Raw genomic sequence first — 144,179 nt, 5'->3', positions numbered from 1 at the left:
CATAAATAAATAAAATCTTTAAAAATAAATAAATTTCTTTAAAAGAAAAATGCCTCCTGGGGGCCAGGTAGTGGTGCACTTAGTTGAGCACAAACATTACTATAAGCCAGGATAAGGATTCAAGCCCCTAGTTCCCACCTGCAGGGGGCAGCTTCACAAGCCATAGGATGTCTCTTTCTCTATCTACCCTTCCTTTCTCAATTTCTGATATATATATTAATGTATAATATATAATTATATACCTCCTGGGCAAGGGAGTTTCACAGTTTTTTTTTTTTTTTTTTTTTTACCAGAGCACTGCTCAGCTCTGGCTTATGGTGGTGTGGTAGATTGAACCTGGGACTTTGGAGCCTCAGGCACGAGATTCTCTTTGCATAACCATTATGCTATCTACCCTATGCCCACAAACAGATTTTCTGTGCTTGAAGCTTAAAGGTCCCAGGTTCAATCCCTGGCAGCACCATAAACCAGAGCTGAGGACATGAGGACAGCTCTGGTAAAAATAAATAAATAAATAAATAAATAAATAAATAAATAAAGTACCTCCTAGGGTCTTTTTAGAAGTGCCTCCTGCTTAACATTAATATTCTTTTTTTTTTTTCTTCACTAGAGCACTGCTCAGCTCTGGATTATGATGATGCAGGGGATTGAACCTGGGACTTGGGAGCCTCAGGTATGACAGTCTCTTTGAATAACCATTATGCTATCTACCCCTGCCCTAATGTTAGCTTTTCTGTGACTAAGTGGGCCAGAGCTGAGCTATGAAAGCTCCTAGAAGGGAAAAAGAAAAAGGTAGTGATTGGATAAAGTGGCAGATAGACAAAGGTCACCTTGGTGGGGAAGGGCCCTATGTTCTAGACTTCTATGTTCTAGACTTCTCTGGGCTTGAAGGTAAACTGGAAAACCTGGCTACAGGCAGAGGTACAAGACAGGAGGTCTTATCTTCAGAAAAGTTTCAGTCATTATCACTTGCAGGGAATTCACTGGACTCTAACCTTTACTGTAGGAAGGACTCCAGGACTGGACGACAGGAAGTCAGCCTCTGTTCACACCTATCCCTGCACTTCCCCCACAGCTGGATTTGCCATTTCCCTAGAAAATGACAGTGACAGAAACAGAAACCTGGAGCTGGGCAGTGATGTACCTGGCTAAGGGTACCTATCACCATGCCCAAGGATCTGATTTTGAGCCCCTGCTCCCCACATGCTTCACAAGCCATAAAGCAGGTCTGCTGCTATTTTTTCCCCTCTCTCTTTTATAAAATTTATTAGTGAATTAATATTCATTTACAAAATTACAAGATAACAGGGGTACAACTGCCAGAGTCCTGAATTCCCAGTTTCTTTCTCTCTCTCTCTTTTTTCACCAGAGCACTGCTCAGCTTTCTTTGGTTTACGGTGATGGGGGGATTGAACCTGGGACTTTGAGCCTCAGGCATGAGAGTCTCTTTGCATAACCTTTATGTTATATACTCTATCTCCCCTTCCCTCTCAGTTTCTGTCAAGTAAAAATAAAATAGAAAGAAAAAAAAAAAAGGCCACCAGGAGCCATGGTTTTGTTGTGCTGGCACTGAGCTTCAATGATAGCTCTGGTGGCAAAAAAGAAACAAAAATCCTGGGTTCCTCAACCCTTAATCAAGTTCTCATCCTCATTAAACTCTGGATCTATTATCCTTAAAGAAGATCACCAAAGGGCGCCTGGCAGGTGGCTCACCTGGTAAAGTTCTAGAAGCTCCAGGCCACCACCTGGGAATGCCTATCAGAGGAGACTTCAGTACTGGTGGGGTGGTATTATGGTGTCTCTCCTCTGTCTGTCTCTTTCCCTCTCTCATCCTGTATCTAGAGGGAGGAAAAAAAGACCTCCTAGAGTGATGGAAAGTCAATCAGGGCCAGGTGGTGGCGCACTTGATTAAGTGCACACATTACAGTGCACAAGAACCCAGGTTCAAGCCCTGTGCCCACCTGCAGGTGGAAAGCTTCACGAGTGGTGAAGTAGTGCTGCAGGTGTCTCTCTCCCTGTCTTCCCCACCCCTTGTAACTTATATGTCTCTATCCAATAATTAAAAAAAATAAGTAAAAAGATTTTGTGGTCTGGGAGGTGGCGCAGTGAATAAAACATTGGATTTTCAAGCATTGGATTTTCAAACTTGGAGGTCCCAAGTTCAATCCCTGGCAGCACATGTACCAAAGTGATATCTGGTTCTTTCTCTCCTCCTATCTTGCTCATTACTAAATAAAATCTTTTTATTTATTGTTTAACCGGAGTACTGCTCAGCTCTGGTATACGGTAGTGTGGTGGTGGTGGTGGGGAATTGAACCTGGGACTTTGGAGCCTCAGGCATGAAAGTCTCTTTGCATAACTATTATGCTATTTACCCCACCCAATAAATAAAATCTTTAAAAAAAAAAAGTAAGAAAAGAAAAGAAAGGAAGTCAATTAGGCACTGAGACGCAGCAATAACCTTGGTTAGGGTGAGGATGAATTATAAAACCACATACTTTTGGTGTATACTCAGTATGCATTAAATTGAAATAATGAGTGAGACCTAAGAACAGAGATTTGCTTTGAGGGGAAATAATGGAGAACAGAGAGTCTGTCCTGTTATTGCAAGCTGGTTAGAGGAACAAGAGAGAAACAAATTAAAAGGAATACAAGTGGAAAATGCTTTTTAAAGCCAGTGGTGATGAACAAAAGCACACATATTGCAAACAACTCCTAGTTACTCTTTTTAAAAAATATATTTATTTATTATTGTATAAAGAGAGAAACTGAGAGGGGGAGGGGAGAGAGGGAGAGCTTGTGAAGCTTCCCTCTTGCAAGTGGTGACCCCCTGGGTCCTTGTGCATTTTAATTTTAACCAGGTGAGCCAACACCCAGTCCCAATTCCTAATTACTCTTTGCAGAACATTTTGTCACGTTTTTGTATTTTTTTTTTTCTTCTCCGTTTTGAAATGCTTTTGAAGATATGTCTCCTGGAATCCCGCAGGTTCGTGGCAAGACGTCAGTCAGAAAGCACAGGAGTAGGCAAGCTGGACATGCAGTCAGAACGTGTTTGGGCTCATCGGCAGATATAAATAATCACCAAAGTATAAAAATACAGAAGTGAGCAGCAGGGGCCAGGCTGGGCTTGGTGAACTAGGCAGGGACTCTAGAATTCAACACAAGGCAATAACCCGCTACCAAGCACCTTGTTTTCAGCAACTAAGGCTTCCAGGTGGAGGGGCCTTCTCCCTTTAATTTAGGAGGAGAGTATTGGCTCAAGCAAAGGTTCAATAAAAGTGTCCAGGGGCCAGGTTGAGTGTTGAGTGCACACATTACCATGTGCAAGGATCCAGGGTCAAGCTTCCAGTCCCTACCTGCAGGGAGGAGCTTCACCAGCTCTCTCTCTCTCTCTCTTACTGGAGCACTGCTCAGCTCTGGCTTATGGTGGCATGGGGGATTGAACCTGGGATTTTAGAGCCTCAGGCATGAGAGTCTCTTTGCATAACCATTATGCTGTCTATCCTACCTCTCTCTCTACCTCCTCCTTCTTTCTCAGTTTCTCTGTCTCTACCCAAAAAATAATAAATATTTCAATACATTTTTAAAAAAGTGTTCAAAAATGAGATGGAGGCAGGGAGAAAGCAGCTCTGACTGGCAAGTGGAGTGACAGCTTGTGGAGAATTTCTTTTGGGCAGAGACCTTGAAGGGCCAGAGGCTGTAGTACAGAGAACAACAACCAAGAAACAAATGCTAAAGATGAATTAGACCCCGACAATGAATAGATGAAAGGATGAACAGATGTGCAATACTGACTCAGGGAAAAGAGCCTAGTGTTTGTACAGACCAAACCAGTATAGCAGCTTCTGTGGGAGGAGGTGTAAGAAAGTGGCCCAGTTCCAAAGGTTTACACGCCTGAAAGCCTCACTAAAGTCCAGAATTCAAGTCTCCCTAATTGTAACAAATTCTCAGATGGGCTTTAGAGAGTGCTTATGTTGGGAAATCAAGAGGGGTCTGTGTGCACATGTGAATAATGGTCCTATAAATGGTGGTCTTTAGAATGAAAGCTCATCTACCACATGGACAAAAGTAAACCAGAAGGAGATGTTAATAAAGATTGTGTTTGGTTGATGGAACATTAATTTTGACACTAATTTTCTTTTTAAATTCTTTTTTAAAATATTTATTTATTCCCTTCTGTTGCTCTTGTTTTGTTGTTGTAATTATTATTGTTGTTGTTATTGATGTCATGTTGGATAGGACAGAGAGAAATGGAGAGAGGAGGGGAAGACAGAGGGGGAGAGAAAGACAGACACCTGCAGACCTGCTTCACCGCTTGTGAGGTGACCACTCCTGCAAATGGGGAGCCGGGGGCTCGAACCGGGATCTTTTCTCCGGTCCTTGCAATTTACGCCAAGTGCACTTAACCTGCGGCACTGCCGCCTGACTCCCCCTTTTAACTATTTAAAGTGATTTTTAAAAGCTTTATTTATTTGATAAAACAGAGAGAAACAGAGAGAGAGCCACCTGCAGCACTGCTTCACTACTCTAAAACTTCCCTCCCCCCACCCCTCACAGGTGGGGACTAGGGCCTTGAAGCCCAGTCCTTGTGTGTGGTAACACATGCACTTAACCAGTTGTGCTGCAGCCTGGCCCTGACATTAATTTTCTACTACATGCATTTCAAATGTTTTTTTTTTAATGATCATGTATTGCTTTTTTATATGACTCTTTTTAATTTAAAGTTTTAATTTTTAATGGTTTTTTATATTGTATTTATTTATTTATGAGAAAGATAGGAAGAGAGAGAAAGAACCAGACATCACTCTGGTACACGTGCTGCCAGGGATTGAACTCAGAACCTCATGCTTGAGAGTCCAATGCTTTATCCACTGTGCCATTTCCTAGACCACTAAAGTTTTAATTTTAATTAAAATTTATATTATCTTTATTTACTTATTTATTGGCTAGAGACAGTCAGAAATTGAGAGGGAAGGGGGAGATAGAGAGGAAAAAGAGACAGAGAGACACCTGTAGCCCTGCTTTGCCACTCTCAAAGCTTTCCCCCTTCAGGTGGGGTCTGGGGGCTCAGGCAGGGGTCTTTATGTATGGTCACATGTGCTTTTACCAGGTATGCCACCACCCAGCCCCAACAAGTGTTCTTATAAGACACCCAAAGGAGCAAACACGTTGAGAAGAGGTGGCACCATGACCACAGAGGCAGAGAGTGGAATGATGCCACAGCCAAAGAATGCCAGCAGCTTCTAAAAGAACATATTGCTGCCTGCAGTCCTGGGCAGGAGTGCAGGTTTGTCAACATCTGTGTTTTGAATTTCAAAGAGCCTTCAGATTATAGCACTATGAGAGAATAATTTTTTGTTGCTTAAAAGCACCTGGTTTGTGGTCCGGGAGGTGGCTCAGTGGCTAAGGCATTAGACTCTCAAGCATGAGGTCCTGAGTTCGATCCCTGGTAGCACATGTACCAGAGTGATGGCTGGTTCTTTCTCTCTCCTATCTTTCTCATGAATAAATTAAATTCTTTAAAAATAAAATAAGATAAAAGCACCTGGTTTATGGTTTATGGTAATTTTACTGAAAGAGTAGAATATCACTCAGTTATTTATTTATTTATTTATTTATTTATTTTGCCTCCAGGGTTATTGCTGGGGCTTGGTGCCTACACTATGAGTCTACTGCTCTTGGAGACCCTTTCCTCCATTTTGGTGCCTTTTTTGTTATTGCTGGATAGAACAGAGAGAAATGGAGAGAGGAGGGAAGACAGAAATGGGGAGAGAAAGATAGACACCTGCAGACCTGCTTCACCGCTTGTGAAGCGACCCCCCTGCAGGTGGGGAGTTGGGGGCTCAAAACCAGGATTCTTGTGTCCTTGTGCTTCATGCCATGTGCGCTTAACCAGCTGTGCTACCACCAGACCCTACTCAACTATTTTTTTAAATGTGGTGCCAAGAAGCAAATTCAGGTCATCATGAATGCAAGCCATAAGTTTTAACACCTCAACCCCAAGTTTGAGTTATTTGTCATAGCAGCCATAGGAAATGAGTATACTCTTATTCCTTGGCATCTGGTTGATGACAACAATTCTATGGCTTTTAACTCCTAAATGACTCTGCTTTAACCTCTCTTGTACATCTCCATGACCTGGCCCCTGCCCTTCATGCTCTCTCTTAGACCACTGCAGTGGTCTAAATGGTCTCCCTCCAAACTTACTTTCCTTCCTATGCTGCTCATCTGAATTATTCTTCATTATGCTTCTGCAACCTAGGACCACAAGGACTTTCTGCAGAATACAAACTTGACTACAGCACTTTCTTAGTTAAAAAAACAAACAAAAGGGAGTCGGGCGGTAGCACGGTGGGTTAAGCGCACATGGCACAAAGCGCAAGGACTGGTGTAAGGATCCGGTTTGAGCGCCCCCCCCCCCCGCCCCCCCGCAGGTGGGGTCGCTTCACAGGTGGTGAAGCAGGTCTGCAGGTGCCTGTCTTTCTCTCCCCCTCTCTGTCTTCCCCTCCTCTCTATTTCTCTGTCCTGTCCAACCAGGACATCAATAACAACAATAGTAACTACAACAATAAAACAACAAGGGTAACAAAAGGGAATAAATAATTAATTAAAAAAAGAAAACTTCAAAGGCTCTCTATTGTCTATAATGGAACTAAGTCCAGATTGTTTTTCAGGATGGTGAATATGGCCTTTCCCACTCTGGTCTTAAACTTCTTCCCAGCCTCCTTTGTAAGACCTACAAGGAACACTATGTTCCTACCACATAAATGTTTGCAATTTGCAATTCATCTTGACACTCTGTGAAGTTCCTATTTTTATTTTTGCCACAGGGGTTTTGCACTTACAAGATTTCATTGCTCTCAGCAGGCTTCTATTTATTTATTCTCTTAATTTTAGTTAGAAAGGGGGGAAGGGGGGTCGGGCAGTAGCATAGCAGGTTAAGTGCACATGGCACAAAACCAAGGACTGGTGTTAGGATCCTGGTTCGAGCTGCTGGCTCCCCACCTACAGGGGGGGTCACTTCACAAGCGGTGAAGCAGTTCTATAAGTGTCTATCTTTCTCTCTGTCTTCCCCTCCTCTCTCTATTTCTCTCTATCCTATCTAACAACAATGACATCAATAACAACAATAATAGCCTCAACAACAATAAAACAATAAGGGCAACAAAAGGGAAAAAAATAGCCTCCAGGAGCAGTGGATTCGTGGTGCAGGCACCGAGTCCCAGCAATAATCCTGGAGTGCCAGGGGCTTCAACGCAGGTCCTCATACTTGGTAAAGGTGCACTCTAATAGATGATCAGCTTTTTTTTTTTTTTTTTTTAAAGGTAATCTGAAAAAATGAGGTAGTGGTCTACGAGATGGCATAGTGGCTGAGGCTCTGGACTTACAAGCATGAGATCCTGAGTTTGATCCCTGGTATTGTATGAGTGATGTTTACGTTCTGATAAGTAAGTAAATAAGTTTTAAAAATTATGAGGTAGGGAGTCTAGCGGTAAAACAGTGGGTTAAATGCACGTGGCGCGAAGCACCAGGACCAGCTTAAGGATCCAAGTTCAAGCCCCAGGTTCCCCATCTGTAGGGGAGTTGCTTCATAGGCGGTGAAACAGGTCTGCACGTGTCTTTCTCTTGCCCCCTTCTGTCTTCCCCTCCTCTCTCCATTTCTCTTGGTCCTAGCTAACAATGATGACATCAACAACAACAAAAATAATAACTGCAACAACAATAAAAAACAAGGGCAACAAAAGGGAAAATAATTATAAAAATGAGGTAATGGTAGAATCATATGCAATATATATATGGCAATGGATTTGTAGTGCAGGTACCAAGCCCCAGTGGTAATGCTACTCTGTAATTGAAAAGATTGGTGTATCGCACCAAAGTAAAAGACTCTGGGGCGGGGGTGGGGGTGGGGAATACAGGTCCAAAAGGATGACAGAGGACCTAGTGGGGGCTGTATTGTTATGTGGAAAACTGAGAAGTGTTATGCATATATAAACTATTGTATTTACTGTTGAATGTAAAACATTAATCCCCCAATAAAGAGATTTTTTAAAAAAGATGACAGTGTCCTCTGGGACAAAATGGATGGTCCTTGAGATGTTATGCCTAGGGAAGTGAGTAAGAAGGTAAAAGACAACTCTGCCTGGTGGTTTCACTCATATGTGGAATATGGAGAACTGAAATACATGAACTTGGAAAAAAAAAAAGCTAGTGGGCAAACTGTTCCTTAAGACTTTGTTAGAACTATTGATACGATGATTATGGGGAGGAGGGGGAAAAGGGGCATAGAACTTTGGTGGTGGGTGAAATGTGGAACAATTCCCTTGTAATCTTATAAATTATTAAATTGTGAATAAAATATTAAATAAGAAAAGAAATAGCACCTTTATTTGATAGAGACAGCCAGAAACTGAGAGGAAGGGGGAAACAGAGAGGGAGACAGAGAGACACAACCACACTGCTTCACCCCTTGCAAAGCTTTCCTCCTGCAGGTGTAGACTGGGTATCGAATCCAAGTTCTTGCACATGGTAACGTGTACTCAACCAGGTGCACCACCACCCGGCCCCAGATCCCAGATCGCACACGTTCTTTTTAGTTTCCTGAAGTATTTTGTAAAACTCTAGTACAATATCACAACCAAGATATTGCCATTGAAACAATTCAGTCTCATTCGGATTCCCCATCTATCGGTTCTAGTTTATGTATACGAAGTTATGTGCCATTTTATCACATTCAGGTTTGTGTTTTTATGACCGTAAGACCATAATCAAGATACAGCATTACCACAAGGATCCCTTGGGAAAAAAAAAAAAGGAAAATAGCAGGGGAAATGGTTCATTCACAGTGTTGGATTTGTATGTTTGAAACTAGAAACTACTGGGAGTTGGGCGGTAGTGCAGCGGGTTAAGCGCAGGTGGCGCAAAGCACAAGGACCGGCATAAGGATCCCAGTTCCAGCCCCCCGGCTCCCCACCTACAGGGGAGTTGCTTCACAGACGGTGGGTGAAGCAGGTCTCCAGGTGTCTATCTTTCTCTCCCCCTCTGTCTTCCCCTCTTCTATTTCTCTCTGTCCTATCCAACAACAATGACATCAATAATAACTACAACAATAAAAGAACAAGGGCAACAAAAGGGAATAAATAAATATTTTTTAAAAAAAGAAACTAATGGTTGAAGCTCCTGGCACATGTACTAGAGCGATGCTCTGGTTTCTCTCTCTCTCTGCCTCATGTGAAACTTTGTCATATGTATAAATTATATATTATTATAATATAATTATATATATATATATATATATATATATATCACCAGGGAAAGATAGAAACAGGCTATGGGTATGGATAAAGCTGCCAATGCCTATGTCCAGCAGAGAAGCCAGACCTACTTTCTCTGCATCCTCTGTAAATCCAGGCAACACATACACCAGAGTGATGCTCTGGTTCTCTCTCAATAAATCTTGCTTTATAATGGCATACATGTATATAATTTAAGTGCTTTTCAAAGTCATCATAATGCTAAGTTGTTGGACTCTCAAGCACGTGGTCCCAAGTTCAAAACTTGACATCACAAATACCAGAATGAGAGTCTACAAAATATGAGAATACAGATTTTAAAACACAAAGTCATCATAATGCCTTGGAGTGTTCATCCAATTATTACATAGCTCAAATTTGTTCCTTTTTATTGCTGAGTGGCATTCATTCGACTCTGTACCTTTTTACTGCACCCTTCCTCACCATCTCCATGTAGAGGCACTCATCTTTTATTAGTATCAGGTGCAAATATCACTCTCCTACCCCAGCATTTGCTACATATTACTGACCGTCGTAAGCTCAACTCACAGGTATTTTTCTTCTCTGCTAGCTTCCTCTCCCTCCCTTACAGCGACAGAGCAGTCATATTGGTGCAGTGACCAGACCTTTTGGCCACAGATGAACAAGGAGGGAACACTGGCTTACTTTATTATGGTCAATGAGTTCCTTCCTCCAAGAGTCTAGAAATAGAACAAGAGACTCCCATTCTCTCAAAACTTTTTTTTTTTAAAAGTAGCTTAGAAACCCAAAGCTGTGGTCCAGGATGTGGCACAGTGATAAAGCTTTGGACTTTCAAGCATAAGGTCTTGAGTTTGATCCCCAGCAGCACATGTGATGTCTGGTTCTTTCTCTCTCCTATCTTTCTCATAAATAAATAAAATCTTAAAAAAGAAAGAAAGAAAGAAAGAAACCCAAAGCTATAGGCAGTCACCATGCTAACATGCTATGGTTCAGAAGACTATTGTCCAAGAGTGAAAGAGAAGCTGTGAAGAGGTAGACACACATAGGATGGAGAGAACATTGGAGGCTCTGTTACTTAAGAGTTTTAGAGCAAGACTTAGGAGTTTAGATGCCTGGAACTTGAACACATGCTTAAAAAATACATATCTTTATTTATTGAGAGAGGGTGGGAGGGAGAGGACCAGGAGGACCAGAGCACTGCTCAGCTCTGCCATAAAGTAGTGCCAGGGATTGAACCTGCAGTCTCTGGGGCTACTGTTATTCAAGTTAGTGACTGTCTATCCTTATAACCGCCATTCATTCCCCACCCATACTCTCAGCTCTTCTGAGTCCAAAGGAGCTTGTTAGATGACACTCAGTTTTTAGATACTGGGTTCCTTTTGATGTCAAGAACTTTTCAGTCAAAAGTTCTTTGTCTCTGGGCCAGTATCTCCTTTTTACTACTTGTATCCTTTGCAGAGACCCTAAAACAGAGTGCTAGTTTTAATTTTTGTTTTTTTGTCTGCCATTTCTGTCTCTCAATCTCTTCCAAAATATATCCTTTAGATATTAATTTGGGCTCTACTCAAACTTTAATTTACATTCAAGTTCCACGGTTCTTTTGTTCTCAGTTTATAAGATGCTTTCCTTCTCTTGTGTCTTAAGCTGTTTTTGTAGATGCTCTTTTTTTTCCCTCCCCATTAAATTAGGAAACCTCTGAAATCTGAGCTTCTTCCCTCTTCCCCTCCCCCGCCCCAGCATTTTGAGAGTTCCCTCAGGGCAGAGATTGCATCAATTTTTTTTAACCTTTTCTAAAAATGTAACGTAACATACAATTTATAACATTTAATTATCTCATTTTAAGTGTGTATTCAATGCTTTTATTATTTTCACAAAATTCTACAATCATGTCTACAATAATTCTTTTTTTTTGCTTCCAGGTTTATTGCTGGGACTCGGTGCCTGCACTCCGAATCCACTGATCCTGGAGGCTATTTTTTCTCTATTTTTTACCCTTGTTATTTATCATTGTTATTTTTATTGTTACTGCTGTCATTGTTGGATAGGACATAGAGAAATGGAGAGAGGAGGGGAAGGCAGAGAGGGGGAGAGAAAGACAGACACCTGCACACCTGCTTCACAGCTTGTGAAGTGACTCCCCCCCCCCCCCCATGCAGGTGGGGAGGCAGAGGCTCAAACTGGGATCCTTACTCCTGTCCTTGGCGCTTCGAGCCATGTGCGCTTAACTTGCTGCGCTACCGCCCAGCACCCCCCCCACAGTAATTCTTAAGAGCATTATCTTTATCCTTCCAAAAATTCTTATATGCCCATTACTAGTCACTCTCCATTTCCCCTGACCTTCAGCCATAAAAAAATAGTCTATTTTGCTTCTACAGATTTATCTATTCTGGACATCTCATATAAACAGAATAGTAGGGAGTTGGGCGGTAGCCCAGCGGGTTAAGTGCATGTGGCACAAAGTGCAAGGACCCGTGGAAGAATCCCGGTTCAAGCCTCTGCCTCCCCACATGCAGGGGTGTCACTTCACAGGCAGTGAAGCAGGTCTGCAAGTGTCTGTCTTTCTCTCCCCCTCTGTCTTCCCCTCCTCTCTCCATTTCTCTCTGTCCTATCTAACAATGATGACATCATTAATAATAACTACTACAACAACAAAAAACAAGGGCAACACAAGGGAAAATAAATAAAACAGAATAGTACTTTTTTTAGAATAATTTGTTTTGTGACTGGTTCTGCACATTTCTTTTTTTTTTTTTTTAAGTGTGTGACCTGAAAGTTATTTTATTTCCATATGAAGAGCTGATGGTTGACTCTCCATATTTCCATAAAACTTAGCTCTGGGGAAATATAATTTCCTCACTGAGGAAATATATTTCTGTCATTAGAATTGTTGGTATGCTTCATTTTGGTTTGGTCTCACTCCCCCCCCCCCCCCGGGAGATTGTGGTTTAGTCTTTGCCTTTTCGCGCTTCTCCCTTCTCCCTGGCCCCTACCTTACGTACTTCCTGGGGAGGAGAAAGATGGAGGAGCACATTGCCCACTCTTGAATAAAGATTAAACTGCGTTCTCAGCTCAGCCGTGTGTTTCTGGTCGTCTGTTACCCACCCGTGAAGCCAGCCTGGCGGAAACGACAAGAATGATCGTATACACTGAAGTCCCAAGAGACAAAGTCTCTTTGCACTACAACAGGGGGCTCCGGCTATAGCACCTTGGGTTAAGCGCACATGGTGCAAAGACCCACCTAAGGCTCCACGTTCTGACTCCCCTCCTGCGGGGGTGGAGTGGGGGTGATGATTTTTCTAATACTCTCGATTTTTCTAACAACATCAACAGCAATAGCAACAACAAAAATAACCAGAGGCCGGGTGGAGGCACACCTTGTTGAGCACACACAGTTACAATGCGCCAAGACTAGGGTTCAAAGCCAGGCCTGGGAGGATGATATTAATACATTTGTGTTTGGGTTGTTTGATAGTTGTCATTCATCTTCAGTGTTCTCGTGAGAAGCAGTGTGTCTTCACCAGCCTAGAGGATTCAGGGAATCTGAGGTCCAGTTGTCCCAAAGGTGGTCTCAGGAGCTGGTCCCACCTCTCATCAGACACTCTCTTATCTGCATTTGGCAGGAGCATTTGCAGAAGCCAAGATGGCTGACTCTTAAGCCTGATGAGCAGCTCTCCTGTCCTGGGGCTGCAGGACAGGACCTAGGGCCCGCCCCTTATTTGCTTCAGTGCTCAGGGTTGAGCTAACCCTTGTTGTTGCCATTCATTCGCCAAACTGCTGAGCACAGACACAGGATTCCAGCCATGAATCCCAATTCCTTCTCTGATGACCACAGAGGAAATATCCAGGGACACACAAGTGACAGTGGCCAGGACACTCAAATTCACGGTGCGAGACATTTGCTGATATCTTTCAGTGACTTTAGTTGGTTTGACTCTGAAACTAGTGTGGGTGAGGGGAGGGAGACAGCTTAGTGGTTATGCAAAAAGACATTCATGCTTGAGGTTCTGAAGTTGCCAGGTTCAATTCCCTACATCACTGTCAATACACTGTCACAGTCGCAGTTGGTTGGTTCTCTAGGCATGCGCGCGGCAACTGGCTCCATATCCAAGGGATGGTTCTCTCCCACACAAACTTCAGGAAAGCCTTCATCAAGAACTCAATGAATATGTTTTCTGTGATGGGAATCCGCTCCTGTATGACGGCCATCAGCCTGTTCACGAGTCTTTCTATCACTGTAGTCCTGACACAGTCAGCTGTGGCTGTGATTATTCTGTTGAATATGAAGGAGAAGGCACTGTAAGCCATGGTGGAAGCCATGGTTCTGCACATTTCTAAGGTGCTTCTTCTTCTAGCGTTTGCCCTTCTTCCGTAGCCAGTCAACAGCGTCAGGTTGAGCCTGATGTAAAGTTTCGAGACCTCCTTTGAATCTGGAGAGGTGGCAGTCGTTGACTATGTGGGTCATAGTCTGTCAGTAGCCGCAGGGGCAGTTCGGGTCTTCTCTGGCTCCCAGCGATGGAACATAGCGGTGCACTGGCCATGGCCTGTTCGATAGCAATTGAAGAGGGCCCAATCATAACGTGCTAGGTCAAAGCCGGGTTGACGCTTGCAGGGGTCTGTGATGAGGTGTTTGTTCTTTACCTCAGCTGACTGCCAACTCTGTTTCCAAGAGTCTGGAACAGAGAAATTCAGTGTAGGCGTAGGGGACCAGATTGGGTGACGAGACGTCAAGCGTTGGACAGGGTGGGCGAAGCTATCTGCGTATATTGGCAGGTCCGGTCGAGCGTAGACGTGGGAAATGAACTTAGATGATGCTGCATCCCGACCTGGGTTTAAGCCCCTAGTCTCCACCTGCAGGGGAAGAGCTTTGCGAGTGGTGAAGCAGTGCTGCAGGTCTCTTTCTTCCTTTAGATTTCTGGCTGTCTCTAGCCAATAAAGATAATAAAGTTTTTAAAAAATAAATTTGGTTTGTTTTTACTTTCAGATACTGATTTTTCCATATCCCAATTTACCCCTCAATGAAAATGGAAATTATGGGTTAGAAAGCTTACCCAATTGAGTGCACACTTTACCATGGGTGAGGAACCAGGTTTAAGCCCTAGAACCATATGTATTGCATCTAGAGGAAGGTCCACAAACAGTGGAGTGGTGCTTCTCCTCTCCTATCTCTCTTGCACTCTTTAACTGAAATTGAAAGGAAAAAAGTCCACTGGGAACAATGGAATTACAGAGGCATGAGGTGCTGAGGCAAAGAAGAAGGATAAAAAAGAATGGCTGGCAAAGGACATCTGAAAACACATGGAATATACAAAATGCATGCTAAACTTAGGTACTACATGCATATAAAACATTATTTTAATATTTATATGAGATCAAGTAAAGAGAGCACTGAGACTGATGACTATTACTGGCTATCCTGGGGGAATCAAGTGACTATCTGGGGTTGATCTCTATGAATATAAGTCCCATTTCCTCACCCCTAGGTAATGGACTGCATCTCATCAACATTTGTTGCTAGGAGACCAGGTTATTAAAGTTATATTCCATTCAGTGCAACCCACTGTCACTGTAGAAAAATCACTTGAGGGCAGGGGTAGATAACGTAACGGTATGCAAACAGACTGTCATGCCTGAGGCTTCGAAGTCCCAGGTTCAATCCCCTGTACCACCGTGAACCGGAGCTGATTAGTGCTCTGGTAAAAAAAAAAAAATTATTTGAATAATAGAATACTTAAACATCAAGGCAGTTTCATTTCATCCCAGTTTTTAGTAAGGCTAGGAAAAAAAGGGTTGAAGCAACAGGTGTTAAGGTCCTAGGTTTATTGTCAGTTTTCTCTCTTTTGAGTTTTCAGCTAGTTTTCCTCCAACACTCTCTTGCCCCACCCCTTCAAGTAAGTGCACTAAGGTAATCAAACACATTTTTAGACTAAGTCAAACTAACTAGTAAAGACTTGTTGCCATAATAAGTACATAGGTTATATATTTATTTGGTACTATTTGCCCTCATAACTTTCGGCGATTTCTTTGCAGGCACTGGAAAGCCATATAGTGTGTGGGGAGTGTAAAGAACCAGAGGGGAAAGATTGGGATGAGGGGTGGGTTATATAAAAATGATTGTTTCCTTTACCTATAGTAACTGCCTGGAGCATAATTTCCCCCTTCAAAGTCTTGGGAAGAGCAGCTGGGGATAATGAACAGTGGTTAAGGATGCTTTGTTTTACAACCAGGAGAAAAGGATCATTAACACCTCAGATGTTTTTTTTTTTTTTTTTTCACCAACCCTGTGGGAAGAGTCCTGCTGCTATTGACAATCATGGGAACCCTCGGGGTAGTAGGTGCAAAGGGATGGGTAATTCACCAGAAAATAGTATTCACTGATTTGGATTATGTGTATCACTGCTCTTCTCCATTCACATGCTTAATTAAGGGCTGACTAGTACAAAATAAAATGAAGCAGCAATTCTTCCATTGGAACTATCTTTTTAAAAAATTTTTTAAAAAATATATTTATTTATTTTCCCTTTTGTTGCCCTTGTTTTTTTTTTATTGTTGTTGTAGTTATTATTGTTATCGATGTCGTTGTTGTTGGATAGGACAAAGAGATATGTGTCCAAGGGACATCTAACTGAAATAGTGATACAGGAGGAGTATAGTTCATTTCTTTTTTATCAAAGGAAAAATAAAAGCAAAGAACTGTGACTGGTGGTACAATATAATTAGTCTAGGGCATAGCTCTGTGTCAGGGAAAGACCCAGAAGGAATGCAGAATTATAGTTGGCTTACTCTTATTTATGACACCACATTTCACACCATTCAAAAGTTTTTCTAGTAGTCTATATAGTGACCAGCTGGTTGACTGCCTGGGAGGCATTTACATTTATTTAGTCCCTGGAGGGGCAAGAGAAAATGGAATTGCTTCCTTACAACTCAATTAGGCAAATCTGGATCCAGGGAATTGAACTTAGTTCATAAAAGGCACCAAAAGCCACAACACCCCCTCTAGAAAACGCATGGAGAGTTACAAGTAGTCAGGACAAGTAGTCAAACTAATGCTTTATCACTCGCTCCCACCTCAAGACAATTGCCAGGATTCTATTATGTTGACTAGTTAGGAGAAGTGAAGAGAAATCAGTGGTTAGGACTACCAGTCCCCATAATCCTTTTTGACTACACCTTCTCCATAAAATTAAAATGTCATAAGTTCAAAGTTTATTTTAAACCACTGAGGTCTTTGAAATAGAGGGTAAGTTTATTTTTAGTATTAAAGAGGTTAACAATAACTCTCATTATTCCTACTGATCCATACTCAAACATGCTCAAAAAGTTGTAAACATGAAGTTTCTGACAAGTCTTACTAATCATTAAGAAAGAACAATAACAGTTATGTGCATAGGAAAGCCCAAAGAGTAGTAAATGACAATCAGAGGTATTTAGAGAGAAAGGAGGCTTTCTGTGATAAAAAAAAAAAAAAAAATACTGGTTCAATAAGATGATTGTGTTGGGAGCTGAGAAGTCAATATAAGAAAACTCTGGAATCCAAATTGCATTTCTATTTTTCTTGTTCCTTTTTTTCTTTTCTCTTTCTTTTTTTTTTTTTTCCACTAACCTAGAAAATGAGTTGAAGAGGCTTGGGGAGGAAGAAAAACTTCTCAACCTCTGGCCAATCTCCAGCTCCAGAATTAAGACCGAGGACTGAGTATAAATATCAGTAAGGCCTGACCTAGAATGGTAGCGGGACAATCTGGAGAACTAATCACTTAGTACTTGAGTCAGGCCTTTGTGAATAGTCAGGTCTATTCTATCTCTTGCACTGGAGAGCCTCAGAAAACTGGATACCACAGAGAGGGTGAGAGATTGATTTAAAATACAGTATCCACAGTAACAGCCCTTCTTAATGCAATCCTTTAGATAACTGACAGGACTTCACCTTTAGAGCAGCAAGACTGTGGGTAAATCCCAATAATTTCAGGTTACACAGAATTTTGGGTTACAACTCAAAGCAGATTATATAGGTTCCTCTTTGTGCCTACAATACTGACCCAAGAGGTTGGGACACTAACTATATAGAGAGTGGCAGAAAAGATGATCTTCAAAGACTTGCTTCTCTTTTCCTGGGAAGATCTCACCACAAATTGTACAAACCAATTGAAGGGTCTCCTTGTGCTGCTGCTCCAAGGTGTGATCGAAACTCTCATCAGCAAAATCTGATTCGCAAGTGGAGCATTTCTTGGAGAACTGGCAGGAAGAACAATGAGGTCAGTATAAATGGCAACTATATATGCAACACAGACCATGTTTTATTTTCTACTGTATCACTGGCACCTAGCATAATGGTTGGAAGATGACAGGTACTCAAGAACCAGAAAACTGAGTGGATAGTAAGTTTACCTTTGGAGATGCTCCCTGGACTTTTAACTCCAGGACTGAAAGAACATAATACTGCTGAAACATCAGTTTCCAGTTTGGAAGGGGCACTGAACATACCATTTCTGGCTAGTTATCTAGTTCACATTGCTTTCCTACCATCACTATTCATTCATTCATTCATTCATTCATTCATTCTCCAGAGCTCTGCTCAGCTCTGGTTTATGGTGATGTGGAAGATTAAACCTGGGACTTTGGAACCTCAGGCCTGAGAGGTTTTTGCATACCCACTGTGCTGTCTCTGTCCCCTAGTTCTGCTATTCATAGGTGGAGATTTTGAGTAGATTGTTAGAGGATGAAATGTGCTTTCTTCTTTTTAGTATTTGTTGCAGTGCAAGGGGCTCAGCAGGGGCCAGCTTTTTTCATCCTTTTTAGCTACATATCTGTCTGTATCTATATATGGGGGAGGGGAGACATGACAGTACTGGAGTTTTCTCTTGATGCTAAGGCACTCCCATGTGGTGGGATTTAAACACAGGCTGTGCACATGGCAAAGTGTGCTCCCGATCAGGTGAGCTATCTTCTAGCCTTCAAATGTGCTTTTTCCTTCCCACTTCAACAAGTTTTCTCAGCTCTGGACACTGAACAAATTGACTCAACTGACTACCAAATCATTAGAATTAACCATGTCCTTACGAGAACTGGAGAAGAGAAATTTTCTCAAAGATTTTATGTGGGCAACTTCATGAATCAAATACTTACCAGACTGGCAGCAGAACTTTCTTGGATACCTGGAGGTAATAAAAAAAGAAATAATACAATGAAAAATGATCTCTAGATGCTCTATGTTCTAGCAGATGTTTTCTTTTTCTTTTTTCTGCCTCCAGGGTTATTGCTGGGGATCAGTGTCTGCACTATGAGTCCACTGCTCCTGGAGGCTATTTTTCCCATTTTGTTGCTCTTGTTGTCATTATTGTTGTCATTGCTGTTGTTGGTGGATAGGACAGAGAGAAATCAAGAGAAGATAGGAAATGGGAGAGAAAGATACCCTGCAGGTGGGGATCTGGGGGCTCAAACTGGCATCCGTATGCCTGTCCTTGCGCTTCGTGCCATGTGCAATTAACCTGCTTCGCTACTGCCTGACCCCATAGCAGGTATTTTCTTTTTAAATCAGTACCATTTTATTTTAAAAATATTTACGCCCTTTGTTGCGCTTGTTTTATTGTTGTAGTTATTGTTGTCGTTGTTGGAAAGGACAGAGAGAGATGGAGAGGGGAAGACAGAGGGGGAGAAAAGACACCTGCAGACCTGCTTCACCGCCTGTGAAGTGACTCCCCTGCAGGTGGGGAGCCAGGGGCTCGAACCGGGATCCTTACGCCACATGCGCTTAACCCTACCGCCGGACTCCCAGCAGGTGTTTTCTATAGTTCTCGTTTTCTTTTTCCCATTGCCTCTGCTTCCTTTTCAGTTGTAATTTATTTTTTTTAAGTGATTTATTCATTTTTTTTTAACATTTATCCCCTTTTGTTGCCCTTTTTTATTGCTGTAGTTATTATTGTTGCTGTTATTGTCTTTGTTGGATAGGAGAGAAATGGAGGGGAAGACAGAGAGAGGGAGAGACAGACACCTGCAGACCTGTTTCACCGCTTGCGAAGTGATTCCCCTGCAGGTGGGGAGCTGGGGGCTTGAACTGGGATCCTATCGCTGGTCCTTGCGCTTTGCGCCATGTTTGCTTAACCCACTGTGCTACCGCCCAACTCCCAATTTACTTTTTAAAATATTTATTCTCTTGCTTCCTTTTATTGTAGTTGTTGGATAGGACAGAGAAATGGAGAAAGGAGGGGAAGATAGAGAGGGGGAAAGAGACATCTGTAGACCTGCCTCACCGACTGTGAAGCAACACCCCTGCAGGTGTGGAGCTGGGGGGCTCGAACCGGGATCCTTATGCCAGTCTTGTGCTTTGCGCCACATGTGCTTAACCAGCTGCGCTACTGCCAAACTTCCATAATTTACTTCTAATTGAGGGAATCTAGGTCAATGATAAAGGGGGCAAAAACAAAAAAACAAAAAAAACAGATAAACAATGAAAATGAAATGGCATACTTCAATGGTCCTCTATGCTACTGTATCCTATATAATCAGAAAAAAAAGTAACCTATTTTCATTGTGTGGGAAATAAGATTTTCTACTTCTTTTAAAAAATATTTATTCCCTTTTGTTGCCCTTGCTGTTTTATTGTTGTAGCCATCATCGATCTCTCTGTTGTTGGATAGGACAGAGAGAAATGACAGATAGGGGGAGAGAAAGATAGACACCTCCAGACCTGCTTCACCACTTGTGAAGGAAAATAAGATTGTGTGAGAAATAAGATTTTTAAAATAAAAACAGTAACAAGGGAATAGCCTGAGAACAGATTTAAAGATTCTCATTTTTAAATGAAATGCTTAAACAATTCTTTTTTTTAAAAAATTGTTTTATTAGTAATTTGCAAAATAACATGGGTACAATCCCACACCATTTCCACCACCAGAGTTCTGTGTTCTCATTCCCTCCACTGGAAACTACAGTGATTCTCCCAAAGTCATAGATGTGGGTTGACTACTAGGCGGGCTGGGTTCTTAATTGCTTCTCTGCTAAACTTGGGCCTTGGCAGGTTGATCCATATCTCTAGCCTGTTACTATCTTACTCTCCCCCCCTTTTAAAATTTTTTATTCATAAAAAGGAAACATTGACAAAACCATAGTATAAGAGGGGTACAATTTCACACAATTCCCACCACCAGAACTCTGTATCCCATCCCATCCCCTGATAGAGTTCCTATTTTTTTTTTTAATATTTATTTATTCCCTTTTCTTGCCCTTGATTTTTTTCCTATTCTTTAACCCTCTAGGAGTATGGATCCAAGGTCATTGTGGGATGCAGAAGGTTGAAGGTCTGGCTTCTCTAATTGCTTCCCCACTGAAAATGGGCGTTGACAAGTCAATCTATACTCCCAGCCTGTCTCTCTCTTTCCCTAGTGGGGAAGGGTTCTGGGGAAGCAGAGCTCCAGGACACACTGGTGGGGTCCTCTGTCCAGGAACGTCTGGTCGGTATCATATTAGAATCCGGAACCTGGTGGTTGACAAGAGAGTTAACATACAAAGCCTAACAAATTGTTGACCAATCATGGACCTAAGGGCTGGAATAGGGCAGATAAAGAGTTGGGGGGGGGTTTTTTCCTCCATTTTGTAGATAGCTAGTAGGCATATTTTAGTTAAACTCCAAAGGGCCTGTGGCTATACTAGTTTTCAACACTTTAGTGTTAGGTAATAAAAAAAAATTCCCCTGTGTTGTAATGTAATACACACAGTTTCATGGGATAAAAAGACTTCTTTCTTTTTGACCCTGAGTCTGGACCCAAGTTATTGTCTGGGGAGATGATATCATGGCTGGAAAAAGGACCAGAAAGCTGGATCAGAGAACAGAGTAGTTCCCTAATATGGGAAAGGGGTATAAATATTGACTGTAAACACCATCGATTTGATGTGATCTGGGGCCTATAATTAGCTTATAGGCCGGTGTGACCTCTGCATCCCTCTAGATCTGAGCTCACACTCTGTGGTCATGAGTAGCTGCCCCAGTATTGACCCATCTTTCTCAGGTGTGGCATAGAGTATGTTGTCCATCCTCTAAAGGGAGGATGGACTATTATCTAGCATTATTGATCCAAGTTGAGGGCAAGGTCCTATGGGGGGCCACAAAGCTTAAACAATTCTTAAAGAAAAAAATGTAATGTGTATTTCTGCCTACTGCAAAGACTCTGACGTTAAGAGAATATCCCTGCTTTATAGTGTCCAAAAAAAGGTCATGCAATGGACAATGGCACACTTAAAGACACATTAGCATACATAGGGACTGGGTTTAAGCCCCACTCCCAAGATGCAGGGGGGAGCTTCATGAGTTGTGAAGCAAGTCTGCAGGTGTCTTTGTCATTCTCCCTCTATCTCCCCTTCCCCTCTCAATTCCTCTGTGCTATCTAGTGAGAGAAAAAGAAAAATATAGGCTAATTAAAAAATAAAAAGTAAATGGGGTCTCACATCACATTTGGAGAAAAAGTTCTAAGGCACATGATCCCAAGTCTTTGTATAACAAGACTGGCTTTCATCCTCATGTTTTGTCTTCCAAACCATTCAGCAGTCTCTGTGGAACAAAATCCTGCTACTCTTTATCAGGCCTTTGAGGTAGTGGCTATAGTAACTGCCCATTCCTGGGCTGCTAAACCTAACATTTGTGCTTCCATTTCTAAACCCTAATTAGCTCCCTCAGCTTTGTATGTGTATATCTTCCACACAGAGACATTTCTCTGATTTATATATTTGGAATATAGCCTCGGGACTCAATTTGTGTCTGCTGCCTCTAGGCGAATGATCTGATTTGCGTCTTCTAGATTCAGATTTATTTCTCAATTAACATTTCTCGCCCGGCAGTCTTTCTATTAGGTACTCAGTTTCTGCCTGCTAAGTCTTAACTTACCAGGTACACTGGCCTTAATTAGCATTTGAGACCAAAAAAATTAGGAGGAAAGGGATGCTGTAGGCAGAAACTATCCAGCTTCAATGGCAAAGTCCTCTTACCAGAAAAAGGGGTTCTGTAGCCAAATCCTGAACTTTTGTCAACAGAAGGACTCAGATAAGATGAAACGCGAGAACCCAGACTCGCGCTGTGCTCCAGCTTCTTGATGGTTGTTCTTAAAGCCTGAGAATAGAGTATTGATAGAGACAACAACAATGAATGACGAGAAGGAACTGGCTAGGGGATGCCTATTGTTGGTGGTTCTCAATTAACAATGTGGCGATGGAGAAGCCCAAGTAGATAGTAAGCCATACTTCTACAAGGAAGGGATGTAGCAGCCTTAATCCTCTGAAGCTTTGAGTTTCTAATACCTGAATTTAAACATACACTGAATTTCATTTAGATTAATACAAAAAAAAAGAATTTTTATAGTATTTATTTATTTAATATCATAAGAAAGAATGAGAATATCACTCTGGCATAAAATGTCAGGGATCAAACCTGACCTCAAGACTGAGAGTCTGACACTTTATCCACTGTGCCACCTTTCAGGCCACACAAAAAATAAACTGAAATGTCTAAATGAATACCATCTGAAAGATTCCAAGGTTCATATAAAAATGAAACTGCTGCAGCCTGGGAGATGGTGCAGTGGCTAGAGCTTTGGGCTTAGAAGCATGAGGTCTTGTGTTCAATCCTCAATATTATATTATACTAGAGTGATGCACTGGTTTTTTCCATCTTTCTCTCTCAAGTAAAATCTTTGAAATGTTTTTAAAAATTGTGGAACTGCTCTACATTATTGATAGAAGAAAGTTTCTTTTAGTCTTCTTCCTAGGGCAGTTTTCTTAGTGTACTTCACTCTTTCTTTTGGTGGTACAGGGGATTGAACCTAGACTTTGGAGCCTCAGGCATGAGAGTCTCTTTGCACAACTGATTTGCTATCTAGCCCCACTCTTAGTGGATGCTTATATTGTTATTTCAACTGATTACTACTATTGAAATAATCCCTACCCCCCAAAGCCAGAGCAAGTGTCTCATACAAAGGGCCCCTCATTCAACTTCTGTTTTCTTAGTTTTTTGGAGAGCAGCTCTGCTCAGCTGACTATTGGTGATGCCAGGGGGTTGAACCTGGGATCTACTCATGCAAGTTCTATGCGCTACTGTTTTGTTTTCTCCCTGGCCCTTCATATGTCATAACATTCCTGGGTCATCTTACTCTATCCCCTTAAAGAGTCCTACCCTCTTACATACTTACATCTTGTTCCCGTAGCAGATTCATTTTCTCTCTCCTCAGATCGTTGGTCATATCCTTTTCCTCTTCCAGTCTTCTTGATAGCTGGGAGAAGTGCCTCTGTCAGGAAAATAAAAAAAAAAAAAAAGAAAAAAAAAGTTAGGATTACACATACTGTACCTGGATTCCAGGGGATTAACATAAGGAGATTGTGGAAGATCACTTTTTCCAAAGTGGAGGAACTGAGGTAACGTAGAAGGCAAGTGTGGTAGTAGGGAGTAGTAATCCTAAAAGGGACAAGGACTTCCAGAAAAGTGACTTCACAAAATGTCTAAAAGGCCCTGAGTTGGTATCAAGATGCCCATTTCTTTGGGCTTAGCTGGAGTAAGATAAAGTAAGTTTATGAAAATAACCTCAAGACTATGCTAGGAATAAGGGATAACTACCCAAACCAAGAGACCCCTCACAGAATGGGAGATCTTTACATGCCATACATCAGATAAGAGTTTAATAACCAACATATATAAAGAGCTTGCCAGACTCAACAACAAGACAACAAATAACCCCATCCAAAAATGGGGGGAGGACTTGGACAGAATATTGACCACAGAAGAGATCCAAAAGGCAGAGAAACACATGAAAAATGCTCCAAGTCTCTGATTGTCAGAGAAATGCAAATAAAGACAACAATGAGATACCACTTCACTCCTGTGAGAATGTCACACATCAGAAAAGGTAACAGCAGCAAATGCTGGAGAGGGTGTGGGGTCAAAGGAACCCTCCTGCACTGCTGGTGGGAATGTAAATTGGTCCAGCCTCTGTGGAGAACAGTCTGGAGAACTCTCAGAAGGCTAGAAATGGACCTACCCTATGACCCTGCAATTCCCCTCCTGGGGATATATCCTAAGGAACCCAACACATCCATCCAAAAAGATCTGTGTACACATATGTTCTTGGCAGCACAATTTGTAATAGCCAAAACCTGGAAGCAACCCAGGTGTCCAACAACAGATGAGTGGCTGAGCAAGTTGTGGTATATATACACAATGGAATACTACTCAGCTGTAAAAAATGGTGACTTCACCGTTTTCAGCCGATCTTGGATGGACCTTGAAAAAATCATGCTGAGTGAAATAAGTCAGAAACAGAAGGATGAATATGGGATGATCTCAATCTCAGGCCGAAGTTGAAAAACAAGATTAGAAAAGAAAACACAAGTCGAACCTGAAATGGAATTGGAGTATTACACCAAAGTAAAAGACTCTGGGGTGGGTGGGTGAGTGGGGAGAATACAGGTCCATGAAAGATGATGAATGACATAGTGGGGGTTGTATTGTTAAATGGGAATCTGGGGAATGTTATGCATGTACAAACTATTGTATTTACTGTTGAATGAAAAGCATTAATTCCCCAATAAAGAAATAAATTATTTAAAAAAAAAAAAAAGGAATAAGGGATAAACAGCCTTGTTTAATTGCACCCACCCTTGAGAATGTTATCTTTGTCTTACATAAACATCTCATCCAGTGTAGTATGAAACAATCAGATTGAGGCTGGTATGATTCTAGTTGTGAGAATAACTATCTGGACTCATGTTACACTAGGAAGAAACCCTGGAAGGTATCTGTTCAAGGAACCTAAGACTTGGGTCCTGGGTTACCTAGTAGGATGGGTTAATCTGACTAGTTTCATAAACTCCAAGCTTCTAGGTATATTTCAGTGCTCATCTTTTATCTACTAGATAGATGTGCACCTCACAAAACCATTTGACCTTATCCTACTAGCTGTAGTGTCAACAACCCCCCACCCTACTTTTTATTTGAATGTTGGTGCCCAGAGTGCTAGGCTACCCGATGAGAATGTTAACTGCAGGCTCCTGGTTGCCCACCCACATTGGCTCTTACTGGCTCTTTCTGTCCTCCTTCACTTCCTCAAAAGGCAACAATGAGAAAGCACTACTTTAGTCTGAACTGAAACCTGAACAGTGGCTATGTAAACCTTCCCTTCACCCCATGAATGAGATGCAATTTATATTTCTAGGGATCCTCAGGCTGTTTTTGGTCTCATACTCTCTTCTTTTTATTGGAAACTATTTATTTATTCCCTTTTGTTGCCCTTGTTTTATTGTTGTTGTCGTTGTGGGATAGGACAGAGAGAAATGGGGAGAGGAGGGGAAGACAGAGAAGGGGAGAGAAAGATAGACACCGGCAGACCTGCCTCACCGCTTGTGAAGCGACTCCCCTGCAGGTGGGGAGCTGGGGCTCGAACCAGGATCCTTGATCCTTACTCCAGTCCCTGAGCTTTGAGGCACCTGCACTTAACTACTGCACTACCACCTGCCTCCCAAGATTTCTTTTTAAAATACTCCTTGATTTCTGGGCCCCTTATCACTGTCACCTACCAGTGCAGCAGCCCTTGAGTTTCCTGTTTTGTCTGTGGAATTGTTGGCACCCCTTGTTCTTCTTTAGGAAAGTCTTTAACTACAACAAGGGCAACAAAATGAAAACAAAAAAACCCCAGCCTTTTCTGGTCTCTACCTTTACCTTGAGACATTCCACCTCTTACTCTAACTGTCCCTCTACTGTTACTTTCTTGCTCCTAGGCTCCTGAAGTATAAGATACATATTGCTCAAAGGTAGAGAGAACTTTTGAATGCACAGGGAATAAAGAGCTGCTATAGGTCAGTTAGAAAGACCCTAGGTTTATGAAAATCATGGAAACTCACACTTATCACAGGAAGTTCAAACCTGTAAATGACTCTAGACTATTTAAATCAGTAATTTCTTGATATAGCCAGAATCACAAGCTCAAATGTGTTAGTACTAGCCAGAGTAGTAATGTAATTTAATATAGGAACTGAATGCAATGGAAACTGTAGCTAATATAAACACAGGAACTTTCTAAGGGGTGCAACATTAATTCAGTTCCAAATAACGCTACTGTGTGGGAATGTGAGCTCTGTGTTGTTGCTAGCACCTTTTATTTTCCCCTGTAGAAAAAGCTGAAAATAAAGAATTTTAAAATTTGGGTGGGGGTAGACAGCATAATGGTTATGCAAACAGACTCTCATGCTTGCGACTCGAAAGTCCCAGTTTCAATCCCCTGCACCACCAAAATACCAGAGCTGATCAGTGCTCTGATAAAAAAATAAATTTTAAAAAATTATTTACTATTTTGGATAGAGAAAAACTGACAGGGAAAGGGGAGATTGGGTGAGAAAGACACCTGTAACAGTGCTTCACCACTCAAAGCTTCCCCTACCTTTCAGCTGGGGAGTAAGCACTTGAAACTGGATCCTTGCATACTGTAATGTGTGTAAGGTGTGACATCACCCAGCCCCTGGAACTTTTAAAATGGTAAATATTTCTACTTCTAAGTGTTGTTACCTACTCTAATTATTTAAACAACACTATCTAGGTCAAACAGGACACTTTTTGGGCTAAACTTAATCTATGAACTGATTTTCACTTCTTTATTATATCAGGCTAAAATATACTATATGGAGCTAGGGATGTAGCTCACTGGTTTAGCGCACATTTTGCATGTATGAATCCCTGACTTCTATCCCCAGTACCAAACATACAGATATAGTGTCTTCTATGCATCTATATATAGTATATACATAATACTCATTAACTGGTTAATAATTAAGTGAAGCACCACTCATCACCAAGAGGCCTCTTTTCTAAGAAATTATAGGATGTTAGCTGATTAAGCTCAATTACTTTATTACCTCAGTGCACATAACTGATAATTATGATAGCTGCTACTATATTAATTATATATTTGTTTCATACAGTTCAACTTTATAATCATTGTCTTCTCTGACTCAGTATGAAGGAAGTTTAACTTTCAATACTCATTAATCATTCATCACACATTAGAAACATTCAGCACTTCAGGGTATGGTGGTGGCACACCTGCTTAAGTGCAGGTGCTGTAATGTGAAAGGATCCATTCCTATAGGTGGTATGGCAGTGCTACAGGTTTCTCTCCCTTTTCTCCCCTTTCCTTCCTGATTTCTGTCTCTATCCAATAAAATAAAAATAAATAAAATATTTAAGAAAGAAATATGTGCCACCTCTACCCATTTTTATAAGTGAGTCATACTCTGCCCTTTTGGATTGAAAGAATAATATTCAGAGTTAATTCTAGTACAATTTAGTTATCTTCTCAATCATTTAAAAAGGCATTTTGCGCCTCCGACATCTAAAGATAGACATGCCATTAACTCGTGGTGTCTCACCGATGCAGCAGTTGCTTCTTGCTTCATCTTCTCCAGACTCTTCTGTTGCTTCTCCATTTCTTGCTCTTTTTTTTGCAGTTGGATCTAAAACAAAATTAATGCACATATACAAGATTTAAAGAAGGAAAAACTAAACAATAACAAAACTTCTAATTAAACATGGGACCTTGAATATAGTAAGGGATGAAGTCTACTCAGTGAAGTATCTTTTGGTCCCTATTTATTTATGTTATGAATCAGAGAGAGAAAGACCACAGCACTGCTCTGGCATATGCAGTACTAGAGATCTAATGGGGGCCTCATTCATGGAAGTCCTGGATTCTACCCATTAAGCAACCTCCCAGCTATGTATTTATTTTTCCTTTTGTTGCCCCTTTTTTTTTTTTGATGTAGTTATTGTTGTTGTTGTTATTGATGTTGTCATTGTTAGGACAGACAGACATGGAGAGAGGGGAAGACAGAGAGGGGGAAAGAAAGATAGACACCTGAAGACCTGCTTCACCACCTGTGAAGCAACTCCCCTGCAGGAGGGAGCCAGGGGGCTTGAACCAAGATCCTTAGGCTGGTCCTAAGGACATGTGCGCTTAACCCGCTGAGCTACCGCCCGACTCCACCTCCCAGCTATGAACAACACTTATTTACCTCTTTGGTGGAGCTGGGGCACTACATATATGCTACTCCATTGCTCCCTGGGCCAAGTTTTTTTTTTTTTTTTTCAGAGAGAAGGATGAAGTATGGAGTAGGAGGAAGTGGAGAGGAGGGGGAGAGAGACGGACAGATACATCATGGTATCCTAGTTTCCCTCAGTGCTGTGACAAACTTGGGCTACATGCATAGCAAAGCACACACTCTCTTCAGTAAGCTATCTCTCTGACTCTGGACAATTCTTTTTTTTTTAAATTAATTAATCTTTAAATATTTATTTATTCTTTTGTTGCCCTTGTTTTGTTGTCATTAATGGATAGGACAGAGAGAAATGGAGAGAGGAGGGGAAGACAGAGAGAAGAGAAAGCAGGTCCCCAGCAGGTGGAGGATGGGTGGGGGGGGAACTCAACCAGGATCCTTACGCTGGTCCTTGTGCTTTGCACCATCTGCGCTTAACCTGCGGCGCTACTGCCCGACTCCCTGGACAATGCTTTTTAAGCAACAGTAATAGAAGTAGCTCCCAACTTACAGCATCTTCATCTTTCAGCTCTAAGAATGAAGGAAAACTGACTAACCACTTTTAAAGGCCTCTTTAAGGCATAGTTTCTTAAAAGAGAAAGATGAATTCTACTGCTATCTGCTTTATATTCAAATAAGATTTTCTTTTAAAAAGATTTGACAATTGGAGGGCTGGGTGGTAGTGTGCCTGGTTGAGTGCAAATTACAGTGCACAAGGACCTCAGTTTGAGCCCCTAGTCCCCACTTTCAGGGGGGAAAGCTTTGCAAGTGGTGAAGCAGGTCTGCAGAAGTCCCTCTGTCCCTCTCCCCCTTCCCTCTTGATCTTTGTCTCTAGTCAATAAATAAATACAGATAATAATAATCATAAAAAGTCTGAAGACCAATGACATAAAGGCAGTCATTCATCTTAAGAGCTTGTGATAAATATAAACCTTAAAAACAAAAGGGAGGTGGTCTAGGGAAGGGATCAAGAATGGAAATTACAGACTCTGCAACTTTAGTATTTTGAATGGTGTACTGTTGGGTCTCTCTATAATGAAATGCACTCTTATCCAGAGAGGAGTGGTGGTGAGACGAAGAAATACATCTTGCATCACTTCCCTCAATCACTCCAAAGTTAACCTTGTCAGACAAAGTAAGGACTACAAAAACTGAATAAGGGCAAGAGACTGGCATACTTTAAGGATGACTCTTTGATCACTACCAGGCCACCCCATCACCTGGGCCCTAGTCAGGGAGTCCTGAGATTCCCACACAGACATGATGGGCCTAGAATTCTAACATACCCCACTCTCCACTGTCACTGGTCATCTCCATCAGGAACAACGTAATGGACTCCTTTATGGGCCCCTATAGGATCTTGCCCTCAATGTGAATCAACAATGGCAGGAACTGTTCCATTCTCCGAATGGAGGTTGGGCAACATACTCTACCACTCAAGGAAGATAGGTCCTGAAATTAATGCAGCCTAGAATGCTCCTGTGACCACAGAATGTGAGCTCAGACCTACAGGGATGCAGAAGTTACACAGGCTCCTGTGCTGAATATAGACACTAGATCAAATCGATGGGGTTTCCAGTTAACAATATTTAGATATTTGGGAGCCACTGTTTTCCCTGATCCAGCTTTCTAGTCCTTTTTTCAACCATGATACCATCTCCCCAGATAATACCTTGGGTCTACCTACATGTTAGCTGTCAGGCTCAGGCAAAAATTAGTAAGTCAAGGGACCCTTGGAATATACCTAAAATAGTCCTACTAGGTTTTTCCAAAATGGAGACCCCAAATATCAGCTACTATATTCTTGCCTTTAGGTTCCTGATTAGTCAACAATTTGTTCTGCTTTATATCTTAATTCTTTTTCAGCCACCAGTTTCCAGATGCTACCATGATGCCAATCTGACTTCCCTGGGCAGATGACCTCACCAATGTGTCCTGGAGCCCCACCTCCATAGAGAGACAGGCTTGGAGTATGGACTGACCTGCCAACACCCACATCCAGTGGAGAACCAAATGCAGAAGCCAGACCTTCCACCTAATGATACTGGGTCCATACTCCCAGAGGGATAAAGAATAGGAAAGCTTTCAAGGGAGGGGATGGGATACAGAGTTCTGGTGGTGGGAACTGTGTGGAACTGTACCCCTCTTATCCTATGGTGTTGTCAATATTTTCATTTTATAAATAAAAAGAAATATACTTTGCAAAGGTTTGGCACTACCTACCTGAAGCTGATCCACTGTGTTTCCCATATCTTCATTTTCTGAGGACAGCTTCTGGGCTTCCTTTTTCAGTCTATGGAAGTAGAGAGGTAAAGTATTTGAGGTCAGCTTGTCCAGAATTTTAATTATTTAAGGCTGGCTTGGTTCTTTACCTACAGAATTGTTTTAAAATCTAATAATCTCTTCATTCCTGGTTTGCCTTTCTGACCTCAAACAACAAGTATTCAATAATTAGTGTTAATTAAATTCAGGTTAATTGCTCCTTACCATTCTGATATTAATTCCTTATGCCAAGAGCAAAGGGCTCATGGTTCAAGGAGGGAGACATAACTATTGCTGTCATAATAGGAGAAGTATTTACTAACAAATCCCAGAAATTAAATCTGACTCTACTAAACGGTGTCCACAGAACAGTGGTTCCTCCCACGCAAGAATCATACTCACTGAAGCACCTCTCTCTCCCAAGAGTGATTCTGACTTGTCAATTTCTGTTCCAACTTCTGATTGATCTTCTCTAGGGTTTCTATTTCTTCCTGCAGATTGAAAGGCCAAAGGTGCACATCTTGCCCAAGACAAAAACTACCTCAAGCAGTCAACAAATACTTAGTGAACACTTACTATACTATGTCAGTCATAGCACATGACACAGCAGTGCATAAAATACCCAATAAAGATTTTTCTTTAAGGAAAAGTTCCAAACCAGTAATGGCTTTTATCGCATCTTTTAAGAAACCACAAGTAGGTCAGATGTCTCACCCCATTATTTTGCTGCTTGGGTGGCTGGGACAACTTAGAGATTATTCATCAGCCTGCTGAACTGTTCCTTTTTCAGAAACATAGATACCATCCAAAAATTCCCAGATATCTTTGTTTTTAACAGTTGTGGCTTGCTGAATCAATGCAGCTGAATTTGATACAAGTTCGATGTCATTTCCTCCAAGAATTAATTCATCTTTCTGGGCTTCAGATACCAAGCATGCAACACCTGACCTCATTCGAACCCTCTGTATTAATTTTTCACCCAAGAAATTTCTGATTTCAACAAGAGACCCCTTCTCCTGAATAACAATGTTGATAGGGAGGTGAGCACACACAGACCTCGTTTTGTATCAGAAACCCAGTGTAACACCCTTGATCATGTTCTGTACATGGCTGCAAATAGTGCCAATAGTGGCCAGTTCCTTTCTACTTCTCCACCATTTGTCAACTCGGAGCTACTGCTTTTTCTTTCCGAGGAGACTGAGCTCTACCTTGATGTGATTGAAGTCCCTCCTCTGGGGCCCTTCACGATGACCATGCAGCCCCCTTCAGAGAGATGTCAACATTCTCCAGTTGCTGAGAATGTTCTTCATTCTCGCAGTAGATATGGCAAAGAAGGAACATCTTTTGGCATCACATTCAGATTTTTCTAACTGTATGTTCTTTGCATAAAAATGCACCGATCTTAACTTATCTTGTGTTAGAGCCTACATTTGTCACTTGCTCATTAAACCAATAAACAAACAATGAGAAGAAGTTTGGGTTTAAATCCTGAACTTATCACTGGTTAGTTGTATAACAGATCACTTAAGACCTCTAAGTCTCAAGTATTAAAGTGAGATAATAATAGTCCCTATAGCAATGGTCTACCATACTATTTAAGTAAGAAAATATATGTAACAATTGTGAAGGCTTATTTCATCTCACAAGAGATAAGGCATTTATTTCATCTAAGAGAAAGAAGTCAAGAGCTTTGAGCCTCATACATACAAGCCCTGTGCTCTTATCAGCTAAGCTGTTTTTCTTGGGTGTAGTTTATATATATAAGAGATTTTAAGAGTGGGAGTTGGGCGGTAGCACCGCAGGTTAACCCCGCATGGTGCAAAGTGCAAGGACCGGCGTAAGGATCCCGGTTCAAGCCCCCAGCTCCCCACCTGCAGGGGAGTCTCTTCATAAGTGGTGAAGCAGGTCTGCAGGTGTCTGTCTTTTTCTCCCCCTCTGTCTTCCACAACTCTCCATTTCTCTCTGTCCTATCCAACAACGATGACACCAAAACAATAACCACAACAATAAAACAAGGGCAACAAAAGGGAATAAACAAATATTTTTAAAACCTACTTTAAGACTGTACGCATTCCAAGATATTCACATAAGAGAGTAAGATCACAAGCACAGTCACAAGTGGTGTGGCGTAAGGGGCACCACCCATTATACTACCTGTACAAGTTCATCCTTAACCAGCAGTCCTACCTGCTTCTTTTTGAGCTCAGCCTGTATGTCTGCGTTCTCATTACAAAGGTTGACAAAGTTATCCTGCAGTTCCTCATTTTCTCTGCGAAGCTCCTTGTTTTGTTGTTCAATCTTTTCCACTTCTCCCTGTGATCGAGTATTCAATTAACTCACATTTGATTCTTTTTTTAAAAAAATATTTAGTTTTCCTTTTGTCATCCTTGTTTTATCATTGTTGTGGCTATTATTGCTACTGATATTGTTGTTGTTGGATAGGACTGCAGACTTGCTTTGCCACTTGTAAAGCAACCCCCCACCCCCTGCAAGTGGGAAGCCAGGTGCTTGAACCCAGGTCCTTGCATTTTGTACTATGTGTGCTTAACCAGGTGTGCCACCATCCATCCCCCTGAAGACAGCATTTAAACAACTACTGTATCTCTGGTGTCTACTATAGCATTGACTGGAAAGCTGGTGTACTGTTAAAATGACTGAGCAAATAAATAAAATTAATGTTTGTGTTTGACAGGCTATAAAACAAAATTGAAAGGCACAAAAAATATTTTGTGCTTCTCAAAAGAACTTAATATTTTTATCAAGAGAGAGCATGAAGGACCAGACTGTGGTACACCCAATTCAGTGCACATGTTACCATGCACAAATACACAATTTTCCACCTACAGTGTGGAAGTTTCATGAGTGCTGAAGCAGTGCCGCAGATGTCTTTCTCTCTCCACCTCTATCTTCCCCTTCCCTCTCAATTTCTTTTTAATATTTTTATTTATTCCCTTTTTGTTGTCCTTGTTTTTATTATTGTAGTTATTATTGCTGTTATTGATGTTTTTATTGGATAGGACAGAGAGAAATGGAGAGAGGAGAGGAAGACAGAGAGGGGGAGAGAAAGATAGACACCTGCAGACCTGCTTCACTACCTGTGAAGTAACTCCCCTGCAGGTGGGGAGCTGGGGGCTCGAACCAGGATCCTTCTTCCGGTCCTTGTGCTTTGTGCCACATGCGCTTAACCCCCTGTGTTACCACCAGACTGCCCCCTCTCAATTCTATCTCTATTTGAAATAAATAAGCATTAGATAGAGAGAAATGAAAAACATTGCTTAACCATTCATGGATAGTTTTCTCCTTGTTCCTCTCATGTGGTGCTGGGGATCAAAAACCAGGATCTCATGGCATTCAAAGAAGGTGCTTTACCATTGAGCCCCCTCTGGTCCCAGAAACTTGAAAATTTATTGTAGTGATAAGATGCAAAGATGTCAAAAATTAAGTAGTTAGAAAGTTAATAAATGCATGCCTTGTCATGAAATTTGTTTGAGGTCTACTTTCCCAACTTCACACTACTATATATATAGTATTTACTTAAGGGTAGAGACAGAAATGAAGAGGGGAAGAAGGGGTGGGGAGACAGAGGGAGAGAAAGAGACGCCTGCAGCCCTGCTTCATCACTTATGAAACTTCTCCCCTGCATGTGGGGCCTGGGGCTTGATTTGTGATTTGTTGCATGTGCACTCAACCAGGTGCACCACCACCTGGCCCCTCACACTATTTTTATAGCCTAGTTTCCCTAATTCTCAGCAGTCTAGAAGGGGTGCATCTGCAGGGTGGAACAGCAATAAGATCAAGCACATAATACTGTGAAAAAAAGAAAGAAAAAGGACTAAATGAATATCGACAGAAGAGTTACAAAAATTTTAGAAGAGGGAAAGATCACTTATAATGATTATCTGTTAATATTCCTAAGCCATTTCTGAGTGAGTTTGAATAACTACTGTATAAAACTTTATAGTATTTGTTAGGCATTCAACAAATTCTTATTGACTCAAATTCCATGTTATCCTGGAATTGACAAATATGGATGAGGTAGAATGTATATGAACCTGAGTAGTAACAACCAGGATGTCCTCCTCAATTTCTCTTCGGAATTGGAAAGGGATACTTGCTCCTCGGACCATATCATCCTGATCCACATAGCAGAACTGGTAATACTCATCATCCTTGGGCAGGTAATACGCTGAAAGCACGTACAGAAATTTTAATTCAAAAAATAAGGTCTGTTAAGTTAATTAAAAAATCTAAAAAAAAAAAAAATTTAAAATCTTTTCTGTCCCAGAAAGCTCAAGCTTAATGGGATTCATTAGTCTTGGATATTGTCTTTGAGAATTTTTCTTACCTTTGAACTCGACTTCCTGCTGTTTCGCTGTTTCACTGTTTAGGTCAACAGGCAAAGTAACCCACATGAAGGTGTAATACTCGCGTGTTGTCTTCCATCCCACCTATAATGGCAAGAGGCTCTCACTTAGCATTAGAAAGACCTCAGGGGAAATTTACTTGAGCTTTGTATTATAAACACTATACACTATTTAAGGGTTTTTTTTTCCTCTGATGGAAATCAATCTCTGGATTTAAAAAAATATATATTTTTAAAAAGGAAACACTGACAAAAACCATAGGATAAGAGGGCTACAACTCCACACAACTGCCACCACCAGAACTCCATATCCCATCCCCTCCCGATAGCTTTCCTTATATACATGCTCTACCTCTGAGTCACCTGGTCGGTGTTTTTTTTTTTTTTTTTTTTTTTTTTTTTTTTTTTTTTGTGTGTGTGTGTGTGTGCTTGCATAATTCCATCATTCCTGGTGGGTCCTTTTCCTTATTTTGTCCTGAATATTTATTAATAACGGGGAGGGGAGATATGAATCAGAGAATTACTTTAGCACATGTGATGTTGAGGGCTGAATTCATACTTGAGAGTCCAACACTTTATCCACCATACCACCTCCCAGATTGTAAATCCTTTTATTTTTAAATTTTAAGATAGACAATGACGTTGAGGAAGGAGAGACAGCACAGCACTTGTTGTGCATGGTGCTCCAGTATGGTTGCCTGGGTCTCAAAATTGGTACTCTACCGTGGTCCGGGAGGTGGCACAGTGAGTGATAAAGCTTTGGACTCTCAAGCATGAGGTCCTGAGTTCGGTCCCTGGCAGTACATGTGCCAGAGTGGTGTGGTGTCTGGTTCTTTTTCTCTCCTCCTATCTTTCTCATAAATAAATAAAATCTTTAGGGAAAAAAAAAACTGGTACTCTACCATTTCCCAAGGTCTAATTAAAAAAAAAAATCCATGTTTTATTTCTTTCACAAGTAAGAGATATTATACACAAACAACACAGATAACCACAGCATCACTCTGGTACATGTGATGCTAAGGAGTGAACCCAGGACTTCATGCTTATAAGTTCAGATTTTTTTTTTATTTGGGGGATTAATGGTTTACATTACTTTACTGATATAGGAGTAATTTCTCCATTTTCTGCAAAGCAGTTTCACTCCCAGTCTAGGTCCTCTCCACCATCATGCACCAGGACCTGAAAGCCCTCTCCTTCTCCCCAGACTCCTTTGCTTTGGTGCAATACCCCAAACCCAGTCCAATTTCTACTTTGTATTTCCCTTTTCTGTTCTTATTTCATGTTCATGAGCAAGATCATCCCATATTCATCCTTCTCTTTCTGGAATATCTCACTTGCCACCCCCCCCCAGGCCAGACTTAATTTAAAAAATAATTACTTTGTGAGACAGTACAATAGAGACAGAGCATGTGTGTGTAAGAGAATACAGTCTACTGCTACACTATCATGGAGTTCTGACTCATTTTCATTCTTGATCTCATATGGTGCCAGGAATCAAACCCAGAGCCTCGTGTATGCAAGGCAGCATACTGTTATGCCACCTCCCCAGCACCTGGTCTCAGTCTTTTTAAAATACACTTACTTTTTTTTTAGATACCATTTATGTTGAGATACAATAGAATGAGTTCACTATGACAAGATTTACCCACCATGGATAAAATCCTTTTAAAAAAATTTTATCTATGATAATTATATATGGTAAAATGTCTGATATGCTGAAAATCGGCATGGACCTGCACAATGCACACACACACACATTTGCTCACACATAGTCTAAAATGCCTGTCTTAGAAGGAAGTGAAAACTAGTTGCTTAACACCAGAACCAAAGAGCCAGAAATTACATTCCCAATTCTGACACAGACCTGAGAACTTATGGGGGGTGGGGTGTGTGTGGATCTAGCAGCTAGGTCTTCCAAAGAGCCTCTCCAATGAAAGTGGTTTACAGGTTCGTCTCCACCTACCCTTCAGAGCCCTCTCAGAAAGTAACATTTTACCAGACATGTTTTGGGTGGCTGATATTTTATACTTTGATATCTTTACATTTCTTCTGTTAACATTTTTCTTATGTGAAGGGTTATGGGATTGTGAACAATAATCTTACTATCTTCTTGTAACACTGTTTTCTGAATGTTTTTATCAGGAAGCACTTCTGATTTTCCCTCCCAATTAATTTGTCCTTTCACTGTCCAATTCAGTCTTATCACCTAATTAAGTTATACAATGGCATTTTAACAGATACACTTTATTTGTTCAATTTATGTAAATATAGGTACAATATATATCTTCTGAAGAAGGTAATATAATGGATGTAAGATGCACATTTTTTGAAGTGCTAAAAACCATGGAAATGTGTATTCCAATTAAAATGGACAATTTATGTTTTAAAAAAATGCACTTAGGAAAAAAATACCTTCCAATTATGTGTATGTTGGAGATGGATGAGAAAGATATTGTGAAGCACCACTTAAGGGAATCCAGGTATATATAGTTTTGTACTCAATGCATACTCAATGAAAGCTTTTTGGTTATAAAGAGTAATAATAAGATAAGATCTCTTCTAGGTATTGAAGACAGTAAGTCATAAGATATAAGAGTACTATAAAACATGCCTTAGAAAGCTGGCTAAGTAAAAAAGAAAGAAACACTCTCACAAAATGTGAAGAGGGATTTAAAAAATGACTTAAATCGAATCTGAAAGGTAAGAGCACACCAGAGAATAGAAAGGGAGCCATTGTATCTTCAAAGAGGAGAAACGCTCAGCAAATTATAAGCAAAATTATGTTTACTGCCATATTTTGACCCTGCTTGAGTCCAGTGGGAAGAGAAGGAACTAAAAATAAATTCCATTTGTTATATATTAAGGGTTGAAAAGGCTACGGTGGAAGTCATCAGAGTATACTTGGGCATGTTTACTGTCTCATTAATACACCCTATTGCTGTAAGCATCTCAGAGTTACTTCAGCCTGCAGTGGTACAGGAAGTAGAAATTTTATGGCGTTTTCATTCACATCCTGGAGTTTCTTAAGGCACTGTGACCAAAATATCATCTAGAAGGCCTAAGAATTACTATTACCTTGAAGTAAGTAAACAACTTCTTTTTACCTGCAGTTTCCAATGGACAGAGGACCGAGTCAGTCTTGGTGTCTGACTTCTTTCTTTCTTTATATTTATTTTTCATTTTTTCTGTAATTTTAAAAATTTTTTTGGTTTTTTTTCTCTTTTTTTAAATTTATTTTATTTATTTATTCCCTTTTGTTGTCCTTGTTGTTTTATTGTTGTAGTTATTATTGTTGTCGTTGTTGGATAGGACAGAGAGAAATGGAGAGAGGGAGGGGAAGACAGAGAGGAGGAGAGAAAGATAGACACCTGCAGACCTGCTTCACAGCCTGTGAAGCGACTCCCCTGCAGGTGGGGAGCCGGGGTTCGAACCGAGATCCTTATGCTGGTCCTTGTGCTTTGCGCCACCTGCGCTTAGCCCACTGCACTACAGCCCGACTCCCTTTATTTTTCATTTTTGTTGTCCTTGTTTTTCATTGTTGCTGTAGTTATTGTTGTTGATGATGTCGTGGTTGTTAGGACAGAGAAATGGAGAGAGGAAGGGAAGACAGAGAGGGGGAGAGAAAGATAGACACCTGCAGACGTGCTTCACTGCTTGTGAAGTGACTCCCCTGCAGGTGGGGAGCTGGGGCTTGAACCGGGATCCTTACGCAGGTCCTTGCACTTTGCGCCATGTGCGCTTAACCCACTGCGCTACCACCCGACTCCCCCTTTCTTTTTTATAAATATATTCTTTTCTTTTTTTTAATTATCTTTATTTATTTACTGGACAGAGACAGCCAGAAATTGACAGGAAGGGGAAGGCAGAGAGGGAGAGAGAAAGAAAGACACCTACAGCACTGCCTCACCACTTGTGAAACTTTTTCCCTGTAGGTGGGGACTGGGGCTTGAACTCTGGTCCTTGCACATTGTAACATACACAACTCAACTCAACCAGGTGCACAACTACCTACCCCCATCCCATTTTTTATAAGAGGTGGGGGAAGTGGATTTGAGAAGGAAAACCAAGAGTATCATTTTGGCACAAGCGATGCTGAGGATCACACTAAGAACCTCACACTTGACGGAGGCGGAGCTACGAGCAGCAGATCGCTTTCTCTCCTCTCCTCTCCTCTGGATCAACTAGGAATACCAAAGGAGACCACCCGGACTGAAACAAGACAGGACTAGAATGACCACAGAAACCCAGTAAATCACCCGTGAGTACAAACACACGTGGCTGGTGACAGAGAGGAGAGAGGGGCCTAAGGAGAGATTAAGTGACTGCTAACAGTTCAACAGTTTGTCAGTGGAGACACCACCTCCAGTCTGCTCCACCAACAAGGGGACAGCTGAAGGGAGGAAAGGACTCCCCAGAGACTCACCAAGTACAACTCTGAGTCTCCATTGCTACTACCCTCAGAATCTGGAGCAGCAACAGGGAGGGACACCAGGGCACAGAGATCTAACCGGGAAACCCAGGAGAAGACCTATACCTCAGTGGCATAGCTGAAGGGCTGTGAAAGTCTCTTTGCATAACCACTGGATTATCTCTGCCACACCCTGCTTTATCTCTTGGTCAGGAGTCATTGATTAAGCCAAGAAGCCTATTGATAGTTTAAAAGCCCTCAGGCTACCATAGCCTACAGGGAAAAAAAAAAAGACTTTTACACCACTGAACTCCAACTCAGGGATTGAAAAAACTGTTAACTTATATAAAATGTTTAAAACAACAAGAAAAAATAATGGAGACTCGAACCAGGACAAGAGTCCAGCTAAAAGTCCTCCAGAGGGCGAAACACAAAACAACGAGTTCAACATCCAAACATTAGCTAAGGAAATAATAACAGGAGTGAGTAAAGAATTTGAAAAAATTGTAATCAGAACTGCAGGAACAACAAATGAGAATATGGAAGAAAATTCTAATAATCTCATGGTTATTAGAGAGCTGAAAGCTGAAATTGCTGAGCTAAGAAGGCAACTAGTTGAACAAGCTAAAACAGTATCAGAGCAGGGCAACAAAATAGATGAACTCCAGAAAGCAGTAGAGGGCAGAGAGAATAGAATCAATGAGGCTGAAGACAGAATTAGCAAGATTGAGGATGAATTAGAGACAACTAAAGAAGAAGTAAGAGACCTCAAAAAGAGATTAAGAGATGCTGAAAACAACAAGAGAGTCCTATGGGATGACTTCAAAAGAAACAATATACGCATTATTGGCTTACCAGAGGAAGAAAGAGAAGGGGAGGAAGAAAGCGTTCTCCAGGGCATAATAGCTGAAAATTTCTCTAGTCTAGACAACACCAAAGACATAAAGATTCAAGAAGCCCAGAGGGTCCCAAACAGAATTAACCCAGACCTAAAGACACCAAGACATGTCATACTTAGATTGGAAAGGAATAAGGATAAAGAAAGGATCCTCAAGGCTGCAAGAGAAAAACAAAGAGTCACCTACAAAGGAAAACCCATAAGATTAGCAGCAGACTTCTCCATACAAACACTACAGGCCAGAAGAGAATGGCAAGATATCTATCGAGTGCTCAATGAGAAAGGCTTTCAGCCAAGAATACTATATCCTGCTAGATTGTCATTCAGACTAGATGGAAGCATCAAAACCTTCTCAGACAAGCAACAGTTGAAGGAAGCAACCATCACCAAGCCTGCCTTGAAAGAAGTTCTGAAAGGTTTCCTATAAACAACCAGACCACCACAAATAGAACATATATCAAAACACTCTAAAATTCTACAAGAATGGCGTTAAAATATCTTCAATCTTTGATATCAATAAATGTGAATGGCCTGAATTCACCTATTAAAAGACACAGAGTAGGAAGATGGATCAGAAAACACAACCCAACAATATGTTGTCTACAGGAAACTCACCTAACGCAATAAGACAAACACAGACTTAAAGTGAAAGGATGGAAAACTATCATTCAAGCCAATGGCCCACAAAAAAGGGCAGGAACAGCTATTCTCATATCTGACATGATAGACTTTAAAATAGATAAGATTAAAAAAGATAGGAATGGACACTACTTAATGCTCAGAGGATCAGTCAATCAAGAGGACTTAACAATTATTAATATCTATGCACCCAATGAGAAGCCATCTAAATACATCAAACTTCTACTGAAAGAGCTACAGCAATATATTAACAGTAACACAATCATAGTAGGGGACTTCAACACCCCACTATCTCAACTTGACAGATCATCCAGGAAGAAAATCAGTAAAGACATAAGGGAGCTAAATGAAGAGATAGATAAACTAGAACTATTGGACATTTTCAGAGTCATTCATCCCAAGAAACTGGAATACACATTTTACTCAAATCCACATGGATCATTCTCAAGGATAGACCATATGTTAGGCCACAAAGAGAGCATCAGCCTATTCAAGAGCACTGAAATCATCCCAAGCATCTTCTCAGACCACAGTGGAATTAAACTAACAATCAACAAAAGATTAGTAACAGTGCCAAAATGTGGAAGCTAAACAGTACACTTCTTAACAACTTCTGGGTCAAAGAGGAAATCAAGGAAGAAATCAAAATGTTTCGAGAGTTCAATGAAAATGAAGACACAAGCTATCAAAATATTTGGGACACAGCTAAAGCAGTCCTAAGAGGGAAGTTCATAGCTATACAAGCACACATTAGGAAACAAGAAAAGGCACAAATAAACAGCCTGATTGCACATCTTAAAGACCTAGAAGAAGAACAACAAAGGAACCCTAAAGCAACCAGAAGGACAGAAATTACTAAAGTTAGGGCAGAAATAAATAACATTGAGAATAGGAAAAACATACAAAAGATCAACGAAAGTAAATGTTGGTTCTTCGAAAGAGTAAACAAAATCGACAAACCTTTAGCCAGACTCACAAAACAAAAAAGGGAGAAGACCCAAATAAATCGGATAGTAAATGAAAGAGGAGATATCACAACAGACACTGCAGAAATTCAACATATCATGCGAGGCTTCTATGAACAACTATATGCCACCAAGCTAGAGAACCTGGAAGAAATGAATGATTTCCTAGATACCTACCAACTTCCAAAACTAAGTAAAGAGGAAGTCGATAACATGAACAGGCCCATCACAGCTAATGAAATTGAAACAGTTATCAAAAATCTTCCCAAAAATAAAAGTCCTGGACCAGATGGTTTTACAAATGAATTCTACAAAACTTTCAAAAGAAGAACTAATACCTCTACTTTTAAAAGTCTTCCAGAAGATTGAAGACACTGGAATACTCCCTGCCAGCTTCTATGAAGCCAACATCACCCTGATACCAAAAGCAGACAGGGACACAACCAAAAAAGAAAACTACAGACCAATATCTCTGATGAACATAGATGCGAAAATATTGAACAAAATTCTAGCCAACCGGATACAGCAGTATATCAAAAAGATTGTTCATCATGACCAAGTGGGGTTTATCCCAGGCATGCAAGGTTGGTTTAATATACGTAAATCAATCAATGTGATCCACCACATCAACAAAAGCAAGACCAAAAACCACATGGTCATATCAATAGATGCAGAGAAAGCCTTTGACAAAATACAACATCCCTTTATGATCAAAACACTACAAAAAATAGGAATAGATGGAAAATTCCTGAAGATAGTGGAGTCTATATATAGCAAACCTACAGCCAACATCATACTCAATGGTGAAAAACTGGAAGCATTTCCCCTCAGATCAGGTACTAGACAGGGCTGCCCACTATCACCATTACTATTCAACATAGTGTTGGAAGTTCTTGCCATAGCAATCAGGCAGGAGCAAGGAATTAAAGGAATACAGATTGGAAGAGAAGAAGTCAAACTTTCCTTATTTGCAGATGACATGATAGTATACATGGAAAAACCAAAGGAATCTAGCAAGAAGCTTTTGGAAATCATCAGGCAATACAGTAATGTGTCAGGCTATAAAATTAACATTCAAAAGTCAGTGGCATTCCTTTATGCAAACACTAAGTTAGAAGAAATTGAAATCCAGAAATCAGTTCCTTTTTCTATAGCAACAAAAACAACAAAATATCTAGGAATAAAACTAACCAAAGAAGTGAAAGACTTGTATACTGAAAATTATGAGTCACTACTCAAAGAAATTGAAAAAGACACAAAGAAGTGGAAAGATATTCCATGCTCATGGGTTGGAAGAATTAACATCATCAAAATGAATATACTACCCAGAGCCATATACAAATTTAATGCTATCCCCATCAAGATCCCAAGCACATTGTTTAGGGGAATAGAAAAAATGCTACAAATGTTTATCTGGAACCAGAAAAGACCTAGAATTGCCAAAACAATCTTGAGAAAAAAGAACAGAACCGGAGGCATCACACTGCCAGATCTCAAACTATATTATAGGGCCATTGTCATCAAAACTGCTTGGTACTGGAACATGAACAGACACACTGACCAGTGGAATAGAATTGAGAGCCCAGAAATGAGGCCCCACACCTATGGACATCTAATCTTTGACAAAGGGGCCCAGACTATTACATGGGGAAAGCAGAGTCTCTTCAACAAATGGTGTTGGAAACAATGGGTTGAAACATGCAGAAGAATGAAGCTGAATCACTGTATTTCACCAAATACAAAAGTAAATTCCAAGTGGATCAAGGACTTGGATGTTAAACCAGAAACTATCAGATACTTAGAGGAAAATATTGGAAGAACTTTTTTCCGCATAAATTTTAAAGACATTTTCAATGAAACGAATCCAATTACAAGGAAGACTAAGGCAAGTATAAACCTATGGGACTACATCAAATTAAAAAGCTTCTTCACAGCAAAAGAAACCACTACCCAAATCAAGAGACCCCTCACAGAATGGGAGAAGATCTTTACATGCCATACATCAGATAAGAGTTTAATAACCAACATATATAAAGAGCTTACCAGACTCAACAACAAGACAACAAATAACCCCATCCAAAAATGGGGGGAGGAATTGGACAGAATATTCACCACAGAAGAGATCCAAAAGGCCGAGAAACACATGAAAAAATGCTCCAAGTCTCTGATTGTCAGAGAAATGCAAATCAAGACAACAATGAGATATCACTTCACTCCTGTGAGAATGTCACACATCAGAAAAGGTAACAGCAGCAAATGCTGCAGTCAAAGGATGTGGGGTCAAAGGAACCCTCCTGCACTGCTGGTGGGAATGTCAATTGGTCCACCCTCTGTGGAGAACAGTCTGGAGAACTCTCAGAAGGCTAGAAATGGACGTACCCTATGACCCTGCAATTCCCCTCCTGGGGATATATCCTAAGGAACCCAACACATCCATCCAAAAAGATCTGTGTACACATATGTTCTTGGCAGCACAATTTGTAATAGCCAAAACCTGGAAGCAACCCAGGTGTCCAACAACAGATGAGTGGCTGAGCAAGTTGTGGTATATATACACAATGGAATACTACTCAGCTGTAAAAAATGGTGACTTCACCGTTTTCAGCCGATCTTGGATGGACCTTGAAAAAATCATGCTGAGTGAAATAAGTCAGAAACTGAAGGATGAATATGGGATGATCTCACTCTCAGGCCGAAGTTGAAAAACAAGATTAGAAAAGAAAACACAAGTCGAACCTGAAATGGAATTGGAGTATTACACCAAAGTAAAAGACTCTGGGGTGGGTGGGTGGGTGGGGAGAATACAGGTCCATGAAAAATGATGAATGAAATAGTGGGGGTTATATTGCTAAATGGGAATCTGGGGAATGTTATGCATGTAAAAAAAAAAAAAAAAAAAAAGAAGTAGAAATGCAAAGCAGAAATTGACTGAGTTTGGAGTATGGCACCAAAGTAAGAAAGCAGAAGTATACTAGAGTTTGCAGTGAGTATCTTCCTAATACTTCCTCTCCACTTTTCCAAGCTTTGGGTCCATGATTGCTCAACAATTTGTTTGGCTTTGTATGTTAACTCTCTTTTCAGTCACCAGGTACCAGGTGTCATCAGGATGCCGGCCAGACTTCCCTGGATTGAAGACACCACCAATGTGTCCTGGAGCTCAGCTTCCCCAGAGACCCATCCTACTAGGGAAAGAGAGAGGCAGACTGGGAGTATGGACCGACCAGTCAACGCCCATGTTCAGCGAGGAAGCAATTACAGAAGCCAGACCTTCTACCTTCTGCAACCCTCAATGACCCTGGGTCCATGCTCCCAGAGGGACAGAGAATGGGAAAGCTATCGGGGGAGGGGGTGGGATATGGAGATTGGGCGGTGGGAATTGTGTGGAGTTGTACCCCTCCTACCCTATGGTTTTGTTAATTAATCCTTTCTTAAATAAAAAAAAAATAAAAAAAAAAAAAAAGAACCTCACACTTGAGAGTCCAATGCTGTTTCCACTGCACCATCTCCCTGGCTGCTCAGTCAGCCTACTGTGGCATAATATTGCTTTCTCTGAAACTCTGGAACACTTAATATACAGGTGAGGGACAGTATTAACACAAGATTATACATTGAGGGAAGGAAAGCTAACCCTATCTACTTTAGGCTTTATCACTAGTGGTAGCTTTCACATAAAGGAGTACAGTGTATTATTCCCATACTCAAAACTGATTTCTTGAATACAACATGGTGCCAGGAACTACTAGAATTGAACAGTATGTTAAGATACACAGAGAGAACACCGAGTTTTAGAAATGAAATATAAAGTGGTCCAGGAGGTGGAGCAGTGATAAAGCTTTGGACTCTCAAACATGAAGTCCCCCATGATATCACCTCCCTAGACAATAACTAGGATCCACCTACATATCAGATTTCAGGCTCAGGTGAAGGAAAAAAAAAAAAAAAACCTAGTATACCCACAGGCTCTTTGGAATATAACTAAAATATGCCTACTAGTTATCTATAGAATGGAGACCCGACCCCCCCCCCCCCACTCTTCATCTGCACTACTCGAGCCTTTAGGTTCATGATTAGTCAACAACTTGCTTGGCTTTATATGTTTACTCTCTTTTTAAACACCAGGTTCCAGATGCTAACATGATGCCAACCAGACTTCCCTGGACAGACGACCCCAACGATGTGTCCTGGAACTCCAATTCCCCAGAATCTCTCTTTTCCTACTAGGGAAAGAGAGACAGGCTGGGAGCATGAATTGACCTGTCAACGCCCATGTTCAGCGGGGAAGCAATTACAGAAGCTGGACCTTCCACCTTCTGCATCCCACAATGACCCTGGGTCCATGCTCCCAGAGGGTTAAATAGGATAGCTATTGGAGGAGGGGATGGGATAGAGAGTTCTGGTGGTGGGAATTGTGTGGAGTTGTACCCCTCTTATCCTATGGTTGTCAGTATTTCCTTTTTATAAAAAAGAAAAAAGTGCTTAGAAAAAAAAACTTACCATCTTCTTTCCTAAAAGGAAAAAACTCTTGGTGTATCAGTTTACTGTATTAGAGCATCTTTTAGCCTAATGATTGTCTTTTCAGTTCTGGAGCTGTCATAATACCCTGGTAGTGTCCTCTGTTGTCCCTACCTCTGAACTCCACCCTTGTTATCTACAGCTTCCACTGCTTCAATGAGCTTACTATATCCCAAACAATTAAGGAAAAACAATACAATGAAAGCTATGAATACACACTAACTTCTTCATTGTGCAGTCAAGAATTATGTCTGATTTCAGGATGAACAACATTGGCAAATAAGCATATAACATACTGAAGTGCCAAAATAAAGGTCACTGACGTTGGAAAACAGCAGTGTAAATTACTTAAATTTGACCTTTATTGCCTGTATCTGGAAACAAGATTTGTTATTATGGTGTGTGAGTGTATTTGACAAGAGAGACAAAAAGAAACACAGATTAGAGAGTGGGGAGGAGAAGAGAGTAAATTGACTATAATTAAAAATGTCATCCTGTACTTGAACTGAGCTCCCAGATTCAACTACAGGCACAGCCATAGCAGAGTGAGTGCCGTAAAATGAATTAAAACAATGAAATTTAAGTTTGCATTTCACAGCACATGCTCATATATGAATAGGAAAGTACTGGAGACCTTAACATTTGAATCTGATCAGACATAACATGCAAACTGCTTATAATACAGCTAAATAATGAAGTAATTAAAATTTACCTCTAGTTCCTTGTCATTTAATACAAAATTAGCCACTTACTCTAAAAATGCCAATCCAATCTTTTCGATGTGGAAGAAAGTGTTCAGTAATGGTGTAACAGCATGTGATATCCCTTCCAGGGACATAGAACTTTTCCACATTGTTAAAGATGACCTGAGAAGAATTACAATCATCCAGCAAAACAGTTGATGTGGGAAGATCGTGTATGGTCTCTTCCATGGTGAGGTCCTGTTATAAGATATGAAATACAATCAGGTCCAGGAAAGCTTATAGGAAATACTGTAATTTCTAGGCTTTCAAAAGCATGCAGCATTTTATTCAAGACATGTCAGGAAAAACAAAGTCTGAGAAACACTGAGGTCATACATGCTTTCTGTTTTACTTTGATCCATTTTACATTCATAATGTCTTTTGCTTGAACTTTTTATCTTTAACCTCTTCAACAGATACCACCCACTTTCACATGCCCTTTAGTCTACGCTCATAGTAAAAGTCTGTTCTTCTTTTGAGTCTTAAGTAAGTAAGGAAGCCAAGTAGAAAATGATCTAAGCTGGGAATTGTGAAGACCTAGATGCTGGGTTATTTTTCTAATTGCCACCAGGAATACAGATGCTGGTTTTTTTTTTTTTTTTTTTTTTTATTTATTTTCCTTTTTTTGTTGCCCTTGTTGTTTTAACATTGTTGTGGTTATTAATGTCGTTGTTGTTGGATAGGACAGAGAGAAATGGAGAGAGGAGGGGAAGACAGAGAGGGGGAGAGAAAGACAGACACCTGCAGACCTGCTTCACCGCTTGTGAAGCAGGTCCCCTGCAGGTGGGGAGCCGGGGGCTCGAACTGGGATCCTTACGCAGGTCCTGGCGATTTGCGCCACGTACGCTTAACCCGCTGCGCCACCGCCCGACTCCCCAGATGCTGGTTTTTTTTCATCCCAATAAGCTCTATGACTTTCTGAATGTCATCTCTAGATTTTAGCTTTCAGTCCCATTTATCCTAGAACATCAAGTGCTTCCATGTACTGAGGCTCTCTGCTAAGATCTGGGAATCAGTGAAAAAAGATAAGATTATTTTTATTATCATTATTATTGAATATGGAATGGTGACCGCACAGTTCTGAAATCAGGATGGTGAAATCCAAATTCTAGCTCATCCACCTATAAATGCATGACTATGAGCAACTTACATAATCAGTTAGGTTCTGTGCCTGTTTTCTTGCCCGTAAAATGGGGCTTACTACATCTATCTCATTCAATTTTTTGTTAAGCATTAATTGCAATAATGTGATGTTTAGCTCTAAGTACTTTTCATAGAGAAGGCACTTCATATAATGTAGAGACATGTTGAAGACAGAGTAAGGAAAGGTTCGGAGATGGGGTTTAACGGGGGAAAAATATAGGAGTCCTACAGATGGTGATGCACCTGGATGAGTGTAGATGCTTGGGTTCAGGCCCCTGGTCCTCACCTGCAAAGGGGAAAACTTCACAAGTGGTGAAATAATGTTGTTGGTGTCTTTCTCTCTCTTCCTATCATCTCCTCCTCCCCCCTCAATTTCTCTGTCTCTAGTCAATACATATATATATATTTAATTGTTGTAGCTATTATTGTTGCTGTTATTGATGTCACCATTGCTGGACAGGGCAGAGAGAAATGGACAGAGGAAGGGAAGACAGAGAGAGGGAAAGACACCTGCAGACCTGCTTCACTGCCTGTGAAGTGACTGCCCTGCAGGTGGGAAGCCGGGGGTTTGAACCAGGATCCTTCTGCCAGTCCTTGCACTTTGCACCACCTGCGCTTAACCCGTTGTGCTACTGTCTGACTTCCATAAATAGAATATTTTTAATTATGTATATAAATAAAGGATGGAGAGGGCTGGAGAGATAGCATAATAGACTGTTATGCTTGAGGCACCAAAAGTTCCAGGTTCAATCACCAGCACCACCATAAGCCAGAGCAGAGCAGAGCTCTGGTCATCTCCATCAGGAACAACATAATGGATCCTTCTGGGGGCCCCACAGGACCTTGCCCTCAATGTAGATCAACAATGGTAGAGAATTTTCCATCCTCCAAAGGGGGGTTGGATACCACCTGAAGATGGGTCCTGAAATCGGTGCAACTCGGAATGTTCCTACTGATGACCACAGAATGCAAGTTCGGACCTACAGGATGCAGAGGTTACATAGGCTCCTATGCTGAATATGGGCCCCAGATAGAATCAGTGGGGTTTACAGTCAATAATATTTATATACTTTTCCCATAAGAGCTACTCTCTCTTCCCTGACCCAGCTTTCTAGCCCTTTTTCCAGCCATGACATCATCTTCTCCCCAGACAATAACCTGGGCCCACCTGCATATCAGGTGTCAGGCTCAGGCAAAAACTAATAGTCATGGGCCCTTTGGAATATACCTAAAATAGACCACCTATTTCCAAAACAGAGACCCCAAATCTTCATCTGCAATATTCCAGCCTTTAGGTTCATGATCAGTCAACAATTTATATGGGTTTATATGTTAACTCTTTTTCAGCCACCAGGTTCCAGATGCTACCATGATGCCAAATGGACTTCCCTGGGCAGAAAACCCCACCAACGTGTCCAGGAGCTCTGCTTCCTCAGAGCCCTGCCCCACTAGGGAACGAGAGACAGGCTGGGAGTATGTATCAACCTGCCAAGCCCATGTTCAGCAGAGAAGCAATTACAGACCTTCCACCTTCAGCACCCCATAATGACCCTGGGTTCATACTCCCATGGGATTAAACAATAGGAAGGCTACCATGGGAGGGGAGGGGATATGGAGCTCTGGTGGTGGGAACTATACCCCTCTTAAACTATGGTCTTGAAGATCAGTATTTCCATTTTATAAATAAAGGGGGAAAATATTTTTTTTTAAAAAAAAAAAAGGAGAGAAAGTCTTGATTACTAACATTTTTTCTTGTTGGCTATGTTCTCAATATGTCCCAACACAATACGGAAGTTAGAGGCATATACAGTTACTGCCAAAAAAGGATGGAGTGAAAAGTACAAAGGGAGCAGTCTGGGTGGTTGTAACCTGGTCAAGTGTACATGTTGCCTGCAGTGGGGAAGCTTCATTATAGAGTTACACAAAGAAACTCTCATGCTATATGCTCCAAAGTCAACTCTGTAGTTCAACTCCCCATACCACTATAAAACCAGAGCTACATGGTGCTCTGATTTAAAAAAACACAAAAACAAAAAAGGACAGTAGCACAGTGGATTAAGCACACTGAGCAAGGACTGGTGTAAGGATCCTGGTTCAAGCCCCCAGCTCCCCACCTGCTGGGGAGTTGCTTCACAGGCCGTGAAGCAGGTCTGCGGGTATCTCTCTTTCCCCTTCTTCTTTCCATTTCTCTCTGGACTATCCAACAACAATGACATCAATAACAATAATAACTACTACAATAAAACAACAAGGGGTGGTCCAGGAGGTGGCACAGTGGATAAAGCATTGGACTCTCAAGCATGAAGTTCTGAGTTTGATCTCTAACAGCACATGTACTAGAGTGATATCTGGTTCTTTCTCTCTCCTACCTGTCTCATGAATAAAGAAATAAAACATTTAAAAAATATAAATAAATAAAATAAAACAAGGGCAACATGAGGGAATAAATAAAAACTAGAAAAAAAAAAGTACAAGATGTTCTTGGGCTTAGCTGCTGGGAAGGTGACTTACTAAGGCAGAACACAGGACTTGCATACATGAGGTTCAGAGTTTGATCCCCAGCACTGTACTACATATGCCAGAATGATGCTCTAGTTCTCTCATTAAATGAACTTATACAAATTGATTTAGCAAAAACAAAGCCCATTATTTTTTTATTTATTCCCTTTTGTTACCCTTGTTGTTTCTTTTTATTGTCGTCGTTGTTAGATAGGACAGAGAGAAATGGAGAGTGTAGGGGAAGCCAGAGAGGGGGAGAGAAAGATAAGACACCTGCGTCACCACCTGTGAAATGTCTCCCCTGCAGGTGGGGAGCCAGGGGCTCGAACCGGGATCCTTCAGCTGGTCCTTGTGTTTTGCGCCACGTGTGCTTAACCAGCTGCGCTACTGCCTGATTCCCTGCCCATTATTTTTGTACAGCCTAGGAGGTATGCTGTGGACAGAACCTCGACTAGTAAGCATGAGGCCCCAGTTTGATCCACAACACTGAATGTGCCAGTGATGTTCTTTCTTAAGTAAATAAATCTAGGTTAAAGAGAGAGAGAGAGACGCAACTGGTTAGGCAAGTAAAGAAGTTTCAGGGAGCCAGCAAAAAAAGCTCACTTGAATAGTATGTTATTTTGTCATGTGCACAACCCAGACTGGAACCCATCCCACTGCACTCAGGAAGCTTTGGTGCTGTTGTCTCTTGGGCACTATGGCTTGCTCATTCTATCTCTTAAAAAAAAAAGGAAAGAGCAAACTTAAATAAAACCATGTTTTGCTTTATTTATATATGATGGGACAGAGAGACATTGAGAGAGCAGGAGGAGAAAGAGAAAGAAAGATATCTGCAGACCTCTTATGAAGCTTTCCTCCTGCAGGTGGGCCCAGGGGTTTGAGTCTGGATCCTTAAGCATGGCAATGTGTCCACTTTACCAAGTGCACCACTGACCACTGCGGGACCCCAGAAAGGAAACTTTCAAGGCATGAGAAGAATCCTAAACAAGTGCTGAAAGGAGATTAAGATTTGACAGAAGGGCTTGGAGGTAAGAAACTTCCATAATGAATAAAACATTGTGCATAAAAGAAGGAAAAAAGGGAAGATTCGATCTATGTTTGTAGGACAAACAAATGTGGACTCCTGTCTATAAAACAGGAGTAACAACCTGTTTCACATGTCACATTACAGATGGAAACCTCTTTTGAAGGTCAAACTAACACATTAAGAGACCTGATACCTCATGACCCCTCAAAAGTCACATGCCTTTCCAGTCTAACACTTAGAGACTCAGTTCTCAACCCACGATTTTTACTGGGAAATGAAAACAATACTGCAGCTGTACATAGCAGATACGGAAAAAGCAATATATATGCAAATACTACATGATACCTTACAAATTCAGTTGTTGGAAAATACTGGGACAAACGTAAATACACGTACAGCTAAACAGAAATGAGGACAATAACCACACAACACAGTACCTCTTCTATCTCTGCTTCAACCTACTTATTTCCTAGTTTGATTTTGAACTATAAGTAGCCAGGCTTTTTTCGACTTACAAATCTTTTTTTTTTTTCTTTAACAGAAAAAGCAATAGGACTATGGAAGGGGGGACACTGAACTGTCTATTTGTGGGACTGAACTCAAGAACAAAAAAGTTTTGGCTTTCTGGTTTGTGACAGTTTAGCTACATCCTTAAAAAAATTTTTTTTTTGATCTTTATTTGCTGGATAGAGACAGTCAGAAATTGAGAGGGAAGGGGTGATAGGGAGAGAGACAGAGGGACACCTGCAGCACTGCTTCACCACTTGTGAAGCTTTTCCCCTGCAGGTGGGGGCCAGGGGCTTGAACCACCACCTGGCCCCCCCTATCCTTAACCTCAAACTTTAAAAAAAAAATTTATTATTACATTTATTTATTGGACACATACAGTCACAAACATTTTTTAATTTTATTATTATATTTATTTATTGGATAGAGACAGTCAGAAATCGAGAGGAAGGGGGAGACAGGGAGAGAGACAGAAAGACACCTGCAACCCTGCTTCACCACTCGCAAAGCTTTCCCCCTGCAAGTGGGGACCGGGGCTCAAAGCTGAGTCCTTGCGCACTGCAACATGTGCGCTCAACCAGGTGGGCCACCAACCCAGTTACCTTAACCTCGAACTTTCAATCAATTTTTTAAGGGGGAAGGGTTAGGTTTCTGTCTAGGTCCAGTCCTGCTCCTCACAATAAACAACTGTCTGTGTGACATCTTGGGTACTATGGTGAATGGGTATAGAAATTTTTCAGTCTGCAAACTCCTATTTTTCCTAGTGGTCTCCAATCATACTGAGGCCAGATCCCCTTTGTGATATGTGTAGAGCACCATTCGTCTAAGCATGTAAAAGACATAATTTGCCTTTTGACTGTGGATCTTAAACACTCAGAGTGCCTTAAGGGCCTGTATTTCTGATTTTCTTTTGGGGAACCTATGTTTCAAGAATCCTAAGTACCATACTTCCTGATCTTTTCCTTTATAACACAATCACTGCTGCATATACAACCCATAGTAATTGCTGATTAAGTATTTGCAGAACAGATAACTAAGATATTCATGAAATTCAATTTTTAAAAAAACCTAAAGGAAGGAACTTTGTAAGTAAGCAATGCTATGAGTGGTGGTAGGATTCATTCTTTCTCTCCGTCCCTTCCTTCCTTCCTTCCTTTTCCCAGACCTCCTTTTAATTTGTTAAGATACCTTTGGAGAAGCTGCAGTTTCTAGCTTTCTGTTCTAAAATAGGGTAGGAGATGATAGTCTCTAATGCAATGTCAATTCTTGGTGTGGCTGGTTCAGCAGCATAGCTGGTTCATGTGGCATGATGCCAAAAAGCAAAAGGCACAGATTTTATTTCCTTAAGGACCCATAAAATTCACAGTCCATTGCCCACCTTCCACACAACTTAAACTCTCACAAGCTGTTTTGTAAATGGATGCTCCTCTGAAAGATAACACCAATCAAAGGTATAGAGGGCTTAATATACCCTTTTCCCCGATTTACTTGAGAACAATCAATCTATACTTTAACTCATAATAATAATGAAAAAAATAGTACATATACAAAAATCACACTCAAGAGCTCTTTTGAGGCTTGTATATATAAACAATGGAAACTCTATTCACCTGTCACAAGAAGTCAACAGTTCTGGTTTCTTACTTATCAAAAATGCAAGACACCCCAAGTTTCTCATTTCAGTGATCTCATTATCTTCCCAGAAGGATTCAAAGGAGACCCAATGATGCTTCAGGTATTCAGAATTCAGTCATTCTTGAAGTAAAAAAAAAAAAAAAAAAAAAAATTCTCCTCTATTGGTGTATTGCACCAAAGTCAAAGATTCTGGGGTTGGGGGTGGGGGTGGTTTCAGGTCCTGGAACATGATGGCAGAAGAGAATTTGGTGGGGGTTGTATTGTTATGTGGAAAACTTGAAAATGGTCAAAAAACTATTGTATTTTACTGTCTATTGTAAATCATTAATCCTCCAATAAAGAAATAAAAATATTTTTAAAAAATTATCTGCCAAGACTAGGGATTGGGTTGAGAACAACAGACTTTCCTTTACTGCTTCTAACCAAAGCAAAGTATAGAAAAGATAATGGGTAAACCTATTGGATTGTTAAGAAAAACATGATTCAGTGGTCGGGGAGGTGGCACAGTGGATAAAGCATCGGACTCTCAAGCATGGGATTCTGAGTTCAGTCCCCAGCAGTACATGTACCAGAGTGATGTCTGGTTCTTTCTCTCTCTCCCATCTTTCTCATGAATAAATAAAATCTTTTTTTAAAAAAAGAAAGAAACACATGATTGTTTTTGCATAGAAAAGATACATTACAGGAGTCCACGGCAGGTTAAGCGCAGGTGGCACAAAACACACAAGGACTGGCGGAAGAATCCCAGTTCGAGCCTGGCTCTCCACCTGCAGGGGAGTCACTTCCAGGGTGGTGAAGCAGGTCTGCCAGTGTCTATTTTTCTCTCTCTCTCTCTCTGTCTTCCCCTCCTCTCTCCATTTCTCTCTGTCCTATCCAACAACATCAACAATAATAATAACTACTACAACAACAAAAAACAACAAGGGCAACAAAAGGGAATAGATAAATATTTTTTTAAAAAAGATACATTATGACTTTTAAAAAAAATTGAGGTTGGTAATGAACTACAGCACCTTGGTCTACACATGTGTAAGGTTTCCTAGTTCTGCATAACAGGTGTGTTATGACTTCTGTCAAGCCAATAGAATATAATCATGCCAGTCTGAACAGTAAAAGGTACCTCATTCAACTTCTCCTGTAAGGAAATTATTCACTGATTGGGGGCGGGGCACCACTTTGGTGTCGGCGATAGTACCCAGGGTCTCATATATACGCAGCATGCATTCTCACACTGTGATATATAACTGGTTCCATCTACTAAGTTTCTTAGGTAAGAGAATCTTCAAGTCTTTCCTCCTTCCCAGTGGTAAGTTTCCTATAGAAAGGGCTTCAATAATTGCTGAAGACGTTACCTTCCTGAAAAAGTAGTCTAGAAATGACTGTAAAGCACAGGGTTTTAGAAGGAAAATAGAAATGTTTTAAATATTAACTTCTTATACCACTTTCCAACTACAGAACTGTCTGTCACTTCTAATTCTGGCAGTATCTATAGTGGTAAGAAAGAGAAGAAATATAAAAACAACAAAAACTACTGAGACATAAAAAAAATAGGATGAATTGGGCCGCCTAGAAATTATAGAATGGCATGTACAAACTATTGTATTTACTGTTGAAAGTAAAACATTAATTCCCCAATAAAGAAATAAATTAATAAAAAAAAAGAAATTATAGAATGGGTGGTAGTGCAGCGAGTTAAGCGCACGTGGTGCAAAGCACAAGAACCGGTGTAAGGATCCCGGTTCCAGCAAGGTGAAGCAGGTCTGCAGGTGTCTATCTCTCTCTCCCCTTCTGTCTCTTCCCCTCCTCTTTCCATTTCTGTCCTATCCAACAATGATGACAGCAATAACAATAATAATAACTACAACAATAAAATAAGGGCAACAAAAGGGAATAAATGAATAAATAAACATTAAAAAATTATAGAATGGTGCTTCACTTAATTCCTTACTTCTATCCTCAAATCCAAGAATGACCACATAAGGTACAACCAAGGAGAACAAATAGTGACTTAAAAAAAAAAATCAATTATGGGACCACAGTGCAGTTATTTTTTTTCCAGCTTAGTTCTGAAAAGGAAAAGGGTCCTCAGAAGTGGAATGCAATTAAAAACAAAGTATTTTAACATAAGTTCCATGAACTAGCTCCTGGCTTCCATGAAGATACATTTTCATTTAAACAACAAAAGCCAACTCTAATTATTTACAAAGTAATTAAAATTCAATTGTTTATCTATTAAGATGCTTAACCATAGTTAACTTTAGCACAAAGAAAACTTGAGGCCCATGTAGTTTTACTGTTAATTTCCCCCCAAATATTGAAGAACAAACCAATACCAACTTTTTTTTACCACAGCACTGTTCAGCTCTGGTTTATAGTGGTGCAGGGGATTGAACCTGGGGCTTTGGAGCCTCATGCATGGGAGTTTGTTTGAATAACCATTATGCTATCTACCCCTGCCCCCAATACCAATTGTAGATGCATTCTTAAAAATTAAAATGAATCGCACTCAAGTAAAAGACTCTGGGGTGGGTGGGTGGGTGGAGAGAATACAGGTCCATGAAGGATGATAAATGACATAGTGGGGGTTGTATTGTTAAGTGGGAAACTGGGGAATGTTATGCATGTACAAACTATTGTATTTACTGTTGAATGTAAAACCTTAATTCCCCAATAAAGAAATAAATTTTAAAAAAATTAAAATGAAGCTCTTAGACAAGAAACTGAAGTCTGGTCAAGTACAGCTCTGGCTCTATGGTTGCATGTTACAGCTAGAGTGTAACAGCAGTTATTTAATCTGTGCTTCAGAAGAACATAGATTCCATCTAAAGAAACAAAGCAGTAGCATAATATATCAGAAAGGACAATCACATATAAAAGTGGATGGCTTGAAAGACAATATGCCTTGGGGCGGAAGTTAGATAGCATAATGGTTATGCAAAGTGACTCTCATGCTTGAGGTTCCAAAGTCCCAGGTTCAATCCCCCACAGACAGCCATAAACCAGAGCTGAGCAGTGCTCTGGTTTAAAAAAAAAAAAAAAAGACTATGACTTGTTGAGGGCTGTGTTAAATCTTACCAAGTACCTTTAACAAAGCACTTACCAGCTGTCTGTCTGCTAAGGGGCAGTCTTTCAGGTAGAGGGAAGTCTTCTGAAAACACCCGTGCAAGTGAGCCACCTGGAAAGGCTTGAACCAGGCAACACCACACAAGCTGTAAAGAACATACATTGCATACAATGTCTTTATTAACTTTTTAAAATATATTTTATTTATTCATTTATTATTGGATAAAGACAGATAAGTTGAGAGGGGAGGAATGAGATAGAGTGGGAGAGACAGAGACACCTGCAGCCCTGCTTCATCACTCATGAAGCTTTCCCACTCCAGGTGTGGACCGGGGACGCGAACCTGGGTCCTTGTGTGCTGCAATGTGCCATATATATATATATATATATATATATATATATATATATATATATATATATACTTTTTTTTTTTTTTTTACCAGAGCACTGCTCAGGTCTGGCTTATGTTGGTGCAGGGGATTGAACCTGGGACTTTGGAGCCTCAGACATGAGAATCTCTTTACATAACCATTATGCTATTTACTCCTGCACGGCTTTATTGTTTTGTTTTTTTATTTATATTTATTTCTTTTTGTTGCCCTTGTTTTGCTGTTGTAGTTATTATTATTGTTATGTCGTTGTTGGATAGGACAGAGAGAAATGGAGAGAGGAGGGGAAGACAGAGAGAAGGAGAGAAAAACAGACACCTGCAGACCTGCTCCACCGCCTGTGAAGCGACTCCCCTGCAGGTGGGCAGCCGGGGCTCGAACCAGGATTACTCAGGTCCTTGCGCTTTGTGCCACGTGCACTTAACCTGGCTTTATTGTTTTTAAACGACTTATTCTTCATATGACAGACCCCAGCATCGCTCTGGCATAGGCCCTGCAAGGGGGGACAGAAAGCTGGACCTTGCACAGCAAATTCTGCACTTTTCCACTGTGTCACCTCCCTAGTTTCAGTCTTTGCAAAAGCAGAGATGTGGTCCGGGAGGTGGCACAGTGGTAAAAGCTTTTGACTCTCAAACACGAGGTCTCGAGTTCGATCCCCGGTAGCACATGTACCAGAGTGATGTCTGGTTCTTTCTCTCTCCTATCTTTCTCATAAACAAAATCTTTCTTTAAAAAAAAAAAAGCAGGGATAAATTAAAAATACCACCCGGCATCATGCAGCTCCTACGCTGCCACTTGATGGCTTTCATCAGGAGCAGAAGCTGTCCGGGAGACAGGGGAAGGAAAGTAAATAAATAGATAAAAAACAGACGCGGAAGCGTTGCGAATGTGACCATCAGCTCCCCAAACAGAACTGGGCTGGCGGCTGAGGTGCGGCGGGGGTCGGGAGCTGAGTTCCTGGATGGGACTGGGGGCGGGGGTCGCTACAACTACAACATCGCCAAGTGCACAAGTTCGGATCTCAGCAAAGGGGCCGCCTCGGGACGCGAGCGACCGCGATGTCGAGAATCTGAGTCCCCACCGCCCCCGCCACCCCGCAGGAAGGCCCCTGCCCGGGGTATGGAGGCAGGGCGGACCCCCCACGCAAACCGCGAAGGCGTCGAGGATTAAGGACCGCAGCGACCCGGGGGTGACAAGGGCGTCAGAGCGGCCCCCTGCACGCAGCCCCGTCCGCCTCGCGGGAAACTGCCCCTCAGCCCGCCGAGCGGGCACCGGCAGCTTCGGGACCCCACTTCCACTTACCGTCACCCCAGAAAGGTGGAACGAAGTGAAAACTGAAACCAGTTGCGTTTCCCTCCGCCCACGGCCCTTTCTCAGCACTGGAACCCCGAATCTGGGAAGCCCCAGGGCCCGACTCACCTACTTAACCTCAGGTACTCACCGGGGGCAGCAGCCGTCTGCAGCGCGACAGCAACGGGGTGGGTAAGCAACTGAGACGGGGCAGGCCAGCCCGGCCAAAGGGGTCCCGCTAGGCCCCGCCCACCGCCCCTAGAAGCAAGCAAGCCCCGCCCTCACCGCACTGCTCGCTGGGACTTGTAGTGTTCAGGGTTTGGGCCCCCGGGCTGCTCTGTCGACCTTGAGGACTTCACTGGTCTGGATGGAGTTCTTTCACCTCCAAGAAAATCATTTCATCCCCTAGAATGAGCGTTTTACTCACGTAATAAACAATTTCGTTCAGTCCTGAAAGAGAAGGCATTGCTATGTCTTTGTGAGATCACTGTTACTTTTATCCTATCTCCACATAACTTTTTAAAATATTTTTTATTTATTTATTTATTTTCCTTTTTGTTGCCCTTGTTGTTTTTATCGTTGTTATGGTTATTGTTGTTGTTATTAATGTCGTTGTTGCTGGATAGAAATGGAGAGAAATGGGGAGTGGAGGGGAGACAAAGGGGGAGAGAAAGATAGACACCTGCAGACCTGCTTCACCGCTTGTGAAGCGACACCCCTGCAGGTGGGGAGCTGGGGGCTTGAACCAGGATCCTTGTGCTTTGTGCCATGAGCGCTTAACCCGCTGCGCCACCCCCAGGCCCCCCACATAACTTTTAAGAGTCAATGTAAGTGGTGCTGAAAGTGACACAGTGAATAAAGCCTTAGGTCCTGAGTTCCATCCTCCCAATCTTTTGTCATATGGTGATGCTGATTCTCTCCCTCTTTCACTAATAAATGGATCTTGAAGCCTTCATCTGCAGGGGGACGCTTCACGATAGGTGAAGCTGTGCTGCAGTTGTCTCTCTCCCTATTTCCCCTGCCCTTCTCAGTTTCTGTCTTTACCCAAAATATGAAAAAACTAAGCATTAAGAAATGCATCTTGGGAGTCGGGCGGTAGCTCAGTGGGTTAAGCGCAGGTGGCGCAAAGCGCAAGGACCGACTAAGGATCCCGGGTTTGAGCCCCTGGCTCCCCACCTGCAGGGTAATCGCTTCACAAGTGGTGAAGCAGGTCTGCAGATGTGTATCTTTCTCTCCCCCTCTCTGTCTTCCCCTCCTCTCTCCATTTCTCTCTGTCCTATCCAACAACGACTACATCAATAACAACAACAATAAAACAAGGGCAACAAAAGGGGATAAATAAATAAATTTTTAAAAAAGAAAAAGAAATGCATCTTGTGGTTCGGGAGGTGTCGCAGTGATAAAGCTTTGGACTCCCAAGCATGAGGTCCTGAGTTTGATCCCTGGCAGCACATGTGCCAGAGTGATGTTTGGTTCTTTCTCTCTCCTTCTATCTTTCTCATAAATAAAATCTTTAAAAAAAAAAAAAAAAGAAAGAAAGAAAGAAAAAGAAATGCATCTTGAAAAAAAGTCAACATAGGATTCCTTTTGGTATCTAATCATGCCTCCCAATAATGTATTGGGTGCCTCAGATTCTGTGGTGGTTTTTTTTTTTAATATTTATTTATTCCCTTTTGTAGCTCTTGCTTTATTGTTGAAGTCGTCTTTGTTGGATAGGACAGAGAGAAATGGAGAGAGGAGAAGGCAGAATGGAGAAGAGAAAGACAACTGTAGACCTGTGTCATGGCTTGTGAAGCGACTCCCCTGCAGGTGAAGAGCCGGGGGCTCGAACCCAGATCCTTACTCCAGTCCTTACACTTTGCACCACATCCACTTAACCCACTTTGTTATTGCCCGACTCCCAGATTCTGTGTTTGATAATTCCCTTTCTACAAAGTAATTGTTCTCTAACTCTGTCAAAACAGTGGTCTTCCCAACTCTGTAAGAATAAACCCTGGGACTCAGGTGGCAGTACACCCACTAGAGTGTACATGTTTTAAGCCCCTGGCTCCCACCTATAGGGGAAAAGCTTCAGGAATGGTGAAGGAGTGCAGCAGGTATATATTTTTCTCTCTCCCTATCTCCCTTCCCTCTCAACTTCTCTCTGTCTCTATCCAAGAAAGAAAGAAAGAAAGAGAGAAAGAAAGAGGAGGAAAAGACTAAATTTAGGCTAGAGGTGGGGATGGTGCAGTGGCTGAAGAGTAGGGCTGACAAGCATGAGATTTCATGCTCCATCCCCAGCAAGCCAGAGTGATACTCTGGTTCTCTCCTCTTTCATAAATAAATAAATCTATTTTATTTTTTTTTTATTTTTTACCAGAGCACTGTTTAGCTCTGGCTTATGGCGGTGTGGTTGATTGAACCTGGGACTTGAGAGCCTCAGGCATGAAAGTCTCTTTGCATAACCATTATGCTACACCCTACCCAATAAATAAATAAATCTTAAAAGAGAGAGAGGAGGAGAAAACTCAGTAAGAATCCTGTTAGGTCAGTTTAGAGAGAATTCTCCACCCTTGATATCAGATCTCTAGCCTGCTCTCAGCAAGAATATTATTAACTTTCAGGAGTCAGACAGTAGCATAGCAGGTTAAGTGCAGGTGGTGCAAAGCACAAGGACCAGTGTAAGGATCCCGGTTCCAGCCCCCAGCTCCCCGCCTGCAAGGGAGTTGCTTCACAAGTGGTGAAGTAGGTCTGCAGGCATCTATCTTTCTCTCCCCCTCTCTCTCTTCCCCTCTTCTCTCCATTTCTCTCTGTCTGTCCAACAATGATATCAATATCAATAACAACAACAATAATAATTACAACAATAAAGCAATAAGGGCTGGGTGGGGGAGACAGCATAATGGTTATACAAACAGACTCTCATACTTGAAGCTCCAAAGTCCCAGGTTCAATCCCCCATACCACCATAAGCCAGAGCTGAGCAGTGCTCTGGTGTTTCTCTGTATCTCTCTCTGTCTGCATCTCTCTCAAAAATAAAAATTAAAAATAAAAACAAGGGCAACAAAAGGGAATGAATAAATCAATATTAACTTTCCTGATTCAGATTTATTGCATGGAAATCATTTTACAGCTCGGGAAATTATAGGTAATTGATATGCAAACAGTTTGTCTCGTCAGACAGAGATTTATTATTGTTTCCCTCTATTATGGAAAATAAAAGTCTTCCTTCCATTTGCAGTTCCTTCCAACATTTTACACCTGCACAATTCCACCACTCCTGGTAGATTCTCTCTCACCCTCTCTCTCTCTTTTTTTTTTTTGTTTGCTTATGTATTTTTTTTAATTGGGGAATTAATGTTTTATATTCAACAGTACCTCTCTCTCTTTCTAATTAAATTTAAGATATGGCCAGAGAGAGAGGAGGAGGAGGAATAGGAGACACAACACAGCACATGTTCAGAGGAGGCAAGAGCCCACATTTTTTGATGATCTGAATGATCCTCCAACTTACTTTTCAGTCTTTCACACCCAAGTCCACAAAGTCCTTGTGTTTACCATGTAGATTTTCTGTTTCTGGTTTGCCTGTCTGACACAAATCACCTTTATTTCCTGACTGTCACTCTTTGGCCCTAGAGGGGATGCCTGATGGGGTCAAAGCCTGTATTGCTCTACAGTGGGGGCAGTGCTACTGTTCACCCTGTGTTTGTTCCTGTCATCACCCTGAAGGGACAGCAGTGCCAGGCTCTGGCCTATTAGCTTCCATTGCAGCCAACCTCTCATAAATAACCAGTTGTCAGAGATTTTAATGGAAACCCTCTGGAAGCTGTAAATCTTTGCTCCTCCAGCCTGCATCTTCTCCCTCATTTCCATCACAATATCACTCCTGAGGGACCTAAGACCAAAGCACGAGCTTGGCAGAACAGATTGGTAGGACCCAGGGGACAAAAAGAGGCAAGATGGGGGATGGGGGGCAGAGCTGGGACAGTTGGTTTTAGGGAAGCATCTGCTGGGTGGCCATTTGATGGTGGTCCCCTGGGCCTCCTAGGCCCTGGAGAGATGAAGGGGCAGAAGAGCCCAAGGTCATCTGGAGGGAATATGGAAGAGACTGAAATGAGAGGTTTCTGAGAGAGCTGCAGATGTACCACAGGCTCTACCTGACCTTCCAGGGTGAATATAAGCAGCTGGCTTCCAGTGTCTGCTTGAGCTTACGATCTTGCCTTTGCCACCAACTTTCCGCCTGGGGAACAAGGAAACTTTCCGCCTTGTGCTACGAGGAAAACTTTCTCTCTAACAATTTAGCACTAAAAAGTAATAAAGTTGATTCATAAGGGTAGAAGGTAGTGATGAGGGAGTCAGGTGGTAGTGCTGCGGGTTAAGCGCAGGTGACGCAAAGAGCAAGGACCAGCCTAAGGATCCTGGTTCAAGCCCCCGGCTCTCCACATGCAGGAGAGTCGCTTCACAAGCAGTGAAGCTAGTCTACAGGCGTCTATCTCTCCCTGTCTCTGTCTTTCCCCTCCTCTCTCCCTTTCTCTCTGTCCTATCCAACAACGACATCAATAATAACTACAACAATAAAACAAGGGCAACAAAAGGGAATAAATAAATAAAGATGAAAAAAAAGAAGATTGTGATATGGGGGGGGGGGGTGGAAGCACAGCGAATTAAGTGCACAGCACATGGCAGGAAGCAAGGACCGGCATAAGAATCCCAGTTGGAGCCCCGAGCTCCCCACCTGCAGGGAAGTCACTTCACAAGCAGTGAGGCAGGTCTGCAGGTGTCTATCTTTCTCTCCCCCGCTGTCTTCCCTTCCACCCTCTATTTCTCTCTGTCCTATCCAACAACAGCAGCAGCAGCAATGGCAACAACAAGGGCAACAAAGTGGGAAAAATGACCTCCAGGAGCCGTAGGAAAAATGACCTCCAGGAGCCGTAGATTCCTAGTGCAGGCATTGAGCCCCAGCGGTAACCCCTGAGGCAAAAAAGAAGATTGTGATGAGACTTTTTCTTCTTCTGACTATTATTATCATTTATTTATTTTTCCCTGATCACTTCTAAGGTCTGGTTTATGGTGGTGCTGGGGATTGAACCTGAGACTTTCGGTGCCACAGGCCTGAAAGACATTTATATAACCATCATCATAATCTCTCCCCAGTCCCCTCTAGAAAACTTTCCTGGATAACTCAATGCACTCTATGTCAGAGATGTTTTAATCTGCTTTTTCCAATAGTCCTCTGACTATAGATTTTCTGAGAATGGCCTGATTCTTCTGGTGTGTTTCTCTTCAACTGCCAGCAAAGCTCTTTGACCTTAGTAGAAGTGAATGCATATATCTCACTCCTTGGAATTACACAACCCTTTCCTACAGGAGCATGAAATAAGCATTTGGAAGATTCTCAAAAATGAGAAGGAAGGATATAGGCAACGAAAATCCTTGGCTCGATCCATATAGAAAGCTTCCTAAATGGCGGAGGGTAGATAGCAATAATGGCTATGCAAACAGACAGCTCATGCCTGAGGCTCCAAAGTCCCAGGTTCAAGCCTCCGTACCACCATAAACCAGAGCTGAACAGTGTGCTGGTTAAAAAAAGAAGTTTCCTAAAAACATAGCTCGGGAACTTAAAATCGATCCTTTGATCTTTCACCAACCCCACATTAACCTAGGCAGAAACTATTTACAGGGGCTCTGAGAAGCAGAATCTGGGTTTCGACCAGTAGAAATAGAAGCAAACCACAACTATCTGAATCCAGACTCTATTCCCACATCTGCACCTGATGACGGTCAAGATGCTGCTGTGAGAAGACAAAGCCTCTGACCCCTGGGTCGCCCTCCAGTTCAATGGAGCGTCTATGAACCCACACACTGGAGAAGTCACTAGGTCTGAGCAATATGTTAGCTTTGGGAATCCCTGCTTCACTGATAAACAAGTTAAACTGCAGCGAGGTTATGCCAGCAGTGCAAGGTTTTGCAGGCAACAACATGCCTGATATCCTGACTTGACTTTCAACCCGTCCGTGTTCTCCAGACGGTGCCTCTGGCTCCTGGTTTTTGGATAGTTACCCTCCCCACAGAGCCTAAGAACGACATTCCGTTAGTCCTCTAGCCCAGCTGCAGCTCGCAGGCAGGCGGGCAGCGCCCAGACCAGCCTGGCCAGACAAACAGCCGCGCCTGCGTACCACGGCCCGACGGCGCGGACAGGCGCAAGGTGGGCGGGGACAGCGCGCTCTCCGGCCGGTGGCCCGGCGTCCTCCGCGTCTCCCCGGACAACCTCGCGCGTCCACCTCTCCGAGCTCGGGGCGGTTATTTGGATCCCGGAGGGGGGGGTGTCGTTTACCGTAGGAGCCAATCGAAGGCCTGCAAAGCCCCACATGCTAATCTGAGGGGCGGGCGGGCCCCTAATTTGGAGGAGCGCCGATTAGGGGTCAGGGGTTGTCTGGCTGCCTAAAACGCCTTGTCTCCTTAAGTCCTTTGAGGAGGGCCCCCCCGAAAGTGTGGTTGCGAGTGTTACGGGCAACAGAGCAGGGGCGAGACGGGGGAGTAGAAATCGCGGGTAAGAGCGCCCCCAAGCCAGTTGTGGCTCTACACCTTGGCCTCCCAGTGCCTCCCTACTGGAAATAGGGCTCCCCAAGCCCCCACGGCGCCTGGCGCCCCCTGGCGACGTTCTAAGCAGCCCCTCGCGGGCGGGGCCGCGGCTCAGCTCTTCCCACCTCGTCTTCCTGCGGCTCACCCGCTGGCCGGCCCAGACTCCCGTGCACCGCTCCACATCCTCACTCCCTTTTTCTCTTCTCTCAAACCCAGGAGGCCAGGATCTTGCCCGCACAACGACCCGTTTCTCTTTACCTGGTGCCATGCTCCCACCTGTCCTCACCTACCTCTCTCCCGCACTCGGTGCACACTCACTGCCTGGATCTCCCCAACGTGGTTCCCCCCAGGGAGCTGTTCCTTGGATCTTTGGGAAATCCGAAAACTTCCTCCGCAGCCTCCTCTCCCATCGTTTAGCCTTTCTCTAATCTTTTCTTTGCCTGGAGAAACCGCCCAGAAAGACTTCTGCTTTTCCTGAAGCTCTCCAGCAACCCTCTTTTTGGTCAACTTTCCTGTGACTTCCAGTTATTACTCACCTCTTTGAAGGAAAAGTGTTCCGGGCTTCTGGAAAGTTCTCGCTTGGGATTTGAGCCCTAGGAAAAAATGTATTCAGTAGTTAAATTTGGGGATGAAGGGGAAGGGAGCCAAAGTTTGCTAAGCATCGGAATGGGGCAGATACTTCAATAAGCTATTCAACTTGTATAACGAACCTAACTAATGTTTCCATCTTACAGTCTAACTCATACTTTGGACCAAATATTCATTTAAGGGCGTTAGAAACATTAACTCAGTCTCTAAAACAAGATGAATGTTTTTATTATGTTTCCACTATGTATGAGGGATGTAAGATGCACAGAGGCTCAGGTAACTCACAGTCATCTTTCTAATAATTTTTACAGTTGGAATTTGAATCCAGATTCAATTTTTGGAGGAATGACTGGCTATGCGCCTGACTTGAAAGCCACATCTTTCTAATCTTGCAGAAGCCCTCAGTTTCTAGCAAAATAAAGGACATTCTTTTAAGTCAACAACATTCTTACTGTTCTCAGTCGTTCTCAGCACTTCTTACTGGCAAAGTCCCCGGAGTGGTTGGATGGCCGCCTCCCTCCCTTGTTAGTTTTTTTTTTTTTTTTCCCCACCAGGATTATTGCTGGGCCTGAGTGCCTGCACAATGAATCCATTACTCTGAGCAGTATTTCTTTTCTTTTTATTTTATAGGACAGAGAGAAATTAAGGGGCAGGGTAGAAATGGAGACATTTGCAGACTTGCTTCAACACTTGTGAAACTTGCCCCCTATGTGTTGGGAGTGGGGGTTTGAACCTGAGTGTACATGATAATATGTGCTCTCAATCTCTTAAGCCACTGCCTGGCACATTAGTCCACATTTTGCAAAGGACGCCTTCAGGTTGTATGTTGAAGCGCAAGGGTTGGCTGGGGTGAAGTTTCCTATTTTATCCTACTTGCATCAAAGCACAAAGCACTTACCTAGGGATGAGAATTTTGCCTTCCTGTTGGTTTTGTAATTATGGGGAATATAGAGAGTCAAGAGGGAGACAGTTGCTTGGTTTATAATATGCCAGTGAGGCAAAGCTGAAAGTAGCACTCACAGGTCTCATCACCACATCTCCTTCTCTGTCCATCTACTTTCACTGTTACTATTTATTTATTGGATAGAGACAGCCAGAAATCGAGAGGGAAGGGGGACAGAGAGGAAGAGAGACACCTGCAGCACTGCTTCACCGCTCATGAATTTTTCCCCTGCAGGTGGGAACCAGGGACTCGAAACTGGATCCTTGTGCATTGTAACATTGTGTGCTCAACCAGGTGCACCACCACCTGGCCCCTGTCCATCTATTTTCAAAGAGTAAGCCATTGGAGGCCTTCCCTTCGGAGGGATGCTCCTAATAGGGGAGTGAGATTCAAAAGGTGAAAAGGGGGTAAGGGTAGGGGGCAGATAGCATAATTAAAAAAAATATATTTATTTATAAAGTGGAAATACTGACAAGACCATAGGATAATAGGGGTACAGTTTTCACCACTAGAACTTCATATCCCATCCTGTCCCCTGATAGCTTTCCTATTCTTTAACCCTGTGGGAGTATGGACCCAGGATCGTTATGGGGTGCTGAAGGTGGAAGGTCTGCCTTCTGTAATTGCTTCTCTGCTGAACATGGGCGTTGACAGGTTGATCCATACTCCCAGCCTGTCTCTCTCTTTCCCTAGTGGGGAAGGGCTCTGAGGAAGCAGAGCTTCAGGACACATTAGTGGGGATGTCTGTCCAGGGAAATTAGGTTGACATCATGGTAGCATCTGGAACCTGGTGGCTGAAAAAGAGTTAACATATAAAGCCATACAGATTGTTGATTAATCATGAACCTAAAGGCTGGAATATTGCAGATGAAGATTTGGGGTCTCTGTTTTGGAAAAGCTAGTAGGTCTATTTTAGGTATATTCCAAAGGGCCCATGACTTTATTAGTTTTTGCCTGAGCCTGACATCTGATATGCAGGTGGACGGACCCAAGTTATTGTTATTGGGCAGATGTCATAGCTGGAAAAAGGGCTAGAAAACTGGATCAGGGAAGAGAGTAGCTCCCAAATATGGGAAAAGTGTATAAATATTATTGACTGTAAACCCCATTGATTTGATCTGGGGCCCATATTCAGCATAGGAGCCTGAGGCTCCAAAGTCCCAGGTTCAGTGTCCCCCCTAACACACACACACACACACACACACACACACACACACACACACACACACACACACACCGAGCCAGATCTGAGCAGTGCCCTGGTTAAAGGGGAAAAAAAGGGAAAAGGGAGAGTGTAGGGAAACCTATTACTGCAGTGGAGGAGAAGGATGTCCCAAACACAGAATTCTTGAGTATCATATGTATTGTACAAACTGAAAGAAAACAAAGTTTTGACCATCAGGATGAAAAAGTTGGCTGACCTATTGTTCTTTAGAGCACTGCTCAGCTCTGGTTTATGGTGGTGCAGGGGATTGAACCTGGAACTTTGGAGCCTCAGGCACAAGAGTCTTTTTGCATAACTATTATTGTTCTTAATTCTTCTCATAGATAAGGATACCTGTATTCAGATTTTCACTAAATACTTTCTATCCTTCTGAAACACTTCTTGGGGGGGGGGAGTAGTCAACACTATAGTCCTTCATAATTGTCAATAAGTCTCTGTCCTTTTTTATTTTTAATTTTTCTAAATCACAAGTAATAAGGTTGCCTGGTGTCTTCCCTATACTCATTCTCTCCCCCTGGTGGACAAGGAAGAATATTTTCTTCTGTGCTTTGAAGATGCCACTATCAAATCCTGTTCTCAAATGGAGGGAAAAGTCTCTTTCTCACTTTTTCTTTCAGTCTTAACTAGCCTATTTGGAATGAAAAAATGAATATGCCTTATACCATTAAAAAAAACTAAACCTGGTATTTACTATGTTTGCTATACTGGGAGCACAACTTAGTCTCCCCCCCCCAAAAAAAAAACACTTAGTGTGCATTGTCTGTCCACTAACCTGGTACAATGAAAAAATAAGTAGCGGGGCAGAGAACTGGGACTTCACTGTGGATTTTTGATATTTCACTTGCTCTTTGGTTATTAGAATGTCCCCTCACTCAAAAATCATCTTAAAAAAATTTATTTATTCAAAGTCATCTCTTAGAAGCAAGTTTAAAAATAAATAAATAAATAAAACAAGTTTAACTGGATAAAAACTCCATAAATCCCTCTTAGCTGTATATTTGGGAAATCCATAAATGCTTATAATATGTCCTTTAAGGATATTTTTGTAAGGTCTGGTTGGTGGCGAAAGGGACCTGACAGAAAAAGTAAGGCTGTGAGTATTATCAACTAGGGATTTATTTGGGCGCTCCTGGGTGAGGTTCACAGGTCCCGAGAGAGTGGGGGGCCAGGAAATTGTGCTCAGGGTCAGGGGAGGGAGTTTTTTTTTTTTTTTTTTTTTTTACCAGAGCACTGCTCAGTCTGGTTTATGGTGGTGTGTGGGGGATTGAACCTGGGACTTGAGAGCCTCAGGCATAAAACTCTCTTTGCATAACCATTATGCTATACCCTCACCCAGGGGAGGGAGATTCTTTTTTTTTTTTTAATGTTTATTTTATTTTTTTAACCAGGAGGGTCTGTGGTTTCATGAAACTGCTAGCCTCCCGCACACATTCCAGGAATGGGCTGGTCAAGACTGCTGACCCCCAGCAAGCATTCCAGGGATGGACTGGTTTTGCCAGGTTCCACATTCTTATGGCTGAATGTTTTTAGCTTCAGGCATCTTCAATGGTCAGGCCCTCCCAGACCTATCAATTTTAGTTTAGATAGAGAAATTGAGAGGGAGAATGACACGTGTACTGTTTCACCACTTGTGAAGCTTTCCCCCTGCAGGTAGGGACTGGGGACTTGAACTTGGCCAAGTCTATGTGTACTGTAATACGTGCATTCAGCCAGGTGCACCACCACTTGGCCCCTAGAATGTTTTGATACCAAGGAGACAGCATAATGCCTATGCAAGGGACTTTTTTTTTTTTTTTATGTCTGAGGCTCTGAGGTCCCAGGTTCAACCCCAGAGCCTATCATAAGCCAGAGCTGAGCAGTGCTCTGGGTCTCTATCTTTTTCTCTGTGTATCTCTTTCATTAAAATAAAACAGATATATAGTTTTTATTAAAGAAAATGTTTAAATCACATCCAAAATGACAGTCTTGGCACAATATGGACCTCAGTAAAAAAAAAAAAAAAAAAGTATAGAAGTAAATACAAAGTAGAAACAATAGAGCTGTTTCCAGGATCTGGGCAGATACATGTCCCTTATTGGAGGTGGAAATTTAGAAGCAGTTAATTTATTTATTCCTTCTTTCTTCCTTCCTTCCTTTCTTTCTTTCTTTCTTCTCCTTCTCCTCCTTCTCCTTCTCCTTCTCCTTCTTCTTCTTCTTCTTCTTCTTCTTTTTTGCCTCCAGTGTTATTGCTGGGGCTTGGTGCTTGCACTATGAATCCACTGCTCCTAGAGGCTACTTTCCCCTTTTGTTGCCCTTGTTGTTTTATCGTTGTTGTGATTATTATTGTTGTTATTTATGTTGTTGTTGTTGGATAGGACAGAGAGAAGTCGAGAGAGGAGGGGAAGACAGATAAAGACAGACACCTGCAGACCTGCTTCACCCCTTGTGAAGTGACCCTCCTGCAGGTGGGGAGCCAGGGGCTCGAACCGGGATCCTTACTCCAGTTTTTGCTCTTTGCGCCATATGCGCTTAACCCGCTGCACTACCGCCTGGCCTCCAGAAGTAGTTGATTTTAAGGAAAATTATGTAGGACCAATTGTTTTCCTTCTTTAAAAAAAAATTAAATTATTACCTATGATAAGAAGAAAGAGAAAGAGAGAGAGAGAGAGAGAGAGAGAGAGAGATTTTCACATGAGGCTGAGGGAAGGAGAAAGAAAATAAGCCAGAGCACTACTCTAGGCCATGCAGTGCTGGGGACTGAATTAGGAACCTTAGGCTCAGAAGTCCAAGCTCTACTAGCTAAGCCATTTCTCCAACCATAGAACCAATTGTTTCTTAAAGTCATCAAGACTACTTCTAGGCGCTTCAATTTACTATCACACCATTTATCAGCAGAGAGGAAAGGACAGTGTGGAGGAGAGTTAGGCAATAAGGTCAGATAACTAGTGCTTGTAATTCCAGCTCTGCTTCTTAGCTCAATTTCTCTGTGCCCTAGTCTTTTTATCTGTAATAGAGGGAAGATAATATTTATGATATGTTATGATATATGAAACATTATATGTAGAAAATGCTTTCGCAAAATACCTGCTACTTGGTAAGTAGGTTATACATAGTAACTACTGGTATAATGAATGAAATATGTTTTCAGTGCCTTCTGTATGAAAGGACCCATGGTAGCTGCTTTAAAAAAATTATTTAGGGTTCACAGAAACATTTTATGCATTTACTCATTCAAGTCAGTTCACTCAAAATATAGAAATTTCTGTTACATGCTAGACATCATATTGGTTGCTAAGAACTAGCAATAGCCTCTTTGTTTATTTACTAGGATCTTTATTTATTGCTTAGAGATAGCCAGAAATTGAGAGGAAGGGGGAAAGAGAGTCAGAGAGAGAGACCTGCTGCACTGCTTCACTGCTTGTAATGCTTTCCCCCTGCAAATGGGGGTCAGGGGCTTGAACCTGGGTCCTTGTGCATTGTGTTCAACCAGATGCGCCACCACCTGGTCCCAGAAAAGTTCCAAGTTCAGTCATCCACACCACCATAAGCTAGAGCTGATCAGTGCTCTGGTAATAAATAAATAAATAAATAAATAAATAAATTCCCTTTCTCTGAATACTCCCATAAAGAAAATAATAGCACAAGGATTAGGGTAGACTGGAAAATGTCTCAAGAGGGAGACATCATTCAACTCTGGCTGATTGCTGGAATGAAGTTGTTTTTCCCCCCCAAAGAAATGGATATCTGGAGTTTTAAAAGACACATACACACACACACACACACAATATTGTTGTAGTTATTACTGTTGTTGTTATTGATGTTGTCTTTGTTGGATAGGACAGAGAGAAATGGAGAGAGGAGGGGAAGACAGAGGGGGAGAGAAAGACAGACACCTGCAGACCTGCTTCACCACCTGTGAAGCGACTCCCCTGCAGGTGGGGAGCCAGGGGCTTGAACCGAGATCCTTATGGTAGTCCTTGCACTTTGCGCCACATCCACTTAACCCACTGTGCTACTGCCCAACTCTCCAAGACACCTATATTTTCTTTCTTTATATATTTTTAATTTTTTTATTATTTTACTTATTTATTAATGAGAAAGGTAGGAAGAACCAGATATCACTCTGGTACATGTGCTGCCAGGGATTGAATTAGGGACCTCATGGTTGAGAATCCAATGCCTTATCTATTGTGCCACACCACCTCCCGGACCACAACACCTATATTTTCTAATTATTGGCAACTACAACTTTAACATTTTATTTTTAATTTTTAATATTTTGTTCATTTGATGAATAGACACAGAAAGAAATTGAAGGGGAGGGGAGATAGAAAACAAGAAAGAGAGATACCTGTGGCACCGCTACCTACTTGTGAAACTTCCTCCTTAAAAAAGTATATTATCAAGCCCCCGGCTCCCCACCTGCAGGGGAGTCGCTTCACAGGCGGTGAAGCAGGTCTGCAGGTGTCTGGCTTTCTCTCCCCCTCTCTGTCTACCCCTCCCCTCTCCATTTCTCTCTGTCCTATCCAACAATGAAGACAGACTACAACAATAAAACAACAAGAGCAACAAAAAGGGAATAAATAAATAATAAAAAATATTAGTGATTTAGTATTGATTTACAAAGTTACATGTCAAGAGGGGTATAATTCCATATTGTTCCCATTGCTAGAGTTCTGAATCCCCAATCCCTTCATTGCAAGCCACAGTAGTTCTCCTAAGGTTGCAGACAAAGGTCAACTGTCATCTCTACAACTATTAGTCTACCTTTGTATATGATTACCCACTTTCTTCCAAGTCCAGTCCTCTCTTCCCCTCCAAGCCACATATAACTCTATTACTACATCCAAATGTTCCTCTTTTTATTCCTCCTCACTCTCTGTAAAGCTTGGTTCTTGCAGGTGTGGACCAGAGGCTTGAAGCCATGTCCTTGTACATGGTAACCTGTGTTCAATAGGATGCACCACTGCCCAGCCCCACAACTACAACATAAAGGACACTCTGCTGTAGCCTCTTTCTTTCTTTTTTAAAAAATATTTATTTATTTATTCCCAGCAGCGGGTTAAGCGCAGGTGGCGGAAAGCCCGAGGCCCGGTTTGAGCCCCCGACTCCCCACCTGCAGGGGAGTCGCTTCATAAGCGGTGAAGCAGGTCTGCAGGTGTCTCTCTTTCTCACCCCCTCTCTGTCTTCCCCTCCTCTCTCCATTTCTCTCTGTCCTATCCAACAATGATGACATCAATAAGAACAACAATAATAACTACAACAATAAAACAATAAAGGCAACAAAAAGGGAATAAATAAATAAATTAAAAAATTATTCTCTTTTATTGCCCTTGTTTTATTGTTGTAGTTATTATTGATGTCGTTGTTGTTGGATAGGACAGAGAGAAATGGAGAGAGGAGGGGAAGACAGAGAGGGGGTGAGAAAGAGAGACACCTGCAGACCTGCTTCACCGCTTGTGAAGCAACTACCTTGCAGGTGGGGAGCTGGGGGCTCAAACCCAGATCCTTCTGCTGGTCCTTGCTTTGCGCCACTTGCGCTTAACCCGCAGCGCTACTGCCCGACTCCCTGTAGCCTGTTTCTACAGGCAGGATTCAGAATGCAAGCAGAGGCAATGCTTGTGCAGAATATTTTCTTTCTGTAGCCTTTGGAGAGAGGCCAACAAAATTTACCCTTGGGGATTAAGTAGGAAGTAGAGGACCAAGGGAAGGTAATGGAGACTAAAGACAAAGCAAAAAACAGTCACATGTGGCAGTGACTGTTGTTCAATATCCTGTACTTGTCTCAGGTACCATCCTTAAGATTCTCTTGGATCTTAAGTAACCTGGAATACAAGAAGATCTCAGTGAACAAGTTTCTTTAAAAGCCCTCAGTGGGTTCAGTTTCTTACTCTGAGCCTGACACTCTCTCATGTAAGAGTAAACAGAATTTGACCATTTTGTTTGTTTGTTTGTCTGTTATCCTGCTAGCGGCAGGGATGAAAACAACTTGACTTACTCTTGGTACCAAGTGGTAAGACTAAAGACTTGGAAAAGAACAGAGAACTCAGAGCTAGAGGCCAAATTCAAGGTCAGTTTTCTCTCCTCCAGTTAACATTAACCTGTAGGTAAATGGACCTACCCCTCCTGGAGGGCTTGATAAGCAGGAGCCATTGTGGAAGAGTAAAGCTAGCTGTTTATCTGCAAGGAAAGGAGCAGCCTGAGGTAAAGATTTCACATATTTTTGTCCTCTTGAACTTTGCTAAGAATGTACCTGTTCCTTGGGGCCCAGGTGTCATTGGTTACTTACTGAACACAACGCTTTCTTCCCTCCCTGCTCAGGTGTCACCATGAAGGGACTTGAGTTTAAGTGGCAGCCTTCATCAGCAAGGAGAAATAAGTGGCAATCCTAGGCCAACTTAATTCTGCCTTTTGGGGGTGGTTGTGAGCATTCAATGAGTTGGTATACCTGGCAATTCTCTGAAAAGCCTAGAGAACTATACCCACAAACGACTTATTAAATTATTTATGGGTAGACTTGGGAATGAGGCAGAGAGAGAGGTGGAAAGGTGCAGTAATGAAAAAAAAAAAAAAGTCCTAGGGTAAAACAGTTGTCTAGAATTAGCAGGTTTGGGTACAGAGGGGAGGTGATTCCCAAGAGATTGTGTGATTCTGGCGAGCCTACTATAATTGCATACTGCTGGTGGTAGTCCCAGTTGTTGGATTCCCTTTGGGTAATAACATGGTGATATAAATAAATAAATAGCCACAAGTTACATATCTTATATTTGCCAGCACAGTAATAGTGACTTGGAATATGTATCTTAAAATAATCCTAAAGAAGTAGAAGGACATCTATACAGGAAACTGCATTTTAGATCTATTGATACAATAAAAAATTGGAAGCAACTCACTTTGTTAATAGGGTAATGCTTGGTTAAATCAAGCGTATTCAGGGAGTCTGGTGGTAGCACAGGGGTTAAGTGCATGTGGTGCAAAGTACAAGGACCGGTCAGGATTCCGGTTCAAGTCCCCAGCTCCCCATCTGCAGGGGAGTCCCTTCAAGGCGGTGAAGCATGTCTACAGGTGTCTCTCTGTCTCTATTCCTCTCTATCTCCCACTTCTCTCTCAATTTCTCTTTGTCTCTATCCAATAATAAATAAATAAATAAAGTTTAAAAAAAGGAATTAAAAAATCAAGCACATTCCTTCAATGTGTTATTCCAAAAACCAACAAATATGCAAACTTAGAATAACATTTCTTTCTTTAAAGATTTATTTCATTATTAGTTGGGGTGGGGGGCTGGGGAGACAGCATAATGGTTATGCATAAAGCTTTTAAAAACAATTTTTTTAATCCTTATTTTTTGGATAGAAACAGCCATAAATCGAGAAGGGGCGATAGAGAGGAAGAGAGATGGAGAGACACCTGCAGCCCTGCTTCACCACTCGTGAAGCTTTCCCCTGCAGGTGGGGACCGGGGGCTCGAACCTGGGTTCTTGTGTACTGTAACATGTGCACTCAACCAGGTGTACCCCCACCTGGCCCCATGCATAAAACTTTTTAAAGGTTTTTTTATTTATAAAATAATAATATTGACAAGATACATAATCTTTTTTTCTGGATCATTGATATAAATTATTATTTTTTCTTTTTTTATTTCTTTATTGGGGAATTAATGTTTCACATTCAACAGTAAATACAATAGTTTGTACATGCATAACATTTCCCAGTTTCCCATATAACAATACAACCCCCACTAGGTCCTCTCTCAAGATAGATAATCTTATGTATATAAGATATATCCTATATCTTATAGCATAAGAAGGGTAAAATTCCACACAATTCCCACTAGTAGAGTTCTGTATCCCATCCCCTCCTTTGAAAGCATTCCTATTCTTTATATATATATATATATTTTTTTTTAAATTTATTATTTATTCCCTTTTGTTGACCTTGTTGTTTTATTGTTGTAGTTGTTGGATAGGAGAAATGGAGAAAGACAGAGAGGGGAGAGGAAGATAGACACCTGCAGACCTGTTTCACTTCCCATGAAGCGACTCCCCTGTAGGTGGAGATCCGGGGGCTCGAACTGGGATCCTTATGCCAGGCCTTGCGACACCACCTGTCCTTAACCCGCTGTGCTACCGCCTGACTCAGAAGTTTTCCTATTCTTTTTATTTATTTATTTATTCCCTTTTGTTGTCCTTGTTTCTTTTTATTGTTGTAGTTACTATTGTTACTATTGTTGTCGTCGTTGTTAGATAGGACAAAGAGAAATGGAGAGAAGAGGGGACGACAGAGGGGGAGAGAAAGATAGACACCTGCAGACCTGCTTCACCGCCTGTGAAGCGATTCCCCTGAAGGTGGGGAGCCGGGGGCTCAAACCCGGATCCTTATGCCAGTCCTTGAGCTTTGAGCCACCTGCGCTTAACCCACTGCACTACCGCCCAACTCCCGAGTTTTCCTATTCTTTATCCCTCTGGGAGTATGGAAGGATCATTATGGGATGCAGAAGGTGGAAGGTCTGGCTTATGTAATTGCTTCCCCGCTAAACATGGGTACTGGCAGGTCAATCCATACTCCCAGCTTGTTTCTAGCTTTCCCTAGTGGGGTAGGGCTCTGGGGAGGTGGGGTTCCAGGACACATTGCTGAGGTCCTCTGCCCAGAGAAGTCAGGTTGGTGTCATGGTAGCATCTACAAGTTGCTGGCTGAAAAACCATTAAAATATAAAGCAGAACAAGTTGCTTAATAATCAAGAACCTAGAGGCAAGAATATAGCAGATGAGATTTGGAGTTTCCATTTTGGAAAAAGCTAGTAGATCTATTTTAAGTATGTTCCAAAGGGCCCATGCATAAAACTTTAATGTCTGAGTATCTGAGGGCCCAAGTTCAATCCCCAGTACCACCATAAGCCAGACCTGAGCAGTGTTGTGGTCTTTCTGTCTTTCACTGTATCTTTCTCTCAATACACCTCTTCCATTAACAAAATAATAAAATAAAAAATTAAAGAGAAAGGAGGGAACCAGAGCATCATTCTTCATATCTGATAGTCCAATGCTTTATCTACTGTACTATTTTCCTTGTTACTAGAATAACATTTTACATAAATATATGTATTTGCCACTAAGCTTATCCTGGGCCTTAGTGCCACATACAACTCCTATATTCCCAGGGGCTTCTTCCTTTCATTTTCTTTTTTCTTTTTGGATAGACGGAGAGAGATAAGAGGTTGAGAGAGACAGAGATGAGGCATACTTCCTGCACTGTTCCACCACTTGTGAAATGTTCAGTTTCCCATCTGTAGGTGAGGACCAGGAAGTTGAACTTGTGTCCTTGTGCCTTTTGATGTATGTACTCTTCTGGATGTGCCATTTCCCAGCCTCTAAAATGGCATTTCTATGAAAATATAGATACACTGTTAAACAGTAGACATATGGAGGGCTAGCAAGATAGCTCACTTGGATATTGTACCTGCTTTGTCATGCACATGACCAGGGTTCAAGTCTGGCCCTCAGTGCACTGTAGGAAGCTTTAGTGATGTGGTATCTTTTCTTCTCTCCCTTTGTATCTGTGTTTCAATGTTTCTGTCTTTCTATATTAAAAAAAAAAAAAAATTAGTGGTTCGGGAGGTAGCGCAGTGACAGTGCCTTGGACTCTCAAGCATGAAGTCCGGAGTTCGATCCCCGGCAGCACATGTGCCAGAGTGATGTCTGGTTCTTTCTCTCTCCTCCTATCTTTCTCATAAATAAAATCTTAAAAAAAAAAAATTAGCTCAGAAAGGTAAATTCCTAGTAGTGACAAATAAACAAATACTAGAAACATGTAGACTTTGCCATAATTAAAAATATGTTTATGATATATTAAGTGGACAAGAAGCAGATATAAAATCATTTTTTGTTGGAATCGGGCGGTAGTGCAGCGGGTTAAGCGCAGGTGGTGCAAAGCACAAGGACTGGCATAAGGATCCCGGTTCGAGCCCCCACTCGAGCCCCCGGCTCCCCACCTGCAGAGGGGTCGCTTCCAGGTGGTGAAGCAGATCTGCAGGTGTCTGTCTTTCTCTCCCCTTCTCTATCTTCCCCTCCTCTCTCCATTTCTCTCTGTCCTATCTAACAATTATGACAACAATACTAACAATAACAATAAAACAACAAGGGCAACAAAAGGAAATAGATAAATATTTTTAAAAATCATTTTTGTATTATGGGAATAAATATGGTTAGAAATCAAGAATATTAGGGAGTCGGGCAGTAGTGCAGTGGGTTAAGCGCAGGTGGAGCAAAGCGCAAGGACCTGCATAAGGATCCCTGTTTGAGCCCCCAGCTCCCCACCTGCAGGGGAGTCGCTTCACAAGTGGTGAAGCAGGTCTGCAGGTGTCTTTCTCTCCCCCTCTCTGTCTTCCCCTCCTCTCTCCATTTCTCTCTGTTCTATCTAACAACAATAACTACAATAATAAAACAACAAAAAAGGGAATAAATGAATATTTTTTAAAATTAAGAAAAAGATTTTTTTAAAAAAAGAAATCAAGAATAAAAGAGTACACACAAGGGCCAAAATTAGTGTTTTAGGGTAACAGAGCTACAGCTAATTTCCTACCCTTCCCTTTTCTTTATTATAATTTTAATTTTTTTATTATTATTATTTTATTTTTTTAAAAAAATATTTATTTATTCATTTTCCCTTTGTTTTTGCCCTTGTTGTTTTATTATTGTAGTTATTATTGTTGTTGTTATTGATGTCTTCCTTGTAGGATAGGACAGAGAGAAATGGAGAGAGGAGGGGGAGATAGAGAGGAGAGAGAAAGATAGACACCTGAAGACATGCTTCACCACTTGTGAAACGACTCCCCTACAGGTGGGGAGCCGGGGGCTTGAACCGGGATCCTCTCGCCGGTCATTGTGCTTTGTGCCACCTGCGCTTAACCGCTGTGCTACCGCCCGACTCCCTATAATTTTAATTTTTATTGCAATAACCAGGGCACTACTCATATCTGGCTTATGGTGGGTGGATGGGGAAGTGGGGTGGGGATTGAACCTGGGACTTCAGTGTCACAGGCATAGAAGCCTTTTGCATAATCATCATAGTATCTCCCTCCCCCCACCATTTCCCAAACTTCCTTTAGTTATATTATTTCGATAATAGTAATAAGTTAAATAAAAATATCAATAACAGTTTTTGAAATCAAAGAAGGCCAGTGAAGTAGTTCACTTGGATAGTTTGCTCTTTGTCATATGTGCAACCCAGGTTCTAGCCCAGCCCCTTACCACACTGAGGAAGGCTTCAATGCTATGGTCTTTCTGTCTATCTTTTTTTAACCAGAGCACTGATCAGTTCCGGTTGATGGTGGTGTTATTCTGGGTGTTATGCTGGGAGAAACTACACCCTTTTCTTTGGTCAGAGGCTCTGAAGGTCTGCATTTGGCTCTGGATGTTAATCTTGTTCAATCAGTATCAAATCAACCTTATATTCCATGAACCATTCTCTATATTCTTGCATTCTTTCTCAGTTTACCTGTGGGAGATACAGTGTAGCATTGAAACAGTTAAAAGACCTCCTCAAAGCACCTCAGCCTTCACTCTCTGGGATTAACCCCCTGTGGGCTTGGTTCTGAAGCTGTCTCCAGACACTCATTCACTCACTTATAATAAGATTGTTTACCAGGTAGTGTCATGCATAGCTTCTCAGCCTGCACCTGAAAGCCTCGGGAGGGAAAAGCTTAGGTCAGGATTGGCTGAGTAAGTCCCCAAGGTAATAGTCAATGGCAAAAGGTGGAATCGGTTCCCTCTGAGAGCTTGCTCCAACAGTGGAGGTGGGGTGGCATTTTGTAACTCACAACCTGTTGCCTGGTGGTGGAACCTAATTGACCACCCACAAGTGCAAGAGAAGGGGTCCCCCTGCAGGTGGATCCAAGTAACTGCTGCTACCTCTGTCCTCTCCAGGGCGTGGTTGTTATTTCCCTAGAGCCTCCTCCCAGGCTTCGGAGATGCTTCAGTGCCTGTCTTTGGAAGGAACAGACTCAGAAGAGAGGGAAGACAGTTCTGTAGAAGAACCAAAAGAAGTCATCACCCTGGCTTTTGTGAAAGAGAACACTGGGGTGCAAAATGGACTTCAGAATGCCCAGCAGCAAGGCAAGAAGAAGAGGAAGAAAAAGAGGTTAGGATTGAAAGTTGGGGCAGGGGGATCCATGCTGGGAACAGCAGCAAGGACCTGGAGGGAAGGGGATCTTGGGTGCTTATGAGAGGAGGAACTATGTGCTGGGACTGTCAGGAACACCACTTTCAGTGAATATAAAAAGAAATAGACTTTAACAGAACCAAATAATGGTGTGTGCAATCTAAAAATCACACCTGGTCCTGGTCTTCATTCAACTGATATTTGTAATGCATTTAAAAAAATGTGTAGGGAGAAATGATTTCCCTGTTTTGAGAAAGAGCTTACTGTCTTGGGAATTTTTGTACACTTTAAATGTAATAGAACCACACTGCCTTAAGATATGACCGCAGCTTCTTCTACATTTCAATTCTCATTTAGTATTTTTCCATACCTTGCTCCATTCTGGAGGAAAATGAATCACTCTTCAAACTGATTGATGTCTGAAAGCTTGCTCACTTTCTAATTCACAGCTTCCCTTAATGGGAAAGACTTGGGGGAGGCTGCTGACTATTTGGGCCAGAAATATTTTCAAATCCTTCCCTGATGGACCACTGGAATAAAAGGATTGAAAGGGTGATGATGTTAATATGAAGCTGCACGTAAAATCAAACTGGTTATGATCGCAATACAAAATTTCAATCTTATGCACGAAGTGATTATACTCTTGAGTCCATATTTTCTGCTACTCCCACCTTCTGGATCTGCATCATCCCGCCAGGCTTTATGTGGCAGGTTGGGTTTCATGCCTGGCCACCTGGGAAAGGGTGCAGTCATTTGTGGGTGCAGTCACTTGTTTGGGCAGGTATGTCTGTGTCTGTCTTGCTGCTCTCCTTCTTCTCTTTTCCAGATGATTGGTGATCAATCTATCCAGCTGCCGATATGATAGTGGTGAGCATCTGTGATGGAGATTGAGTGAACTTCCCCCCAAATGGTTGTGAGGGTCGGTCATTCTTGTATACTCTTGAGGGTGAAAAATGGGATATCTTCAACCTTTGTTCTTTTCTTCTTCCAATCCAAAAAATTATTTGAGGGAGTTGGAAATCTCATTCCTGCAAAATGAAAGCATTGACAGCAACTCTCTCTAGGGCTTATGTGTGATTATTTGGGGATCTTATTATAGAGAAGCAGTTATTGCTGTTGTCAATGACTTTTTTAAAAAAATTATTATCTTTATTTATTCATTTATTGGATAGAGACAGCCAGAAATCAAGAGGGAAGGGGGGACAGAGAGGAAGAGAGACAGAGAGACACCTGCAGCACTTTACTACTCGTGAAGCTTTTCCCCCTGCAGGTGAGGATAGGGGACTCCAACCTGGGTCCTTGTGCATTGTAACATGTATGCTCACCAGGTGTGCCAACACCTGGCCCCCTGTCAATGACTCTTTTTTAAAAAATATATTATTTATTTATTTATTAATGAGAAAGATAGGAGGAGAAAGAGAAAGAACCAGACTTCACTCTGGTACATGTGCTGCCGGGGATTGAACTCAGGACCTCATGCTTAAGAGTCCGATGCTTTATCCACTGCACCACCTCCCGGACCACTGTCAATGACTCTTTATAGCACAAATTACAAACTGGATTCTGTGATCTGAAGGTGACCAACAGACTTAATTTGTGCTACAGAGCACAGTGTTGTACCTTTAGTTTCAAATTTGAATTTGAATGCCATTTGTGCATTTAAAGACTACAGGCCTGTTTACCTTCCTGGCCCTGAAACCCAGTGGAGTTTGAGTTTGAGTCAGCTCTCACTTATTAAAACCAACAGGGACTGACAAAGAAGGATGTGACAACATATACGGGGTTTTGAAAGACATTGTTTAATTTTTTTTCTTGTGTCAATTTACCTTACTAATTAAGCTTGCTCTAGCCCATGTTAAGGATTAGTTTATATTCCCTGAACATTCAGGGCTTAGTGTTTGGAGGGAAGCCAGAGGCTTACTTCTTGCCAAAGGGAAGCCAGGGCGGGTAAAACATTCATCCATTTAATCTGTGGGGATCACTAGGCAAAGGCTGTATCCTTCCACAACCTTCAACTCCCCGCCTTCCTCTCATATGTCCTATGGGCAAGATGGCTTCCAGTCCGAAGAAATGCAGGAACTTTAATGAACGTTCACTTCAGTTCTTGGCCTGGAACCTTAGAAACCTCTGTACTGCTTACTCCTCCCCTGCTTTCTGGATTAACATGCCTTTCTTCCTCCAACCCAATGGCAGTGCGTAGAGCTGCCCAACAGTATGGCCTTCGAGAAGGTGGAGAAAATGAAGACTGGACTCTTTACTGGACTGACTTCTCAGTGTCACTGGAGCGGGTGATGGAAATGAAAAGTTACCAGGTATCTGGGTCTGAGCTTGTCCTCAGTAGTCAGTGTAGCATGTACTCAAGGAGTGCCCTACATTTATGACAGCTTTTTATGAGTACTCCCATTCCCCCCATTGCTTATGAATTTGGGCTTCTTTTGCAGAAAATAAACCATTTCCCTGGGATGAATGAAATCTGCCGCAAAGATTTGTTGGCCAGGAATATGAGCCGCATGTTAAAGATGTTCCCCAAAGATTTCCACTTTTTTCCTAGGACTTGGTGTCTTCCTGCTGAGTAAGTGTCTACCTGTGCTTCCCTCTCCACTCACTACGTCCAATTTACATTTTTTCCCTTGCTCCTGGTTCTGTGACTGCTACTTTTGCTCCCTATGTAATTTCCCATTTCTCTAATCTCTGTCTTTAGCCAGAGGGACAAAAGATATATCCAAGACTGAGAAACCATCAGCATCTGCCTATAAAACTAGATGACATGTGGGGCCTGGGTGCCTTGGAGTCTATACTAACAATTTGAATAAGACATTGTTTTGACCCTGAAAGTGATTGATTTTGAATTTCATGACCTTTTTTTTTTTTTTAAGTTTCTTTCTTTCTTTCTTTCTTTCTTTCTTTCTTTCTTTCTTTCTTTCTTTTTTTTTGTCTCCAGGGTTATTACTGGGGCTCGGTGCCTGCACTATGAAGCCACTGCTCCTGGAGGCCATTTTTTCCCTTTTGTTGCCCTTGTTGTTTATCGTTGTTGTTATTGTTGTTGTCATTGTTGGATAGGACAGAGAGAAATGGAGAGAGAAGGGGAAGACAGAGGGGGAGAGAAAGAAAGACACCTGCAGACCTGCTTCACTGCTTGTGAAGTGACCCTCCTGCAGGTGGGAATCTGGGGGCTCGAACTGAGATCCTTAATCTGGTCCTTGAGCTCCGCACCATGTGCACTTAACCCGCTGCACTACCGCCCGGCCCCCAACAGTTTCCTATTTTTTAAGAACCACAAACACTTGTAGAAGAAGTGAAGTAATGGCTACTACCTGTGTTAGGAGCCTGGTCTCCACCCCATAGAAATGTCATGGATGGTGGTCAACTCTTCCCCATCTCTGGTCCCACTTTATCCACCTTGAAAATGGACATCCAAATTTTACATAACACGCTCTGGACTGCACAACCCAAGAAACAGGAGAAATGAGATGACAAAAATGTGAACTGAGTATAATCTGGTGTTTGTGATACAGAGCAGGGTAGAGAAGGGTCACCATCATGTGGCAAGGACCCCTGGAGGGTCTCTACATTCCATGCTTGTCAGACCAGAAGCTCTAAGTTCCCAGCACTTCCTAGCTTTCTGGAACAACTCTCAGGGTTTAGCAACAACCTAGAAGGAAATGTGTCATCAGGCATCTGCAGATTTCATGGCCACTGAGGAACATTGTAGTTAGAGGATTTCTTGCAAAGTTCATTTGAGTTAAAAGCGTGTGTATGTATAAGGAAAATAGCAAGACTGAGACTTGTAATCCATTAAGTTGGTTCCTTTCTATCTTCTGAGCCTACTTTTTTCAGAGTATATTCAAAGATAGTATTTGTCTGCTCATAATCTGGCCAGGGTGGAGGAAGAGTTGAATAGCAGAGTGGGAGAAGAGACTGATTGCTTCCAGGTCATAACCCTTGTCAGGACTTGAGCCAGACCCAGAACTCTAAATCTCCCATCTGCAAACTCAGGAAGCCAAAGTACTTGCCTCACAGCCAGATATGAGGGCTATATACCATGTATGAGCACCTTGCCTGCTCTCTGTCTTGTAACTAGCTATCCTGTGAGACAGGTGTCATTTTCTTCCTCATTGTGTAGGTGATAGAATGGGGACTTAGAGAGACAAAGTCTGCCTGGGTTGGTGCTATACCAGGGAATTAACTGAAGGTCTAGTGCATGTGCCAGCTGGTCTCCCAGTCTGATTTTTTTATTCTCAGATGAGAGAGGGCAAGTATCAAATACTGTTCCACCATCTACAGTGTTTACATGTGGTGCTGGGGTTTGAACTCAGCTCTCACTCAAAGGATGGCATATACTCTTACCTGCTGGGTGATCTCCCAGCACCCTTGCCTGGGTTTAAATTCAGGCCTAAATTCCCTTCACTGTGGGTGAAAATGTTCTCTCCTTTTGCCATATTTCTTGGCCTATATAACATATATCAATTTCAGGGGTATTTGTTTATTTATTTATTTACTGCTATAAAGAGCTAGCTTTCATTTTCACTGCTTCCTAGCTAAAGTTGTCTCTTGTTCCCTCTCTGCTCTGATAGCTGGGGAGATTTGCAGAACTACAGCAGGGCAAGAAAAAATAAGACATACATTTGTAAACCGGATTCAGGCTGCCAAGGGAGAGGTATATTTATCACCCGGACAGTGAAAGAAATCAAACCAGGGGAGGATATGATCTGTCAGCTCTATATTTCAAAGGTACTTCCTCATTGTGATTATTTATGTGTCGCCCATGGCAACCTCAGACTCTAGCTCCACTGGACAGAATATGAAATGAGGGAATAGAGGGTGGGGGTGAGAGTCAAGCTGAATGCTGTCTTTTGCCTTGGACTTTGTCAGACCAAGCCTTCTGATCAAGGATGTGCCATGTGTTTCTTACCCTTGCACCCTTGTCAGTTGGTCCAGCCCTGCCAGGTTGATCCGTTGTCCCTAACACACAGCAAACTGGGAGAGCACTGTTGATCTGTGGAGACTCTTCCTCTCTTGGGTGAGGGGTATAGGAACCAGCTTTACTCCATGACTAGAGGTCAGAAGTCATAGAGGTATAGTCTACCGAAGGGGAGGAAGTGTATATGGAGTGGGGAGGACCGGCAGCTTCTGTGGCCAGCACTGCAAGAAGAACTCTTGCAAAAAAAAAACTGTGACAATAGCCCTGGAGAGGGACACTGTGTCCTGCATGACAGGACTTCTGTCTCTCTCTCTCTCTCTCTCTCTCTTTTTTTTTTAACCAGGGCACTGATCAGCTCTGGTTTACAGTGGTGCAGGGGATTGAACCTGGGACTTCAGGCATGACAGTCTGTTTGCATAACCATTATGCTATAGACCCCTGCCCATGACAGGACTTCTTTTTTTTTTTTTATATTTATTTTATTCCCTTTTGTTGCCCTTGTTGTAGTTATTATTGTTGTTGTTGTTGGATAGGACAGAGAGAAATGGAGAGAGGAGGGGAAGACAGAGAGGAGGAGAGAAAGATAGACACCTGCAGACCTGCTTCACCGCTTGTGAAGCGACTCCCCTGCAGGTGGGGAGCTGGGGGCTGGAACCAGGATCCTTATGCCGGTCCTTGTGCTTTGCGCCACCTGCGCTTAACCCGCTGCGCTACAGCCCGACTCCCCATGACAGGACTTCTTAATGTTACTTTGTTTAGTTGCCAGGAGATCTCTCAGAGATGGTTACTTAGTGCCACCTGGTGGATTAGGAAGTAGAGGGACAGTGTGGTATAGTGGCTTCTGCAGAGTCACATGACAAGAGAGCCCAAGCCTCTCCAATCTCCACCCCAACCTTGGCCAAGCATTGGCTGTACAACTCTAGGTAGCATTGGAGCAGACGCCACAAAAACAGATTCTCAGGGTGACTGTAAGCCTGAAGTTTCCTTGCAATGCTTGTTTGTGTGACTTTTCTCTTCTCAGCCCTTTATCATCGATGGGTTCAAGTTTGACTTACGGATTTATGTGCTGATGACATCCTGTGACCCTCTCAGGATTTTTGTGTATAATGAAGGACTAGCCCGTTTTGCCACAACCTCTTACTCCCACCCTTGCACAGACAATCTGGTGAGCTCAGGGGAATCACCCCCCCCCCAGTGTAATAGTAACCCCTAGTTTAAGTGGCCTGGCAATGGTATGCCTGGTTGAATGCATGTGTTACCATGTGTAAGAACCCTGGTCCCCACCTTCAGGGGGAAAACTTCATGAGCAGTGAAGCAGTGCTGCATGTGTCTGTCTCTCCCTCTGCATCCCCCTTCCCTCTCAATTTCTCTCTATCCTGTCAAATAAAATAAGTAAATAAAGTTTAAAACAATAATTTTTTTTAAAAAACTAGTTTATTTATTTTTAAAATAATCTTTATTTATTTTTTGGATAGAGACAGCCAGAAACTGAGAGGAAGGGAGAGATAGGGAGACAAAGAGACATCTGCAGCCCTACAGGTGGGGACCAGAGGCTTGAACCTGGGTCCTTGCGCACTGTAACACGTGTGCTCAACCAGGTGCGCCACCATCCGGCCCCTAAAAACTAGTTTAAATTTATGTTCTCAAGGCAGTGTGAATTTGGATATCATCTGAACATTTACTGTATACCAAGTGGCATGCATTCTCTCATTTAACCCTCCTAAGAGTCCTCAGAAATAGGAGTTGTCACCTCTATTTGACCTGTAGGGACATTAAAATGCAGAAAGTATAAAGAACTTGTCCAAGGTCACAGAGCTAGGAAGGGGAGAGACTGGGATTTGTGGCCAGGTCTGCTAGACTGCAAAGCCAGTCCCAGTTCTATTGTGCTCAGGAGAAAAGGAAATGGGAAAGCCTGTCTCCCTCCTCATCCCCATCTTCCTGGGTCCTCCTCCACTGAGGAGTTGGAGTTTCTTAGACTCCAAGCTATAGGATGCCTTTCTTACTCCCTCTGTTTTGCCAGTCTCAGATGTCCCTTCCCCATCTCCTTAAATGCCAGGGGAGGTGGGAGGGCACAGAGAGGAAATGGGCTGCCTGTCTTTCCTCCTGACCCCACAGACTGTGTCTCATTCCCCAGGATGATATCTGCATGCACCTGACTAATTATTCCATTAATAAGCACAGTTCCAACTTCATTGAAGACGCTCACTCTGGCAGCAAGAGGTAAGATTGCAGATTCTCCGTTTCTGCTTTTCTCCGTTAGTCTCAACTACTCTCAGATTCATCGTTGTTTCCGTCTTGGGTCACGTGGTCCCAGAAAGTATTTCTTTCCTCTAAACCCAGAACAGACACCACAGTCTCTGCCCTCTGACTGTTAATCATTAAGAGGAGGCCACATCATAAACTCTAGGAGACTGGGAGGAGGAGCTATAAACATGGACTGTTTCTCCTACTAGGATACATACATATAGACACACCACACCAGACTCTTATTACAGTTGGCCCTTCAGATATTTTCAAACCAATAGATATTTACTGATTACAAATCTACCACAGGGGAAGCATGTGCCAGGCAGATAGTTGTTCCCTGGCTTGTGGTTCCTGGGAGTGTCCCTCCAATAGAGATTCTTAAACAATGTGTCACCATGCCCTGGGTCTGGCTTCACAAACTTTAGGAAGGGCTGTGTGTGTGTGTGTGTGTGTGTGTGTGTGTGTGTGTGTGTGTGTAATGAATACATGAGTGGTCCAGGAGGTGGCACAGTGGATAAAGCATTGGACTCTCAACCATGAGGTCCCAAGTTCAATTCCTGGCAGCACATGTACCAGGGTGATATCTGGTTCTTTCTCTCTCTCTCCTATCTTTCTCATGAACAAGTAAATAAATTCTTTAAAAAAGAATACATGAAACTAGCTTCTCAAGTGACTCTTATATTCATGCTATCATCTAATTTTGCCTTGTTTGAATTTTAAGGAAAAGAGGAAATGAATTATGTTCACATGGCCAGGCAAGAGAAATAAGAAAAAGAAGATATTTGGTGGAGGTTTCCTGTGTGTTTGGAGTTTTATATATATTTTTTTCATTGAACTTTTGTAGCACTATGGGGAAGGTGTTATAATCTACTCTTATAGGTAGAAAACTATGAATTAGGTGCTATCTCCACTTTATAGTGAGAAAATCCCATTTTTGAGAGGTTAGGTAAGTTGCCCAGTATCAAACAGCTATAAATTTTAGAGCAGGAAGAGAAGGTAGGCTTTGCAGACTTTTTCATGCTCTTTTCCCTAACCCATATTTTGAAGTACTGATAAACTGGCATCAATTTAGCCTCAGAGCATCAGAGACATGTCATTTAAAAAAAGTATTGTATTTATTTTTGAGAGAGACACACAGAAACACCAGAGCACTGCTCAGCTCTGGCTTATGGTGGTGTGTGTGGGGGGAATTGAACCTGGGACTTTGGAGCCTCAGGAATCAGAGTCTGTTTGTATAACCATTATGCTATCTCCCCCACCCCAGAGACATGTCTTTATCCGACCTCGATGGCAGAGCTTCACAAAACAAACAGAAAACTAAGTTAAGGGCAAGAACTGAGCATCCTTCAAAGCCCTTCTATCACACCAACCTTCCATGTTGCCTTCTCTAGTCAGTTCTAGGTTGTGGTTCAGCCACAAAACCTAGGCAAAACCCATCTTCCCTGTGAGTATCTATATCTTCTGACTTCAATTCCTTACATTGCATGTGCTAGAGTAATGCTCTAGTTCTTTTTCTTCTTCTCCCTGTCATAAATAAACAGGACTTTTATTTGTTTGTTTTTAAATAAATCTTTGTGCAAAAGAAAACTGGGAAGCTTATAATCTATTTTGGAAAATTTATTTTTTTTAATATTTACTTATTTATTTTCCCTTTTGTTGTCCTTTTTTATTGTTGTTGTAGTTATTATTGTTGTTGTTATTGATGCCGTCATTGTTAGATAGGACAGAGAGAAACGGAGAGAGGAGGAGAAGACAGAGACAGGGAAAGAAAGATAGACACCTGCAGACCTGCTTCACTGCTTGTAAAGCAACTCCCCTGCAGGTGGGGAGCCGGGGGCTTGAACTGGGATCCTTAATCTGGTCCTTGTGCTTCACACCACGTGGGCTTAACCTGCTGCACTACCACCCAACTCCCCAATTTTATTTTCTTAACAAGACAAATTAGTTACTTTTTGTTTTTCATGTGAAAGGATTGGCTTCAAGGAATCAAGAACATTCCTAATGTGCAAGCCTCCATTCCCTCTTAATGGGAGACAGAAGAGTTGGGGCTCTGTAATAAGTGACTTTTGCTTGTCTATCTTCATGTAAATGCGTCCTTGGTTGTTTCATATGTGTTGTTTTCCCAAATAGTCCTTAGGTTTCTTTTTTTTTTTAGATTAATTAATTTATTTATTCTCTTTTATTGTTGTGGTTTTTTAAAATTTCTTTATTGGGGAATTAATGTTTTACATTCAACAGTAAATACAATAGTTTGTACATGTATAACATCCCCTAGTTTCCCATATAACAATACAACCCCCACTAGGTCCTCTGTCATCCTTCTTAGACCTGTATTCTCCCCACCCACCCACCCCAGAGTCTTTTACTTGGGTAAATACGCCAGTTCCATTTCAGGTTCTACTTATGTTTTTTTTTTTTTTTCCGATCTTGTTTTTCAACTTCTGCCTGGGAGTGAGATCATCCCATATTCATCCTTCTGTTTCTGATTTATTTCACTTAACATGAATTTTTCAAGGTCCATTCAAGATCGGCCGAAAACGGTGAAGTCACCATTTTTTACAGCTGAGTAGTATTCCATTGTGTATATAGACCACAACTTGCTCAGCTACTCATCTGTTGTTGGACACCTGGGTTGCTTCCAGGTTTTGGCTATTACAAATTGTGCTGCCAAGAACATATGTGTACACAGATCTTTTTGGATGGATGTGTTGGGTTCCTTAGGCTATATCCCCAGGAGAGGAATTGCAGGATCATAGGGTAGGTCCATTTGTAGTATTGTTGTAGTTTTTTATGTTGTCATTGTTGGATAGGACAGAGAGAAATGGAGAGGGGAGGGAAAGACACCTGCAGACCTGCTTCACCGCCTGTGAAGCGACTTCCCTACAAGTGGGGAGGCAGGGACTCAAACTGGGGTCCTTACGCTGGTCTTTGCGCTTTGCACCACGTGCGCTTTACCCGCTGCGCTACCGCCTGATTCCCAGTCCTGAGGTTTCTATAGCAAAGTTGACAATAATCTTGGGAATCACTGCAGGAGCTTTGCATGCAAAGCAGACTCTCAAGTAAGGTGCACTGACTGGGTGACCTCTTTCTCATTTCAACTGTGCTCTCTTGGATCCAATATGCTCTTTGAATTGCCTGGTAAGATTTTTCTCTCTTTTATTTAAAATTTTTTTTTATTTATAAAAAGGAAACATTGATTAAACTACAGGATAAGAGGGGTACAACTTCATATAATTCCCACCACCAGAACTCTGTATCCCCTCCCCTCCCCTGATAGCTTTCCTATTCTTTAACCCTCTGGGAGTATGGACCAAAGGTCACTGTGGGATGCAGAAAGTTGAAGGTCTGGCTTCTGTAATTGCTTCCCTGCTGAACATGGGCATTGACAGGTCGATCCATACTCCCAGCCTGTCTCTCTTTTTTCCTAGTAGGGTGGGGCTCTGGGGAAGCAGAGCTCCAGGACACATGGGTGGGGTTGTCTGTCCAAGGAAGTCTGGTTGGCATCTTACTAGCATCTGGAACCTGGTGTTTGAAAAGAGAGTTAATATACAAAGCCAAACAAATTGTTGAGCAATCATGGACCTAAAAGGCTGGAGTAGTGCAGATGAAGAATTGGGGGCTTTCTATTTTGTAGATAGCTAGTAGACCTATTTTAGTTATATTCCAAAGGGCCTCTGGCTATACTAATTTTTTTTTTTTGCCTGAGCCTGAAATCTGATATGCATGTGTATCCTAATTATTGTCTGGGGAGATGATATGGCTGGAAGAAGGACCAGAAAGCTGGATCAGGGAAGAGAGTAGCTCCCAAATATGGGAAAGGGGTATAAATATTGTTGATTGTATCTTTCTTTTATTTTCTTTATTTTTAAAAGTTTTTATTTATTTATTTTCCCTTTTGTTACCCCCTTTTTTATTGTTGTTGTAGTTATTATTATTTTAGTTATGGATGTCGTCGTTGTTGGATAGGACAGAGAGAAATGGAGAGAGGAGGGGAAGACAGGGAGGGGGAGAGAAAGACAGACACTTGCAGACCTGCTTTACCACCTGTGAAGTGACTCCCCTGCAGGTGGGGAGCCAGGGGCTCAAACTGGGATTCTTACACTGGTCCTTGTGCTTGGCGCCGCTGTGCTACCGCCTGACTCCCCTTTTTTTTATTATAAAGATTGATGAGAGGGAGAAAAAAACCCAGCAAACCAGAGCATCATCTGACACATGTAATGCTAGGGATCAAACTTGAGACCTCATGCATGAGAGTCCAATGCTTTATCTACTGTGCTATCTCCTGGCATGTGAGTCTCATTTCTTTTCATTCTTTTTTAAGATGATTTATTTATTTATTGTTTACCAGAACATTGTTCATCTCTGGCTTATGGTGGTGCTGGGGATTGAACCTAGGACCTCATAGCCTCAGGTATGAAAGCCTTTTTGCATAACCATTATGCTATCTCTCCAGCAGATGTCTCATTTCTTGTCCTGTCTTCTTATTCTCATTTTTTAAAAGATTTTATTTATTTATTTATTTATTTATTTATTTATGAGAAAGATAGGAGGAGAGAGAGAACCAGACATCACTCTGGTACATGTGCTGCTGGGGATTGAACTCAGGACCTCGTGCTTAAAAGTCCAGTGCTTTACCACTGCACCACCTCCCAGATCACTCTTATTCTCATCTTTCCTCTTTACTCCCTGGCATCTCCTCTTTTCATGTTTCCACTTCCTATACTTAAATTTCTAGGCAAACAGTTTGTATATAAGGGGTCAGGTATCTGTCCTCACCATTGTTTCTGTACCTCAGATTCACCATCTCTCTGTACAGACCAACTCAGAGATGACTGGTGCATACCATCAAATGTTTTCTCACAAACCTCTTTATATTAGATAGGTATCCTCTGGGATGTGTCCCAAAGTCCCTTCAGGAGACTGCCATATGACCCCAGAATCAGTGCTTTTAAAAGGCTCCCCCAAGTGCTTCTAATGACCATCAGAGGTTGAGTAACCTTGTTGCCAAAAGCTAACCCATGATATAGCATATAGGAGTTTTTATTCATTCATTAAGCTTTCCATCTATGATACCCAGTCTATGCCCCAGCCCATGTGTTATCTAGGTTACTGTGAAAATATACATACCATGTTATCACTATGCCCACTCTAGGGATTTGGAGGCTTGAGGAATGTGACTCCTGAAGACCCTTCCTGTACTGAAGCAACCTTGGTTGTGTCCACCTGGCTCCTAAATGTCCAGCCCTATTCACTCTGAAGTCTCACATCATTGCCTCAGGCGATCGCAGTGGGTTGCTCTGTCTCACAGCCTGCGTTTCCCTTGCAGGAAGCTCTCTACCTTCAACATGTTCATGGAGAGCCATGGCTACAATGTGAAACAAATATGGAGAGACATTGAGGATGTCATTATCAAAACTATTGTTTCAGCCCACCCCATCATCAAGCATAACTATCACACCTGCTTCCCCAACCACACACTGAATAGTGCATGCTTTGAAATCCTAGGCTTCGACATTTTGTTGGACCACAAACTCAAGCCCTGGCTGTTGGAGGTAGGAAGTTTTGGGTGAGGGGTGCAAACCATTCTTTGTCACTGGGATCAGCTGGCTTCAGGATCATCTCTGCTCTCCTAGCTCGATTTCACCATTGTCAATTCCTGCCCCAGAGCTTGTCCAGGGCTTCTCCCTTAGATGAGAAATGGCCACCAGGGGGGGATAGACAGCTGGGTATTGAGATTTCCTTGTTCCTTCTTGAGGTCCACTTAGATTAGTAAACACTGGTTTTAAGCAGAGTGATTCTAAACACAGGACTGCCTTTTGTAGCAGAGGTACCTCCCAGAACGGGTGTTTATCAAAGTTGTTTAGTTTTTAATAGGCGCTCCTAGGGGCCTGGACCACCCAGTCCCAAGTAGCAAAAGAGACTAGTCTTGAATCTCTGGTCACAGGGTAGGGTGGGGAGCCACTGAGTGAGTTTTCTGTCTTTCCCAGACCCACAGGGTGTAGGAGGAGGAAGAAGGAGAGCCTCTGAGAAGCCTCTGTTTCTCTTGCTGATTGGACTTGTGCTGGGCAGTCTTTCTTTTTTTAAAAAAATATTTATTTGTGGTCTGGGAGGTGGCAAAGTGATAAAGCTTTGGACTCTCAAGCATGAAGTCCCAGAGTTCAATCCCCGGCAGCACATGTGCCAGAGTGATGTCTGGTTCTTTCTCTCTCCTCCTATATTTCTCATAAATAAATAAATAAAATAAAATAAATTTATTTATTCCCTTTTTGCCTTTTTTTTTTGTTTTTGTTTTGTTTTGTTCTTGTTTTAGTTGTTGTTGTTATTGATGTTGTCGTTGTTGGATAGGACAGAAAGAAATGGACAGAGGAAGGGAATACAGAGAGGGGGAGAGAAAGAGAGACACATCCAGGCCTGCTTCACTGCTTGTGAAGTGACTCTTCTGCAGGTGGGGATCCAGGGGTTCGAACTGGGATCCTTATGCCATTCCTTGCGCTTTGCGCCATGTGCACTTAACCCGCTGCGCTGCTGCCCAACTCCCAGTCCTTCTTTTCAAAGTCACTACTCACTATGCATCACAAGGGTGGGGGGTGGGGGCTCAAGTCAGAGGTGCTCCTGCCAGCTGCCTAGTACACAGATTCAAGTCTTCAGAGCAAAGAACCCAGGACTGAAGAGAGCCCCTATGTACATATCAAGAAGGAGTGAAGTTAAAGGTAGAAAGCCAGTAGGGCAGAGGACCTAGTGGGGGTTGTATTGTTATATGGGAAACTGGGGAATATTATGCATGTACAAACTATTGTATTTACTGTTGAATGTAAAACATTAATTCCCCAATAAATTTTTTTTTAAAAATTAAAAAAAAATTTTTAAAAAGCCAGTAGGGGTTCTGCTTCATCCTGACCTCAATGTGACTGCAGACCAGATGCTCCCTACCTCTCCTTTCAGCTCATCTTGAAGTCAGGATTCCAGGTTAGGCTTTAGCCTCCTCAAGGCTTGTTTTTCAAACTTGACAGTCCAACCCATTACCTGCTGTCTTTCCCTCATAGGTCAACCATTCTCCTAGCTTCTCCACTGACTCCTGGTTGGATAAAGAGGTGAAGGACAGTCTGCTATATGATACCTTGGTCCTGATCAACCTAGGAAGTTGTGACAAGAAGAAAGTCCTGGAGGAGGAGAAACAACGGGGACGGTGTCTGCAGCAATGTCGTTCTCGGGAGACCAGGTATAGCTGTGTCCCTGGTCCCTGAGGTTGTTCTCTGAGACTTCCCTGATCCCAATAAGATTTGGCTGTCCGGGTCCAAGTTATGACTCCATAGTTTTTCAGGGATATTGCTTGAATGCCACTTTGCAGAACCTCAGTGAGACATTAGGTTGTCAGGGATTAAATGAGATTATATGTATAAAAGGATTATCACAGACCTGGCCCCTTGATTTATGTTTGAGACTATTAAGTATCTTGCCTAGAATTTGTGGGGAAGGAGGAGCAGTTCTAACAAATGACAATCCTATTTGATAGATTAACGTATACTTGGAGAATATAGCAGTTTGAATAGCTTTCATATGAATATTCCTTTGATCTAAAAAAGGAAGATTATTACAACTACATATAATAAGATTTTATTAATATCATGGGAAAATCCAGGGATTACCACAGAAAAAAAAGTAAACTATTCCTGTTTTGTTTTGTTTTTCCCTCTTTCACCAGGCTTATCACTTACAGCTGCGGTGCCTGCATGACAAACCCACAACTCCCCGCTGCTGTTTTTGTTTTTTTTCCTTTCCATTCCTTTCCCTTATCCTGCCATTTCCCTTTTTCCCTTTCCCCTTTCCTTTCTTGTCTTTTCTTTTCTCTGTTTTGATAGAGACAGGTAAATAGAAAGAGGTTAGAGTGAGAGGAAGAGAGAGACACCTGCAGCACTACTCCACCACTGGTGAGCCTTCCTTTATGGAGATAGGAATGGAAGGCTTGAACCTGAGTCCTCTTGGATGGTAATATTTGTGCTTTACTAGATGCAATACCACCTTGCCCCTTGTTAAAAAAAAAAAAAGGAAAAATTAATTCAGTGGTTGGGCCAGCAGGGCAGCTCACTTGAATAGTGCATTTGCTTTGTCTTGCATGACCCAGATTTGAGCCAAGTCCTCACCACACTAAAAGAAGCTCCAGGGAGACAGGCGGTGGCCCAGTGGGTTAAGCGCACGTGTTGTGAAGTGCAAAGACCTGTCTAAGGATCCAAACCCTGGCTCCCTACCTGCAGGGGGGGGTCACTTCACAGGCGGTGAAGCAGGTCTGCAGGTGTCTATCTTTCTCTCCCCCTCTCTGTCTTTCCCTCCTCTCTTGATTTCTCTCTGTCCTAACAACAGAAATAACAATAACAGTAAGGGAAACAGCAACAGAATGGGGGGGGGAATTGCCTCCAGGAGCAGTGGATTAGTAGTGCAGGCACCGAGTCCCAGCAAGAAGGGGGTCAGGCTGTAACGCAGTGGGTTAAACGCACATGGCGCGAAACTTGAGGACCAGTGTAAGTATCCTGGTTTGAGCCCCCAGCTCCCCACCTGCAGAGGAGTCGCTTCACACATGGTGAAGCAGGTCTGCAGGAGTCTTTCTCTCCCCATCTCTTTCTTCCCCTCCTTTCTCCATTTCTCTCTGTCCTATCTGGCAACAACATCAATAACAATAATAATAACCACAACAATGATAAAAACAAGGGCAACAAAAGAGGAAAATAAATAAATATAATATTTAAAAAAAGAAGAAGCTTCAGTGCTGTGGTGTCTTTCTCTTTGTCTCTCTATCTCCCTCTTTATATCAAAAGTCAGCCTAGAGGAAATTAAACCCCAGTGATGACCAAAATAATAATCATTATAAAAGACAATCACATTATGATAGGGCAGTGCTGGAGAGTGAAGCTAGGGCTTCATGCATGCACTATACAACTTACTGGCCTTCCTAATCCAATTTTTCTCATATCTTTAAAGAGAGGGAGGGAAATTAAAGTATTTCTCCTCCATCTGTAAAGATTCCTTGGTGCTGTCCTTGTTGCTCCAATGTGGTGCTGGAATTGAATCCATGACCTCATAAGTGGTAAGGAGTATGAGCTTTACCCACTGATTTGTAGCCCAGCCTTTAGTTTTTAATTTTCTTTTTTAAAAATTTTATTACCTTTATTTATTTATTGGATAGAGACAGTAAGAAATCCAAAGAAACACCTGCAGCCATGCGTCATCATTTGCAAAGCTTTTCTCCTGCAAGTGGGGACCAGAGGCTCAAACCCTGGTCTTTGCACGTTGTAGCATGTGCACTCAACTAGGTGCACCACTACAACCACTGCCCAGCTCCTTATTTTTAATTTTCTTTTTTAAAAATATTTTTTTGGGGCTGGGTGGTGGCACACCTGGTTGAGTGCACGTATTACAATGCGCAAGGACCTAGGTTTGAGTCCCCGGTCCCCACCTGCAGGGAGAAAGCTTCATGAGCCGTGAAGCAGGGCTGCAGGTGTGTCTCTTTGTCTCTCTCCCTTTCTATCACTCCCTTCCCTCTTGATTTCTGGCTGTCTCTATCCAATAAATAAAGATAATAAAAATTAAAAAAATTTAAAAAATTTTTTATTTATTATTAGATAGAGACAGAGAGAAATTGAGAAGGGAGGGGGAGATAGAGAAGAGAGAGACAGACACCTGCAGCACTGTTCCACCATTGGTGAAGCTTCCCCCCTGCAGGTGGGGACTGGAGATTTGAACCTGCATCCTTATGCATTGTAATGTGAGTGCTTATCCAGGTGCACCATCACCTGGGCCCATTTTTTAATTTTCTACTGAGATTTTGGAGATCAAATTCAGGGTTCACTCATGTACATTACCACTGAGCAACCTCTGCAGCACTTTTTTTTTCTTACCAGAGCACTGCTCAGGTCTGGCTTATGGCAGTGTGGGGGATTGAACCTGGGACTTGAGAGCCTCAGGCATGAAAGTCTCTTTGCATAGCCACTATGCTATATCCCTACCCTGCACTTTTTTTTTTTCCTCCAGGGTTATTGCTGGGGCTCGGTGCCTGCACCACGAATCCACTACTCCTGGAGGCCATTTTTTCCCTTTCGTTACCCTGGTTGTTTTTACTTTTTTTTTTTTTTTTGAGATTTTTATTGATTGGGGGCGGGCAGTAGTGCAGTGGGTTAAGCGCATATGGCGCAAAGCGCAAGGACCAGGTGTAAGGATCCCAGTTCAAGCCCCGGGCCTCTCACCTGCGAGGGGGGGGGGTGTGCCTCACAAGAGGTGAAGCAGATCTGCAGGTGTCTATCTTTCTCTCTCCCTCTCTGTCTTCCCGTCCTCTCTCGATTTCTCTCTGTCCTATCCAACAACAATGACACTAATAACAACAACGATTCTTCTTCTAGCGTTTGCCCTTCTTCCGTAGCCAGTCAACAGGGTCAGGTTGAAAGCTGACAGGAGCTGCTTGTTGCTGGCTTTGAAAGTGACTGGGATCCATGTGGATTCAGTCGGCTAGGAAGGATCTTCAGTTTCCCCAATGAATGGGTACTCACGGGATGCACCACGAGAAGATCGATCCAATGCATCCCAACAACGATAAACAAGGGCAACAAATGGGAAAAAATAGTCTCCTGGAGCAATGGATTCATAGTGCAGGCACTAAGCCCCAGGGATAACCCCTAGAGGCAAAAAAAAGTTTTTTTTCTCTTGTTTGCTTTTCTCTTTTTTCTTTTCTTTTTTCTTTTTTGCGGGGGTGGTGGGGGTGGTGGGGATGGTGGCGGCTCGAACCGGGATTCTTAAGCCGGCCCCAGCACTTAGAGCCATGTGTGCTCAACCCACTGTGCAACCTCCCACCCCCCAAAAAAAATATTTTTATTCATTTATTAATGGTGGAGAAAGAACCAGGTATCACTTTGGTACATGCGTTGCCAGGGATAAAACTTGAGACCTCTTGTTTTAGAGTCTAATACTTTATTCACTGCAGCACTTCCGGGACTGCAACTTTTTCTGTTTTGAGAAGGGTGGTGGGTGAGAGAGAAACACAGATAAGAAAGCAAAATAGCAGTTCTCCCTGCTGCTCCCACATGGTATCTGAGATCCAATCCAGAGCCTCTTGCATGTACAGTGAGCGCTTCATCTCTGAGTCACTTCCCTATTCCCATTTCTTAATTTATACAAAAAGAAAAATTGATCTGTCTTCACCCTTGCCATTGTATTGGCAGGAGCTAATATTTCCCTACTCCCCAGAGAGCAGTATTGATTTGCCTTTTTTTTAAAATTGTTTTTTATTTAAGAAAGGATTAATTAACAAAACCATAGGGTAGGAGGGGTACAACTCCACACAATTCCCACCACCCAATCTCCATATCCCACCCCCTCCCCCGATAGCTTTCCCATTCTCTATCCCTCTGGGAGCATGGACCCAGGGTCATTGAAGGTTGCAGAAGGTGGAAGGTCTGGCTTCTGTAATTGCTTCCCCGCTGAACATGGGCATTGACTGGTCGGTCCATACTCCCAGTCTGCCTCTCTCTTTCCCTGGTAGGGTGTGTCTCTGGGGAAGCTGAGCTCCAGGACATATTGGTGGGGTCTTCAATCCAGGGAAGCCTGGCCAGCATCCTGATGGCATCTGGAACCTGGTGATTGAAAAGAGAGTTAACATACGAAGCCAAACAAATTGTTGAGTGATCATGGACCCAAAGCTTGGAATAGTGGAGAGGAAGTGTTAGGGAGGTACTCACTGCAAACTCTAGTGTACTTCTGCTTTCAGGTATATATATTTTGCAGTAGTTTATGGATACGTGTGAACATAAGCTCTCTCTCACAGGAACTGTTGTATATCTAGGTTTTGGGACTTTGTTAGAAAGTGAACCACCTTGGGGAGTCGGGCTGTAGTGCAGCAGGCTAAGCGCAGGTGGCGCAAAGCACAAGGACCGGCATAAGGATCCCAGTTGGAACCCCGGCTCCCCACCTGCAGGGGAGTCGCTTCACAGGTGGTGAAGCAGGTCTGCAGGTGTCTACCTTTCTCTCCTCCTCTCTGCCTTCCCCTCCTCTCTCCATTTCTCTCTGTCCTATCCAACAATGACAACAACAATAATAACTACAACAATAAAACAACAAGGGCAACAAAAGGGAATAAATAAATAAAATAAATAAAAATTAAAAAAAAGAAAAGAAAAAAAAAAGAAAGTGAACCACCTGAAATGAAATTAGAGTGTACTATAAAAGGAAAGGTCTCACCCGAGTAATGAAGCTGAAGGGTTGTCATTCCACATGTGTAGTCTCTGGACACAGTCTGAGATGAAACATGTTGAGGTGGCAATCGTTGCGTTGGTTAGGTTGTGATCGGCGGATGCAATATTATTTGGTATGGATTGGGAGAGGCATACAGGAAAGTGGGCCCTATCCAAGGGTTCCAGGACTGGGGGAAGTAGGGGCTCTATAGTGGAGATGTGAGATTCCTGCTGTCTTAGGATTCAAAAAGATAGATAGTTAATGTTATCATCACATTTTTTGGTAATTGGGTTAACTTTGAAAAGTCCTTTTGTTATGGTTTGCTGTACAGTATTGCCTTTTTTTAAAATAATTTATTTCTTTATTGGGGAATTAATGCTTTTCATTCAACAGTAAATACAATAGTTTGTACATGCATAACATTCCCCAGATTCCCATTTAACAATACAACCCCCACTACGTCATTCATCATCTTTCATGGACCTGTATTCTCCCCACCCACCCACCCACCCCAGAGTCTTTTACTTTGGTGTAATACTTCAATTCCATTTCAGGTTCGACTTGTGTTTTCTTTTCTAATCTTGTTTTTCAACTTCGGCCTGAGATTGAGATCATCCCATATTCATCCTTCTGTTTCTGACTTATTTCACTCAACATGATTTTTTCAAGGTCCATCCAAGATCGGCTGAAAACGGTGAAGTCACCATTTTTTACAGCTGAGTAGTATTCCATTGTGTATATAGACCACAACTTGCTCAGCCACTCATCTGTTGTTGTGCCTTTTTTTTAAAGGTTTTATTTATTTATTAATGAGCAAGGTAGGAGGAGAGAGAAAGAACCAGACATCACTCTGGTACCTGTGCTGCTGGGGATCGAGCTCAGGACCTCATGCTGCGCCACCTTCCAAACCATTGATTTGCCTTTTAACTGGGATCTTGTTCTACAGGATTCTTTTTTTTTTTTTAATTTCTTTATTGGGGAATTAATGTTTTACATTCAACAGTAAATACAATAGTTTGTACATGCATAAAATTCCCCAGTTTCCCATATAACAATACAACCCTCACTAGGTCCTCTGTTATCCTTCTTGGACCTGTATTCTCCCCACCCACCCACCCCAGAGTCTTTTACTTTGGTGCGATACGCCAATCCCATTTCAGGTTCTACTTATGTTTTTTTTTTTTCTGATCTTGTTTTTTCAACTTCTGCCTGAGAGTGAGATCATCCCATATTCATCCTTCTGTTTCTGACTTATTTCACTCAACATGATTTTTTCAAGGTCCATCCAAGATCAGCCGAAAATGGTGAAGTCACCATTTTTTACAGCTGAGTAGTATTCCATTGTGTATATAGACCACAACTTGCTCAGCCACTCATCTGTTGTTGGACACCTGGGTTGCTTCCAGGTTTTGGCTATTACAAATTGTGCTGCCAAGAACTTATGTATACACAGATCTTTTTGGATGGATGTGTTGGGTTCCTTAGGCTATATTACCCCAGGAGAGGAATTGCAGGATCCTAGGGTCCATTTCTAGCCTTCTGAGAATTCTCCAGACTGTTCTCCACAGAGGTTGGACCAATTGACATTCCCACCAGCAGTGTAGGAGGGTTCCTTTGGCCCCACACCCTCTCTAGCATTTGCTGCTGTTACCTTTTCTGATGTATGACATTCTCACAGGAGTGAAGTGGTATCTCATTGTTGTCTTTATTTGCATTTCTCTGACAGTCAAAGACTTGGAGCATTTTTTCATGTGTTTCTCTGCCTTTTGGATCTCTTCTGTGGTGAATATTCTGTCCATGTCCTCCCCCCATTTTTGGATGTGGTTATTTGTTGTCTTGTTGTTGAGTTTGGCAAGCTCTTTATATATGTTGGTTATTAAACTCTTGTCTGATGTATGGCATGTAAAGATCTTCTCCCATTCTGTGAGGGGTCTCTTGGTTTGGGTAGTGGTTTCTTTTGCTGTGCAGAAACTTTTTAATTTGATGTAGTCCCTTAGGTTTATGCTTGCCTTAGTCTTCCTTGTAATTGGATTCATTTCATTGAAGATGTCTTTAAAATTTGTGTGGAAAAGAGTTCTGCCAATATTTTCCTCTAAGTATCTGATAGTTAAGAGTCAAGTCCTTGATCCACTTGGGTTCTACAGGATTCTAGAGGCAGAAGATCGTGAGCCTGGCCAAGGAGATGTCTCTGTTGTTTTTCAGATACCATTTCTACCTTCCATGGGCAGAACCAGTCTGATCCTTTGAGACTGAATATCTGCAACTGGGGAAATAGTATTTATGCTATTGGAGGGGTGGAAGGCAGGTAGCACAAGGGAGTATATGTTCTTAATTTTTGTTATTTTATTTATTAGTTAATTAATGAGAGGGGTAGGAGAGAGAGAAAAGAGCCAGACATCACTCTGGTACATTGAACATTGAAGAGCCAGTGATTGAACTCAGGACCTCATGCTTGAGAGTACAATGTTTTATCTACTCTGCCACCTCCCAGATCACAGGTATTAATTTTTTTTAAGAAAATATTTTATTTATGGGAGTCGGGTGGTAGCACAGTGGGTTAAGCACAGGTGGCACAAAGCACAAGGACCAGCACAAGGATCCTGGTTCAAGCCCCCGGCTCCCCACCTGCAGGGGAGTCACTTCACAAGCGGCGAAGTAGGTCTGCAGGTCTTTCTCTCCCCTCTCTGTCTTCCCCTCCTCTCTCCATTTCTCTCTGTCCTATCCAACAATGATGACATCAATAACAAAAATAACTACAACAATAAAACAATAAGGGCAACAAAAGGGAATAAATAAATAAAAATAAAAGAAAAAGAATGTCAAAAAGATTTTATTTATTTATTCATGAAGAAGATAGGTGGAGAGAGAAAGAACCAGATATCACTCTGGTACATGTGCTGCTGGGGATTGAACTTGGGACCTCTTTCTTGAGAGTCCAATGCTGTATACACTGCACTATCTCTAGGACCACTATGGTCTTAATTTTTGAAGCGAAGAAGACCAAAACTCTAGAAGGGGAATGACTTGCCCAAGATCACCACCCTCAGAGGCATTGGTGGTATAGTGGTGAGCATAGCTGCCTTCCAAGATCACCACCTTGTGGTCCCCAGAGCCCAGTAGATGTGCCAGCTGAGATTTAAAGATGCTTTCCATTGTGCCAGTTTCCTAAACTCAAAAAGCCAGTTTCAGTTAAGGGGCAGCCAAGGGCCTCCCCTATTATGACTTAGTGTCGAATATCTTAAAGGCTTTTGTTTTCCCTGCTGTAAAGGGGGGCTTTCCATGCCTCCCTCCCTGACCTCCACTTCCCCAAGGGTCTGTGAGGAAGAGTAAGATCATCACTGCTCATAAAATCTCATCAAGCTCATCTCTATAGTCCTCAAATTTAGGGCTCAAACACAAACTGCTGTTCTCCAGAGAAGGGTAATAATGGCTGTGAATGGGAAGGTGGCGACAGTCTGCCTCCTCAGAACTCAGTTGGGGGTAGGGGGAGGAAGGGGGAGATAAGTTTTACTTGTGTCAAGAGAAAATTTGATGAGCTGACAGAAAGACTATTCTAACCAGCTCTTAGTGTATTATGCCAGTGGCTGTCCCATGAGGGCAAGAATCCCCTTTCAAGAAAATGGTCATGCATTTATTTGGGAGATACTGCGACTACTGTTGTGTGCAAGGCCTCTGTCTGATCTCCAGTGACATCCAGTGGCCTTGTCCCTACCAAGCTTTGTCCCAAGGAAACTCAACTGCTACCCTATGTCTCGATTTCCCACAGGATTGAGGAAGTTAAGGGTTTCCAGTCTGCGTGGTTAGAGAAGACTGAGAAATACGAGAAGGAACACTGTGGAGGGTTCCGTCTGATTTATCCCAGTCTGAATTCAGACAAATATGAGAAATTTTTCCAGGACAACAACTCCCTTTTCCAGAATACTATTGCTTCCAGGGCTCGGGAGCTCTATGCCCGGTAGGAAGTCTTCCTGCGTGAGGGTGAGCTGGGTTGGGCTTTTGGGAGATTGTGTTTGACCTGTAGGGTAGCTGGTCTGGAGTAGTCAGAAGAGTCTCTGAGGTTCAGTGTCTAACCTGGATGATGCCAGAGGAACATCTATTTTATTTCCCATAGAAACCAGAAATAGTTAGACTATCTGACGTGGGATGTTGTTAAGAAGGTGTGTGGTTATTTCTAAAGATTCACCCTGAATCAGACACCCTAAACGTTCAAATCAGAACTGCCTCATAGATTAATTCAGGTGTAAAATCTGAATGCTGGAAAGGCATCATCTCTTTCAATCTAATACCCATCCACCACCTCATCTTCAGGAAGGAGAGGTCAGAGTGAGAAAAGATGGCACAGCCGATGATCACAGGAGAGGGATCAGAACCCCTGTCTCCTGACAGTATTGCTTGCCCTATATCATTAGTCAGAAAGGTCCAGCATCATGAACTGGTCCAACATGGGGCCCTTGACTTTGGCCTCCTAACTAGACTCTCTTCCCAGCACCTGCCACGAATGGCCGTTTGAGAATTGGAAAGAGAAGTTGCAGGCGGGGAGGTGGGGTAGGTTGGGGTATGTGCCCATCTCTCCTTGGGTGCCAGTCCTTGGGTGCCAGATGGGAATGGCATAGTTGAGGGATACCTTGCCTTCATGTTCTTCTCTGTGACCTTCAGTCATTTGTGTGGACTAGACATACTGGGGCAAAGGAGTGTGGAACATGGAGCCTCATCACCCAATCTTGTCAGCCCCTCCAGGAGATTGCTCTCTTTTGAAGCCCATCCTTAACCTGCATGACTCTCACTGTTTTTCAATGGACAGGAAGCTGATCCAGGAGCTGAGACTGAAAGAGGAGAAGAAGTTCTTCCACATGAAAGAGAAGAAAGTAGAGATTCAGGGGGAATCAACAGGTGAACAGTCAGGAGGCAAGAGCTCAAGAAGTTCAAAACAGAAACAGTGGCAGAAATACAAGACCGTCACCCACGCCTGCAAACAAGTAAACCTTGATGGGAGGGGAGCACATGTGCCTGGTACCCTTCCCAGGCTGGGACCAATCCGTGGGGGGTTGCTAAGGAGACCACTGCTCAGAGCCCAAACACACTAAAGGAGGGGGTCTGCTTAGAGGGCCAGGCCACAGGAGGGGGTATCACAAAGTCATGAAGAGCCCTGTGTCCTTCAGAGGATCCCACCATCCAGGCAGAAAGGATCCGTGTGGGTCTTTCTTACCTCCTACAGTAAGAGTGAAAGCAGCTGGGAGGCTGAGCACAATCCCCCATGTAGGGAGTGGACTCCAACACAACATGTACTCATGGTCCCCAACTTAAGCTTGGGCAGCAATGCCTGACACACACACACACACACACACACACACACACACACACACACACACACACCAGCAGGCACAGCTGAGAGTTGAGAGTCCTAAGGAAGTGCTTCTGAGGATGCCTGACCACACCTGGGTCTTTACACTTTTGTTGTTGTTGTTATTGTTGTTGTCAGGTGTGTGTGTGTGTGTGTGTACACAAGCTGAAATCAAATCTAGAGACTCATACATGTGAAGCATGCATTCTGCCACTGAACCACACATCCCTGGCTTTCCTCTGGATCCTTCCAGATTACTTTCTGCTCAAAGTGCAGAGAAACCAGCAGTGTAGCTGTCCTGTGATCTGAATCTTTGGATCCCCCCATACTCTTCTGCCTACCTCTCTCTTCCAGCTTAATGGAAAAATTCAGCTGACTTTTCAGTCCACCTCCTTTTTTCTCAAAAACTTACTTGAAGAGACAGGATTGAGTTGGTTGTTACACATATCTTTTTTAGGGCCATAGATCCTTTGCAAATTGGATGAAAACTATGGAATCTCTCACCATAAAGTCCATACAGACACATTTTTAAAACTGGAACTTCAAGTGACTCAAAGAACATTATGAATCATCCCTCTAGGGACCCCTGAACCCTAGATGAAAGCCCCAGATTAGAGGGACTCTGGTACCAATCATTTTCCTTCTCTTTATCATCTCCTTTGTCCCTATCTACGTGTGGGTGCAAATGAAGCTGGAAGTGGACAGAACTTGATTCCCACAGACTGTGTATTTGGTTTCCTCCAGCCAGCCACATTGGTGTCCTGCACACCTGACTTGCTCTTGAATGTCAAAGATGTAAAGACAAACGAGACAGACAGCAGCCTCAACCAGAAGGCCTCGATGAAGGAGGTTGAGTTTGCTTCTCACAAGCCTGCCTTTGCGAGGTGTTACAGCTCTGTACCTGACCTGAAGAATTCAGGCCTTCTCAGCTGCTCCAAGCTGGAGTTCAGTAGAACCAGTTCCATTATTGAGGAAGCCAGGTCTGCTCTGGCAGTAAACTTTTTCACCGGCATTATGGTAAGTAGAGAATTCCACTTCACCAGAGGGCTGGACTCAGGAGGGAGTGGTAGGACTACTCCTTTATGCTCCCTGTTCTGCCCCAGATAAGTTCTTTGAGCAAGACATTTCAACCTTCCTGAGCCTCAGTTTCCCCATTTGTGAAACCCAAATCATGGAATGGCATTTCTGCAAAGAGGACAGCCCTGGGAGACCTTTTAGAAAGACCATCTTCTGCATCACTTCTTCCTAAGCAGATTTTCACTTGTACTCATTTCCACGTGCTGCTGTAATCAATTACTACAAACTTTGGGAGCTTACAACACTGCTTTCTTCTCTCCAAGCTCTGGAGGCTAGAAATGTAAAGACAAGTTGTCAGCAGGCTGATGCTCTCTCTGAAAGCTCTTGAGGGAGGAACCTTCCTTGCTTCTTGCTAGAGTAGGTGGTTGCCAGCAACCCTTGGTAGTCCTTGCCTTGGGGCAGCATACCAGCAATCCCTGTCTGCCATCACAGTGCCTTTTTCCTGGTGTTCCTCTTCTGTGTATCTTCACATAGGCTTCTTTTAAGAGCACCAGCTGGGCCAACAAAATAGCCCATTTGGATAGTGCACTTTACCATGTGTGCACCCCAGGTTCAAACACAGTCCCTATCACCAGATTGAAGGAAGCTTTGGTGCTATAGTCTCAGTCTCTCTCTCTCTCCCTCTCGATCTGAAGTGTTGAAACTTAGCTATGATCTGAAAAAAAGATAGAGAGCACTAGTCACTGGATTTAAGGCTCACTGTAATCCAGTATAACCTCATTTTAACTTGACTAAGTGAAGACCGATGTCCAAATAAGGTCACAGTCTGAGATTGTAGGTGTACATGAATTTTGCGGGGAGGACACTCTGAATCTCGTACACCATCTAAACAGTGTTTCTTGAACTTCATGGAGGTACGGACACTTCTGAAAGGGGGGACCTCTTAGACTTCTACTGCTGACTTAAATTATTTTTACGAACTTACGTAAACATTAAAACCAGATATAAAATATTTGTAAAATTTTCTCCTTTCTCATTATTAAATAAAATCTTTAAAAAAGTGATTTACTGTTTAATGTAAAACATTAATTCCCCAATAAAGAAATTTAAAAAAAAAAAGTGGTCTGGGAGGTGGTGCAGTGGCTAGGGCACTAGACTCTCAAGCATGAAGTCTTGAATTTAATCCTTGGCTACACATGTACCAGAGTGATGTCTGGTTCTTTCTCTCTCTCCTATCTTTCTCATGAATAAATAAATAAAATCTTTTTAAAAATTTGTAAATTAATAGCTGCCCAGGAGATGGCATAGTAGCTAGAGTGATAGGCACAGAAGCATGTGGTCCTAAGTTTGATGCTTTGGTATTCTCTGTCTCACTTTCTTTCCTGTTAATAAATAAATTGATTTTTTAAAATGATTACATTTATATGCCTTGAAATGTTGAAACTTAGCTATGATCTGACAAATAAATATTCCTGTGGAAGCTTCATCTACATCATAATATAGCATATTTTGTACAAGTTTTATAGGAGTAGTCAAGGAGAGAGACATCATGAAATATGTTTAATCTACTTTACCTAGAACCAAAACCATACTGCTGTCCTTCTTGTCATTATAAATGTTCTTATTGGACCAGTGAAATACCCCACTTGGATAATGTGCTGCTCTGCCATGTGTATGACCTGAATTTGAAATTGTCCTCCATCACATTGAAGGAGGCTTCAGTGCTGTTGTATCTTTCTTTTTTTTTAAATTACTTTATTGGGGAATTAATGTTTTACATTCAACAGTAAATACAATAGTTTGTACATGAATAACATTTCTCAGTTTTCCATATAACAGTACAACCCCCACTAGGTCCTTTGTCATCCTTTTCCTGTATTCTCTCCCCTACCCACACACCCCAGAGTCTCTTACTTTGGTGCAATATGCCAATTCCAGTTCAGGTTCTACTTGTGTTTTCTCTTCTGATCTTGTTTTTCAACTTCTGCCTGAGAGTGAGATCATCCCATATTCATCCCTCTGTTTCTGACTTATTTCACTTAACGTGAATTTTTCAAGGTCCATCCAAGATGGGCTGGAAACAGTGAAGTCACCATTTTTTTAAAAAATATTTATTGACTACCTTTTGTTGCTCTTTTTTTTTTATTGTTGTAGTTATTATTGTTGTTGCTATTGATGATGTCGTTGTTGGATAGGACAGAGAGAAATGGAGAGAGGAGGGGAAGACAGAGGGGGAGAGAAAGACACCTGCAGACCTTCTTCACTGCTTGTGAAGTGACTCCCCTGCAGGTGGGGAGCTGGGGGCTCGAACTGGGATCCTTGTGCCGGTCCTTGCACTTTGCACCATGTGCACTTTACCCGCTGTGCTACTGCCCGACTCCCGAAGTCACCATTTTTAATAGCTGAGTAGTATTCCATTGTGTATATAGACCACAACTTGCTCAGCCACTCACCTGTTGTTGGACACCTAGGTTGCTTCCAGGTTTTGGCTATTACAAATTGTGCTGCTAAGAACACATGCGTACACAGATCTTTTTGGATGGATGTGTTGGTTTCCTTAGGCTATATCCCCAGGAGAGGAATTGCAGGATCCTAGGGTAGGTCCATTTCTAGTCTTCTGAGAGTTCTCCAGACTGTTCTCCACAGAGGTTGGACCAATTGACATTCCCACCAGCAGTGTAGGAGGGTTCCTTTGGCCCCACACCCTCTCTAGCATTTGCTGCTGTTACCTTTTCTGATGTATGACATTCTCACAGGAGTGAAGTGGTATCTCATTGTTGTCTTTATTTGCATTTCTCTGACAGTCAAAGACTTGGAGCATTTTTTCATGTGTTTCTCTGCCTTTTGGATCTCTTCTGTGGTGAATATTCTGTCCATGTCCTCCCCCCATTTTTGGATGTGGTTATTTGTTGTTGAGTTTGGCAAGCTCTTTATATATGTTGGTTATTAAATTCTTGTCTGATGTATGGCATGTAAAGATCTTCTCCCATTCTGTGAGGGGTCTCTTGGTTTGGGTAGTGATTTCTTTTATTTATTTATTTATTTATTTTTTATTTAAGAAAGGATTAATTAACAAAACCATAGGGTAGGAGGGGTACAACTCCACACAATTCCCACCGCCCAATCTCCATATCCCACCCCCTCCCCCGATAGCTTTCCCATTCTCTATCCTTCTGGGAGCATGGACCCAGGGTCATTGAGGGTTGCAGAAGGTAGAAGGTCTGGCTTCTGTAATTGCTTCCCCGCTGAACATGGGCGTTGACTGGTCGGTCCATACTCCCAGTCTGCCTCTCTCTTTCCCTAGTAGGATGGGTCTCTGGAGAAGCTGAGCTCCAGGACACATTGGTGGTGTCTTCAATCCAGGGAAGTCTGGCCGGCATCCTGATGACACCTGGAACCTGGTGACTGAAAAGAGAGTTAACATACAAAGCCAAACAAATTGTTGAGCAATCATGGACCCAAAGCTTGGAAAAGTGGAGAGGAAGTATTAGGGAGGTACTCACTGCAAACTCTAGTATACTTCTGCTTTCTTACTTTGGTGCCATACTCCAAACTCAGTCAATTTCTGCTTTGTGTTTCTACTTCTTTTTTTTTTTTTTTTTTTACATGCATAACATTTTGGGTAGTGATTTCTTTTGCTGTGCAGAAACTTTTTAATTTGATGTAGTCCCTTAGGTTTATGCTTGCCTTAGTCTTCTTTGTAATTGGATTCATTTCATTGAAGATGTCTTTAAAATTTATGCGGAGGGAGTCGGGAGGTGGTGCAGTGGGTTAAGCGCACGTGGTGCAAAGCGCAAGGACTAGCATAAGGATCCCGGTTCCAGCCCCCATCTCCCCACCTGTAGGGGAGTCGCTTCACGGGCAGTGAAGCAGGTCTGCAGGTGTCTGTCTTTCTCTCCCCCTCTCTGTCTTCCCCTCCTCTCTCCATTTCTCTCTGTCCTGTCCAACAACGACATCAATAACAACAACAATAATAACTATAACAATTAAAAAAACCAACAAGGGCAACAAAAAGGAAATAAATTTAAAAAATTATGGGAGTCGGGCTGTAGCACAGCGGGTTAAGCGCAGGTGGCACATAAGGATCCCGGTTTAAGCCCTGGCTCCCCACCTGCAGGGGAGTTGCTTCACAAGCGGTGAAGCAAGTATCTTTCTCTCCTTCTCTGTCTTCCCCCTCCTCTCTCCATTTCTCTCTGCCCTATCCAACAACAACAACAACAATAATAGCTACAACAATAAAACAAGGGCAACAAAAGGGAATAAATAAAATAAATATTTAAAAAAATTATGTGGCAAAGAGCTCTGCCAATATTTTCCTCTAAGTATCTGAGACTCTGCTTTCCCCATTTAATAGTCTGGGCACCTTTGTCAAAGATTAGATGTCCATAGGTATAGGGGGCTGTTGTATCTTTCTAAAAAAACAAATTCTTACTATCCTTTGATGTCTGAAATCACCAGAGCGATAAGTATTTCTTCCACAACAGATAAAAATTATTTGTGGGGGCCAGGTGGTGGTGCATCTGGTTGAGTACACATGTTACAGTGTGCAAGGACACAGGTTTAAGCCCCCGGTCCCCACCTGCAGGGGGAAAGCTTTGTGAGTGGTGAAGCAGAGCTGCAGGTGTCTCTCTGTTTCTCTCCCTCTCTATCTCCCCCTTCATTTGCGATTTCTGGCTGTCTCTATCCAATAAATAAAGATAATTTTAAAAAACTATTTGTATTTTATTTTATTTTATTTTATTTTTTCAGAGACAAGACTTTAATGTAATGGCTGTCCTGCACTGTGGGAGGCCTGGCCTCAGGTGGTGGTGGGGCTGCCTATCCAGTCCATCTGCTCAGGCAGCCCTGGCCCCGCAGGGAGGGCTGCTCTGGCCCAGCGTCCTGTGGCTGACCCTGCCCAGCAGAGGTCACAGAGGTGTGCCTGCTGTCATGGTCTTGGCCCTGTCTGGAGAGGGGCGAGAATGGACGGCTTTTTCTTCATCTATCTTACTATGGGTTTATCAATTTTGTTAAAGAGCCAGCTCAAGACTTTAATATTCTCTGTAGTTTACTTTCTATTTCATTGATTTCCATAGTGTTTAATATTTTTGTTAGTTCCTTCTTCTAGCACTGAGTTTAATCTCATAAACTTTTTTAGTTTCTTTTTAAATTATCTTTATTTATTAATTGGATAGAGACAGAAATCAAGAAGGAAGGGGGTGATAGGGAGAGAGACAGAGAGACACCAGCAACACTGCTTCACCACTTGCAAAGCTTTCCCCCTACTGGTGGGGACCAGGGGCTTGAACTTTGGGTCCTTTGACACTTTAATGTATGTGTTCAGCGAGGTGCACCACCACCTGGCCCCCTCTTTTCATTTCTTACAGTGTAAAGTTAGGTTGTTTGTTTTAAGCCTTTCTTTGTGTGTGTGTGTTTTCCTAGAGCAGTGCTCAGCTCTGGTTTCTGGTAATGTTGAGGACTGAGCCTGAGGTCATTTTTGGTACTTCAGGCGTGGAAGTCTTTTTTGCATAATTATTATGTTCTCTCCCCAGTGCGTTCCTTTCTAATATAAATGTCTTGTGCTATACATTTCCTTGTATGCACTAGTGTATTCGCATGCCATAAATTTTGGTATGCTGCACTTTTACTATCATACAGTTTGGAATATTTTCTGATCTCCCTTTTTGATTTCATTTTTGATCTATGAGTTATCTAGAAGGATATATATTTTTAGCTTTCAAATGTTTAGGCAATTTCTAGATAGCTTACTGTTAATAGTTTAAAACCCCAGTTCAAGTCTCCAGTCCCCATAGGAAAGGGAGGATGATTCACAAGTGGCAAAACAGTACTGCAGGTGTCTCTCTTGAGCATGCTCTATCTATCTACCTATCTCCCCTAAAAGAGAAAATCTGAGTACTATACACAAAAGTGATCTAATTGACACATAGAACACTATATTCAACAACCATAGAAAACTCTTTTGGGGGGTCAGGCAGTAGCGCAGTGGGTTAAGCGCCCGTGGCACAAATCACAAGGACTGGTGTAAGGATCCTGGTTCAAGCCCCCGGCTCCCCACCTGCAGGGGAGTCGATTCACAAGCGCTGAAGCAGGCCTGCAGGTGTCTATCTTTCTCTCCCCCTCTCTGTCTTCCCCTCCTCTCTCCATTTCTCTCTGCCCTATCCAACAATGAATGACATCAACAACAACAATAGTAACTACAACAAGGCTACAACAAGGGCAACAAAAGGGGAAAAAATGGTCTCCAGGAGCAGTGGATTCATGGTGCAGGCACTGAGCCCCAGCAATAACCCTGGAGGAAAAAAAAAAAAAAAAAGAAAAGAAAAGAAAACTCTTTTTTCCCAAATGTACTTACAACATTCACCAAGAAAATATTTTTTGGACAGTAAAACAAGTCTTGATAAATTTTAAAACATTGAAATTTTACAAAGCATATATGCAAACCACAAAACAATTTTAGGGGAAATAGATAGATAGATAAATAGATAGGTAGATAGAGCATGCTCAAGAGAGACACCTGCAGTACTGTTTTGCCACTTGTGAACCGTCCTCCCTTTCCTATGGGGACTGGGGACTTGAACTGGGGTTCATGTGCTCTCAGCCAGGTACACCACTGCTACTTTTTGTATTAGTATTAACAAAGTTATTTATTTACTTAGAGACAGAGAGAGTGAGAGACCACAGCATCAAAGCATTATCAAAACTTCCTCAAGAGTGGTGGGAGGCAGGCTGGAACCCGGATCATGTGTATAACAAAGGAGTACACTATTTAAGCAAGCTATTTTGATTGTCCTACTTTTTGTATTAGTTACTAAAAAAATAGAATTAGAATATTTTATTTATTTATTTTTTTTATTGGGGAATTAATGTTTTACATTCAACAGTAAGTATAATAGTTTGTACATGCATAACATTCCCCAGATTCCCATATAACAATACAACCCCCACTAGGTCCTCTGAATCCTTCTTGGACCTGTGTTCTCCCCACCCACCCACCCACCCCAACCCCAGAGTCTTTTACTTTGGTGCTATATGCCAATTCCATTTCAGAATATTTTCTTTTAATTTTTTTATTATTTATTTTCCCTTTTGTTGCCCTTGTTTTATTGTTGTTGTAGTTATTATTGTTGTTGTTATTGATGTCATCGTCATTGGATAGGACAGAGAGAAGTGGAGAGAGGAAGGGAAGACAGAGAGGGGTAGAGAAAGATAGACACCTGCAGACCTGCTTCACTGCCTGTAAAGCGACCCCCCTGCAGGTGGGGAGCCAGGGCTCGAACCGGGATCCTTGCATGGGTCCTTGCACTTCGCGCACTGTCTGGGTTTTTTTGTTGTTATTGTTGTTGTCTTTTGTATTTTGAAGTTATTTCACTAGCTACACATTTCAGATTATTTTATCTGATATATTATTAGTCCCTGTATCATTATGATATGATAAAATTATCTTTGTCTCAGATAATATTCCTTGTCTTGGGATGTTTTATTTTATATTAATAAAACCATCCTAGCTGGTTATGACTAATATATACATTTCTTTTTAAAAACTTTTTTTAACTTTCTGTTATCTTTATTGATTTGATAGAGACAGTCAGAAATCGAGAGGGAAAGGACAGATAGAGAGGGAGAGACAGAGAGATACCTGCAGCCCTGCTTCACCTCTTGCAAAGCTTACCCTCTGCAGGTGGGGAACCTTGGCTCACACGGGGATCCTTGTGCGCTGTAATATGTTCACTCGACCAGGTACACCACCATCCATCCCCACTACGAATCCACTCCTCCTGGAGGCCATTTTTTTCCCTTTTGTTGCCCTTGTTGTTTATCCTTGCTCTTCTTCTTATTGTTGTTGTTAGTATTATTGCTGTTATTGCTGCTGTTGTTGGATAGGACAGAGATAAATCGAGAGAGGAGTGGAAGACAGAGGGGGAGAGAAAGATAAGACACCTGCAGACCTGCTTCACTGCTTGTGAAGCAACCCCCTTTCAGGGGGGGGCAGGGAGCTCTAACCTGGATCTTACGCTGATCCTTGAGCTTTGTGCCATATGCGCTTAAGCCACTGCACCACCACCCAGCACCCTCATCTCATTTTTAAAATCATTTTTAAGGGCTCATTTTTAAGGGCTTCACTTGTATGTAGTTATCATTGGATCTTGGTGTTTTTATTATTATTATTATTTGTTTGTTTTGTTTTGTTTACCAGAGCACTGCTCAGCTCTGGCTTTGTTTGGGGAACTGAACTTGGAACTTCAAGGCCTCAGGCATGAGAGACTCTTTACATAGCCATTATGCTATCTGCTCCTGCCCTGGAATATATATATATAATTTCCTACAAATAAGAGAGCTCATTGAGATGGAGAAGGAAACATCAATGTGGCATATGCAGTATATGAATCAAACTAGGACCCTCAGGCATGCAAGTCCTGTGGTCTACCAGTTGATCCATCTCCCCAGCCATGGGATCTTGCTGTTTTTTTCCCTTCAGTATCACAACCTCAGCCTTTATTTTTCTAATAAATTAATGAGAGAGAGAAAGGGAGAGGGAGAGAGAGAAACACCAGAGCATTGGTTTGTCACATGCAGTGTCTGGGATGGAAATCAAGGCCTCTTGCTTGAGAGTCCAAGGCTTTCAGTGTTTTATCCACTGTGCTATCTCCCAGGCCACAACCTGTACCTTTAATTTGGAGTGTTTACTCCATTGTTATTTAGTTATTAACACAAGTGAATTTAGGGATGGAATTTTGTGGCTTTTCTGTTTTTTTTATCTTTATTTATTTACTGGGTAAAAACAGCCAGAACTCAAAAAGAAAGGGGTTGACAGAGAGGGATAGAGACAGAGAAACACCTGCAGTCCTGCTTCACCGCTCATGAAGCTTTCCCCCTGCAGGTAGGGGCCAGGGGCTTGAACCTGGGTCCTTGCGCATTGTAACATGTGCGCTCAACCAGGTGCACCACCACCTGGCCCTGGCTTTTCTATTCATCTTTTTTATTTATTTATTTACCTTTTTGTTGCCCTTGTTGTTTTTTTTATTATTGTTGTTACTGATGATGTCGTTGTTGGATAGGACAGAGAGAAATGGAGAGAGGAGGGGAAGACAGAGAGGGGGAGAGAAAGATAGACACCTGCAGACCTGCTTCACCGCTTGTGAAGCAACTCCCCTGCAGGTGGGGAGCTGGGGGCTTGAACCGGGATCCTTAGTCGGTCCTTGCGCTTTGCGCCACCTGCGCTTAACCCACTGCACTACTGCCTGACTCCCCTTTTTTTTTCTATGTACCTCCTTTTCTGCCAACTTTTTGGATTAATCAAAATTGAATATTTGTTAGTTCCAATTCTTCTATAAAAACTTTTTTTAATTAAAAAATTTTGTGTATTTATTTATTGCCACCAGGCTTATCACTGGGGCTCAGTGCCTGCATAGGTCTCCACTGCTCCTGGCTGTCATTTCCTTCTTCCCTTCCCTTCCCTTCCCTTCCCTTCCCTTCCCTTCCCTTCCCTTCCCTTCCCTTCCCTTCCCTTCCCTTCCCTTCCCTTCCCTTCCTTCCTTCCTTCCTTTTTCCCCCTTATTTCCTGTTTCAGAGAAATAGAGAAAGGAGAGAGGAAGTGAGAAGGGTGATGCCTGTACTGCTTCCCCACTGCAGGTGTAGACCAGAGGGTTGAGCCCAGATGGTAACCTCCCTCATGGTAACCTGTGTGCTTAACAGGGTGCACCATTGCCTGGCCCTTACATCAACTTTTTGTTATAATCTTTGTATATTTATTGGCTCTTCTAGGACTTGTAATATGCATCCTCTGTTATAATAGATTGTTGTACTTAATTTTAAAAGATTTTTATTTATTTATTTGTTTGTTTATTGGATAGAGACAGCCAGAAATCGAGTGGGAAGGGGTGATGGAGAGAGTGAGAGAAAGAGAGACACCTGCAGCCCTGCTTCACCACTTGTGAAGCTTTCCCCCTGCAGGTGGGGACCAGGGGCTTGAACCTGAGTCCTTGTGTATTGTAACGTGTGCTCAACCAGGTATACCACCACCCAGCCCTCCTTAATTTTAAATATAGGAAATTTAGTACTTTTGAACTAGAGTGTATTGTAAATACCATAGTATAGTGCTATAAAGTCTGTTTTAAGGACTCTCGGACAGACAGCATAATGGTTATGTAAAACTTTCATGCCTGAGGCTCTGAGGTCCACCGTAAAACAAAGTTGAGCACAACAAGGGCAACAAAAGGGAATAAATAAAATAAATATTTTTTAAAAAAGTAAAAAAAAAACAACAAAGTTGAGCAATACTCTGGTATCTCTCTTTCTTTCTTTCCTTCTCTCTCCTTTCCTGTCTGTATCTCTCTCTTGTTAAATTAAGGTGAAATTAATAATAATAAAATATTTCTTTATTTTTTATTTTTTAAAAAATATTTATTTATTCCCTTTTGTTGCCCTAGTTGTTTTATTGTTGTAGTTATTATTATTGTCGTTGTTGTTGTATAGGACAGAGAGAAATGAAGAGAGGAGGGAAAGACAGAGAGGGTGAGAGAAAGATACACACCTACAAACCTGCTTCACCGCCTGTGAAGTGACTTCCTTGCAGGTGGGAAGCTGGGGGCTCGAACTGGGATCCTTAGCTGGTCCTTGTGCTTTGCGCCACATGCGCTTAACCTGTTGTGCTACCGCCTGACTCCCTATTTTTTTTTAATTTTTTTATTCGATAGAGACAACCAGAAATCGAGAGGTGAGGGGGAGATAGAGAGGGAGAAAGACAGAGATACACCTGCAGCCCTGCTTTACTACTTGTGAAGCTCTCCCCCTGCAGGTGGGGACCAGGGAGTTGAACCCGGGTCCCTGTACATTGTAATGTGGGCACTTAACCAAGTGAGCCATTGCCTGGCCCCAAAAATATTTCTTTAAAGTATAGAACCATGGGGGCTGGACGATGATACACCTGGCTAACCACACATAGTACTAAGCCCAAGGACACATGCAAGGATCTGGATTTGAACCCTGACTCCCCACCTGTAGGTTCTTTCTAAAGGGAACCATTCCTACCTGCAGGTATCTGTCTATCTCTCTCCCTCTCTATCTTCCCTTCTCCGTCAATTTCTCTCTGTCTTACCCAATAAAATGAAAGAAAAAAAGTGGCCATCAGAAGCAATGAATTTGTAGTGCCAGCATCAAGCCCCGTCGATAACCCTGGAGGCAAACACACACACACACACACACACACACACACACACACTGACAAAACCAATATTAGGTAGTCAGGGAGGTGGTACAGTGAATAAAACATTGGACTCTCAAGCATGAGGTCCCAAGTTCAGTCCCCGGCAGCACATGTACCAGAGTAATGTCTGGGTCTTTCTCTCTCTCCTTCTTTCTCATTAATAAATAAAATCTTAAAAATAAAAGTTCCCCACCTGCAGGGGGGTCGCTTCACAAGTGGTGAAGCAGGTCTGCAGGTGTCTTTTTCTCCCCCTCTTTGTCTTCCCCCTCCTCTCTCCATTTCTCTCTGTCCTATCCAAGAACAACTACAACAATAAAACAACAAGGGCAACAAAAGGGAATAAATAAATAAAATAAAGATTTAAAAAAATCATTCGCCTTAAAAAGAATCTGAGGCCCCCAACTCCCCACCTGCAGGGGAGTCGCTTCATAGGTGGTGAAAGCAGGTCTGCAGGTGTCTGTCTTTCTCTCCCCCTCTCTGTCTTCCCCTCCTCTCTCCATTTCTCACTGTCCTATCTAACAACGACGACATCAGTAACAACAACAACAATTTAAAAAAGGACAACAAAAGGGAAAATAAATAAATATAAAATAAAATAAAATTTTAAATATAATCTGTTGGGAGCCGGGTGGTAGTGCAGCGGGATAAGCGCAGGTGGTGCAAGGCGCAGGGACAGGCGTAAGGATCCCAGTTTGAGCTCTGGCTCCCCACCTGCAGAGGAGTCTCTTCACAAGTGGTGAAGCAGGTCTGCAGGTGTCTATCTTTCTCTCCCCCTCTCTGTCTTCCCTCCTCTCTCAATTTTTCTCTGTCCTATCCAACAACGACGATGTCAATAATAACTACAGCAACAGAAAACAACAAGGGCAACAAAAAGGGAATAAATAAATATTTTAAAAAGTTTTTTAAAAAAATAATCTGCTTTAAATAGTCAAATAGTATTTTAAATAATAGAAAATTATATATATTTTAGGGCAGGGGTGATAGCATAATGATTATGCAAAGAGACTCTCATGCCTGAGGCTCCAAAGTCCTGGGTTTAATACCTTGCACCACTACAAGCCAGAGTGCTAAACACTTATCTGGTAATAAATAAATCTTATAATAATAATAAAATTATGATTGTTTAATTTAAAAAGAATAAAGACTTGTTTTATTTCATATGAGATACAACTCATTTCATTTAAGAGAAATGAAAGAGAAATTCACATATATATGACCAGGGGTCAGACTGTCATGCCACAGGCATGCAAGTGTTATGCTCTAACAACTGAGCTATTTCCCTTTCCTTTCACAACTATATATATAATTATCTCCTGATGTTATTTCTCTTTAGCCTAAAAAAAATCTCCCTGTAGTGTTTATTATACATTCTCTGCTGTTGAGGGATTCCCTGCTTTTGTTTGATAATGTCTTTATTTTGTCTTCATCTTGAAGGACCTAGAGTTCTGGATTGACTTATTTTATTTTTTTTGCCTTCAGGATTATTGCTGGGGCTCGGTGCCTAAACTATGAATCCACTGCTTCTGGAGGCTTTTTTTTTTTTCTGGAGGCTATTTTTTTTTTCTTCTTTGCTGCCCTTGTTGTTTATTGTCGTCGTTGTTATTATTATTGTTATTGCTGTCGCTGTTGGATAGGACAGAGAGAAATCAAGAGAAGAGGTGAAGACAGAGAGGGGGAGAGAAAGATAGACACATGCAGACCTGCTTCACTGCTTGTGAAGCAACACCCCTGTAGGTGGGGAGCCAGGGGTTTGAACCAGGATTCCTGTCAGTCCTTGCGCTTTGCATCATGTGCACTTAACCCACTGTGCTACTGCCTGACTCCCTTTATTTCAGATTTTAAAGACAGTATTTCATTATTCTCTGCTCTTCTTCCTCCTTCTCCTCCTCTTCTCTTCCTTTCTCCCTTTTTTCCTTCTTTTTTAAATATATTTTTAATATTTATTTATTTCCTATTGTTGGCCTTGTTTTATTGTTGTTATTGATGTCGTTGTTGTTAGATAGGACAGAGAGAAATGGAGAGAGGAGAGGAAGACAGAGAGGGGGAGAGAAAGATAGACACCTGCAGACCTGGTTCACCGCCTGTGGCCTGTGAAGGGACTCCCCTGCAGGTGGGAAGCTGCAAGCTCAAACCAGGATCCTTACACTGGTCCTTGTGCTTTGCGCCATGTGCGCTTAACCCATGGCACTACCACCTGACTCTCCCTTTCTTTCTTTCTTTTAAATTTTTTAATTTTTTTAAATTAATTTTATTTTTTGAGAGAGATGCAGAGAGACACACACAGAGAGAGAAACACCAGAGCACTGCTCAGCTCTGGCTTATGGTGGTGAGGAGGATTGAACCTGGGATTTAGGAGCCTTCAGCATGAGAGTCTGTTTGCATAACCATTATGCTGTCTCCCCGCCCTCTTTCTTTTTTAAGAAATAGGCTCTTACCAGGAGATCAGCTTCCCTCTTATTTATTTTATCGCCTTTTTTGATAGAGACTTTTATTCACTTTTTTGACAGAGAATAAATGTGAGGGAAGGGAGATATTAAGAGGAAGAGAGAAGTAGTCCGGGAGGTGGCACAGTGATAAAGCTTTGGACACTCAAGCAGGAGGTGCTGAGTTCGATCCCTGGCAGCACATATGCCAGAATGATGTCTGGTTCTTTCTGTCTCCTATCTTTCTCATTAATAAATAAATAAATAAAATCTTAAAAAAAAAAGGGGGGGAGAGAAAGAGACACCTGTAGCACTACTTCACTACCGGTGAAGATTTCCTCCTGCAGGTGGGAACTGGATGCTTGAACCTGGGTCCTTGCACATTATAACATGTATGTTCTACCAGGTGCAGCATCACCTGGCCCATTCTTTTTCCTTCCTTCCTTCCTTCCTTCCTTCCTTCCTTCCTTCCTTCCTTCCTTCCTTCCTTCCTTCCTCTCTTTCTTCCTTTCTCTCGTTCTCTCTTTTTTTAAATAAAAATCAACTGTATTAATAACATTGTCTTCCATGTGTAACGTGTCATTTGTCTCCTTTTCTCTGAAATCTAGCAACCTGATTATGATGTATTTTGGGTATGATTTCTGCATTTGTCCTAGTTAGGATGTGTGAACTTGGAGCTTCAGTGGTGCCATCGGTTAGTGTGCGGTACTTATACAGGATGTGTGAACTTACTGGTTTTGTAAAATGATGTCATCTGAGTTGTTTATGGCCGTTGTTTTTTCAAATATTTGTTCTGCTGTATTTTGCTGCTTTCTATCTCTATAACTATTCTAGGTACATTGAAAAGTAAAAGCAGACAATATTTGTATTTTTGAGTCTACCTTATTTTGCTTAGATTAATGTTGTCAAAATTCATTCATGTTGTAGCTCATGTCAGATATTCCTCTCTTTCTAAGGCCAAATTATATTCCATTGTATGTGTACACCATACTTTGTTTATCCATGCATATGCATCTGTTGGTGGACATTTGAGCTGTGTTCACCTTTAATTACTATGAATAATGTTTCTGGGGGTATTGATGTACATACTCTTTTTAAAGAAATACCCAATGACTTATGGATTATGAGTACCTAAGAGCAGAGCTGCTAGATCACAGGTTCATCAGAATGTTTGTAGCAGTCTATATTCTCATCAGCAGTGCGTAAGAGTCTTTGTACCCCTGAATCCACTAACACTGACTTCCAACTTTCTAATTTTTTTTCATTTTTATTGAGGAGCTAGTGGTTTACAATATGGTTGTTGACATATCAATAGCCCATGACCCTTTTCACTCCCTCCCAATCTTTCCTTCCCCAGAGTATTTTGCATTGGTGCTATGTGCCCTACTCAGTCATAACTTTCTAAGTTTTTTCTAGTCTAATAGTTGTGATAGAATATCTATTTCTCTGATTACCAGCACCTAGTATTTAAAAACCTCCAGAAGGGGAGTCGGGCTGTAGCGCAGTGGGTTAAGCGCAGGTGGCGCAAAGCACAAGGACCGGCATAAGGATCCTGGTTCGAACCCCGGCTCCCCACCTGCAGGGGAGTCGCTTCACAGGCGGTGAAGCAGGTCTGCAGGTGTCTGTCTTTCTCTCCCCCTCTCTGTCTTCCCCTCCTCTCTCCATTTCTCTCTGTCCTATCCCACAACGACAACAACAATAATAACTACAACAATGAAACAACAAGGGCAACAAAAGGGAACAAATAAAATAAATATTAAAAAAAAAAAACTCCAGAAGAAGTTGTGTGGGTGGATAAATCCTACTAATTCATGCTTAGGAAATTATTTTAGCCCAAATTTTGCTGCTAGACTCAGGTCCCAACCTGTTTGTTTTAGCCAAGAATGGCAGAAGAAGTGGCGCTTGCTTCCCACAGTTTCATTTGGACTTTTTTCTCTTCCAGCCCTTAACCTCAGTAGAAATCTCCCTAGGACCCACCACCCGAGGCTCAGACTCCCCCAAATCTCTGCTGAGCATCCCCACAATGACTAGTTCTGAATGCAGTAGCCCAGAGATGGAGAGGTTGATGTCCTTTAAATACAAGAAACAACAGATTCTCCAGCACCTCACTCAGGAGAAAATATCAAAAATTTCTATGCCTACAAAATCCCAGAACTTCACAGGGAGTCAGACCTCAAGTCGGATGTCACTAAAGAATGACAAGCAGAAACAGCATCTGATGTCAGAACTGCTCACCAAGATTCCACTGAAGGAAAAGCTCTCCCTGTCCCCAGCTCACTACAACTCAAAACAGGTGCTGGGTAACCAGTCACGTGAGTGCCAGTGTATATAGGCTTCTGCCAGAATTTAGGGGTGGAATAAAACAACAGAACTGGTTTAAATCTTTATTATTATTATTATTATTTTTATTTTCCCTGGCAGGGACAGGTTCTTTGGGAGAAGAGAGAATGAAACCCCTGCCCTCAGGGGGACCCCATTTTGTTGATGGAGACATAGCTCATGTCCAGAAGGAATCTCTAGTTTTAGTGGAAAGATAGGGAGGGTAAGAAAGATAAAAATAAGGTAGAAGAGATAGCATAAAGTTCATGCAAAAGACTTCCAGGCCTGAGGACTGAGCTCCCAGGTTCAATCCCCCACACCGCCAGAAACCAGAGCTGAGCAGTACTCTGATAATAAATAAATAAATAAATAAATACATAGAATAAATATCTAAGTACTCTCATTATTTCCTGGTTCTCAATAAGATGAAGTCCCTTCATATGAATTTGTAAGGAGGTGGGGTAATTAAGTATGGGGGGAAAAAAAGTGAGAGAGAAACTATTTGGAAAAGAAGAATAATGGCTAATTCCAGTTTGGGAACTTCAGCAAGTTGTGGGCCAGGGGGCCCAAGTGGGAGGTGGCCTTTACTCAGAGTGTGTGCCAAGTCCAACAGCATGAACTGATGATGATGCCAATGATTTTGCCTTTCCAGAAAACCCCTCCCTGCCCCGAGAGTACTACTTCCACAGCCGAAGCTCTGAGAAGAGGGAGCCACACATCTCCTCACTCCTCCTCTTGCAGAGTTCTCGCAGCCATGATGTTTCTCTGAAGGACTTATTGGTGGTTGCCACTCCAGCCCGACTGGATCCGAGGCCTGGCAGGAGCCATATAGGTACTATGAGGAACCTGTGTACACAGGATCAGAAAACATGCAGTCACTGCTTGTTCTCTGGTCAAAAAGGACGTGAGAGGAGCTAGGTAGGTCCACATCTATTCTCTGAATGTGCCTAGCAGGTACTGTATTTATATATGTGTCCCCTCCTCCCCCAACATGGAATGTTGAGTAGGTAAGAAGCTAGATGGACTGATAAAGACATACAGGTAAGAGAACAACTGAGACCTCAATCAAAATGTGACCTCCATACAATGGGCAATGTATAGTTCTGCTATGACTGATTTGTTCCCCAGTGCTGTAAGTGCACTTTCTTTTCCACTGATGGATAAAATATAGACAATTATAAATGCCAGTCACAGAAGTAGGACCACCTCAATGATAAGGAGGTGCTGTTCATGCTTCTCACACTGTGCCAGCTGGCCTAAGGGGTCCAGGCTATTTATCCCCAAAGTTGGGCCTGGAATGAAGTATACTGAGGAGTACAGAACAAGAGAACAGTAAATCCAGAGAAGACTTGCCTTTTGAGAGACAAACTTGGCGGGGCTGGGCGGTGGTACACCAGGTTAAGCACACATAGTATGAAGTGCAAGGACCTGCAAAAGGGTAAGGGTTCGAGTCCCAGGCTCACTACCTGTAGAGGGGACATTTCACAGGTGGTGAAGCAAGTCTGCAGGTGTCTATCTTTCTTTCTCTTTCTCCCCTTTCAATTTCTCCCTTTCCTATCTGGTAAAATGAAAAAAAAAAAAAGGCCACTAGGAGCTATGGATTTGTGGTGCTGTGGCACCAAGACCCAGCAATAACCCTGGAGGCAGAAGAGAGAGACAGAGAGATAGACTAGCTTAGATTCCACTGTGTGAAAAGATCAATAACAAGCAGTCTTGGGAGTCGTGCGGTAGCGCAATGAGTTAAGTGCACGTGGTGCAAAGCACAAGGACTGGTGTAAGGATCCCAGTTCGAGCCCTTGGCTCCCCACCTGCAGGGAAGTCGCTTCACAAGTGGTGAAGCAGGTCTGCAGGTGTCTTTCTCTCTCCCTCTCTGTCTTCCCTTCCTCTCTCCATTTCTCTCTGTCCTATCCAACAACAAAGACAGACAACAATAATAACTACAACAATAAAACTAAGGCAACAAAAAGGGGATAAATAAATAAATAAAAACAAGCAGTCTTTTGTTAGAACTTCAGGGCTCTGAAAGAAGATAGTATGTGAAAACCTAGGAAGACTACAGCCTAGTATTGTGTGTAGTAGAAAGATTTGGGGCAGGGATAGAGAGCATAATGATTATGTAAAGAAACTCATGCCATGATAGCTAGCCCATGTCTACAACCTTACGGGAACTGTGGTGGACTGCAGTGGGGAGACTGAAAATTCAGAACTCTGGTGGTGGGAATGGTGTGTATTTAAACCCCTGTTGACATGTAACTTTGTAAAATAAAATAATTAAAAAAAAAACAACTCTCATGCCTGAGGCTCTGAAGTCCCAGGTTCAATCCCCCACACTACCATAAACCAGAGCTAATCAGTACTCTGGTAAAATAATAATAATAATAATAAATAAACAGGGATTTTACATGTAGCAAAAGGTTATGTACCCTTTTTTAGTAACTTTTAAAAAATTATATTTATTTATTTTCCTTTTTGTTGCCCTTGTTGTTTTATTGATATCGTCATTGTTAGGACAGAGAGAAATGGAGCGAGGAGGGTAAGAGAAAGATAGATATCTGCAGACCTGCTTCATCACCTGTGAAGCAACTCCCCCTATAGGTGGGGAGCCAGGGATTCAAAACGGGATCTTTAAGTCGGTCCTTGCGCTTTGCGCCACGTGCACTTAACCCACTACGCTACCGCCCGACTCCTGTACCTTTTATTTATTTATTCATGAGAAAGATAGGAGAGAAAAAAAAAACCAGACATCACTCTGGTACATGGACTGCTGGGATTCAAACCCAGGACCTCATAGTTTAGAATCACTATCCACTACGCCACCTCACGGACCACAAAGGCTATGCACTTTAACCATCTTCCTCACTCCTTCTTCTTCTAGCTTGCCTTCCTCACTCCTGCAGGTGTCTATCTTTCTCTCCTCCTCTCTGTCTTCCCCTCCTCTCTCGATTTCTCTCTGTCCTATCCAACAACAATGACAGCAATAACAACAACAATAACAACAACAACAATGACGACAAGGGCAACAAAAGGGAATAAATAAATATATTTTTAAATAAATAAATAAATAAATAAAACTCTCTGATCCTTCTGGAATTCAAACCCGCCTCCAGTTCATAACATCTTCAATTCATAATGTTCCAATACTAAAATCTTAAGTCAACCTAGAATTATTTTTTGCTACTTATGTTCCTTTTTTATTATTATTGCTGTAGTTATTATTGTTGTCATCATTGTTGGATAGGACAGAGAGAAATGGAGAGAGGAGGGTAAGACAGAGGAGGGAGAGAAAGATAGACACTGCAGACCTGCTTCACCGCCTGTGAAGCGACTCCCCTGCAGGTGGGGAGCCAGAGGCTCGAACCGGGATCCTTACGCTGGTCCTTGCTCTTTGCGCCACCTGCACTTAATCCGCTGCGCTACCGCCCGACTCCCACTTATGTTCCTTTTTAAAAAGAAGTTAAATAGCATGCCACAATAAAAGCATACTCACAAGAACTTTAAATAATGTTACAGTGATCAGAAACCACACACAGAGAAAATGGGAGATAATTAGATAATTGTATTGAGAAGATATAATAAAAAAGCTTTCTGTTTGAACAGCATCGCATATGCCAGAGTAATACTCTGGTTTGTGCTCTCTCTCCCTCTCTATCTTGTGTTAATAAATAAAAAATCGGGAGACGGGCAGTAGTGCAGCGGGTTAAGTGCAGGTGGCACAAGGACCCATATAAAGATCCTGGTTCGAGCCCCCGGCTCCCCCCCTGCAGGGGAGTCGCTTCACACGTGGTGAAACAGGTCTGAAGGTGTCTTTCTTTGCCCCTCTCTGTCTTCCCCTCCTCTCTCCATTTCTCTCTGTCCTATCCAACAGTGACGGCATCAATAGCAACAAGAATAACTACAACAATAAAACAAGGGCAACAAAAGGGAATAAATAAATAAATTTAAAAATCAAATAAAATTTAAAAAATAGGTTCAAGCCCCTGTGTCTCCACCTAGGCTGTCTGTATGTGTGAGTGTGTGTGTGTGTGTGTGGGGGGGGGAATCTTCATTAGTAATGAAGCAGTGCTGCAGGTGTCTTTCTTTCTCCCTCTATAGCTCCCCACCCACTAATAAAAAAATTTTTTTTAATAAAATAAAATAAAATATATATTTTTTTACCAGAACACTGCTTAGTTCTGGCTTATGGTGGTGCTGGGGATTGAACCTGGGACCTCAGAGCCTCAAGCTTGAAAGGCTTTTTGCATAACCATTAGGCTGTCTCCCCAGCCCCATAAATAAAAAAGTCTTTAAAATATTTATTTTATCTATTTATTTATTCATTCATTCATAAGCAGGAGAGAGAGAAAGAAAGAGAAAGAGAGAGAGAGAGAGAGAGAAAACACCAGAGCTTGGCACTTTCAATGCTAACAAACTTGGGACCTGATGCTTAAGTGTACAAAACTTCCTGTACCATGAGATCTCAAACTATTGAAGCCATACTATGTTTCTTTCAGATAGCATTTTAAAATGTTAATCTTCAGTTATAACTGAGGGTATCATAAGTGGCTTTTAAAAATATTTTTAATATTTATTTTATTTATTCCCTTTTGTTGTGCTTGTTGTTTTGTTGTAGTTATTGTTGTTATTGATGTCATTGTTGTTGGATAGGACAGAGAAATGGAGAGAGAGGGGAAGACAGGGGGAGAGAAAGAGAGACACCTGCAGACCTGTTTCACCACTTGGGAAGCGACTCCCTTGCAGATGGGGAGCCAGGGGCTTGAACCGGGATCCTTATGCCAGTCCTTGTGCTTTGTGCCACCTGCGCTTAACCTGCTGCACTACTGCCCGACTCCCCAAAAATAGCTTTTTTAGTGAAGGCACTTCTTTTTTATATATATACTTCTAAAAATTATTTATTTATTCCCTTTTGTTGCCCTTGTTGTTTTATTGTTGTAATTTATGTCGTCGTCGTTGTTGGATAGGACAGAGAGAAATGGAGAGAAGAGGGGAAGACAGAGAGGGGGAGAGAAAGATAGACACCTGCAGACCTGCTTCACTGTTTGTGAGGTGACTCCCCCTGCAGGTGGGAATCTGGGATCTCGAACCGGGATCCTTAGGCTGGTCCTTATGCTTTGTGCCACTTGTGCTTAGCCTGCTACACTACCACCCAACTCCCGTGAAGGTACTTCTGCAGGTAGCAGAGATGGCCAAGACTAGCCAGACCCTTGTAGAGTACTATGTGGGGTCACCAGAGCTCAGAACTGGCCCCTCTCCTTTTAGGAGACTTTCTGAATTTTGACTTCTAAAACTTTCTCTCCAAGCTAATCATACCACAAAAAAGGCAAACTTTGGAGGGGAAAAGAGTCTAGGGCGGGAGAGATAGCATAATTGTTTTATTTTTATTTTTTTTTTATTTTTAAATTTTTTATTTAAGAAAGGATTAGTGAACAAAAGCATAAGGTAGGAGGGGTACAACTCCACACAATTCCCACCACCCAATCCCCATAACCCACCCCCTCCCATGGTAGCTTTCCCATTCTCTATCCCTCTGGGAGCATGGACCCAGGGTCGTTGAGGGTTGCAGAAGGTAGAAGGTCTGGTTTCTGTAATTGCTTCCCCGCTGAACATGGGCGTTGACTGGTCGGTCCATACCCCCAGTCTGCCTCTCTCTTTCCCTAGTAGGGTGTGTCTCTGGGGAAGCTGAGCTCCAGGACACATTGGTGGGGTCTTCAATCCAGGGAAGCCTAGCCAGCATCCTGGTGGCATCTGGAACCTGGTGATTGAAAAGAGAGTTAACATATGAAGCCAAACAATTTGTTGAGCAATCATGGATCCCAAGCTTGGAATAGTGGAGAGGAAGTGTTAGGGAGGTACTCACTGCAAACTCTAGTGTAATCCTGCTTTCAGGTATATATTTTGCAGTAGTTTATGGATACGTGTGCACATAAGCTCTCTCTCACAGAAACTGGTGTATATCTAGGTTATGGGACTTTGTTAGAAAGTGAACTACCTGAGATGAAATTAGAGTGTACTATTAAAGGAAAGGTCTCACCCGAGTAATGAAGCTGAAGGGTTGTCATTCCACATGTGAAGTCTCTGGATACAGTCTGAGGTGAAGCATGTTGAGATGGCAATCGTTGCTTTGGTTAGGTTGTGATCGGCGGATGCAATATTATTTGGTTTGGATTGGGAGATGCATACGGGAAAGTGGGCCCTATCCAAGGGTGCCAGGACTGGGGGAAGTAGGGGCTCTATAGTGAAGATGTGAGGTTCCTGCTGTCTTAGGGTTCAAAAAGACAATCAATAGTTAATATTATTATCACATTATTTGTTAATTGGGTTAACTTTGAAAAGTCCCTTTGTTATGGTTTGCTGTACAGTACCCAGTATCTTGTATATAGCTGTGCTATTGGAAGCTTCTAATCTACTTGGTCTAGGCTTTTGAGAGAGTCTGCATATCAAATAACTAGCCTATATATTAAAAAGATTCAGTTTGTCTTTTGAGAAACTTTGAGACATACAATTGATTTCCCCCTCTCATATTAATTAACTACTGATTTATATGTCTACATTTTGTTAGGAGTGTACATAAACACCATTCCCACCACCAAAGGACTGTGACCCATCCCTCCCGCCCACTCCCACCCCCCACTGGCCCAGGAAACTACATGTCTACCCCTCACCACTGGGTTTTTACTTTGGTGCCCTACTTAGCATAATTGTTATGTAAAAAAGATTCATGCCTGAGGCTCCAAGGTCCCAGGTTCAGTCTTTTGCAACACCAATAGTCAGAGCTGAGCTGTGCTCTGGTCTCTCTGTAGCTTTCGCTCTCATTAAAATAAAACAAATAAATATGTATTTTTAAAGTCTAATGATATGTAGCAGAACACACCTTTTTTTTTTAAGATTTTATGTATTTATTAATGAAGAAGGTAGGAGGAGAGAGAAAGAACCAGACATCACTCTAGCACATGTGCTGCCAGGGATCAAACTCAGGACCTCATGCTTGAGAGTCCAAAGCTTTATTACTGCACCACCTCCTGGACCATGAGAACTAACCTTTTATCAACTCATTGATTTACAAACAGAGTAGGATGTGTTATGAGAATAAGTTTGTATAACAAGTAATAGTTGGAGGAAAGGGAAGTACAGAATGTCCAAAATATGAATAAGGTATCATATATATGGATATATTATATATATGGAATATATATGGATATATTCACACATCAGTTCCTCAGGTTGATGCTGTGAAGTTGGAAAGGTAGACATGATTCATTCCTAATTTGCAAATGAGAACCAAGGTTTGGGGGACATTAATGGCTTGCTCAGTTTCATATCAGTGATGTACTCAGGTCAGATAGCCCAATGGTTCTTTTTCTAACTAAGGCTTAGAAAGAATAAGTAGCTTGCCCTAGAGCGTGAAGATGAGGAGAGCTCCAAGGTCTGTGTCCTTAACCACTGCCACATACTACTTATGTATGTGTAGCTTGACTACTCTCAAATTATTCTTAACAGTTGTTTAAGACTGCAGGAGGGAGTTGGGCGGTAGTGCAGTAGGTTAAGCGCAGGTGGTGCAAAGTGCAAGGACAGGCGTAAGGATCCTGGTTCGAGCCCCTGGCTCCCCACCTGCAGGGGAGTCACTTCACAGGCGGTGAAGCAAGTCTGCAGGTGTCTATCTTTCTCTCCTCCTCTCTGTCTTCCCCTCCTCTCTCCATTTCTTTCTGTCCTATCCAACAACGACAACAATAATAACTACAACAATAAAACAACGAGGGTAACAAAAGGGAATAAGTAAATATTAAAAAAAAAAAAAAACCACTGCAGGAAGGTGGTCTGGGAGGTGGCGCAGTGGTAAAGCTTTGGACTCTCAAGCATGAGGTCCCGAGTTTGATTCCCGGTAGCACATGTGCCAGACTGATGTCTGGTTCTTTCTCTCTCCTCTTATCTTTCTCATAAATAAATAAAATCTTAAAAAAAATAGACTGCAGGAATATAAATGTTGTATAGGTAAATAGTTTCCAATTGTGGGTGTTAATCAACTGAACAGCTTCTTGACTACTAGGTAGGAATGGTGATATGAATTAATTGGTTTTAATATCCTAGAGGCTATTTTAAAGGGAAACCTAAAAAAAATCTTTTCTTTCTCCCCAGAATCAGACTGGATCTCTGCCATTTCTCATTCTACATCTCCTACTCCCAGGAAATGATTTTCACTTCCTTCTGTGTATGCAGTGCCCATGGAGTCAACTGACAGTTTTATTTCCTTATATAAATATCTTAGTGTTATAACTACTTCCCATTAGCACCACTGGAGACCAAAAGCCATGCCTTTGAGCCCTCCCTGTTAGCTTATAGTGCTATTGGACCATGATTTCTGCTGTGTTGATTGGTGCTGTCCCAGAACATAATGACTATGTTCTCAGTGACATTCCTATGGGCCCCTCACATCTAGAAAATTCCCTTACATAGAGCAATGTCAGGGAAGGAGTGTTTTAGAGAAGAATTCACAATTTCCAGGAGCCTAAGCCTTCAGTCTACCAAAAAGCCTGTGTCAGTTGGGCTTCAGCTCCAAAGGTAAGACATGGCCAAGCATGGCAGAGAACTCAGCCTGAGTAAGGAAACTGGAACAGTTGTAGCCTTACAGGTATAGACCAGACTTTATTCCAACTAAATCACTTAGTGCCCACACATTTTTCCTGCTATCTCCCTTAAAAGTACAACTCAACCTCACTAGTGAAAACAGAAGTGAGGCAAGAGTACCCCATTGCAGGCATTTCTTTCATCAACATACAGAAACAAAACATCTTACTTTCAAGTGTACATTAATAAAATAAATTGTTATGTTCAATACCCGGATGAGGAATCTGATTTAACATAAGAATCAGAAGGGAAGATAGGAAAGAGAGTGACCCTTTTATTGTATTGAAAGAGCTCCAACTCCATTGAAATTGTACCAGGACTCTTAGAATTTTTTTTTAGATGAATGATCCACAGTGACCTCTGCCCTCCTTACTAAAAGCCTGGATCCTTAAGTAGTCTTTTTTTTTGGGGGGGATGCAGGGGGGAGATGGACACTGGAGCCATCTTTCTGCCCAGTATCAAGCCTGGCATATGTCACACTGCCAGTTCATTCTCCACCCTCTCCAGGAGAATCTAAGATTTTTGCCTCATCTGTTCGTCCTGAGTTAGACCCCTAGCTTTGGTGGAGGAGTGATGGGTAGGTATAGAAGGGTGGACTACAAAGCCAAACATAGCACAATGTTTCGTGAAGCTTTGCCTTATGGTTTCTCAACGGAATGAATTTCTTATTTTATTTATTTGAGATAGAAAATGAGAGGACTTGAGAGAGAGGAGGAGGAGACATGGAGAGAGAAATAGACACCTGCAGCACTACTCTGCCACTTCTGAAGCTTCAGTTCTATAGGTGGGAACCAGGGGCTTGAACTGGATCCTTGTACATAGTAACATGTGGGCTCTGCTGGATGCACTGCCACCTGGCTTCAAATGAATTTCTAGTCTCAGGGATGTCAGGACATTCCAGGACAGTTGAAGCCTATAGTACCCCTCAAGAAAATGATACTAATTGTCTAAGATACTGAATGGAGAAGTTAAATTCCAGTCACTTATGTTCAGTTGGAAAGCACAACACACACACACACACACACACACACACACACTTTCATCTTCACCTAGGCCTTGTTTTCCAGGATTTCTAGTATAGGCTACTTTTTAGTATGTCAGTGTTCACTTGGGTTGCAAGAGATAGCCCTGGCTTCCACAAACAGACTAGTAAAAACTTAATCATAACCTTAGTGCCCCCTTCTTCCTCTGCCTTTTCCTAATGCCATTCAGAAAGCTCAAAATTGACTGACTCCGGGCCTGTATTCCCATTATTACTATAGGTTCCAACATGATCATAGCCTGGCCTAAAAAGAATATAAAATTTGCTGAACTGGGCCTTCATAGAAGCTATACATCTCCCCACCCCTTTTTTATCCCAAGCCACCAGCCCCAACCAGTCAAAGTTCCTGTAATTAAGTAGTTAGCAAAGAAAGGGAGACAGAGAGAAAGAAACAAGGAGAGAGGAAGGGAGAAAGAACGGAAGAAATCTGGTAGTGGATGACAAAATGGATGTCTGGAAAAGTGAGAGATGAAAAATTGGGAGAGTGGTTAGGACATTTCTCAGGTGACCCAGGTTAGAAAAACATTGTGGAGGGCAGAGGGTAGATAGCATAATGGTTATGCAAAGTGACTCTCATGCCTTAGGCTCCAAAGCCCCAGGTTCAATCCCCCCACCATAAGCCAGAGCTGAACAGTACTCTGGTAAAAAAAAAAAAAAAAAAAGAAGAAGAAGAAAAAAGAAAAACATTGTAGAGCTGGGATAACAGGAATTGATGGAAGAAGGAAAAAATGGAATAATCAGGATGGTTTACAAGAACTGAGTCTTGGGGCAGGGGTTGATAGCATAATGGTTAGGCAAAGAGATTCTTCAGCATCACCATAAGCCAGAGTTGAGCAGTGCTTTAGTAAAACAAACAAAACAACAAAACAAAAATCTGAGTCTCAAATGGCCCAGGAGATGGCGCAGTGGATAAAGTTTAGGACCCTCAAGCATTGGCCGGGCTTTGACTCCTGGCACTCATATACTAGAGTGATGCTCTGGTTCTCTCTCTCTCTATCTTTCCCATAAGATCAATAAATCAAGCAATAATAATAATAATGATAATAATAGAATTGAATGTTTAATGGGAAATAGGAGCATTTCAGGGGGCCAGGCGGTAGCACACCGGGTTAAGTGCACGTAGTATTAAGTGCAAGGACCAGCGAAAGGATCCAGGTTCAAGCCCCCAGCTCCCCACCTGCAGGGGAGTCACTTGACAAGCAGTGAAGCAAGTCTGCAGGTGTCTTTCTCTCCCTTTCCCTATATTCCCTCCCCTTTCAGTTTCTATCTGTACTATCCAATAAAATGGAAAAAATTACCACCCAGAAGCAGTGGATTCATAGTGATGACAGCCTCAGTGATAATCCTGAAGGCAAAAAAAAAAGGGGGGGGAGTGGACGGTAGCACAGCCAGTTAAGTGCACTTGGCGCGAAGCACAAGGACCAGCATAAGGATCCCAGTTTGAGCCCCTCCCCCACCCGCTCCCCAACTGCAGGAGGAGTCGCTTCACAGGTGGTGAAGCAGGTCTGCAGGTTTCTCCCCTCTCCCCTCTGTCTTCCCCTCCTCTCTAGATTTCTCTCTGTCCTATCCAACAACAGCAGCAGCAATAATAACAACAAAGGCAACAAAATGGGGAAAATGGCCTCCAGGAGAAGTGAATTAGTAGTGCAGGCACTGAGTCCCAATCATAACCCTGGAGAAAAAAGAAAGAAAATAAAACAGGAGCATTGGGAGAGGAGTTTTGGGTAGATGAAAATGTGTTTCATAGAGGAAATGGATGAGTTCCTATCATCAGAGAGATTAAAAACTGGAGGAGGGGTTAAATCATGACACACTTGGTAAAACACACGTTACCATGCACAAGGGCCCAGGTTCAAGCCCCCAGTCCACACCTGCAGGAGGAAGGCATCATGAATGATGAAACAGTGCTACAGGTATATATATATATGTATCTCCCCTTCCCTCTCAGTTTCTTTTTGTCTCTGTCCAAAAGATAAATAAAATGAAAATATTTAAAAATAATAATAAATAATAAAACTGGAGGAAAAGATCACAAATACAAAAGTAATTTTCTTTAATATTGAGCTACTGGGGGTCTAGAGATAGTTCACTTGGTAGAAAGCACACTTTACCATGGGCCTAGGTTTAAGTACCCAGCACCACATAGGAGCATCATGCAAAGGGGAAGTTTCATGAATGGTGCTTAGTATTGTAGTGTCTCTTCTTTCGCCTTTCCTCTCTATCTGGAAAGAAGAAAAAAGGACTGCTTTATTAAATATGATCAACTTGGATCATACAGGTTGCCCTGGCTTCAGGCTCAGAACTATCTAGACAGCTTATAATAAGACATGTGTTTCCCCCTACCTCAAATTAGTTAATGTAGAGTGTGTGTGTGTGTGTGTGTGTGTGTGTGTGTGTGTGTGTGTGTGTGTTTGGGGGGAGGGGTGTTTAGGAAGCTCCCATAGATGATTCTGATGCATAACTATGATTGAGAAAATCACCCTATACTGGCCTGTAACCCATCTCAGATCTTAAAAGGATGATTTTAGGACTGTGTAGACAGCATAATGGTTATACAAATGACTTTCATGCCTGAGGCTCCAAGGTCCCAGATTCAGTTCCCAGCACCACCATGAGCCAGAGCAGAGCAGTGTTCTGGTTTTAAAAAAAGGACTTTAGATTTTACTTTTCCTTTCACCGTAGTTCAAGGAGTGCCTGACAAGTCAGGCAGATTGTCATCTGGTACAAATGTGTCTCTCACATATACATACACACACACACACACCACGCAGGCTGATTGCATGAGCTGAATATAATCATTCATGACCTTGTCTTTACAACTGGCTTGTCACTTAGCTTAATTACAGCACACAGTGGTATTCAACTCAAGGAATTTAAAAAAGCAATAAAATGAATTTTGCAAATTGTTAGGAAGGCAATGAAGGCCTTGGAACTTCAATTTACTAAGCATTGCTTTCAATTATTTTGCATTCTCCAGCCATGACTCTTAAGTTACTAACGAGCAGCCTGGGGAGGGCAGGCAATCTATGTATCACATGGCAGAATTTCATGTCTCTTGAGTGCACATTGTGTGCTGGGGAGGTGACTAGAGGCCATGGGAGGGGACATGTGTTCTGATCTGTGTGTTTTTCCCATCAAGTTTTCAAGGTTTGCTTATTTATTTATTTATTTATTTTTACCAAAGCACTGCTCAGCTCTGGCTTAATAGTGGTGTTGAGGATTGAGCCTGAAACCTCAGAATCTCAAGCATGAAAGGTTTTTTGTTTGCTTTTTCCATAACCATTATGCTGTCTCTCCTACCCCCATCAGGCACTTTTAACAACATGCTTTTGTCATGCCACTCTCAGACTGTGGACTCTGACTCATCTAGGGTGACCTTTAGGAAGGAACCCCCTTCCCTTTTAGTCTCTAGTAATCTATGGATACTATCCCCAGAAAGTACAAGGAAAGAAATGTGGGAAAGTGAGGCAAGTCCTTTAAATATATGGGAATGCTGCCTGGTTTCTCTCTGTGTCCACCTTCTTTTCCTGGTTTTTTTCCTGATGTGTCTGTTTGTTTTGCCTGTTGGGATCTTGCACATGCTCAATTCTACTTACCTTTTAATTTTTGATTAAAATCAGTTTCATGAAACTTGCCCCTAATGTTGTGCATGATGTTCCCTTGGGGTGTCAAGGGCTTTACCCAGGGTCCTCATACAGTAAATGGGCTATCTCACAACCTTTCTGGTTCCTTTTAATTCTTCAGTATGTGCTTCTTGGCCACCCTGCTCTACCAAGCACAGGAGTCTTAAGAATGATAATAGAGGGAGCCGGGCGGTAGTGCAACAGGTTAAGCACACATGGCGCAAAGCGCAAGAAACTGCGTGATCCCGGTTCGAGCCCCCATCTCCCTACTTGCAGGGGGGTTGCTTCACAATTGGTGAAGCAGATCTACAGGTGTCTATCTCTCTCTCCCCCTCCTCTCTCCATTTCTCTCTGTCCTATCTAACGATGACATCAATAACAATCACTACAACAATAAAAAACAAGGGAAAATTAAAAAAAAGAAGAATGATAAAGATAGGTGTCCCAGCCCGTCCGCCCGGGAGAGCAGCAGAAGCACAGCAGGCTGTGCCCTAACAGGTCCCTCTTGCCACTAGCAACACTGATCGTCTTGATGATTAGGGAAGAATTCCAGCTGCCTCACCAGTCATGCCAGGTGGGAGAGCAAACCGCAAAATCCTGTTGGCAAACCCAGCAGGGCCATCACACTCTGGCCAAAGCAAACAAGGTCTAAAGCCAGCTCTCTGCAGTGGACTCTTCTCCTTGAATCTGGCAGCGGTTGGGACTGAGTCAGCTAAACTGTGTCAGGACATCAAATAGCCATGATTCATAGCTCAGATTCATCCCATGGCTAGGGCCCAAGCTGGATCTCTACTTTTCTTCTCATAGTTCCCTTTCAATCTGACACAGGTCGACATCAAGCCAATAATGATAGGCACCAGTACTTGCATTAGGCTGTTTATTTTTCACAGCAGTTCTGTGAGTCCCATTTTATAGATGAGAAAACTGAGAGCCACCAAACACTTGGTTGCTGGACTCCTGACTCAGTGTCTGATACACTTCTCATTCACTTCACCCTTTTATTGCTGCACTCCAAATTCTCTTTGTCAGTTCTCACAGTCCCACAAGGGCAGAGCTCCAACAGCCTAAACAGGACTTAAATTATTATTTATTTTTCCCTTGTTGTAGCCAAAAAGCAGAGGCTCAGAGAAGGGGGAGGGATTTTTTTTTCTTTGTTTTTTGTTTTGTTTTGTTTTAAACCAGAAAACAACTAATGAACTCCTGAGCCTTTACACATTTTTCAGCTATTTTGGATATTTTAACAGTGACCTCTTCCTTTTATTTAAATATGAAAAAAGTTAGGACCTCAGGCTTGCATGTTACAACTTGGTTGTGTTTGTTTAATTGTAACCTAAGGATAGACTCCACCCCACCCTGCATCTTGCCCCCTAATTGGTATCTCTAGGGGCTATTATACCTAGGAAAATTCATATCCCTTGATTGTTGCTGGGACATTTATATATTCATGAAGAGATACACAATAGTTCTAGTCTTATCTGATGAAGGGGCTGGACTACTTCTAGAAGAAAAGCCAGCTAGCTGCTGTGGTAGTTGTTCCCTTTTGTTCCCATGCCCCAGCTGGTTTCCTGATTATTCGAAATTTTGAGAAATTATTCTCCAGTGTGCCTGTTTGAAAGAAGGGAAAACTAGGAGAAGGGAAGAGCAGCTTGGATCCAATGAAAGTCCATTTCCCCTAGCTTTGCTTCTGGGGACCTTTCCTGAGAAATGGCGATGGTTGGAGAAAGGGCACAGGAAAATTGAGGTGCGGGGGCATGACTGGAGCATTTTCTCCAATCTCTGTCTCTGGAGAGAAGACTAAGAAAGTAGAGAAGGTGGAAGTTGGGCGGTAGCACAGCGGGTTAAGCACAGGTGGTGCAAAGCGCAAGCGCTTAAGGATCCCGTGGCTCCCCACTTGGAGGGGGAGTTTCTTCACAGGCAGTGAAGCAGATCTGCAGGTGTCTATCTTTCTCCCCCCCCCCCTTTCTGTCTTCCCCTCCTCTCTCCATTTCTCTCTGTCCTATCCCAACAACAATGACATCAGTAACAACAACAATAAAACAACAAGGGCAACAAAAAGAAATAAACTATTAAGAAGAAGAAGAAGAAGGAGAAGGAGAAGGAGGAGAAGGAGAAGGAGAAGGAGAAGGAGAAGGAGAAGGAGAAGGAGAAGGAGAAGGAGAAGGAGAAAGTAGAGAAGGGATGCTAGGAGTCTCCAGGGAAGAGTGAGGCCATTGTGGGGGTTGGTTTGAAGAGGCTGCTAGAGATATTGTAGGGGTCTAGGGGAGGTGCATCTGGATGAGTGTGTCTAGGATTTGGGAATGTAACCCATGGAAAGGAAAATCGGTCTCTTCCCCTCCATGCCCATATTGCTGTTCCAAGAAGCCCAATGAATTCGGTGGGGCCTGAGTCTACTGTTATACCCTGCGCACTCCACACCGGCTCTCCTACCTAGGCACATAACAGCTTCTGTGCTGAGACCAGTCACTCCAGTACCCCAAGAGGATGACAGGGCTCTCTCCTGGCAAGTAGCAAGATGTTCGTCCCAGCAGGGGACAAGTGAAGCATCAGCTGGCGTGGAAGAACTGAGGTCAGAGGAGCTATGCTGGGGTTGGAGGTTAGGGAAGCAAGTTTTCATACTCCTGCAATTTGTAGTAACAAAAACCACGAGGAGCATAGATCTTATGATCAAATCACATAAACATTGTCTGGAGGCATTTCATCAGATTAATCTCCCCACACCTTTGAAATTATTAGTAGTTTCTTGGTACACAGTAAGTGCCCAGTCCACAGCAGAAGGGGGGAGAGTGTTACTAAGCACTTCCCTCTCTCATTCTTCTCCCCTCTTCCCTCAGAGGCACCCACTCAGGTCTCTGGAGGCTGCAGAAGTGCAGGGGGGTAGGGGTGGGGGCTTAAATTGACTTTTGATGGCAAAGACTTAAGAATAAACACCATAGTCAACAAAATAGCTCACTTAGATAGTAGGCCTGCTTTGCCAGGCACAAGACTGAAGTTTGAGTCAGGCTCCTTGTGTTTAGCTTTGAAATAAATGGCATGTTGGAAATACAGGTTGTATAAGTTCCATGCACTAACCAATTGTGCCACTGGAGCTCTGGGAAACACGGGTTGTTGGGAATATGTCTACCCAAATTAGCTAGAAGTTCATGTGTCCCATCTTCTGTGAGCACTCATGCTGTGGAATGCTGTCACCTGGATGCCAGAAAAAAGAGAACTGAGTGCCCTTCCATCTCTCTTTCCCACCCCTTTTTGCTTGCCTCCCTTTACCTACCCCACCCTCCTCCCTCCACTTCAGAGTACTGGGGAAGAGAGTAGAGCTGTGTGTGACTTTGACTCACTTCTCAGTCATTCTAGTCCTTTGGCTGGGATTGGGCAAGAGACACATAGCAAAGGGTTTCTCTGTGACTATGGCCTTTGGGGCTTTGGCAAGGTCCAGAGCAGAGAAAATGGAGGCTGGTGGGACATTTATGAGGTCACTAGATGCTGTGTCCTGATGTGCTATGTCTCTGCATTGATTTGATTCCAACATCAACCCTATTACTAATAGTAACAGGAAGAGACTGCACCCAGGGAGATAAGACACTTGCTGGGGCCAGTCTCCAGTGTGGAGTGGAATCCTGGTTTGTGCTGTAGCTGTTCTTGACCCTCAGGTTCCTCTGCTTGTCCCTAGGCTAATGAATGGCTTTGAACTGGAGTAGAGTAAGCATGCTCCACGTCATACTCCATATTTAAAATGATAGCCAAAGTACTCATGTCCTTAGTACTCAAGTCCCTTCCCAAAGAGTGAGGATTTCCACTCTTGTCCTGCATGAAGACATAGCCCTTCAAAGATGCTATGGGATAGGTGTACTTCAATTGATTCTGACCAAATAAAGACTCTGTTGGTACCTCCCAGCCCTTTCTTGCTCCCACCATCTCCCAATTTCCCCAGTCTTCTTATTTCCCTTTTGTTGCCCTTGGTTTTCTTTTATTGTTGTAGTTATTATTATTGTTGTTATTGATCATTGTTAGATAGGACAGAGAGAAATGGAGAGAGGAGGGGAAGACAGAGAAAGAGAGAGAAAGATAGACACCTGCAGACCTGCTTCACCGCTACAAGCAACTCCCCTGCAGGTGGGGAGTTGGGGCTCCAACTGGGATCCTTAGTGTCCTTAACTTGCTGCGCTACCTCCCTCCCCAGTCTTTTTTTATCTTCTATTTTCATTTCTTTTCTCCCCCTGCCCCTGGAACTTATCTGAGATGACTTTTACACACCCACACCACACCACACCACACCACACCACACCACACCACACCACACCACACCACACCACACCACACCACACCACGCTAAGAAAGAAACCACAGCAAGAAAAATTCTTCCAATGCTGTGAAAGTCAGGTTCAAACCTGGGTAGGGCATATGGCAAAGCAAGCGCACTATCCAGGTGAACTATCTCACCAGCCCTCACCGAGGCTTTTCTGAGGTCAGAGGGAACACCTGGATTAGACAACTGGGCTGTCCTCAAGGAAGTGGATTCCAGGTTGGAGAGAGAAAGAGGATTTCAGAGCCCCCTCCCTCCTCTCAGCCTCCCTGGGCTCTTCCCCGCCCCCCTCGTCCCCCGCCTTTCCCGTCCCACCAGTTTCCAGAGTGCGAGGATGTTTACCTTCCCCAGACCAGGACGCTTCGGAGGTCAGGAGCCGGATTCAAGGCTGAGAGGCACCTGCGCCTGTCCCCACCCTGCCTGTAGCACCACCGACTGTCAGAAAGGGGCTCCCAACTTGGAGACCCTCCTCTCTCGGCCAATAAACACCTGGGCACCTCCCCCTAAGGCCCGCCAAACCCCACCCTTCCTCCCTCCCTCAAGCCGGCGGTCAGACTAGATGTCGCTGAAACAGCGAGGACTCGGAGGTGTCTCCTAGTGTATCTGCCAAGGAGATTAATCATGCAGAGTAGCCCCAATCTCACCCCTAATTCTAATTTATTTTATTTTATCTTATTTTATTTTTAAACCAGAGCACTGCTCAGCTCTGGATTATGGTGGTGCTGGGGATTGAACCTGGGACTTTAGAATCTCAGGCATGAAAATCTTTTTTTCATAACCATCATGCTCCCTTCCCTGCCACAATTCGAATTTTCTTGACCTATCTGAAGCTTCCCTCGCGGTAGGACCGGAGATATCAGCACCAAACCCCACCCCCGCGGAGTCCTCATTTTGGGGGAACAACCAGGAGGCAGAGGAATCCCGATAAATTACATTGCCCTCCTCTCCCCCACCTCGCTAAGGACTAGGGGGTCCAAAGGGTTTGGAAGTGAATCCCTCAACGCAGGGAAGAAAATCAATGGCAGCGCTCCCTCTTTCTCCTCCTCCCCCTCGGTGGTCCCCGGTTAGATCCTGGAGGCCGCTCCCTCCCTGCCCGCCCCCCCCCCCACACACACACTCACATACACTTGCAGCCCCTCCTCACTCACCGCGCTGAGTGCGGCCCCTCGGCCCGGGCCTGACCCGGTCGCACTGATAAGCCAGCAGACGGCCAAACATCGTTAACTTCTTTGCCTTTCTGGATTCTCTAGCTGTCCTTCCCCCGACCCCAGGCTGAAGGGCTGTCTCCACAGTGCTTTTGTACTTCTCCCTGAGGCTGGACAAAAGGGGGGGGGCACTTGTCTGTCCCTGAACTTCGTATTTCCGGAGAGGGCAGTCAAAATCTAGAGAGAAAAAGAGAGAGAGAGACAGGACGGACAGAGAGAGACAGAGAGGGAGCGAAGCTGATATCAGAGCATGTCCACACAGATTTCAAAAACTGGAGTTTGTGGTCTGGGGCACAGTGGACAAAGCATTGGACTCTTAAGCATGAAGTCCTGAGTTCAATCCCCAGCAGTACATGTATCAGAGTAATGCTCTGGTTCTCTTTCTCTCTTCTCCTCCTATCTCTCCCATTAATAAATAAAATCTACATATATATCAAAAACTGAGGCTCAAAAATCCCTCTTCTCTCAGTTCAACCTAGAATATGGGAGGAAGGAGAAGTATCAGTTTGTCCACTGAGACTGCATTACCATATTATGTTCTCAGTTTCTTATTTCCTTCTGCTTTTATTTATTTATTTTTACCAGAACACTGCTCAGCTCTGGCTTCCAGTGGTGCTGAGGCATCAGAACCTGGGAGCTCAGAACTTCAAGTGTGAAAGTTGTTTTCCATAACCATTATGCTGTCTCCCCAGGCCTCCACCTGCTTTTTAAAACTACACACACACACACACACACACACACACACAGCTGATAGGGCAGTGCCTACACCAAAACAAGGGGTTGCTTGGAAACATCAGGGTGATGGTGATCTTCTCTTGGTATCAAGGGATATGGACAAAGCCTGTGTGGGTCCCACCCCAGGTTCAAAGACCATCTGTCCAGGGTGGAGGAACTCTTTTTACAAAGCTAGTCATTCTTCCTGCAGCTGTTTGCTTCAGCACCCCCCAACACACACACACACACACACACACACACACACACACTGCTCTCAAATCCTTTCCTAGTCCTCTTCTTTCAAGAAATAGAAGATACCTGCAAAAACAAAACAAAACAGACAAACAAAAGAACCAACCAACCGACAGTGTAGGGGCAGTCTCTGTTCATAGAATCAGGTTGTGGCATAGGGTAGCAATGGGGGGGGAGGATACCTCCCTTTCTGGACAGGATTGATGTCCTGACCCCAACTGTGTAATTCACATTAATTCAAGCAATTATTTGGATACATTGGAACATCTTCTCATCTAAAACAAAAGCAACAGTGGGAACAAAAAGCTTGAATCATTTTGGTTAGAAATCAGGCAGGAGGACTGAGGGTAGATAGCATGATGGTTATGCAAACAGACTCTCATGCCTGAGGCTCCAGAGTCCCAGGTTCAATCTCCTGCATGACCATAAGCCAGAGCTGAACAGTGCTCTGATTAATAAAACAATAATAAAAAAAAAAGAAATCAGGTGGGAGTTAAAGTCCATTAGGTCTTTTCTAGGAGAGAGGTTTTTAGACCCTCAAAAGTCATTTTATGCACAATAAAAATATTAAAAGATTGATTTACCAAACCCATGAATCAATCCAACCATTATTTTAAATTCATTTTACTTATTATTGTTATTATTATTATTACCAGAACACTGCTCAGCTCTGGCTTATGGTGGTTGGGGAATTGAACCCAGGACCTCACGAGAGTCTGTCTACATAATCATTATACTGTCTCCCCCACCCCATTTTTACTTATTGGTAAGAAGAGAGAAAGAGAAAAGACCAAGAGAATCTTACTGACATATGCAACACCAGGGATTGAACTCAGGACCTAATGCTTGAGGATCCAACGTTTATCCACTGTGCCACCTCCCACATTGAATATTCAGCAATTTTTAGTAGCAAAGCCATGAGGAGCTCATGTTAATTAACATAAACACTGCCTGGAGACATTTCATCAGATTAAACTCCTCACAACTTCAAAATTGTTAGCAAGTTCTTGGAGCACAATAAGTGCTCAGTAAATGCAAGTGATGTTCTCTCCTCCCTGCACAGATCTGACTCTTGTGACAGAATAATTGCAGTGCAGTATTTTTTTTTTCCTACAGGGTTATTGCTGGGGTTCAGTGCCTGCACTACAAATCCACTGCTCCTGGAGACCTTTCTTCATTTTATTGGATAGGACAAAGAGAAATTGAGAGGGGAAGGCGAGATAAGATAGACACCTGCAGACCTGCTTCACTACTTGCGAAGTCATCTCCCTGCAGGTGGGGAGCCAGAGCTCAAACCAGGGTCCTTGCACAGGTCCTTTCACTTCACATTATGTGTGCTTAACCTGGGGTGTGCCATAGCTTGCCTCCCCTGCAGTGCAGTGATTTTAATTTGACTTTCTTCTAATGATTTGCCCTTCCCTTGACCCTCCCCCACCCCCAGTTTCTAGACTAACATAAATGGGTACAAGCCAATACTATTTGCCAAAGAATTACTGAAAGTGGTGGTGAGAATGAAGGACTGAAGAATAACACACAGGGGAGCCGGGCAGTAGTGCAGCAGGTTAAGCACACATGGCACAAAGCTCAAGGACGGGGTAAAGATCCTGGCTGGAGCCCCTGGTTCACCACCTGCAGGGTAGTCACTTCACAAGTGCAGGTGTTTATCTTTCTCTCCCCCTCTCTGTCTTCCCTCCCTCTCTAGGTTTCTCTCTGTCCTATCCAACAATGATGACAGCAATAACAACAGCGGTAAACAAAGGCAGCAAAAGGAAAAAAAAAAAAAAAACTGCCAGGAGGAGTGGATTTACAGTGCAGGCACAGCCCCAGTGATAACCCTGAAGACAAACAAACAAACAAACAAACAAAAAAAAAGATTAACATATACAGAGAAAGGGAGAGAAGGAGAGGGAGCTAGGGATGGTGGGGGTGGGTGGGCAAGGCATTTGGTGATGACTTCATGGCATCCAGCGAAAAATCTGGTGCAGTTTAAAGGGGCTGTGTTTGTGACCAAGCCTGGGGCTGGGAGTCCCTGTTAGAAGTTTTTGGTGGCAAGACTGGAGAGCTTGGGGAGCATGGGGAGCCTTTGAAGAAAGTGAGACTAATTTCGGTGGCCCCAGGGTCCACTCCCAACTCCAGCCTCACTGACCTTCTCACCCCCTATAGAGTTCTGGCTGCCCCACTCCTAGGTACCCTCCTACTCTGAGAAAGCAAGTACTGGGTCCCCTGAACAGTCAGTCAGGCTGCTGACTCTGAGGCCACTGGGAGCAGGAGCCTGGGCTGAGACATCTCTGCTAAGAGGGAAGAATAGCATCTCTAAGTCTCCATCTCCCAGATGCCTGAAGGGGCCCCAGCTTCTAAGTCCATTTTCTAGGGCTTTGAAAATTCTTTGAGGAAAGTCTGTTGACCTTTGAAGGAGTTGTCCTGGTCTGAGGGCTAGCAGGAAAGGGGTTCAAGGGTCCCCAGCCCGAGGGCTCAGTTCTGTGGTGCTAAAGCCCTTTCTCCCAATACACTTTACGCTGAACCTTTTTATTTCTGTATTTTCCAATTTAAAGAGAGTCAGAGAAGATAAGAAAATGTTTTTTAATATCTCCCCATTTTTCAATAAGATAGAATTCTGCAGG

The 144,179-nt window shown here is 42.5% G+C and overlaps 2 protein-coding genes, 1 long non-coding RNA gene and 1 pseudogene across 6 annotated transcripts; 1 reads left to right on the top strand and 3 right to left on the bottom strand.

Annotated features, from left to right (window-relative positions):
- Window positions 1–16,502: 16,502 nt before the first annotated feature.
- CALCOCO2 (calcium binding and coiled-coil domain 2) lies at window positions 16,503–57,136 on the bottom strand. Of its 2 annotated transcripts, XM_060203662.1 has the most exons (12): window positions 57,033–57,136; window positions 47,131–47,319; window positions 34,939–35,041; window positions 34,646–34,779; window positions 32,781–32,906; window positions 30,996–31,084; window positions 30,555–30,624; window positions 27,669–27,752; window positions 23,447–23,542; window positions 22,251–22,371; window positions 18,399–18,427; window positions 16,503–17,507 (listed from the first exon to the last, which is right to left on the bottom strand). In XM_060203662.1, exons 2-12 carry the CDS (start codon window positions 47,308–47,310, stop codon window positions 17,328–17,330), a joined length of 1,212 nt encoding a protein of 403 aa, XP_060059645.1. In that variant the 5' UTR covers window positions 47,311–47,319; window positions 57,033–57,136; the 3' UTR covers window positions 16,503–17,327. The 2 variants fall into 2 exon arrangements, with proteins under 2 accessions (XP_060059645.1, XP_060059646.1); XM_060203663.1 differs by lacking the exons at window positions 16,503–17,507; window positions 18,399–18,427 and adding an exon at window positions 20,089–20,748.
- LOC132541953 (large ribosomal subunit protein uL6-like) lies at window positions 31,092–32,349 on the bottom strand (annotated as a pseudogene).
- A 7,945-nt stretch (window positions 57,137–65,081) lies between the features above and the next one.
- Window positions 65,082–130,633, top strand: TTLL6 (tubulin tyrosine ligase like 6). 3 transcript variants are annotated; one of them, XM_060203661.1, is made up of 14 exons: window positions 65,082–65,203; window positions 82,316–82,434; window positions 82,564–82,694; window positions 84,697–84,853; window positions 86,065–86,208; window positions 87,178–87,263; window positions 92,617–92,842; window positions 94,334–94,509; window positions 103,270–103,458; window positions 104,305–104,479; window positions 105,589–105,861; window positions 121,430–121,799; window positions 122,459–122,724; window positions 129,937–130,025. In XM_060203661.1, the coding sequence occupies exons 2-13, from the start codon at window positions 82,414–82,416 to the stop codon at window positions 122,722–122,724; spliced, it is 2,214 nt and encodes a 737-aa protein (XP_060059644.1). In that variant the 5' UTR covers window positions 65,082–65,203; window positions 82,316–82,413; the 3' UTR covers window positions 129,937–130,025. The 3 variants fall into 3 exon arrangements, with proteins under 3 accessions (XP_060059644.1, XP_060059643.1, XP_060059642.1); XM_060203660.1 differs by lacking the exon at window positions 65,082–65,203 and adding an exon at window positions 80,844–80,989 and having other exon boundaries at window positions 122,459–122,638; window positions 129,937–130,633; XM_060203659.1 differs by lacking the exon at window positions 65,082–65,203 and adding an exon at window positions 80,844–80,989.
- On the bottom strand, window positions 122,608–139,813 carry LOC132541952 (uncharacterized). The gene is made up of 3 exons (XR_009553063.1): window positions 139,730–139,813; window positions 138,160–138,276; window positions 122,608–122,652 (listed from the first exon to the last, which is right to left on the bottom strand). It is a non-coding gene; the product is annotated as an uncharacterized LOC132541952 (long non-coding RNA).
- Window positions 139,814–144,179: the final 4,366 nt, after the last annotated feature.

Source organism: Erinaceus europaeus, chromosome 12 (assembly GCF_950295315.1).
Source record: "Erinaceus europaeus chromosome 12, mEriEur2.1, whole genome shotgun sequence".
Lineage (NCBI taxonomy): Eukaryota > Metazoa > Chordata > Mammalia > Eulipotyphla > Erinaceidae > Erinaceus > Erinaceus europaeus.
The sequence above is the reverse complement of the archived record's forward strand: the minus strand, read 5'-3'. Positions and strand labels throughout refer to the sequence as shown.

What these genes read in the sequence shown, in the direction of transcription:
- CALCOCO2 (XM_060203662.1), bottom strand. Translation starts at nt 47,310, where the DNA reads ATGGAAGAGACCATACACGATCTTCCCACATCAACTGTTTTGCTGGAT. An exon ending in ACACAGTGGATCAGCTTCAG is followed by an intron (nt 27,753 to 30,554) that starts GTAGGTAGTGCC and finishes ATTTTGTTTTAG; the next exon opens with ATCCAACTGCAAAAAAAAGA. An exon ending in AAGAAGCAACTGCTGCATCG is followed by an intron (nt 23,543 to 27,668) that starts GTGAGACACCAC and finishes TTTTCCTGACAG; the next exon opens with AGGCACTTCTCCCAGCTATC.
- TTLL6 (XM_060203661.1), top strand. Translation starts at nt 82,414, where the DNA reads ATGGAAATGAAAAGTTACCAG. An exon ending in ACTTGGTGTCTTCCTGCTGA is followed by an intron (nt 82,695 to 84,696) that starts GTAAGTGTCTAC and finishes CTGCTCTGATAG; the next exon opens with CTGGGGAGATTTGCAGAACT. An exon ending in ACCCTTGCACAGACAATCTG is followed by an intron (nt 86,209 to 87,177) that starts GTGAGCTCAGGG and finishes CTCATTCCCCAG; the next exon opens with GATGATATCTGCATGCACCT.